Genomic DNA, 144039 nt, shown 5'->3' on the forward strand with positions numbered 1-144039 from the left:
CTTTGGACTAAGTACACTCTGCAGAAACAATGTGTGTTTCATTAACAGAGTACATCATGTAAGCCATAAAAGCTCATTACCTCCCAGGGAGGCTTTACAGTATATTTATGATTTTGATCATAAGTGCCCTTTGTAGGCACTTTGAGATGTGTTTTAGCATGGTATATATAATTTTGTGTAATATTTACTTTTCCTGAGAGGATTCTTTATTTTTATACCAATTGATTAATCTAATTTAATTATTTATTGCATTTCTGTAAAGGGAATGCTCGTACTAAGGACTATGTGGTCTGATTAATTTATATGCCTGTGATATTAAACAATTTTAGCTAATACCATTTTCTCTCATTTTCTTCAAAAATGTATTTTTGTAGTTATCTGTGTGAGAACTATTCCCTGTGGGTTTTCCAGCCACCTGTATCACAGACCTGGTTTGGAGTGGGGAAATTGTTCCTGAGTATTTTTGCATCTCACTGAGTGAAATGAGTCAGATTTGACTGACAGTTAATTCTGGATTAACCCAGCATATGTGATTCCTGATGGTTTCTTGTGTGCCAAGACAGGAGAGATCCCTCCATCCAGTGGGAAAACACAGGGAAGAGTTCTCACTAAAAATAGGTAACTACAAAACTTCCTTACAGTGTTCTCTGCCTCGCACTTGTGCTGATGACCCACGGTGTAGCAGGAGCAAAGGTGAAAGAGAACGTTTCCTACTCAAACATCTATGCCCAAGCTGATCTCCATTGCTGTACTGCCACCTTCTGATGGCAGTTTGGAAATGCAAAGCAGTTCCAGACACAAAACAAGCAAGGCTGAGTATCACTGTCATGACAGTGAGCTTTGAGATACACCACAGACATAACAACTAAGTTCTCCATTTCCCATTTAGTTTTCCCTTTTCCTCTTTACACGGCTTTGTTCTGTTCTACAGAACAGTTCTACACAGTCGTGTTCTGTTCTAACATCATGAAGACCATGTTTAAAAACATCCTTTACCACACCAGTTAGACTCTACAGCAGATCCTTTCCCTTTGCAAAAGGATGTACAAGTGGATGCTGTGTCCATTTGATCCTTCATTAAGTGTCCAACAACCTGTCAGGAGTTCTCCCACTCCTTTTAGACTCTTTGTAAACAATCCTCTTACCTCCTTCCATTTTTTTGAAGATGACCTTATCATTAAAATTTCTCTACTGTTCCCTGTCTTCTCTCCATGCCCACCCTTAGTTCTCCATCTTCCTGCCATTCTAATTCCCCACATTTGTTCTCCCAACCCCAGTTCACTTTTTTCCTCCTGTTACACTTCCTCCTGCTTCCTTTCTGTTATCAGGAAATTTTCAGACACTCAGATGATGCAAGATCATCAGTTTCACAATGCCATTAAAATAGAAAAAGAGTTAAACATAATGCTAGTGGTCCATATAAAGTTTTAATTCCTTACCATCCACAGGAGAACATCCTGACAACAAAGAAGTCAGATTTTCACTTCTAAGCCAACCAAGTGAGGGAAGCACTCACAAACTAGCTACAGCAGGACATACAGTAGGTTTCATATCAAGCTTATCATAACAGCTCAGACAAACACTATGACAGAGCAGCTCTCTCCATCCTCCCTTAAATCCTTAAAATACAAAGAGACAATGAATGACAAAGGGGTCAAGGCCAGTGCCAAGTGATATGAGGACAGGATCTGCAGAGGGTGAAACACAGAAAAGTGTCTGAGGTCGGCACCCCAAATCCAGCATTTCATCAAACCCAGAAGCAACTCTCAAGTTTATCGCTGCCTCACCAGTGTAGAGAGCAGATATTGCACAAGAGGGCAGCAGGCAGCTGAGAAAGGCGATCTTCACTCTCCTCCTTCTCCTCCTGACCCCGCCCAGCTCACAAGAAATTAATCTACAAACCCTCCGATGTGGGGAAATACAGTTTAAAAAAGGAACTTAAATAAAAATGCTCCCATTTCTGTGTTCTCTTTTACAGGCACACTTCAAATGCCACCTACTAATAACTTCTACTTCTTCCTATAGTCTGTTCTTTTCCCAAACAATTTATTTCTCATTGATTCTACTCCTCCATTTCTTTAGGGAAATCAGTTATGCCTGACATTTACAACTCTTGCATTAACACCAGAGAGGACAAAGAATTGGCAAATCTTGCCACCTTATCTTAGAGGTACCATAAGGAGAAGCATCACCTAAAAAACAACAAGCAAAAAAATTACAGGATCTGTGCTATTCCTGGAAGATTTACACTTCCTTTCAGCATGGAGCACTCAGCACATTTCTAAGTTGCTAACCCAGTACCTGCAGATGAACAACAGTTCCAAGCATTCCTTATGAACTTACTGCCTCTCCTCCTAGGTGTCCCACATCCTGTAAGACAGCTGCTACACTCTACTCTCCCCCTATTTTTGCTTCTATCAATTCTTTCTATTTTCTGTTTTACACCCGGCAAAGAGCTGAACAAACACCAGACAACATGTGGAATGCAGCAGGTGCAGCTGGAGGTGGTGGGAAAGGTGTAGTGCAAATTCCCAAACACCTGAGCTGGCATTAAGGATTTTTTTATGGCACTGAAGAATACAATACTGGGAACCTACTGCCTCAGGCTCCTTTCCCACCTGTTGCACTGGGCAGGTTTGGCTTAAACCATTCCCACTTCTTCCCCCTACCAGCCCCCAATACTTGGATTTTTCAGGGGGAGACGGTGAGGAGGCAAATTATATTTGCTCTGGATCAGTTCTCTGACCCAGAATCTCTGCCTTTTAAAGCATGACCTCAGGAAGTGTAACTGTTGTGCATCAGAAGACTTCCCTTAAAAAGGTGCTGTACAAGGCAAACTCAGAAGCAGACTGGGTTGGGAATTTTTCACTGCAAGTTCTTCCACTGGAGGATAACAATTTGCTGAAACTGAAACTTTGCAACTTTCACTGCAACAGTCTGACAAAACTTTCAGCAAAAACCATTTCTCAGGTCCAGGATGGAATTTCTGTTTTTAAAAAAGAGCATGTATAAAGATGCTAAGCAGAACAGAGCGCAGGTTTTGGGGATAGGAAATGGTTGCTGGAGCTGGGCTCCAGACCTTGCTCTGCTTGATTTGGCTTCTCCACTGAGACACACTCCACCAAGGTGCCAGAGGAGGTGCCTACTCCACATGCTACTGAATGGCTATGGATCAGTCTCACTTCTTGAGTGCTTTTATATTAAAACAGCTACAAGTTTTCAACATCATTTCAGAGTGACACAAAGGGGAATGAAGGTTAAAATTGAAAAAGTGACACTTCTGTGAGATGGGGAAATATTTCCTAGCTAGTTCTATGTGGTTCCTACATGATTTGTCTCAAACACTGAGACACTCAGTGCTTGAGACAAATCCTACGGCAAATTTCCCAGTCTGACACATATGCCTTTTTTAGGCTTTAAGAACAACTCAGTGGGCAGCAGAGCAATAAAGGTCAGATGAAGAGCAGCACAGGTACACAGCAAAGAGTAAATCCCTCTGTAGAATGAAAAAAACCGTAGGTTGAAAAGTCACTGGGAGAACAAAGATGGATAGTAATCTTTTCTAAAACTTCTCCCTCAGTGAAAGTTTCTGTATGAGTACTGATCCTTCAATAACCCATTTCACAATCAAAAGCACCCAGGGTGCTTTCCCAGGCCCCACAGATCTCCTTATTTTCCATCCAGACAAAGCACCAACATGAGTTCACTCCAGTGAAACTGCTCTGTACCAACAGTCAGGTATCAGCAGTCACATGGCTTTGGATAATTCATGTTCAGTTTTTCAGGTTAAGAACAATGATTCATGTCTTAAAAGATATGACAACCATATTTTAAACTCTCCAAATTTAAGAGATCTGTAGCTCCATCCATCTGTAAAATACTACTTTCTAATTGTCATCATAAATATTATTAAAATTCCAGGTTTTTATGTTGCTCTGTCTGAATGTTGCTTATATAGAAAAAACTATTCTGACAGCTTCCAGCTGTTAATGGTGACCAACTAAAAACTGGCCATTCTGATGGGTTCTAGCACATAACTTTAACAGGAGTCTGAGAGTAATTAGTTCTCAGATTTTTGAGACCCAAAAATCATACTAGAAGTGGCCTTTTTCTTATTATCTACACAGATTTGATTTGGTTTAGCTGCTTTGCAGCTTAACAAACACAGAACCAGCTTCCCTGTTACTCTACACTTCTCCCTTATATTGCACTGCATGGGTTTCACTTCCCAGCTTATTCTGCAAGATTTAAATGGTGAGAATAGGTCCTCTTCAGTGAAAGCAGAGGGATGTGACCTCAAAGAGAACACAGACTACACCTTGTAACTGGCACACAGCCACAGGAGGAGGCACCAGCAGATGGGGCCTCACCACAGGTCCTGTGGCACCTCCTGGGGTTTTCCTGAGAACCATGCACTGGCCCAGGCCCTGCAGAATGGCTTCCTCTGCACAGCTCTCAGCACTCAGTGTCTCTGAAAGTCAGGAGCAGATAATTTCAGTTCTCGTCATCATCAATTTCCAAAGTACCTATTCACCTAATGTAAAAAATACTTTTATTTAAAAAAAAATAATCACAGGAAAAGCTTACAAACAGAAAAAGTATTTTACAAGAAATTCTTCTGAGAATATGACTAATGCACCTGTACTTTTTAAATATAATAAAACATTGAGTCAAGGCCAACTCATAGTCTTACTCTGATTTTTGTTTTTTCTTTTGTAGTTTTGTCCTTAGAACTTTTCAATCGTTTTCTGTATGGAAAAAAACATCAATTTAGTTTCTGAACACAAGTAAAAGTCCTTTCACTTCTTCTTAGAATTCAGGATTCTCACAAGTGCTGCAGTGCAAGCGGCCCCACACAATCCTTTTATCTACAGTAGCAAAGGAAATGCTTTTCACTTTCAGGGCACTGCATAGTAGCTCTGGAGCTTTCCCAAATACAATGATCTTGAACTTGCTGTTCATTGGTTTGGTTTTTTCCCCCACCTCTGCTTCTACTGATTTGTAGAGAATGTCCAAGCACACATAGTTTTTAAACGTATATTTGGATCTTTGTGCCCAAACTCCACATGTGGAAAACAGGAAAATTATTACTAATTGTCCAATTAACACCGATATGCAGGAGTTGGGTATTATTATAGAACATAAAGAATAAGAAACTCCATATACAGCACAAACTTCAGATAATATTAGTAGTGGAGTTGTCAAAGAGTAAACGCAATACCTTTTTCAACATTGGCTAAGTTACATGGCTACAGGAATGACTGATATTCCTCCTATCAGCAGCTTGGCAAACACACACAAAAAATACTTCTGTTCACTTACGTAATTTCCAGTTTAAATATTAAATTAGGTGTCTTAAATAATTTAAAGTTTCCCACAAATAAAATAATAATCCTTTGTGATAAAATGAGTGAGAAAATGAACATGTATACACCTGTACAGTTATTAATGATGCTGCTGCTAATATTTCTGCTGAATATTTGTGCTTCCCATTTAACAACAGAAATTTCTCTCACACAGATCTTGGTTTCATTCTCTGATTTTTCCTTGTGCATTTAATTTTTGACATTTTTGTTTAGCCACACAAAGCTAAGAGCTCTGGAGGCCATAATGATACTGCACTATGGGACACATCATAAAATAGACAATGTCTCAGAAAATATTCCCCCAATTTTTCTGAATGTAGAATCTAAATGGGTAGATTTTCACAGATACCAGAAAAAGAACCACTTATAAAATTGTACATGGGTATAGAAAACAGCATCAGGGAAATTACTTAGCCACATGGCAATGCTGGAGCTAATCAGAATGAATAAAATTATTTTTGGAATGGAGGGATGCTCTGGAGATGAGTGTGTTTTTTCAGAACTACATGTCATCCTTCCTACAACTATTAAGCCAAAGTACATTATTTTATTACCTATTCCACTGGGGGGAAAAATATGAGCCCAAATCAGGAGACAGACGTACAAGGTAAGTGTTCCAAAGCTGTACATCAAAATGAAGAAATTCATCAATGCAAATCAGTTCTTGGTTTCTGTGAGATCAGGATGAACACTGGATTATTCAGAAGGAGGCACCAAGTTCCTGCAAAATGCAGCAGTGAAATTTCACTCTCATTTACTCATGAAGATTAAAGCAGAGTCAGCAAGTTCCCCAGGCACGGGGGAGGCAGTGTCATAGCCAGAATGACAACATGGGAGCCTCTCAACCACAGCCCTGCTGAAGGTCACACTTCACCACTCTAGGTAATCCTACAAAAACCCATCAGGACTGGGCAGAAAGGAAGAAATTAATATACAGTCATCTAGGAGAACAGGAAGAATTAAGACTCCATAATCCAGGTAAAAAACCAGGAGAGGGAAAGCCCTGAACAAGCAAGGATCTACTACATAGCATAGGGGGAAACCCCTACATTCTACCTATGACACATTGGTTAATAATGAAATTACAACCCAAACCACAAGAGGTATTCTGTATCTTTTTCTTTTTTTTTTTTTTAAGATGGGAAATGGGGTCAGAATTCCTATTGTTTGTCATGCTGTAGGAGAAATCTGTCTCAATCACACAGGCTTTGCACATCATGCCTGTGAGATCTTGGGACACCAGTTTCAGAAGATAACATTTGTAATAATAACTATTTGAAATTAAGCAAAACTTTAGATAGATGTTTAACTCAAAGAACATAGAATCACAGAATGTTTTGGGTTGGAAGGTACCTTAAACACCAACTAGCTTCAACCCCCTTGCCACAGGCAGGGACCAGCTTCCACCAGACCAGGTTGCTCAAATGATAATAGATGTGGAAAAAAACAACTGAAGACCCCCAAAACAACTTCCCATGTACTAGAGCTACCTTCATTACACACCACCCATCTGCATATCCACGTCCTAAAGAGCCTCTTGAAATGACAGCCACTGAACAGCATGAGACAAGCCATGATCTCTTATTTCAGATAAACGTACTCCATCTTAAGTGCTGAAAGATTCAAGCTGAGAAACTCCACCTGAATTCTGATCCAAATTTCTACTACGTGCCATTTCTACACTTCCTCTACCCTGTGCTTTATCAGCTAGAATTTCTCAACATAAATGGGCTCTTCCATGAATCTGACAACATAGCCCAAGGCTAGGTTTAAATGGGAAAAGCAGGGAACTCTTGCTAAATTTTTAAGCCTCCATCAGTGTATTCTAAGGAGTGACATTTTTGGTTTGGGAGTAAATGCAAACAAACAATCTACCACAAGCTTTTGTACTGATGTCACAACATGCCTCAGGAAAATCTGTACATCTCTTACTGCTGTTTTCCACAGCAGCTGAATCCTTTTCCACATAAAACCAAATTACAATTGTTCCAACGTGACTTTTAATCACTGCTAGTCACTTCTGATGTTTTTGGCAGAAAGCACAGTAACAATTTTGCTATTACACCTTCAAAAATGGAAGAGGTATAGTAGGACTCAATAAAACTCAGTGGCTCATTTTCACACCTCCTAAATACATAGGAAATGGATTCTTGGATTTAAGAAGTCAGAGAATCCTCTTGTCATGCTTAGGTGCTGGCATCTTAAAAAGTGACATCTTCCCAAAAACTCCGTCCTTCTATCCATTAGATATTCTTCTTGCCTTTATTTGTTTTAGGAAACAGTTGGTCAGTTAATTCAGCAGTAAATGTTCTAATTTTCTTAAATTCTTAATGGTTTTAAGCGATTTTAATGTCTAATATTATCAGTTGATATCATCTCCCCTTTACAAAGGGTATAATGACTTGCCTCTGCCATCAGGGGAAAGAATTTTCAGCCATAAAGTGTTCTACTGACTAGAAATTCCAAAACAAAAAGCATCTCACCAGAGAGGGAAAAAAGATAACCAAATATATATATATATATAAAAAAATATATATAATTCTATTAATAAGCTCCAATTTCTAGATGCTCAAGTTAACAATGGCTAATTCTTATACTCCATAACCAATGACTCACTCCATCTTGACAGGATCAGGAAGAACCATCAGTATTAAATCTCTTTAAAATGGCGAGATTCAAAATCTTCATATCAAAACTTTATATTGAAATATGAAAAAAAATAAAAAGCTTAGTACATCAAAACAATCAGAAAAATCTTTTGAATAGGAGATGCTTCACAGCAACCATGTTTCATTTCTTTCTGGAAATATTAAGAGCTTTGTCTGGGGCACTCAAAAGCTGATCTAAGCCTCATATTTTGCATGGAAAGCTAACTAACAGAAAAGGCTTCTGGAAAGCAGGGATTAAGAACCAGTGACAAAAGCCAGGTACTTACTTTCAATATCTGGCTCAAATCTTTACACCTCAATTTAGAAACAAATGGCTTGAGTCAGATTGGCCATTAAAGGCCAAAAAAAGAGAATGCTTTGCAATAAGTAGCAATTATATAAATTTAGCATAAATAGAAAAGTAGTTTTCTAGAATCAAAATAATAACGAAATTGCATGTTCACTTCTCCTTCTGTAGCCTAAATCTGAAAAAAATACACTGTAAAGTCCTTTCATTATTGTGGTAACGCATATTAGCAGTTTTAGGCATTGAGCATCTAAAGTGAAGGAAATCCTCTATTTCCCTACAGGAAATCCTCAAGTGTCCAGGGTATTTATTTGTATTTGAGGGGACACCTCATTGGGACCTTCAGCATCCTCACAAGGGGCAGTGGAGGGCCAGGTGCTGATCCCTTCACTCTCATGACCAGGGACAGGACTTGAGGAAATGGCACGAAGTGAACCAGGGAGGGTTAAGTTGGATATCAGGAAAAGTTTCTTCCCCCAGAGAGTGGTTGGGCACTGGCACAGGCTCCCCAGAGCAGCAGTCCCAGAACCAAGCCTCACAGAGCTCCAGAAGCATTTGGACAATGCTCCAGGTACATGGCTTGACTCTTGGGAATGTCCTGTGCAGGGCCAGGAGTAAGAATTGATGGTGATGGGTCCCTAGCAACTGAGAATAATCCATGATTCTGTAATATTCATGGGCTACATCCTGCATCAGATGGAAATCTCTCGCTTTTCCCTTGTCCACAGACAGAAGGGGCATTTATGTTACCTGTTTTCATATGGGTTTTTTTGCCCCACCCAATCCTTCTCTTCCACCTTTGTCTCTCCCCTTCCAGAAAGCAACACCTTAGCATTTGGATGCAAATGTCACTCTGGGGCCAGCAGCACAATCAGGTGATCACAGCAGAATAAACCACAGTAATTTTCATACTTGGTTCCACAACTGGTGTTTTCTGTGGTTAAAAAGGGAACTTCTCACTGATCAGACATTTGCTGGTCCCCAGTTCACCTCCTGGAAGCCAGCCTTTCTCATGTGCTGTACTTCTGATATGCCAAATCCAAGAGCTGCTTTTCTTAAAAACTTCACCATTGAACAGGCCCAAAATGACACATTCTGGGCTCCTGTTCACTGATATCAAACCTTTTATATTACTAAAATTTTAATAACAGGATCTGGACAGCACGGGAGGACTAAATACTTACTCCCTCATGCATTTCGTTATGGAATATGTGACTGAAGTTGCTGTGATGCACTTGCCACCAATAAATCACTGTCAATCTTTCCTTCAGCGAGATATGGAAAATAAAAAGTACAGTAATTTGAATAACGGTGGGAAGACCAATACCCCAGCAAATTTCTCCATCTCTTTTGCTTCCATTGCCAAATTTGTCATGAAGAAAGTCCAGAGACCAAGTGAGAACCCAGCACTAAATTTTCAACCTTGTTTTCCACAGTAGGTTCTACTCACCTTCATATCTGCCTATTGAAGCAGCAAATAATTCAATACACATTGTAATTGCGTAATTTAAGCTTGCACTCTGTGGTTTAATAGACTTCTCCTATTCTATTAAGATTGGAGAAACCGAGGAGGATTATAAACTCTAATCAGATCACTGTGGTCCCTTATGAAACCTCTAACTACATGATCAAAGTTTCTATTTCCTGTACTTTTTAATACTAGTGAGCAAAAGTAAATGGTAATAGATATGATGAGGTCACAGACCAAATGCTTTTATGGCATTTGGATACTTGAGCCCACTTTTCTCAGTGCACATTCTGTTGGCTTCAGAAGAGCAGGTGTGAAAAACAGTCAAATTCCTTCTGCTATTGTGCTGTTCAGTCTTGCCTTGCTGTAAACTGCCTCCAGAGCAGCAGAAATCAAGTAAAAGCATCTTTCCCAAACTCCAGGAAACCTTGACGTGCATGACCTCACACCTTAATCCTGCTAAACACAAGTCTTCTAGGAATTATTACTACCCATAATTGCTCAGTGGTGTGTTCAATGTAACACGACAGCAGCTTGTCTCCTTCTGTATTTACACAGTGAACTGAGCGGATTTGGATTTCACTGATCATGGCTGGGCATTATCATAACATGAATAACAATAACAAGGCATGCATTTAGACAGAAAAAAGTGTTCCAGGTCTGAAGTGTTTCATACCTCATGCACTTCTCCCACACAAGAAGTCTCCACTGGTTTGCAACTTAATATTCAATTTTCTAACTGGCTTAACACTGCAGAAACTTATCCTCCCCATTCCAACACAGCCTTGGAAAAACTTGCTTCTACCAAGATCCAGGGATTTTCCAGAGCCTTTCATGACACGCTTTAGGCACAGAAGGGAAGAAGCACACTGTAATCTCTGATTTCTCCACTGAGGCTGAGAGCTGGGCAGGAGCTGACACAGGTGCTACCCCGATGGTCCAGACCAGAGGTACAACACCCAATCTCCTCTGCAGCCCACGCAAGTGCATTTCCCTTCTGAGAAAACCAAGCTGCAGGAGGGAGGGTGACACACGCGCGGGGCTCGCTCGGCTACGGGGTCATGACGTGGCTGGGGCAGACATGCAGCTCTAGGGGCAAGCACTTCTAAATTCACCACAGGATTTAAATGAGGAAATAATGCTCTTACCATACTGCATAAATTTCATTATGTCTCACACGTGTTACTGAGACCTTGGACATGGGATAAATTTAGCTCTGATCCCTGTACTGATGTTCTTGTGCCAAATCAACATAATCTGAACATAATCTTTCTATACATGAAACACTGGTGTTGAGTGTTTTTGAATGAACTAGACATACTGAACTGCTGTACCTAATAGAAACAAATGTAAACTCCTTAAAACTGTTATTTTTAGTAGTAACAAAGCATTACAGACACTTAAGAAATTCAGCTTGTCTACTACAGCATTTGCATTAGGACCAAAGATGGCTCTCTCCCCCATCTATGTCAATAAAATTATTTTCTACATGAGTAAAAGGGAAAGAACCAGGAACACTCCTTATCTCTGAATCCCACTGACACAGAGGATTTTCCTAGTAAAAGATAACTTTTTTTCCAGCTTTACATTCAAATGCACGTCATGCCAGGTCACTAGTATGGAAATATGCCCTTGTAATCACCAAAAAATTTGCATTTGTATTCATTATTTCTGTGGAACATCCCTTAAAACTCTCACTCAAAAATAAAGCAAATGGCAATTTCCAATTGTTTTTTGTGAAGAAGGGAAAGAAATGAAGTCCCCTCATTTTCAAAGAAGCAGAGCTTCACAGGGTGCATGCAAGGGAAATAAACACAATCAAATTTCTGTTGTTTTGTTCAGCAAACAAGTAGGACAGTAAAAAAAGGCTAGAAAAGAGACAGTCCTTTTGGACAAAGTTCCACCTAATTTTGAGTGTCACAGCACAGGCAGACAAGAAGAATCACCACCACTTCCAGTACCAGGACCAAAAGGTAAAACCATCAAATAAACCTAGCAGGACCCACAATTAAAAGATGCAGAGCCACAGTAAGCTGATGTGGGGAATCTGCCAAACATTTGTGCTGTGGATCCTAAGAGTGGTTCAAGGGAACACAGGAATATCATACTGGCCTTGGGCACGACAGTGGGAACAAACAAATCAGTGCAGGCAAGCTCCCGTTGCTCCTCGGTGAATTCCACACTAGCAGTCTCAAGCAAGCAGGAAAAATGACTGAATGGACAATGGAATCAAGAAAAGGAACCTGGACAGGTGGGAACAATGTCATAACAATGCCTGTGCACAACTAGGAGGAAGCCAGCACTGAGGGGGTACCTCAACACCTTTCATCCCTGTCTAGTGACAAATCTAGGCCACCCGCTTAGCCTGTGCACTACCACAGAAAGGCAAGACAGGCTTCTTTGTCTGTGGGCTGTTAGCATGCTGTATGGTTATAACCTGACACTGACCTTTTGAACCAGTACAGCTATTTCAACTTGCATTTCATCACACATTTCTTAAATCCAGACCATGAGAACAGTTTGGCAATAACCTGGTTTGTCAGTCTATGTACCAGCCTCTTTTCCACCGCAAAACAGTAACACTGAAAATCTTTTGCCTTTGGACTTCCTCTTTACTTCTCATTCCAAAATGAAAACAAGCATTGTTCTAATTTGAGCTACCCAGAGTAACTCACAGACCTCAGTTTCTTTTGGCCACAATAAAGCACTTTTTCCTATGAAGTTGACCAGGATGCTCTGATTTAATTTCCTTTTCGGGATGCCTCTATTTTGCATTTGTATTGGTGTCTACAGTTCTGCACCTAAAGAGACGTGTGAACCAAAACTAGCAGAGGTTAACACTTGTATTATTTTGTGGGTATACCAAGAACACTTTTAGCTGGTTTGATGCCCATGGTACTACAAGCAAGCTGGTAACTAAAGTTTTGGCAACACTTCACTGTGAAGACAGCATTAAAAAGTCGATTTGGATGTAAAAGGAAATCCTGAGTGAACAGGACTAATTATCCTTGTAAATATATGCTGGACCACCTGAAGATACATTATTCCCAGACAAAAAGAAGCTGTTCAAGTTCACAGAGAAATCTTGCAACAAAATAAACTACTTCCTCTGTAAACACAGCAAACCATCTCAATGTGTATTACATCCAGCCCTAATCCTTACCTTTTACTGATCAACCTTCCCAACTTCACATTCAGCCATAAATCTCAGTAATTCATCTTGTCATTCAGACTTGATACACCAAATTTTACCAAAAAACAAAACCACCATGACTCTGAAGTTCATAACCTTTGTAAAATTACTTCCTGAAAAGTAGACTACAGTGACAGGAAACATCAGAGCTCCCCATACCTTAACTAAATCCACACCTAATAAACAATCACAGACAAGATTTCTAGAAAGGTGAAACTCATGTGTCACACACCTCCTAAGAAGAGATTAAAATTACTTTCCCCAACAAGAGGCTCGTTTATAACTAGAACATATTTTATTTTTAAAGCAGTCCCTCTTAATGTTGGTCCTTTCACTGGAAGATTACATCAAACACTGGTTTTGTGAAGAGATTCCCAACTGTCAGCTATTTCCAGGTCATTTTAGTCAAGCCTCCAAAACCAAAAGTCTTTCTTAAAAAAAATTCCCCACTGACATCCTTGCAGGAAAAATTCACTCTAGCAATTACTCACTTTGGGCTTGGGTTTTTTTGGCACTTTCTCCTGAAACAGTGTCCCTGATCAGTGACAATATTCAGCTAGCTAAATCCATTATTCACTCCTACATTTGAATACCAATACATTAGGGAATCCACTGCATTTTTCTGGAAACTATTCTACTTATAGCATCTACCAAAAAGATGAGAAAGTCAGAGCAAAGGCTGAAGAAGAAAAGTGGCAAATGTCTCCCTTTTATGGTTTAAAATCAAATGAAAAACCACTGTCACTCAATCCTTTATTCAAATCTTCAGTGTTTTCACAAGTCTCCCTACCAAGCAGAATAAGAATATTAAAGGTTTATCTTCTACAGGTTTTTGCTTAAAATTATGAGACCTGCAAGCAGGACCTCTGCTCCCCCAAAATTCTCTGAAACACAGCTAGAAAGTGTTAAATCAACAGACCATGATCAAAAATTGGTTATCACTTCCATGAGACATATCAACTATGCTCTGGCTCCTGTGACTCTACTGGCAGTAACCCTGTACTATAACAGGAGTTTGAAAAAACTGCACATGAACTAAAATACCAATCAAGACATTCACTTCAGCTGAATACTACTTTTTTCTGGTGATGGAGAAAGGAGGCAAGCACCTTGATGAACAAGATGCCAAATGCCTCAATGAAACCACAACCTGTCCCCAGAATTCACCAGTCAGCAGGTTTGCAAGGGCAGAAAACGAAAAAAGAAAAAACAAAACAAAAAAAAGAAGATGCAAGTTGTCAGATTAGAAAGACAAGTAAGTCTAAAATGAGAGGAGTCAGACTCTATGTAAAAACTTTTCCAACCTTTCAAGTTGTACAGATTAGGGGTTTAGTCAGTGTCATTTACTTTTAGTCACTTTCTGAAAGAGAAAATCAGCCTTTATTCTTTAAATTAGGCACAAGTACTGCCAAAAGTATGAACAACCCACTAAAATAATGATCTCCCTTTTCCAAATCCCTGACCCACAAATACCATTTCCCTTTAATTGGCGCTTATCAATCTTCCTTCAAAATTTAGGCAAGGCTTTTAAAATGTGCAGGGCGCATTTTCTTACGTAATTGTTTTAGAGTAACAGCATCAAATTTGTAGATAAAATGAGATATAAATGAACTAATCTTTCATAACAGTGCATAAAAACCAAATAAAAAACTCCACCGCATGACATGGTCACTGGTACCTGGCCCAAACACTTTTTAAAGGCAGGGTTTTTCCAGTTCACCATTTGTAGCACTACTTTATCCTCCGTGATTCCAGAGCAATTGAAAAGAATAACTCCATTTCCTGTTAAAATGCAATCAACTCTGGTGAAGTAAAGCTGGGAGGACTAAATCAATGTGTAAAATCCCAAGTAATTGCTTGCCCAGTAACAAATATGAGTACAGACTGAGCATGGTAACTGAAATGTGACCACCACAGCAAGTTGTGTGTTAACATTAACTGAGGGTTTGCTGTTTCTTAGCTCATCAATACATTCCAGGCCATCTCTTCTTCACCTGGTACATCCAAAAAAAAAAAAAAAAAAAAAAAAAAAAAATCAAAACAAGTGCTGTGGTTTTCTCCTGTTGGATCACAAATCCTGCAGCACATTATTAAGCAGAAATTAATCACTCAAACTCCTGCGCACAATTTATTAAATGTTGCATATTAAGATTCCACCCTTCTTACCTGGATGTACAAGCCTCTTTGGTCTTCAAAAAGAATAAAAATATAGAGTGGTTTCCAATTACATCTAGACTACAACTAGAGCTACATATTTGTACACAATTTTGTATAGACCTGGCTGCAAACTTGCTGAAGAGTTCTAACAGAATGCTCAGGCTTTTTTTCTAAGTTCTCCAAGACCTGAAAAAGAAAACAGTAGGAAGCCGAAGAAAACTCGACAACCCAGTGCTCAGCAGCTCACCTCATTAGAAATTGATTACTATCAAGAATAAATAAAAGGCACAAATGTAAGGGGCCAGAAGAAAGTTTGAAGCTTCACAAACATTACAATATCACAAGCTCCAATAGCTGCTAGGACTTGTTTATGACCATAGACATGAAATGTTTGTACTGATTTCAAAATCAGGAAATGAAGATGTTCTGAGGAGCTGGGACTGAACTTCTAATTAGCACTGAGTTAATGATTAATGGACAGACACCCTCTAATAAAAAGAATTATAGTAATGGCTGTGTTTAATCCAAGCAGAAGTGTATTCTAACCAACTTCCAGCAGACCCACATCCCCTCTGACTGCAGGATCAGAACACATAACCTGGGTTTCCACAATGCAATGGCAGGTGAAATAGTTACCCACCCAGTCCTGCACAGCCTAAATGCTACAAAACTTCAAATGACAGCAGTGTGCAAACCAGAATTTATTCTCTACAGCTTCAGCAGCTGAATTCACTGAGCAGAACTGTATTTCACGTGTCAGATCCTGCTGGACAGCAGGGGGAGTATTTGGCTCAGAACTACACTCAAAACGAAGGAAACCTGAATTTTAAACACATTCCAAAGCAATCAGCCAACAGACCCACGAAGCAGAAAAGAAAAACAATTTAGCAATATTATCTATGCCAGAATTCAGTGCCAAATAACTGTCTTCTGTCAACTTCAGTGGTGTGATACACATCACAAGATGCAGTGGGTTAGGTATCAGCAATAAAATCTGTAAACATTTTACAGTGGTACATTCTCATTCTAAGATGCAGAAAAGTGAAAGCTGCACACAATAAAAAAAAGAGTAGCGTTAAGATAAACAGCAACAGAAGGAATAGTTGATCATCCCCAAACAAGGAATTCGCCTGGATTTTTTTCATGTTTCAAATTTGATGCTATAAAGACCGAGTCAGGCACCTAAGCTTACACTGCCTTTGCAAAAGATGACAGGTAAAAAAACCACCTTCAGACAGGAAGCCAACTTTCTTCCTGTTGTTTAATCAACAATTACTAAGATTAGAAGGCTTCTTTCTTCTTAGCTAAAGTAATGATTAAACGATACACCTTTCAGGACTACATTTTGTATGGCAGGAGTATGTTCTGTGGCCTACTCTAAGAGGGAGTAGGACAGTGTAGGGAAAAAGTGTTTCATGCAGGAAGCACAAAGAGGCTGCCAAAAAGTGAGTGTGGGCTTCTCTTACAGCAGTGAATGTAGGTAAAATCCCTCCTGCTCGATAAAAATTCCAAAGTGTCATCAGGGGAGGAAAAACAAAAGTAATGTTTCTTGCCATACAGGTAGAACATATGAAAAAACGTGTAATAAAACCTCTTCTTCATGACGCCCCCATCTTTTTCCCCCCCAGAAAGAAGAGTATAAATACACTAAACAGCTTAATGACAACTTGTCAGCTCTCACCATCCATCCCAACTCCAATACTGGCATCCAGGTAACACTGACACGATGTGCAAAGTCCTCATCTTTGGCTGTATTGCAGCAGTAATTCTCATGACTGCAGCTTATGGAGCACCTCTTCAGAAGACTGAACTATCGCCCGCTCAAAAACAGAAACGTCTTGAAGCTTCAATAATTGATTTAGCATTCCTGAAACACATCGACAATGTAAGTGGTGACTTTCTTCTATCTGAAGATTCATTTGTATTTGCTTTTTCCTATGTAATTTTTTCAGAAAAATTAACTCTTCCCCCACCTTCTCTACAGAATTTTCTTGACTTTTACACACCGAATGACAAACGGGTGAGTTTGAATTTTCTTTTTAATTCAGTTTTAATTCAATTTAGGGAGTGCAGCCTCTTAAGAAACGTCTGCTTTTGCTTTTTATTCTCAAGCATGAAAAGGCCGACATGCAATACAATCTCATTGCCTCTGTGCAATAAGTAACACAAAATGAACACTTCGTATTCATCAACTGACAGGAAAAAATGGGTTCATGAACAATTTAAAGATGGTATAAGATTTGCAGGAGGCAATACTGTTGTGTTAACTCTAACACAGGAACAATTCTGAGAACGAAACCAGACTTAGAAATAGATTAAAGCAGTATCCACATGAAATCACCCACATTTTATCTAAACTAGAGGCAGAGCCACTGGTTGTTTCTGTTTAAGATGTTATTAAGTTTTCTGCATCCCATCAATGATGAAACTCAGTTACGCTCTACTTAATTATCTTCATGAAGAAAACTTTAGCAATCCTTTCTGGATACATAGGCTGTAAAACACGTTGTATGACACTGAGTTAACATCTCAGACTTATTCCCACAAGAACACCATCATTTTGGCCACCTCTCTCCAAAACACAGCACATCAGCAGAGTGCAGAGTGCTCCAAACAGAGCTCTACTGCAGACAGCCTGCTGATTTGTACTACCATTCATTCAGCCCAGTAAGTAAGAGCATGAATTATTTAGTACTGGGAAGTAGAAGTTTTACACAAGTTATCTGTTAGCTGCTTTGAACCTCTGGTAAGCTTCTAATTCAGAAGACTTCTCATTTAACAACACTTTTGTTTCAGTACAGATTTAAAGTCAGATTCTGCAACCACTTCCTTATCTGTGTCCTTTTTCTCAGGTGCTGGCAGCATTTAAGACCTGGCTATCTCAGAGCTAGCTCCAGTGCTTAAATGCAAATGTTTGGGGCTAATCAGTAACATATCATCAGTGAGTGCCTGAAATAGCTTGCAAAAATGGTGCATGAAGTTATTTACCCTGTTCAAAAGCCCGCTCTGATGCAGACACTAGATAAAGCAACCAAAGTGCATCAACTGAAGATGTCTCTAGGAGAGGCCATATGTTTGCTAACCCATGATTTTCAGATGGCAACCAGGAGTAAGGCTCAGTTCAGGAATAAATATTGCAGCTTTGTGTCCCCAAGGCACATTGCAACATTTCAAGTGTCTTGTAAAGGTTACTCACTTTTCCAAAGCTACAGAATTAAGGCCACACGTAATGTCCCCCAATACAACTTTGAGGGCAACAAATGAACTGTAATACACAGAAAAAAACAAACAGCTCAGTTTCTGAGATGAGGGTAAAAATGACAGAGGACTGAGATCTTGAAAACTGCAATAAGAAGTCACATCTAACAATTTCACAATTTCACTGGCTGTTCCAGGAGTGCAACCACACAACTCTAGCATGTTTCCTGAAAGAACTGAATGTCTTGAAACAAGATGTGGAAGAGAAGGATATGGAACATGTTATAAATATTGAAAAAAATCTCGAGGATTTGAAGGTATGCAATCTTTTACAAGTGCTACCAAAAAAAAAAAAAAAAAGGGGGGGAAAAAAGTGTTTCACCATCAGTGAAAAACCATGCCAGAATCAGCACGATCATGCATCAAGATCTGCGTTACCAACTCATGAAAATAGAGTTTTGTACAAAAATACGTTAAGAATAACTACGTGAAATATCTATTTGCATGATAACCTAATAGAGTAAAATAGATTTGAGACTTGCTGGTTACACAAGCCAACATTTAACAAGAAATGACATTTTCTTTGCTGCATAATGCAAAGCATCTTATGCTGACAAAAGCTTGCTTTTAAGAGAGTAACAAGTATTTCCATAGCAATGTCTTTCAAAACTGTGCCATAATAACTGGACTGGAGGGCCCGGGGATGAATGTAGTACACCCTGACGTACTACTAAAATAAAATCCTTGGCCCAGAGATCCTTGTAGCACTTTAAGAGTACTCTTCAGGCTACAAATATTAAGGGGTTGTTTTTGTTTTTTTTTAAGGAAAATATTTACAGAAGTTGATGTATCATTGTTAAAACCAGCTAGCAAGAAAGTTATCACCAATCAATAAAATTCTCTGTATTGCAGGACCCTGATTTCTCAAACCCGACATGCAAGAAGTGTGAATCCAATGAGAAGAAAAAGTTTGCTGAGTTTCACCAAGAAATGACCAGCTTCCTGCAATCTATGCAGAAAGAAACTGTATAAATTTTTTTTTTTTAACTGCTACATTATTTATTGAAATATTTAATTCAGAATAATTTATATATTTTGCCATGTGGCATACTACTAGCTTGTTGTCCATTTTGGGACCGCTAAATGTTCTTAACATGGGTGGTAAGAGAGTCTGATCTAAGATCACACTTGATCCTTTCTGTAAGCCCTAGGGGCTCAACCTTCTTTGGAAATTGTCACTTTGTCAACAACTTCAGACAACTATTTATTGAAAAAGCTATTAAAAGTTACTTGTAAATTTTATTTAATAAATGTGATGGACATATAAAAATCACGTCTAAGTCTTCTTTGTTATGATATTGTCCTTTTAACGGGTGACTTAATACTCCTTTTTTTTTTTTAAACACACAAACCCCAAAGAAGCATTCAGCAGCATGCAAGTGTGCAGGTTGTCCAGACTCAAAGCAGGACATCTGCAGATCACCTTTCTTAAGCAATATAAAATGCCAGTTTATGCTGGCATACAGCACAAGGTATGGAATACCAAATTGTTTACCCTCAAAACAGAAACCTTCCTTTTTTCCTGAGCTGTACTACTTTAATAAACAAGCTTCCTGCAGGACATATTTTTCTCATTGGTGTAAGCTAATTTTAGTTCTCAAAATTCTTCAGAGACAGGGAAGCATTATGAAAGCAGTAACACACCTGAAATAACAACTCTGCAGGTAACCGAGGTCCCAGAACAAAAAAAGAATGACATGAAATTGAGGATTAATGTGTAAACCCACGTGAACACACTGCATTGCCAGGAATCTTTCTGTGGAACCTCAGAAATTTCCTTACTCCCAACGCAGATGGGAGCAGTAACATCAGCTATGTGACATTATAATTCTATGCAGAAAGAAACAACCTACGAGTGTTTTTTACAACACAAAGTCAACACTAATAGGACAGGCTATAATCGATGAAAGTGATCCTACTGCAACAGCTATCAGCTATCGTTTAGCCTTTGATGTGCTTTCCTAGTGGGTATGTGTGGCACCTTACACTTAAAACCAGACTAACAATGGAAAAATCAGCAGTTTCCTTGCATGCTGCAAAGACAAAATAGGCGTTAATGACAGCTTTCTGCCAAAACTGGGAAAATACTCACAGCGCTGCCGTCTGTTTCTCTACTCATCTTCTCTTCCCACGGTGAAGGAGCGCTCTGTCCCCACCCACAAGGACTCAGGAAAGTAAATACTGTCAGTCATCTCAGCCACAAACAGATAAGCTCCACCCCCTCCTCAAATCAGATGACAGTAACAACAAAAATACTTTAATACAGGACACAGAAGATGAGAAAACAGGTAAGAAACTTCTGCATAACTCCTTCTACCTTGTCAATCCTTGTAGAAAAATCCTTCTCTTCACTAGATTCCTTCTTACTCCAAGAAATCATAAACGCAGCATGCAGAAAGAAACAGCATCACACACAACACATGGCTCTGCAAACGAACCTCTTCCAGTATCAGCTCAGATATTGGTCTGCAGTGCTGCCCCAGCTCTCAGCAACCACAGAGAGGATGAAGGAGCAGTTTTCATTACACACAATTCACTTCATAAATGAGGCTTCCTTTAGTATTTCCATAAGAACAAGAGCCCTCAACTTTGGCAGTTGGGTAAAACCTACCCTGTAGTCAGTCTGTGCAGCTGGACATCCCACGTGGAATAACCAAGACTTCTCCCAAGTCCCTAAACAGTAAGCATCAGGTAAGGCAGGAACAGTCAACTATTTCAGAAAGCAGGAAATGATGGCAAAGAGATACTCACCCACACGTTCACAAGGAAAGGCAGAAGCTGGAGCTCACCAACAATTTCATGAACACAAGCAGTGTGAAATTACATACACTTTTTTTGGCATTTGGTCTGCACAAACTGCTTTGGAGTTGGGCTATTCTGAAACAGCTGCAGGCTTACAGTCATGCAAAGAGGAGGCTTTGCCTGTCTCTGCTCTAGTTTTGGGGATCACTTTTGCACAGTAGCCACGATCTGCTGTGGATTTTCAGAACACGTTCAGGCTGCCTTGCTACCCATGTAGCACCTCCAGCAAGAAGTTCAAGACACTTTTTCAAAGAAATACTTGTATAAAGACTGACGCAAAGAGCTAGCTGAGGTGTGATGAAGGTGCTTGTGCTACATACATATGGTTATGCCTGTCAAATCTATGTCAAATTATAGGCAGATCCACATTCTTTAAAAGCACCTGCAGGATCAGCTTCTGTATTTGCCCAAGCTTTGAAAGATGTATGTATTGAGAAAAGCATCTGAAAATGCATAACAAGGTCAACTTCACTAGACAGCCCCTTAAAATAGTTATAAAAATTGATTTCCTGAGCTGCCTTCTCGTGCTTGATTGCACAGCTCTAATATCAAATTAAGATAAATGATACGTGCCACAACATGCATTTGACATGACAGGGGTGTGCTGATGTGGCATGTGACATGCCTCTGACATGTGAACATATGAAGTCTGAGACATGGTGTGAAATGATACAACGCATGACAACATTACACAGAGGATTAGCCTGCCTCAAGCAGAGGCAAGACCAGCTGCAGGATCGTTTCTGCCCCAAAACCAAGGGGAAGATGGTAGGTAGGCAGAGAGATGGGGAAACACAATTTTTACCTGAAGGGGATTTGATTTCTGGGTGAGAGCAGTCTGTAATGTTAAATTGTGTAATATTGTATGCATTGTGTGTACATCTAGGATAGACAGAACCCACAGTGATAGACTTAATTGACTCAACTGACGTGTTGGAGGGAGAGCCGTAGACCACGGAAATGAGACCTGTGTTTGTACATAAGAATGAATAATATTCTGGTTCCAGCCAGGGCTGGGTTAAGTTCCTGCAGGATCCAGGAGAGGGCACAGCCAAGACACCTCATATCACCTGTCACCTCATATCATGACCAGGGATGAAGTAAAGGGATCATCTTCCAGGGAAGAGTTCCTTCTGGTTCAGAAAATGCTGGAGGGAGCCATCCACTATTGTCTAATACAGGCAGTTTTATCCCCCATGTGAACCATTGCTGTTTCCAGTAAATTCTTCTCATCCCCATGGCCTTTGCCGTTCTGCCTGCAGTTCTCTCCATCCCACTGCAGAACCGAGGTGAAGGGAGAAACAGGGAAGTCAAGAGAGCACCATGTGGTTTAGAGAGTCTCAGTGCGGGGCAAGGAATTGGGAAGTACCATTCCTAAAGGTCACCGTGTGTCACTCCACCTATGTGAATCAGAACTCCAGGAAGTGCAAGGAACATCCCCACACACCACCCCATCCCATATCCACGCATACATCCATTCTCCCCCATGGAGCTCAGTTCTTCTCAAGCAGGGAGGAGAGGCTGAGCTCAGCCACAGCAGCTGCTGCTGCTCCTCACACAGCTGTCTGTTCTGTGCCACATCTGTATGACGTACAGCTGCTCCGTGTGCAAGGACCTGCTGGGAATACAGCTTCAGCCTCAGCACTGGAACTGCAGAACTCTTGCTTCTCCCAAGCTTGCAGGATTGGACAGTTTGGAATTACTGAAGTAGCCGAGGCAAAACCTGGATACAACATCTCCATGCTCCCATTTACTAGCTTAGTGCATGCTGTATATGCTGATACTTAATCAAACAACAATCCAGATAAAAGAACTGGACCTACACTGGTGCCATCAAGTTATTGCTCAAGCACACAGCAATCGTGTGCAGCACAACACATCCTTTTCAGTAAGAAACCTCTCTATTCCTAAGGCAGCACCAAAGTTCCATGGAAATTTCAGTTTGCTGTTCAATTACTAAAATGATGAAGCACACAAAGGTCAGTACTTGCACATATTTAAGGCTTCTGGGTAAACTACAGGAAACACCTTGGTGTCAGTATCTCAGCAGAAGACTAAGTCCATACAAAAAACAATTCAGAAGTGTATAGAATGCAAACACGTGTGGTACGCTACATCTGTGTCAGATTTGACACGTATATCACTTCCCAGCACCTCTATGTATGAAGATACAGCTAACACACTGTCAAAGGCATTTATTGAACTTTTAACACCCCTGCAAAAAGGCAACGCTATGATCTAGCCTGGAATACAACAGCCATTCCCAAGCATTCTTAGAAAACATTACATGGAACAAACAGTCTGTGGAACATGTGCCACAATAAACCAAACATCATGACACAACCCCCCAAAGTTAAGGGACAGTAACAGAAAACAGGAGAGCACAGCAGCTAAAAAAAAAAAAAGTCAAGGACTAAGTAGTAACAAGTCAGCCAGTTTCAACAACTTGTAAATGAGCATAAGATCATCCCCAAGGATGACTCGACATATTATCTGGAAGAACAAATGAAGGGAAAAATAAATACCAGAAAGAACAACTTGTTTGAGAATGCTCCAACACTAAGAAGGTGGAACATGACTACAGCACTACGCTCACTGTTCCTGATGTATGAGAACACTGTGTAACTCCCCACTCTTGCATGATTTCCAGCAATCATGGAACACAACCAAGTGTACTGTCCAGCTGGAACGCACCAGCGCTCACACCACCACACCAACTCCAAACATGGCACTTAACAACACCCTCCCAATGCTACCATGTTCTTACCAGGACTTGGAAGGAAGTAAACTCCTTTGTGACTAGCACCATTTTCCAGGTTGCTGTGTATGCAGACAATTTCACTACGACTTGTCAGTGCAGTGATGAAGTCATCTGAGGGTGCAGGAGTCCAACTCATCCAGAAGCATTAACATTGATGGCGTTTAAGGCAAACCACAAATGCTGAAAAATTTCTGGTGACTTGTGTACTATATTGCATTATTTTCTTATTTGCAACTTTGACACCTGCATAATGCTTTAAACCCACTACCAGAACCAGTAATTGTCACAAAACAGTTGAGTAACAGCTGGTCGTTCCAGGTTTCACATTTGGAAACACAAAAATTATTTTTTAACTCTTCTAATACAAACAACATGAACTATAAGCCACTTGGCAAATTCACAGTAAACAAAAGTCTCAGCAAACGATGGATTCCTACAGATAAATCAAAGACTGCCTATTTTTTCTTTTCTCCTGAAAGACTCTCATATTGGTATGCTTTTTTTAAAAGAAACACAGCTTTTAGTGATTTTTTTAAGTTATGAGAAAGGGAGGAAAAAGAAGAAATTAATATATAGAAATCCTGAAATGATCAGGAAAAAAATATTGATTCCATTGGTTGGGGATTTGTAGGAACAGGGGTGAGGGAGCTGAAATGAGGCGGTACTGGGGTGGCAAGGCAGATCAGATTTACTAAGCTGTTGGATACTCCCACCTATGCAAAAATATCCATTTTGGGAAAAGACTGAACTGCTACAGGTGGTTTAATAACTGCATTTACACTGACAAGAAGCAGTTCTGGAATTGTTTTCATCCTGTAACTTAGAACTTAAAGTTGAACATTTTACTACTCAGAACTATATTTACTGAAACAGATCATTCAAACTGATTTAACATTCAATCCAGCTCCATCAATCACTGAACTGCTCAATATGTAGAGACTTCACAATCCATGATCCATAGCTGTGCTGCTCTAAGTAGCTCTGCAGCAAGCTTTTAGCTTCTTGATACAAGACAGATTTAATCTAAAAAAAAAAAAAAAAAAAAAAACCTGGTAAAATCTCAAGAATTACGGTTACAGAGATCTGTGTTCTGTATATAATAAGCACCAACACTACAAAACCGACCTCTCTCCCTGTGCCAGCTCACCTTTGCCTCGTGGTAAGTTGCAAACTGGAGCAGATCACCCCGTCCTGCTTCCCTGGAGAGCATCCTGAAGCGGCTGAACATGGCAGCCTTGCACAGGCGGCTGGCCAGGCAGGAGCCGCTGCGGAACGGGGAGCTGCGGGCAGAGTGGGGAAACAGGCATGGAAATCAGGAACAAACTCACTACAGGCAGACTGCTCTGATCCTTACAAGGGGTTCTCCCTCCCTCCTAACACTTCGTGAATGCCATCACACAGGAATCCACCTCAATTAGAATCCAAATTAGTTTTATGCATTGTGAAAGCTAAAACATTTTTGCTACTACAGGCAATGGAGTACAGACACCTGCGTTGTTTTGTTTAGTATCTTGTTATCTCACTGTGAACTTACAGGATCTCTAAAACTTCACCTAATCACAGGATGCCTTCAGCCAACACAGGAGAGAATTTCTCTCATAGCTTACAAATTGATTACTTCAATAAACCAGCACAAACCCATTATTTCCAACAAAATGAAGATAAATGCTGACCTTTCAGTGGTTTTCCCACTTAATCCATCCACTACCTCCAGGGATGCATCTGACAATGTCCAATTCAAACTAAGTGACCACTGGTTCAAATCTGTTTGGATTGGCAGTGCAGCTTTCACCAAGTAAAAATGAGATCTGTTGACCAGGTAAGGCACGGGAAGCTTTGAAATAAGTTCATCATCAAGGCGCTGCTTTATGGTTATGTCCAGTCCTTTTGTATCCTTACAACTTCCATTTCCTAGCAAACAGGACAAGGTCAGTCAAATACAAGTACCTCAAATTAGAAAGTTAAAAATGCAGGTATTTCTGCCTTCTTAATCCCTTTATAGTCATTTTCTCACATAAAATTGATGTTTGTGAAAATCAGTTCCAATATTCAATTTACAGAACAAAAATTATTTCCCACTTTCTTCTCCAGAGGCACCATTATTTTCATTGGATGCTCTCTTTTTTTTTTTTTTTTTTTTTTAAATCACTGTTTTTCACCAACTCTTTATGGTCCCTGCAGAAGACACCACTAAAACAGAACTTCAACATTTCAGACCAGAAAATATGCTGAGGAGTTTGCCCACATTACCTCACACCCAACAGCATTTTTGACTGCCTACTAAATAAATACATTCTGGTCTACTGCATCTGAAGGAACAACTCTGTATTTCTCCAAAAGAACTCATGGTTTAGTTCATGCTTTACACAATGCAATCAAACTGGGACATGAAAACACATGAACCCCCCCACCTGGAATTTGCATTGCACGTACCCACAAGAATGTTGCTGATGTACACGGGCTCAATGAAATGGCTCAGCAAGGCTCCCTGAAGACCAACCACTTCCCACTTGGTCAGTTTGTCACCAGCTGACATGCTGCTCACTCTGACAGTCTTGGGGGGACAGCAAGCAGCCAGGTAAATCCTGCCTTCTAGAGCAACGTGAAGACTCAGCTCTTCACTGGCTTCGAAAGCAGATATAGACTGAGGACCGAGATGCCTACGGCAGGGCAGGAGAATGGGTTTCAGTGAGAAAGCACTCTGATCACAGGGATTACACTAAGTGGTATCTAATGCTGTTTCTCAGGAAAAAAAAAATAAAAAAAAAAATCAGGAAATCTAGTCCTTGTGTTATCTTCAACATCGGTAATTCTTAGGAAAGCCAGACTGAGCTGCTCCCCCTAGAATACTGAAATCAGTCTTTAAATAGGAAATAGCCACTCAATCTAATCTTAGCTACCAGTCTGCACACATTAAAAAGATTAGCTGCAAACAAGCTGTCAACTTTTTGTCTACTCACACTCTAATAAAACATAAGTTACTTGTGAAAAAACAGCTGTGAGGTTCTTAAAATCGCCTTTAAAATGTACTTCACACTGTGATTCAAAATATTTAAATAAGAAGACACAACACAAGGGAGACAAAACAGTGGTTGCTCGGAAGCTAAACAGTTCTTCCCCTTAGTTACAAAGGGGTAAGACATCAAAGCAGAGCCTTTTGCTTCAAGGCTTTTTGTACTCCAATCTTGTAATGCATACAATGGCATTAAATCCTTACATCCACTTGCTCAGAGGTTAAATTCGTGATTTAGTAGTATTTTAATAGTATCTTGGGAAGGGGGTTAACAGGTTATTGTCTGTATCAACAAAAGCTACATCCTACAACCCAGACAGAAGTTTTTAGTATCATCATATTGAGCTGTATCTCATATTCATCACTATTACCCTGTACATTAACATTCCCAAAACAAGACAAAAATTAATCTTCAACTACGTCTCGGGAAATGCCATGGTACTTACATCTCTGATTTTAACTGAGCAGTTCCTTTGGGAAGCTGGTTCATGTAGAGTGAGAGAGTTATATTTTGCTTTAAGGTAAGCAGCTGCGAGCCTGGTGCTGTGCAAAATATGGATCTCTCTGCCTTGGCTGGATTTTTGTTATAGAACAGCAAAAGATGCCGATACAAATATCTAAGAAAAAAATGCATCATATATTTTATACAATATATAATCCAGATATATTATATATCATTTATTAGTTCACATAACTCTGACATTTGGGCGCAGAAAAATGAGACAAAATGGCTGCAAAGCAAGGATTTGCTGACACTTTCCCACCTGAGCAGGGAACGCCTGGCAGTGACAATGGCATGGCTGTCGTGCAAGAGCCTCCCACAGGACTCGAAGCTCCGGCTGTAGTTGCATTCTCCAGTCCCCAGAGCTACCACTTCATGCTGCCCACCTAAAACCAGAGATGCTGCTAAGTTCACCTGGCCTGGCTGCCCACCAAGCTCTGTGGGAACAGGTTTCTCAGTGCCCAAAACTCACAATCAAACCTGACTTACCCTTTTCAATGATGAAAGCAGCCAGGGAGCTGCCACAGCTGTGGTACTCGGGGTGTTGAGTAGTCAGGCGGTTGAACACTTCCTCAAGTGTTTGTGAGAGCTTTTGAAAGGTATGTTCTCCTCCTAAATGAAAAAAAATGCAACCCATCAAGACACAAATTTGAAGGCAGGGAAAAAAAAACATAAGCATCTTGCCAAATTATAACCCTGCACACGTGGTATAAGCACAACCACATGTACTTTCAGGATTCTGAAGAACCCACAGGATTAAAAAAAAAAACTCAAGAACACCCAAACACTTGATGCTCTCATCATCTATTATAAGAACAACAGATATAGCCCAAATCTGATTACCTACAGCATACTAACTCGAGTAAGGACAGAGAACATTATTTCTAGTGTTTCTAGAAGTACTAGAATATTTACTGTTTCCTTTTCTATCACCCGGACTGGTGATCAAAATTCAAGCAATTTACTGAAGTTGAGTCCTTCTGTAGAAGCTACCTAGTAATACTAGCCCTTACAGCCTTCAAATATGTTTTAAACCATATGAACAACACAGAAATCACTAAATGAATTAAAAGATATAAAAAATTTTAAAACGAACTAACTATTTGCTGGGCAGCTTGAATCAACAGAGGAAAAACAAGACTATTCCTTACCAGTCCTTGAAGCACAAGCAGAGTTTGCTGGAGGTCGGAGTTCAGCAGGAACACAGCAAAAATCTAAGAATGCAACAACATTTTTGAAGTGGGACGGTCATTCCTAATTTCTAAACGTGAATCTCGCACCACTTTCAGGAAGTCAAACTTTCCAATTCTCTAGGAATTTTCTTTTCTGATCCTGAAGTCCTTGTAAGCTTAGAATGATTCAGACAGCAAAACTCAAGATAAAACATTGTGGCAATTGAACTCAGTTGAAAGCATTATCTCAGTGGGGAACCCTTTTAACCATAAAAATTAAAACCCACTTGAGGTGCAGATCATATTGCTGTACCTGGTGAGTAGCAAATCAAGTGCAACAGCAACTAATTAATTCCTTCAGTACTCCTGGCATCAGTTGATGCAACTCTTAATAGACACATATGACAAAAATAAAAAAGTTTCAGAACCCAACTACAGATTTGCCCCAAGGATTCAAAAAATCTGTCAGAGGCTGATAACTGCAGCATTTAATAAAACACTATTTTGCACAGGACACTCTTAAGCCAAGTATTTCAATTTCTAATTAGGCAGTGCTATAATATTTACCTGAATCTTCAAAAGACTTTGCCCCTGTATTCTCCAAGTTAAGTAGTTCAGCAAGAGCCAGTTTAGCTGCATTTAATTTAGACTCCTTCTTGTTCTTTCCCAGCCCAGTCTTGTAGCAAACACCATTTATCACAGCACAAAAGGCAAAATAAGGCCTTATGATATCACCTTTAAAGGAGAAAAAAAAAAGCAGAAATCAGTGAAATTATTTTAAGGCACGTCACCCATAGCTTCACATTCTTACACTAATTCCTAGAACAAATACAAGACAAAAAGAAAATTCTGGCAAAGCACAACTCTCATCCCTAACCTCCCCAAAAATTTTGGCAGCTTTCCCTTCAGGAACTCTTCACTAAGTCCTAGTAACAGCCATAATTAAACACAATCCACCCGATCTATTTCTGTAGCACCTCATCAGAGAAACAGCTGTGGAGGCAACAAAAGGGCAGCCAAAACCCAACATACATGGGGGCCGTGCAATCAACACTAAAAAGGTTCAGCTGTATCAGCACCAGCACATCAACTCACATCATCCCAAGGACAAGCAAACACTACCTCATTTGGAAGCAGAAGTATTTACCTGCCACGCTGGTCTCTTTCAATTCAAGCTTCAGGTGGTGCATTTTGGCAAACAGATGCAAGGCAGATACTGAGTTTATTACTCCCTGTTTGTATCTTTCAATGAAACCCAGCTCCTCCTGTGAGGGAAGGGCTGAAAACGTGGTGGTGTCTGCCCCTTTAAAAAGAAAAGTTCCATGAACAAAATTAAGGAGAGAACTGCACACATTCTCTGAAAATCTGCCTACAATAAACACTTCTCAGAAGCTTCTTAAAAAAGCAAACCAAAATTTACTGTAGAGCATTACTGCTTTGCACTGAACCCTACATTAGCAACAACAGCAATTCCAAAACGGTGTGTACACCCTCTTTTAAAAGCTTCAAAGCTTTTACTTTAGTAAATCCAGTAATCTCTGAATACAGACAGGTGTAACAAAAAAATACAACATCTATCCCCCCCTCCCCTCTCTTGTGAATCAACAACCCAAGTTGCTGATGGCAGATAGCAAATAGGGGAACCTGTGGTTTTTTTCCTACAAAAAGCTGGGCAGCAGTGGGACTCTGTTGTAAGACACTATAAAAGCTTGAGCAACCACTGGATGGATAACAAGATCAGCTTCAGGGGTGTGATACACCCAAGCACAAACTCCTCCCAAGCCAAGAACTAAAATAAGTTCTCACTTTTAAGTGTTTTAACAGGTGCTTTTACCTCAACACAACTATTCAAAGTGACACAATTCAAAATACATCCTGGGATATGACAAACTGCAGTTAAAACCCTTCACAATGTTATTTATAAAAATTCATGCAGCAGAACATATTCTGTATTTCGTCAGTCTACAGTACTTTTAATGTTCAACCTAACTTTATAATTAGGTAATGCTGCTGCCCCATAGGCCACCCAAAGACAAATGGCTAACAAACTTCCAGCACAAAAAGATTTTAGAAGAGGAGCGACAAGTTTAAGGAGATGCTAAAGAAGTCATATACTAAAACACAGAGATAAGAAAAAGCAAAGTTACTTCAAGTAGCATTAACAGCCAATCCCCGTGTATGAACTGCAAACTATACCTGGATTTTTCATCACCCCTGGTTCACTGCACCTCATAGCACGGGGAAGATTCAGCCTTGTAGTCACAGGCTCGGAGAGACCCTTTGAAATATTATGTCTGAGAACCTCGCGTGGCAAAACCCTCTCAGGTGCGGGGTCCAAGGCGAGAACTGCAGCACCATCAAAGCAGCCATTGCTGCTCGCCATTTCCGACCGACCTACGGAAACTTAACGCTAACGCTGCCAGTAAAGACACAGTTAAAAAAAAAAAAAAAAAAAAAAAAAAAGCAGCAGTTCTCCTGGTCAACCTACTTCACAAGAACACCAGAAACAACTCGCCCCGGGCCGGGGTAGGACCAGACCCGATGTCCTTCCCCGCAGTGTGGCCACTTCTCCCCTTTGTAAAGCACCTTCCCTCACGCGTAACGCGGCTCTGCCCCTCCACTCCAAGGACTCGGCCAACTCCTCAAGTCGCTCTTGAGGGAGCGAGGCGAACGAAAGCAGCAAAGCTGAACCCTCGCGAGTTTCCAGGCCGAGCTGGCGCTGAAGAGTTCAGTACCTGCACCTTCTGCCCTCGTCCTGCCGCGGAGAACTTCTCAGAGCTCACACCCTCAGCACGGCCGAGGCCACACGAGGCCGGAGGAGCCGGGGAGCTGCCAGCCGGCCCTGAGGCGATGGCCTCCGAGAGCCGAGCAGCCCTCACGCCTCAGCCCTCCGGGCCTTCGGAGGCGGGGGCGGCCCCACACCGCCCTTCCTTCCCGCCATTCCGTGAGGGGCGCGGCTGAGGGAGGATCCCGAGGGAGCACCTGCGGCAGTGAGGCAGCCGCACGGCTCCAGCCCTGTGCTGCCGGCTCCGCTTCAATAGCGCTTCCCAGGCACACCTGCTCGCCTTCTCGGGCCGCTCCCACCGGGCAGCCCTCACGGAGCGGGAGCAGCCGCTGTCCGATCCCGGCGAAAGCGCCGCGCGTCCCCGCTCCTCGGTCGGGGCGGCGCTTCCCGAGCTCCTGGGCTTGACCGCGCTTAAACCACGCTCTGCCAAGTTACATTTAAAACGCTCTCTTTCTTCTTGTTCAGCTTCCTTGATTAATACAAAAAAAAAAAAGGTCCTGTACAGTAGTTAAATTTTATTACAAGTGTAATAAACTTCATGATTTTTAGCACTAAGGCAATCACAGTTTCATAAGTTACATATATATATATATATATAATTTACACCAGTCTACATTGACAAATCAATTACTGGTCACATCAACAAGGGGTCTGTGTTATGGCAAGTAAAATTTTATGAAAAATTCACAGTTAATCTGCAAGTATTGTAAAGATGCAGGATCATATTGCACATCATAAAATGGACGCTGAGGAGCAGATTTACAGTGTTCCAGCTATTCCTTCACAGAATATACATTGGTCGTCATCATCATCATCATCATCATCATCATGCAATAACTTCAAATACAGAATGGTATCAAGTACCACAGTAAACAGTTACTCACAATGTAAGTTTTAAATAGAGTAGCAAAAAGCTGTTAGGTTTCTCTTTAAACCATATTTAAGTTCTTAAAATATAATAAAACACTTTGATAAAATCAAATGGAGTTAGGGTTGTCACATCGTACTTTTAATATTCTTCTTTGTCTTTTCCTTTCTTTTCCTTTTCATCCTGTAGTGCAGTACCAAGTTTCTTTATAAGGACTGACAAAACTTTGTCCAAAGGATCCATGACACCACGCTGCAGCCACTTAGGGATAGTAGTCCTTGCATGGTGAAAGCCCAGCTTTTGGAGGATGTAGTCAACACCAACAGGATCAATTTTTCTCCCAGTCCAAGATATTAACCTAAAAAAAGCAATAAACAGAAGACTCAGTCTCAAATATATAAATATAGCAAATAAGCATTTGTATATGCAAAAAATCCATTTTCCCCAGTGTTACTTGTGACCAACTTAAATCCAGCAGGCATTGTTTCGAACTTGATTTAGACAGATAAGCTCAAGATAAGGTAAAAAACCTGACTGAAATTACTGAGTTTAAGTTTACTGTATTCTCATTCAACACTGCCTTTCATGTGCATAAATTCTAACCCAGAAATTACTGCACAGCCAAAGAGACTGCAGCTACAGGTGCTTCTTACCTGAGCGTGGGTTCCAAATGCCAAGTATTGCACATAAACTCCCTCCAGTCAACTGTAGTGTAGGTAATGCTTTCCTCTGCCTCTTTGTCAGTGGAGCTGTCCTCAAGGACACCAACAGAGTTCTTCTGCCCTGGACGAGCAGCCAAAATGCGAGGAGGAAAAATTGCTGCAAAGGGGAGAGAGGAAAAACACCAGTCAGTCATGAGCAGCTCACCTGGATTCTTTTTGTAAACAGTTTAAATAAAAAAAAAAGGCACAAGTCTCAACAAGACAAGAACCACCTCATATTTCCAGAATTTCTGCAAAAGGCCACATATTACTTAAGAATGAACATGCTAAATTTGAATGCTGCAACTGAACATACTGAGGGTGGAAAAATCAATCATTCTGAAATCGGAAAAATGTATGTCTTGAAAAGACTCCACTGATGACAGGATTGCAATAACAATAATAAAGCTTCCTAAAACAGTGTTCATCTGCCTCTACAATCTTAAAGAGAAAGCTAAAACACCAGGTGTCAAAATAGGAGCAAGATTATGACTTGGAGTGTATTTACTGTCCAATAATCTGACAGCTGCAGACCGTCAGACAAGTGTTACTTCATGAACAACTCACCTTTTTCTTTTTCTTTTAGGTAAGCAGACACTAAGTCATGCAGAAACATGATCAGTTCAGCATCCATAGTCACACAGATGTGGTCTGTGAATTCAGTTACTACACTGCATTCCACCTTTGGTTTAACACTTGTATCTACAGCCAGATAAAAACAGTATTAATACACTTACAAATACATACTGTAAATACAGAAGTACATAGAATTTGAATGCAAATAATTTGAACCAGCAATTCTTGAGAGGAAGGAACACAGCTAACATTTTAATAAACATAAGGAAACCAAGCCTGTGAAAACAGCCACCGTAGCTGAAATGTTCATATTAAGTTCTCTTAGTGAGTCTTTTTCTATAGCAACCAATCTCTGCACTAGATCTTCACTCTCTCAAAAGAGCTCCCTCTGAATTTTACAACAAAATGCTATCTTTTCCTGTAGATCTATGGCAATTCTCATATTAAATCCTCTTATCAGCACACTAACTTGGCCTTTAACTCCTAATTTGCGAGAAATAGTTTTTGACCAAGAAAAATGTTTTACTGTACCTTGTAATGAAGGCTCTTGGGGCTCTTGAACATGAATCGATTTAAAATCCAGCTGCATCCTTGGCAATGCAAAGATGGTTTCAGTTTCATGGTTGTAACTGGAGCCACCCCTGAAGCCACTTAACAAGCTTGAGCTTTTCACTGTCGTGCTGCTCTCCGGGTTGTTGGCATCAACATTACGAAGCAGGTTCAACTCTACGGGAACAATGGGAGACGTGAAATCATGACAAGGCAAAAAAAGTGAAGAAAAGCCACTTGTAAAACTGCTGCTGTATGATTATTGAGGAGATTTTATCTTTCATTCTGCTCCCAAAAGAGTGGCTAGAAAAGGTCAATCAAATTTGTTGCTCATGCACAGAAGAATTAGCAGCTTTTCAACAGCTCCATCTGCAAGCAGATCAACCCCCAGACTGAATGAACCTGACTCTAACCTTCATTCCTCGTGGCTGTCACATAATTGAACCACTCCTTCACACTGGCAACTCCATGCGGGGGATTTTCGTGGCGGCGCCTCGTTATCTTTGTGATGGTGGCCATGGGGCTTTCCAGGGCCCCACAGGGTTTGGTGACCATGGTGTTATGGCCCAAATGGAAGTCCAGGGTTTGCACAATGTACGTGGAGTGTTCACTGGTACCTGCATTGAAGGTGTGGGCAGCGGGAGGTGGAAGAGGAAAAAAAAAAAAAAGTAAAAGGATCTTAGCGAGGGTAGCGGGATTTCCTCTCATTCTCCTACAGGTATTTAATATGAATAATTAGGTGTGTCAGTGGAATTTAACCTGGTATAAAACTCGAAAACAACAGAGAAATGAAATCCTCAGTAGCTACAGACAATAACACTCCACAATATTAAGATAAATATAAGCAGTAAGATCATCAAAATTCATCATATGGTTAGAAAGGACTACACAAATACACAGAAATAATGAAAAGGTAGGCTCATTATCATATCCAGTACATTTGAAAATGTATTTTGCATTATTCCACAGATAAAGCAAATTGTGGTAAAGATGTGGAGGGAATAGATAATTTTTAGGTAAGTGGTATATTTTTGGGAAATAGCCTTGATTCAGACAAAAAAAGTAAATTTTCCTTTGATTTCTTCTTATGTAATAATACTTCATTAAAAACTCATTTAAAAACATTTAGAGAAATGAGTAAACAGTTTAAATTACCATCTTCCAAAACTTTCTGGGCTTCTGTCCAAAACGCAATATTGGGTTCTTCCAGGTGAAATAAGGCCCATGATTTTGAGCGGAAATTAGGGCCATGAAAACAAGCCAGGGTCATATGGTTCCCGTGGAGGCTCATGGATCCTCCAAATTGCATCCCATCTTCTGGCAGTGGCATCTGGAACAGGGATATGTGGCAGCCAGATACCACCTTCAGAACTCCTGGCCAGTGGCGATGATGGGCTGCATCCAACACTGCAGAGCAAACATGAACAGCCAAACTTCAGGCAAGATACAGAAAAAGCTGCTGCCAAAGTTTATACTTTTGGTAAAACATGGAATTAAGAGTGATATTTTCTTATCTGTTTCACTGGCACTGTATCCTAGGTAATTTTTGCAATTAAAACATGTTAATTTGGAACGGTATTATTTTTTGGCATTGCTTACATTGCTCGTGTGAGGTTCTCTCTAAGTTGTTGGCCACTGTCTTGGGAGGGAGATAAGGAACAGGCCCCCATGTGGACAGAGCTCGCTTGCTTGTATCAAACTGCTGAGTGAAAAACTCCTGGAGCTTCATTCCTATTTTTATCAGGTCTGGCGTAGTTGACCTTGAAATCATCACTTGGAAGATATCCCATTTCAAGTCCCCATGGACAAATATTTCACTAGATATTAAAAACAGCAAGAAAATTAGCAGTAAAGATATTTCCTACCAACAATTTAAAAAAAACAAACAAAACCAAACAATGAACCCTTTGCATTCTGGTTAGCAGTACTGGACAGAAGACATTTGACATTATCAAGCATGATTAACCATAGGATTAACCACATTTTAACCACAGGAAATATTACTACCTTTTATCAGTCATGCTTGAATCCAGATTATTATACAGATTAATTTTCCATTCATCCTGGAGTTTAAGATCAGCATTACTGAAGATGCCCATAAGGATACTGGATCCCATATAGTCAACACGTGCTTCAGTGGAACCCATAGTAATTTCAATTTTATGATTGGGCTGTTGGTTTGGGTGTTCAGAAATATGAGCTGAAATAGAACCAAAAGCAATACAGAAATCAGTTTTTCCAGTGGTATCACCTTTATTGACTGGAACATATGCTAACAGGAGGAGGCTTTCTAACTTACCCACCATCTCCAGGGTGTTAACATCTATGGTACCTCCAACAACTCCCCCTCTGGAGTCCAGCTGGGATCTTCCCAAGCCCACTGACATGCTGATTTCCCGATCTCTGCTACTTCCCACAGACAGACGGCCCTGACTTTTCAAACCACTGGTGGTCCACCTAGAACACAGGTGAAAATAGACCACAACTTTCCAGGCTGTCAGAAGAGAAATTGAATATTATTTACTAGAAAGCAGTAAATAATGTGGTTTAGGCATATGTGACTTCAGGATTAAGCAACTATAGTATTCCTGAGGGGATTCTTAGTTCAAAACTGAAAAGGGTAGTATTTTAAAGCTAAGAAGCAACAGATTGTTAAGTCTGTGGGGAAAAAATTGGTTTTTTACCCCAAAACACCACCACCTGTTAAAACATGCTGGATCATGTTTTATACTTACGTAGTATTGCCCATTACATTGCTCATATTCATTTGAACATTTAATTGTTTTAGGTTCATAGCAAACACAACCAGGGTTTCCCACGGAGTTCCTTGCTGGCTTCCAGCTTTATTTGACTTATTAAATGGAGTTGATGTTTTCGCAAGAGTATCTAAACAGGGGGGGAACAAAAAGTAGACAAAAATTTAAATTATTCCACATGCTAGGAAGAACTGGCAGAACACATGCATTTTGAATATTACAAAAGGACCAACAAGCACATGAGAGAAGATAAGTGAGAACTAGAGGATTTGCAATATGCATTGCTTTAGCTGTCACTGAAATTGACTCACAGATAGGGAAATTTTATGGAAAATACGCTAACAACTTTCATTCATCCATTTTAGGCAATTTTCCCTTCTCTAAGCCATGGACTCTCCAGTGCCGGGCACTGTGGAAAATAGCATTTTCAAAGCAGGTAATGACATAGTTCTTTCATACAACTGGTGGAAATACTTTTTCAAAAATTTAAGTCATTATCTACTCACCCCTCTGAGGCACTGAGGAGTCAGACACACTCCTGGATCTTGTGACAGCTGGAGACTTGAGGCTGTGAGATGCTGTCCCAGGTGACATACTGCTGCTGGCACTGTGCTCACTGAAAACATTGGGTGACTGTGCCATGTGAGTGAAGGAAGCAGATTGGCAGGGCTGCTCCCATGTCCTACAGTATGCTTTCCTTGAGGATTCAGGAGAAAGGTGCTGGCTCACTCCCTCAATTGAATCTGGTGTGCCAGGGCCTGATGCTACTGGAGAAAAAGCAGCACAGGAAATACAGAAAACCTGTTTCATTTGTGTCTAACCATATCCTCATCTATACCAAGAAGTACTGGGAGAGTGTCCAAATGTATTTCTTTTGACATAAAAGTTTACTACTGTTCTTGTTGATACATCACACAACTAGAGAATGGTTTGGGAAGGGACCTTAATTATCATCTAGCTCCAACCCTGCCACAGGCAGGAATGCTATCTATTAGATTGGGTTGCTCAGGCCCCATCCAACCTGGCCTTGAAATATGCTGTCCTAATTATTCAGTGACCTGCTTTAGCAATTTTTCACTTCTTCCATCTAGGATTTCCTATCAAACGTCTCTGAGTGACTGCATATGGCGTAAACCATAATACATTTACATCTATTCAATTATGTAATATGACACGGGTAATAAATGCTTATAAAATTCCTAGTGTAACCCTTTGTCTAACAAGTTTTTTTGTGATAAGCAGCAGTCTCCTACCTGGCAGATTTATTGTCTGATCACCCAGGAAGAGCCTTCTTGCAATGCTTCTCCTGTACCAAGCTCTGGGAAAGGCCAGGATCTCACTGAGGCGACGCATGTCGTATTTGAAAGAAGCAGATCCTATGTCACAGACAGCTGAAAAAGCACATGCATACAGCTGTAAACTCCCAGTAATAACAGGTTTTGTTAACCAAGTCAAATTCTCCTTCACCTAGAAGTATTGTCTCTGCTGTCAGGAAAAAATAAGTTTTCCTGAGGTGTTGCCATTTCTCCAAGTCCAAACATTAGATACAAAAGCATTTCATAAAGACATGATGGAACCCAAGAGCAGAAATAACGTTGAGTCCTGCTTGTGTTGGATGTGCCTCAGACTCTTCATGGGAGTATTTTAATGGCAAATTCATCACAACCATCCTGCTGTTTGCCCAGTAAGTCAGGATCCCATGGGCAGGGGCAGAAAATAAGTACATAGATCTTACATTTAAAAAAAAAAAAAAAAAAAAAAAAAAAAGCTGCTAAGAGCAAAGTCCACCTCTAATGAGCTGTGATTAAAATGGAAGAAGCATTTACCAGATATGTTGATCAATGTGGTGTCTATCTTGCTGGTAGCTTTGCTTGCAGACTGACTCTCAAAGAAGGAAGAGCCTCCTGAACGCCTGATCCGGGACAGGCTGACTTTGACAAACTCCAGGTTGATGCTCAAGGAATCCTTTCGGCCAGTGACTGAAGTTGGCTCCTCATCCACATTCCCTAGAAGCAGGAAGGAAACATTTTCATCTTCTGTGATCCTTTCAAATCTGCAGTTCAGAAACCCAAGCCACACTTGAATAATACTCATAAAAGCAAACAAAACCTTGTTCCGTACCCAAGGCTCCCGATCCAGGGGTTAGCACAGTAACAGCTGATTTTTGTTTTCCAGCTCCGTAGGGATGGAACACGTACAGGGAGAAGTCAGACATGCAGGCAGTAAAGCTCAGGCCTGAAGAGCTGCTGCTGGAAGTTGTCAGATCTGACTGACTGCTGCTGTGCCTTGTCCTGCCCAGAGGGCTGCCGAGGCCAGGTGATGAACCTGCAGTCATTTTTTTGGGGCAAAAATCAGATTTTCTAACGTGAAATAATACTTAATGTTAACAGCAGCATTAAACAGACCAAATACCAAGTAATGCCCTCTAGCAGCAATATAGCTTAAGTATTCTGTGTATCGAATCAACATTCACACATGTATTACCTGGTGCTCCAGATTTACCAGCTGAATTCTTTGAGCCACTCAGTGGAGTACTTCCACCAATGGACACACTTTCTGATGGGTATGTTGTGCCTAAAGTTTCCAGTTCTCCTCGGTTGGAAGAGAAAACAAGATCCAGGGAAGGCAACTTGAGCATACATTCGACTCTGGACACGGGCAAGCAACTGAACTTGATTTGAGAGGGCTGACAGGCAGAAAGAAAAAAAAGCATTCAGAAGGGACACTTGAGTTTTTATTCTTTAAAACTCAAACTTAGAAGCATGGCTTGTTTAAAAGATAGTGACTAAAGCAAGGTACTACCTTGTATGTTGAGTTAAAACCTCACCTGGACTCGTACATAAACCACCACATCTACAGGGAAGGAGGAATATGCTGATGTTGAGGATGACACCAAGGATGTTGTGGACTCTTCTAAGGGATCCTGTATATCAAACTGTCCCATGTCTTCATCCTGGGAACTAACAGCTTTTAACAAGTACAAGAACTCATTACTAAGTGAAATGTGAAGGGAAAAACAGCTCAATACCATAAAACCACAGAGCGCCAGAATGCAACTGTGCAACTGACCTGTGTAATTCCTTTCAATGGGTGTGATGGGAATGGTTTCAAGGGCTTTCTCCAGGAAGTCCAGGAGGCAGGGGCTGATCACCATCTCCTCTGGCAGTGACTGGAGTGCAACCCATGCATAGAGTTTAGCAGTTTTCACTCCACCACTTCCTTTCCCTTTGGCTGCAACATTGAGAAGATAACACTTGTCTAAGGTGATACCACTGAGCAGTAAATGATAAAACATTAGAAAGACACTTCATAACTGATCAAGCTGTGCCCTCTAATTTTTTCTGTCATCTGAAGAGATCTAGATCAGGTCTACTAGAAGAAATTAAGTCATTAAGTTTTCACTTTGCAAAAACACCATTAGTCTGTAAGGCTCAACTGCAGGAATTCTGTTGCTCATGTTCACAACCAAGCATTCTGTTGTCATTGTCAACAGCTCACTTTTTAGGAAATAGCACCAAAAGCAAACACAGATAGTTCTCCAAATACCCACTGCAAAGTAACCACAGCTGACTGGAAATGGAAGTGGCATTAGGAAAAGTAAATGCACAGGTCTGGAAAGAACGTCAGTTTAAATAGAGAAAATACATTACAAAATTAAAACTGCAAATGGCAAGCCCTTCTATACTTAGGCAAAGAATGACTGAAGATTCTAAACCATAATTTTTGAAAGCTTGGAACTACTCAGAGCGTAAACTAATAAAAAGGTTACTGTCTTGTAAATTTGTGGAAGAGCAATCTTGAATCCATGCTCATCAAAATATTAATATGCAGAGAAGATATCAGTACCAGCTCACTTACTGTCTCTATGCAATATAGGTATTAGAATGAATATACATCAATAGAGACATAGATTTAAAATTCTCCAAGAAAAATATAAAAATGAACTACTAAAACAGATTCAAAATACTTTCATTTGCTAAAAAAACAAAACAAAAAAAAAAAAAGAAAGCATTCTGTACAAACTATTCTGCCTCATGTCTCTCTACATTGTCCTGTCTTACTTATACTGCAAACTAAAGTCAATGGTTGGTCCTTATTCCAGGGGAATGGTTTCCAGAGGAAAAGTATTATTATAAAAACAATTTATTATAAGCAATAATAAATGTGTTTCAAAATAATTCAGCGCTGATAAATACTTATAAAAATACAATGCATAAAGAAATAAAGCAATTACAAGCCAACCTCTAGTCTGGGGAGGCATTTATATTACCATGCAACTGCAATTTCCACACCAAATGCTGAGCTTTTACAGACATTTAACCAGCATGAGTCAGTAGCTGGACATGCTGTGCTAAGAATTCAAAGGCAAAGATTAGAAAGAAGAGAGAAGAGAGAACAAAAGTGAAGAGCAGTAGCATAAACCACTACACAACATGTGGTAATCATTAACAGGATGGCCACCTAAAGGAGTAAGAGCAAATGGTTCAACAGCATGGAGAATTGAGGAAGGCAGCCCCATTTCACTGTTCTCTCCCAGCACCTCTGGTGATTTTACAAAGCAAAACCCACAAGCACAACTTCCATTTACTCAGTTTGCTTGGTGATCAAGTTCTGACAAAATTCCAGCTTTGTGTTGAAAACAATATTTAAAGGCCAAAGGAGAGAGGAGTGAATGTCTCAGAAATTGGAGATGCAATCTACATGCCTCTGGATCTGACATGAGGTAACAACAGCCTCCTGCTTGAAAACAGGAATCACTAGAGACAAAACAAAGCTTGTGTTAGAACTCGTCTCACTCCAAATCATAGCTACTTAAAGGCCTTCAATGGGTGAGATATTTACAGGTATTTACACATTGCTTTCCAATATTCTTTCATTAAGTGAAAACTGGGAGAAGAAGGCAGTGACAGCCCAAAACTGAGATATGGTGACTATGACAAAAATATTACTGAGATCAGTTTGGCAAACAATGTCTAAAAATGCAGCTTTATGCTGCATGGAGTGAATTCTTGCTTCTGGGGTGAGGTTTCTGCAGCCAAAGTCAAGCCTGGATAAATACAGTGCTCCTTCAGGTAAGGCGCAGCCAGATCTAAAGGCAGTAGATTACACCAAGGAAAAATATATCCATGAAAGGTTCAGAAAGTTTATCTATAAGTACCTGATGGGATGGGTGGGGGTTGGGGAGGAAGTAAGGTGTTAGTCTTGCTGTGGATAGTGCTAGAGAGAGGAGGAGATGTGGCAGTATCTTTCATACCATACAGCTTGGACTCTTTGGAAAGGGTGCGTGGCAAAGAGGATCCTCGAGAAGTGTTTGGAGATTCAGTCTTTAGAGTCTTGGAGTTGTAGTGCAACTGGAAAGCAAAGAAAGATCAAGTTACTTGACAGGAAGAACTCAATTTCTGTACAGCCACTGGGTGTCACTCTGCCCCTCCAAAATTTATTTCTTCTCATTATTTACAGAAATACCATTGTAAGATGCATTACATTCCAATTCATATCCTGTACACCAAAAAAACTGAAAAGAATACAAAAAAGAGATAAAATAATAAACTATTTAAAAATGAAACAAAACACAGAGAAACAGAAGAAATTCATTATTTAGGAAAGCTGTCTAAAGCTTGTTTCTCTCTGTTACATCACATACATCCTGTGCCACCTGTGCACACAGCCTTCTTTTTGTCTTAATGTATGGTGGAACTGTCCCGCTACAAAACACAGACATACAGAAACTGGCATTAAAACTAAGAAAAAAAAAAAATCAAAGTAAGATATTCCAAAAGTTCACACTGTGTCCTGTGTGTGCACAACAGACTATTACTGAAAACAGAACATAACAGAAGTTGTAGAGAATGTTAAGTTATTCCTGAATTTGACTAAAAGCAACAGGCAGGACCTGAGCTATAATTGTTACCCCTGCAGATGCCCTGGAATACTGGACATGGACACACTAGACTAGACTAGAAAAGCCAAGCTGGAGCAAGTGAGGAGCATTTGATTTATGGCATTGCCTCAAGTGAATTGCATGAAGTTTTCCTTCAGCAGTGACAGATTTTTCCCTGTTCTTACTCCATTAGGATTTCAAATCACAAAATACAAGGACATCTCTGTTGAGAACCTTTCATGCTAGGATATAGAAACAATGATTAAAAAACCAAGGGAGCGTACAGTTTGACTGTGCTGGAGAGAAAACATTGTCACTGCCTCCCTGCTGAGTTATCCCTTCACTTTACCTTTACATCCACCCCAGGAATATAAAACACTGTTGTTTCCACATCACTGGATTTTGTCTGTAGAGATGATGGCACTTTCTTGCCAGCAAGTAAGTGAGTAGTAGATGCATAATTAGTTTGAAATTTCTTCTTTTTTGAAGGAGACTCTTGATCCAAACTCCTGGAACTTCGATCATAGCTCCTGAAATAAATATCCTCATGTTATTAAAGTAACTTCCTGTGTCACACCGGGCCAGAACAACTGTAACTTACGGGGCTGTTATTAAGCAGTGATAATTACTAAAAACAAAACAACTGCTGGTAACGAACTAGCGCACAAATCTCTTACCTTCGCAAACTGATGTCGTCGTGCTCTTGCTGGAGCATTGTGGGATGCAGCACACACTTCCCACAATCAATTTCAACCCTGATATCGAGCTCAAAGTCAATGTTTCTCTCCGTGGTGGTGCCAGTGACACTCCTGTTGGTGGGTGTTGTTGGCCAGCGCTCGGTGAACAGCTGGTGCACAGCAGCAAAGCCCGTGGCTTTCTTGCGAGAGGTGCTCCTGCACAGGCACAGGTGGGGGGCAGCTATCAGCAGGACATTTACCTCAGCAGGGGCTACAAGGCATTCCCAAACTATGTCCACACTCAGTGCATCATCTTAGAAAAACCTTTTTGGAAAAGGCCTTATCTGGTATGCAGCAACACGGCGACCCATCTTGTGTTAGCACACTGCATTTCTTTATATACACAAAAGAAATTACATATTTGTAAGGATCCACATCATGACATCCAGTTTCTGGAACTACACTCTGTCCGGTGCCTCCAAAACCTCATTTTTCAAGTTCTTTCATTCTGTTCCAAACCCTGAAATTTGTAACAGATAGCTCCTTTTCCAAACAGGATCCCTCCTTCCCACACACAGTCACCTCTAGTGAACACCACCTCACCTGCCTTCCACACTACACTTGAGTGTATTCAGTACTTCGCCAGCAAGAGAATTTGTAGCCTTAAATTCAATATTTCAAGTTGGAGAGTACTGAAAGTATATTCAGGTGTCTTCTCAATTTCTGTGCTGTTCCTCAGGAGCGTTACTTACGGTGGTTTCCTGTAAAAATACGTCCTCTCCCTTTCATGGTCATCCTCCTTCTCCGAGTCGTCGCTGCTGGAGGATGAGCTTTCATCCCGGCGTCCCTCTTCAGGCTGGAAGGGAATGCCGGGTGAGAAGACTACTGGAGTTTTGGGTGAACCAAATACCGAGCATGAGCCTTCACTAGTAGATGAGTAATGGGAGGGACCATCAATAGTTACAGACAAAAGGTCCATTTCTGTCTCCTCTGGAAACTGATTGTGAAAAGACAAAAAGATAGTAAATTTCCACAGATACGATTTCCACTGAGAATGCAGTAGGTAGATCTGGAAATAAAGGAGCAAGAGTGCTGTGAGAAACTCCCATTTCTGAGTTCCTCATAACACGGAGAGAGCAGGTAAAGGAATTGCAAGAGGGATTATGAAAAAGAAGGGAATGAAAGCTTGGTGGGGAGACCTTTGCCATTCCCTAGTGATTGAGCTCAGCCTGGTAGACAAAGAGTCATCATGTCCTTACCAATTTAGAAGGAAAAGAAAACATTTCATTTAAATTTAAGAACTATTTTGCAAGAAAAGGACAGAAGGCAGCCCAAGTGCCCATGACTTGCAGAAGTGTTAGTGAAGGCACTACACAGAATGTACAGCACTGCCCCTGGGCGTCCCAGCCCGAGCACGGAACCAAATGTCCTAAAGGAGCCTCCTGCTTCTCACACAAATCATACCACAAGCAATTTTCCAACACTGAATTCTTAAAATCCTCTGAAAAGCACCTACAAGTGTTAAACACCAGCATTTCCTATGCAGTGTCACTCTAGAGCTATGCAGTTGTTGCCAGCAAATTCAAATTAGAGCTCTGCTGAGCAACTGGCATGATGTCAGGAAAATACATTTTAAAAAAAAATATTCAACATTTGATACCTCTAAGTGATTGATAGTATTTTGCTATGCCAGCAAAACCTAAGCTAACTGGGCTTTTACATAACAGTAAGTAGGGCAGCTTTTAAATATGAACATATTTAAATCTGCAAAGCATATTCCCAGGTATCATTTCCACCATTCTCTCAGAAATAGGAATTTATTTCCTGGGAGCATAAGGAGAGATAGAAGGGAGCAAAAGTACATTACTGTCTCTTCCGTTTGGTTTTTTTTGTTTGCCTGTTTAGTTTTGCTTTTCCCGATTTAAGTTTTGGGTTTGCTTGACTAATTTTTTTTTTTTTTTAAGAAAAATGTTATTTTCCCTAAACGTGGTTTTGAAAACAGTTAAACTCCACTTGTTCTCAGAGTATTGAGTTTTGGAACATTCCCTGCTTGCTATTATCTGAATACTGTCTCATTCCACATTAAAATAAGAATTTTTACAGAAATAAGAGTGTGAGAAGATGTCCACCCACATGGTAATTATTTTGTTCCAGTGTTGACTGCTATTACACTGGAACACAATGTAACAGGTGAAGGCACACACTAAAATCATCCTCTAAAGCACATTTTAAGGCTAGACTTGGGTCACTTTACATTAGTCTTGCTCAGTCTTTAAGCAAAAAGCCAGTAATTCATTTTACAAGAAGTTTTTAGTTTACACAAGGGTGTAGAAGCACTTTTGATTGTTGTTCATCAACAATAAATCACGTTCCTCTGCATAGTTAACTTATTTAAAGTTTTTCAAGCTCGATATACATTCTGTTTAGCTGAGTGCAAAAGAGATGAAATATTGAAAAGCAGCTCCTTATGAGATAAATTAGTTCTTTGGCAAGGAATACTTGTTTCTGCTCAGAAATACCTGAAAATACCCTTCCCCTGGACAGCTGGATTGTTGTGCAATCCCCAAAGCTGTTTGATTCAACTTCATAGAAACGAAAAAGATATAAACATTAAAACAATTACAATAATCTCAGCCATGCAAAATGAACATTTTTAAAATGAGAAAACATATTAAGAATAAATAAAACAACCCCAGACCAATTCAACTATCCATTTCCAACACTGAGAAGGATACACCTGTAGAGTCCAGCAAACCCATACACTTTTCCAAAAACTCTAAATATATACAAACACCAAAAAATCCCCAGGTGATTTTTTGCCAAATCACCTCTGACAGAAATTCCAAGAAAGTGACTACTGTGTGAGCCTACAAAAAATCAATCAAGCAATTTTAACATATTTTTCTCTCATAACTCAATTAATTTCTGTGCCAAGAAACCGAAATACATTAGACTTATTTCGTTGGAAGGTAATCTTCCAAAAACACGTCTGAAATTTGAGGCAAACGCTAAAAGAAGCAGACAATTCTGTTTTGCCTGGATATAATTATCTCATGAACTGGTGACCAAATGGCACAGGAAATACAAGTCTATGGCATGTAAAGTAATTCTTACAGAATCTTGTATGTTGAAGGTTACTCTTGGCCCAGGGGATGCAGCATCCACACGGATATCTGGGAGGTCTTCACTGTCCCCCAGTCGAGAGCTGCAAGCAAAACAAAACCAAAACATCTTCTTGAGTTGTACTACAGGATTTTAGGGTCGTGCAAACATTTAACTACACAAATATAAGGTCATACTTACCATTCTTTTAGGGAAAAATATATAAAATACTTGGGTAGATAAAAGGAAGGAGGGGGAGAAGAAAAGAGAAGGAAGCTGCACATGACTTGGCCAGTATTCTGTCTCTGCTAATTTCTCTATGCAAGCTTTTCAGTCCTGAGCCAACATACAGAAATTACAGAAAAATAAGCTATTTGTAATCTGCCACATGGGACAATTATTCACACACAAAATAGCATCTCCCTTTCTTCTGCTCTTTACAACAGCCCCTTTAAAAGGCAGATGACTGCAAATCAGGCGTAGAAAACAAGATTATTACACAAAGCCATTCTTCCTTATATACATTTCTTCAGTATGTTTTGAAAACAGGATTCTGTAGAAAACCCCAAATTGTCATAGAAATGAAATCTTCTCAGAAGTTTCAGAAAAATGAGGAAAAAATTGCTTTTTAGAACCTTACTGCCTTGCAAAATACCCTACTCCTATCCTGTGTTTTCACCACAAACAGCTGCTGCCTGTGGTAAAAGGGCTTTTCAGGCCAAAGTCCAACACTTGCCCTGTTCCATGTGCTGTTGTGGCTATCACAGACCCCAAATTCCCAGAGGCTCACCTTGTTCTGTCCATTCTCTTGAGAGGTGGCCTCCCTGATGCTGAAATGCTCTTAGATCGGCTGTAGCTGGGTTTGTAGCTCAGACCCCACTTGTCCTTCAAGGAGGCAGCCTTAAACCAGAAACAACATTGCAATGCAACAACTGAGAAGAACACAGAGAAAAACTCTGGCAAGCTAAAACGCTACTGTACGTGGGAGGGCCAGCAAAGTAAAAGGGTTTTGGGCACATTAAGTGCTACAATATTCTCAAAGTAGCTTAATCCTGCTCACCCTCATGCTGGATCGACGGAGCTTCTTGCGGACATCCCTGCGGATGTCGTTCACAGCCACCGATTCCAGCTGCTGATAGCGTTGAATTTCTTGGTTTATGGTCCCTTCACTTGCACCTAATTTCCTGGAGATAAAGCATGGCTGAGATCTCTTACAGATGATGTTTCCACAATTTCAGAAATCTGTGTTGTAAGAATGCTTTCCCTGGGAATTATCCCATTTTTTATTTTGTCCCAATACTTAAGACCAGTGCCAAATATAGCCACAGAATCAGGAAAATGAACATTTAACCCAAAATCCTAATTTCAGACAAAATTTCCCTCCCTAGGTGACAGCGATTTCATTTTAATTACAAACAGTAAAATGTGCATCCCTTTTCATTATTTAACATGTAACTACTAACCTTTATATTGCCATCCCAGACGGCAAATAAATAATAATAAATATATCCATTTATGGTTAAGTCTGTCTTGGGGAAAAGGGAGGGGGAGAAAGCCCTAATAATCCCCAACAAACCATGTTTGCAAATACTATTAGTAAAATACATAGAAGGTCAGATGAAATTTGTCGAATATCAAATAATTTTTCCTTAAGGGTTTTCTCAAGTACAGTATAAGAAAGTTTTCAAGCACTATCTTGAAAACATCATGTACCAGATGAAAAAAAAAAATTTAATATTTTTCTTCTTCTTCTTCCTAAGCTTATTACAGTTCCAAAGTAATGTATTTTGCTAAAGTAATCAGCATGATATTAAATAAAGACAGAACTATGATTTTGAATCAATCAGAAAATTATTATAAATCAGTCATTAAAATGCAGAGTCAGAAAAATACAGACTAATCTGACACTTATGGAACAGCCAGAGAGATTTGAGAGTACTTGCATATACAACCTTTGCTTTTGGAATCCTAAAGGACAATCTTTTATTTTTAAATTTGCACTTAACCATAACAGTGCCACAAGATGTTTGATAAGAACATAAAGCAAATCCCACTTACTTCAAGTCATCAATGACCTTTGCTTGTTCATTGAGCTCTCTAATATCAACTAAACGTTTCATAAATTTCCTTCCTCGCTGTTCTCCAGTTTGGATACCGGAAGCTCCTTGCCGCCGGTGATCAATGATCTCCTGTTTAAAATCAACATTTCATTAATGCCCTCCTCAAGAACTGGACACCATTACGTTTTGAACAACAGGCAAAGCGAATTTCACACCTTCAAATTTGGACTAGCGCATGCAAAAGAATCAATTCCTGTGAACAGGCAGCTGATTGGATTTTTTCCAGTGATCCAAAGCCCATCATTCAGTTAGACACACTGTAACTACTACATACATGTCCCCATGAGCAGGATCTGCCTGCTTTCATATGTGCTCTGCTAGGCTGGAGCAAATCCCGCTTCGCTGAGCCCAAGAGAAATTCTACAGGAACAGAGTATCGGTGGGTTGGGGGGCTCAAACCCAGCAGGTGATTTACAATCCGCTGCCCAAATGTGAGCTTGCGTGCATCTCCACCCAAGGAACCTCCACCTGATTTCTGAACAACAAACAGGAGCATTAGTGTGCTGGGATAATGTTTCCTTAATGTCTCTTGCCTGCTGACAGAGGAACAGCTGTTAAAATGGTTTTGTAGAAAACCAAAAAGCAAGGTCAGCAGCATATGGAGTAGAAGCAGGTTTTTAAGAATTATTGTCATGTTAGTAACTTACTCTCTTGTGAAGAAAACCTAGAAGAAAGCCACACCTTTTACAGTTCAGGTTAGGTGCTGTGTCCCCAACCATATTTTCAAATCCAGATCAATATTGCCACATAATACCAATAGGAATATCATCTGCAACTTGTTGCCTTTGAAATATGGAGTTAGAAAACGCACACACAAACATTTCTGATTTGCAACAAGACCTGAATGAGCTATAAAGACTTGCATGCTGGACTCAAGACTAAGAGCTTTCCATTTGACAGAAGACTTCTGCCAATTCAGTAGCCCTTATTTCGTTGGATTCACTTACTGCATGTAGAGTGGGAGACATGGTGTCAACTTCATCCTCATCTGAAAGGTCAGCCATGTTCACAGAGTTGAGGTCAGCAATGTCATCAATATCTTCCTCTCCTGTCAGTGTTGTGAGGGTGTTGCCCAAAGCATTAAGTCTTTTCCCAATGTTTGGATCCATGTGGACATCAATACCACACATCTTCCACAGCACATTCAGTGTCCAGGTTCCAGCACTACTACTTTCTGTGTTAAAAATAAAATTCTGTTGGAAAATTTCTCCTCTTTTAAAAATACCCCCCATAGTGAATTATGTACTCATTAGCCAAGACAGTGTTAATTACAAAGAACTGCCTTTTCTGCCCATTCTGAGAAAAAAGATACTCCACAACTGAAATGCTGGAGGAAAATAGTTCACAGTATTTCTTTAGTAAGTGATATAACACATTAGGCAGACCTACTGGAAAATACATGCCCTTCAGAGCAAGTAGAAAGCACCTCAAGCTCATACAAATGCAGGCAAGTACACTACTCCAAAACAGAATTTCTAACAGTAAGAAACATAAAACATATCTTTCTGCATGTACAAATGCTGACCTACTTACTCAAGTCTTGAACAATGATGCTGGAAGATGTTACAGTATATGTGTTGTCTGCCTAGTGAATATCCTGTCTGCCCAGGATTTTTCTGAGTGCCACTTTTGAGCATCAAAATACAGACCTTGCTCTAAGCATGACCACACAAAATAGAGGTTTTTCTTTCTAGATCAAGTATGACCAATACAGAGACTGACAGCTATTTCTGAATGCTCTGGAGAAGATCCAGACTACTTAGACAGGGCAGAGAGGGAAGTTGGGAAAAAAGAGAAGCCTTTTCTGGCAGAGGAGAGAGATGGCAGCTCAGGGTGCAAAGCCTCAGCATGAAGAAGATTTAGCAATCCTGAGGACAGGAAGCAATGAGACAACATTAACTGTTTATGGCAACCAATTAAATTAGAACCCAGTTAAAGGACTTAAATTTCATATTTTAGGAATGCTTTATTTATGTAGGACTTGATTTATTTAAACAATCACATTACCTGCTGCAGCTTGTCCTGTTGTCCTAGAACACACTTCATAGGTGCCATCTGGCACAACACCTACAATGAAGCACACAAACCAAATACACTGATTTGGCAGCCAAATTTCTTTGGAGCAGCCCTTCCCAATGCATCCAAATCTTCCAACATGTCTCAGCCAGAGCTTAAAGTATTACAATGATATATATAGCAGGGAAGTTTACTAATAAAGGAAAACAGCAACAAAGGAACATAACCTTTTAGATCCACATCCTTCTGCTTTCAAATTGCCAACGTTTTTGTGGGTTTTTTTGTTTGTTTGTTTGTTTTTGTTTTTTGGGGTTTTTTTTTTGGTTTTTTTGGGAAAGCTCAGCTGTTTTTCAAGCCAACGGGAAGGGCAAAATCAGATTTGTATCTGAAATACTCTTGTCCAGTATGAAATCATCCCACTTACATGCATTCATGACTAGATCTCCTCTTATTTCTGGTTTCCAGTCATCCCAGCTTGTCTCAAAGCCATCAGCAAAGCGGATGCAGAAGTTTTTAAAATGACCTTTGCTAACTAAAGACTCTGAGGAGCAGGCAGTGATGAGTGTGCTTTCAATAGTCAGGACTAAAGCAGAGCCAGTGTCGAGATCTGCAGAGTGGTTAGACTGGAAAATAAAATCACGGGGAGAATTTACTGGTCAGTGCAATGTCACAGTGATATTGCACATTTACTAGATGCCATTTATCTTTCCCTACTAACTGACCCCCCTATTCATATTTCCTTGTCTTTTTCCTCCTCTGCAAAGAGTTTCAAAAGCATCACCTCTGCCAATACAGTGCCTTGCTCTGGTGTTTCCTAAATGCAATGCCTACATTTAAATTCATTAGGGCAGCAGGAGTCAAGCTCGTCTAGACAAGGAACAAAAATCCATGTTTAATCAAGGGCTATCATCCATTTGGCCCCATGACCACAGAACTCAAGTCCAGGATCAACTCTTGTCTCCAAGAAAGATGACACATGGACACATGATGTGACTGAACAAAGATTAAAAGTAGCTTTAATCTTTATGTGAATTTTTTTTTGGCGCTTATTTTGATATGTACAATTAAATACAATCTTAAGTGTACAGATTAACTGATTAATTTCTAGCTCTGTATATGCACATCTATAATTATGTTTCCCTGTAAAAAAGCCCACATATTTCCTTTATAAATGAGACCTCTTTTGAACCTTTTATCACCTGGTTCTTGTACACCACACACAAACTGGTATTTTAACAGACTTCAAATAGTCACACTTTTGCTTACCTGGGGTGTGTTTGTGATGGGCAGGCAAATTCCTAAGTCATTGACAGTCAGCTGAAGGAACAGGGTCCCAAAGGCCTGTGCAGAGGTCTGCTGGATTCCAGGCAGCATATCCACCACTTCTTTCGTGGCCATATGAATATCTTTATGTAAAGCCATTCTCTGTTCATTCCAGTTATCATAGGCGGCCTTGTAGTTCAGCCAGAAGAGCACAGCTTGACCAGGAAACCAAAAATGCTTAATTGAAATCAACAAGTTAAAAATAACAATGCACGTTCACTAAATGATTTTATTTTTCCTTTTTACAGCCCCTCCATTACTTTAAGTTCAGAGTATGTATAACAGTGGACACATGCACATTCAGGCTGTGGTGATCAGGCTTGTGCTTCTAAGGACAAAATGGACAAACCTGATCATTTACCATCAGAGTTAACACATTAAAATAGAGAAAGTCCTGCTGTTTTCAGCATTATTCACCTGTGAGGATTTACAACAGCAGCTTCCTCCAAACCATCTGTAAACTAATCACCTCAACACGTGGAATTTTTGATGTCTGATGACAGATTTATCAATCTGTTGGACATGGAGGAAATCTCTCAAATTTCTCAGCTACTTAACACAAAACAGATTGAATCTTGAATAATCAAGCCTTTTGAGAAAAAAATAGCTCTTCCTCAGTATGAACACAAACTTTTAGCAACTGTCCACAATACCTCTGTCAAAGGCCACAGGCTGGGCAAAAACAATGGGTCTGTTCAGAGTAATGAGCACAGCTTCCCTGTCTGATGAACCACTGATTTCCTCTCGGAGAGCATTTCTTAATCCAATTCTTGTCTTGAAATAGGCAACTTGATGAAAGTCTGAGCCAGCTTCTTCATAAACCTTAAAATGTTACAAAGAAACGAAAGAGGGAGAGGTTTGCACCAGGGAAAAGCTCAGGGATGGGAAGAAAAAAAAAAAAAAAAAACAACCCCAAATTACTGCATTTAACAAAACATAAAATTAAAACAAGTTGTGTCCTGTCCTCTTTTTCTTCTCTCACCAAAATCTCTTTTAGGATCTTCTCTTTTCTTGCGTTAAGGTCTGATCACGGCATTATTTTTATTTATCACAAATTGCTTACTAATGCAGCTATTTATATATCCAGATCCTCTATTGTGATAGTTTTATAGATTTATGAGTCCTAATATTTGTATTTCCCTGTCTGTTTCTAGGCAGCACTAAATACTTTCATATCCTAGGAGTGACTCCAGGTAACACCACGTTTAAGAATACAAGAGGTACAACTGTCAAACCAAGACAAAGTAGATCAAAATGTAGGTCTAGCAACATTTGGATCTCCTCTGATCATCTTCTTTCATTCAAATATTCTAAAGATGGTATCAATATCAACAAAGTTTTGAGTTTGGCTCAGTAGAAAGGCTGTTACCCTTCCAAGAGGCTAGGAAGTCCCAAGATATTAATAGTATGGGGGGAAAAAAAAAAAAACCAACCCCAAAACAAAAAATCAGCACTGTACAACAATCTCTTGGCTTTATTATGTAGTCTTTTAATCACACATTATTAAGAACATCACACGCAAAGATTCCGAGCACTAACCTGATGTTTTACAATCTGTCCCAGTGCCAGATTCAAATCTACCTGGCATTTTCCAAACAGTTTGAGGTAGCTGCTACTTCCAGGCATTGCTTTGGTTTGCAGTCTGTTGGAGAGCTCAAGCTCTATCAACCCCGTTTCAAACCTCACAGCACGCATTGAGGGAGTTGTAGCTGTCACCTGAATTCCCTAATGGATAAGGAAGGTACAAAGTTAGGAGCATCTGGTTCAGAGACATGATGACAAAGGAAAAAAAAAAAAACCCAGCACTGTTTTGTCACCATAAGATTACCTTAAACTGCAGGCTCAATGAGTAAAGAAGAATTTTTGGTTTATCTCCATCTGTTGTGCCATCATGTTCATTCCAAAGAGGTATTGGCTGCTCCCCTCCTGTACACATTAAATATGCACAGTTGCAGTTTCACCAAAGACAATATTTTAAAACCAATACATATAAAAAGGTGACCATGATTTAAGCCACACTTTAAACAGTGACTAGTTGAAGGTTATTAAAAGACAAATGAGTATTGAAGACATGAGTGCAGATTCTCTCCACTAAGAATGAAGGAACAGAGGCGTGTTCCTCCCTCCTGGGAAACTTTCCACAGGAAGTCTCAAAGCCTGTAAGGAGTGACACCTGCATTTCAAAAAAGGTGTCATTTGTCCCCTGCACCAATGTATCTCTTACTTATCTGACTATACAAGTTTAACACTTGACCAAATTCTACACAAATTCCTTGAAATGAGGAACTGAAATTATATCAGTATTTTTCAATGAGAGTAAGGAAGAGTATTCTGCAATTATTTTATTTTTGGGTTTACTTCCTCATCCTGGCACAATTTGATCCCAACCCAATTGCTTGAACAAGCAATCCTGGTTTTAATTCTCCTTGAGATTTATCTACATCCCAACTTAGTTTAAAGGAAGAGCTTACTGCTGGAAAAGGCTAAGCCATTAATTCTTTCCAAATATGCCAATTGATCTAATTACAATTATTTGGTGGTAAGGACAAGCAGTTAAATCACAGATTCAGAAAAACCCCAAGCAACAATAAATTTTTATCTGGTAATTTTATTTTAATCAACACTGCCTTCAACTTCCAGGTGCAATTATTATGGACTGCTCTGTTCATCAACTAGCTCTCAATCTGTACAACTTCACCTTCAGTAACTGGTAGTCACACAGTTTTTATGCAAGGATAATATGCAAACAATGTTGTAGTGCAACACAAATTGTATTGAGAAAAAACAGTAGCACATCACACTAATTGGTATTTTCAAGCCATTAAAAAAGTTGCTTTGCTCCAAGCCAGAGGGACCAAGCCAATTTCTGCCCTCATTGTTCTGCACTGAGCATCCAGACCCACAGATTTCTGACATGACCACATCCCTGCTGAATTACTCCAATATGGAAGGCAACAGCCACATTTCAAAAACCATCAGGCTGCTACTTGCAATACAAATTTACGGTCTGTAAAAGCAGAGAAACAGCACTGGTAGTAAATTTCTCACATAAAAATGCAGGGGAGATTGAAATACAGAGTCTAAGAAATGCTGTAAAAGCTAATAAAGGTTTCCTGGTTCAGCACTGTATGCTCTTCTACAAAAAAAAAAAATGTTAAAAAAGAATAATGACAGCTATCAGAAGATTTATTCTTTCCCTAAGCATTCTGTTATTACCCAATACTAATATATTTTGGCTGGAACAAATATCAGGGTGTCTCTTGTTAGTCTTGAGGGAATTTGGCATTTTCCATTTTCTCCACTGCATTTTCTAACTGCCTTGAGGATACATCATGTGGACCTGCACCATTCTTTTATGGCATTTGTACACCTGAATATATACACACACACACAGGGACATGAAAGGAGGTAAATGCACACACAGACACTCTTTTCACTTAGTTTCACTTTTAATTTCTTTCCTCGTGATGTTTCCAGCCGTTGATGAATCTTTCCACTAAAAATTAGCTGCATTTCTGTAACAGCCTTTTAGGATAACTCAAAAAATGTTCAGATCAAATGAAGTGAATACAGAAAGTAACCTAGCCAAGGTGACACCACGGAGAAACAGAGGCTGATGTCCCGAATGCCAAACAATCCTGCTTCCCAATAAAAGTCCTGCTTATGATAAACCTAGAATAATTTCCAGAGCCTCTGTTATTATTTCAAAATCCAGTCCTGCTTCCTGCTGCTGATTGCAGTGCTAGAGATGAAATGAGGGTGTCTGTGAAATTAAAGAGCTGATCCTGAGAGCTATATAATGTTACCATCAAACAAGGTTTAAGGATCTTACTTCAAGTAGCTTGTAAGTGTTCTGCTTACCTGAAACCTTCTGTATGACCTCGTTTACCTCCTTCATGAACACTTTTTGAACAAATACTAAATGGTTTAAAAGGTCAGTTGTGAGATTATGTTCAAAGGAGCCAACCTGCAGAAACAGAACATTTGAGAATAAATCTTAAGTTTTAAGAAGAGTCGATTTTCAGGTTTTTTTACTTTTAGCTGCAAACATCAGAATTCTCAATTACAAATATGCCAGACTATTCTCCTGACTAAAAAATTAGTTAGTAGAAATGCCCTGCTTTTCCCCGGCAGGTAAGTTTATTTTAAGCAGCATCCCTTTTCTCTCTAAGAAAATTAACTATGGAAATCGGCATTCAAGTAGAACCTCTGAACAGAACACTCTGTGTCAAGCAGAAAATTTTTTATCATTAAGGTTCTATGTCATGTCATTATTCCGCTTATGGAGCTGTCTAAAAACAAAAAAACAAAACAAAACAGCTACAAAACAATAAACAGTTTTCCAGTTTTTCTTTCAGTATTTGGATTCAACCTGTAAACCTGCGAGTTCTGGAGGAGGTAGATTGTTAAAAAAAAAGTCAAGATGCACAGAAAGAATTGTAACAGAAGGGAAATAAGTTCTCAAAGATGAGTGCAGCCTTCAAGAGCTACCTCAGCCACACAGCGCAGGTAGTTCCCCTGTAGGTAGTAGCCTTGCTTGGCAGGGAGCTCATCGATGCTCCAGATCTGGTCAGAATAAGTGTCATGCTCTTCCATGATGTATTTCCCTGACATGGTGACAGGAGGCAGGTTGAGACTGGCCGAAGGAGGAATGGTTGACATGTCAGTGGCAGAAACTTTTGAGGTGAAGCGCAGTCTGTGGTTTGGAAGTTCAAAATTAAATCTGGTCTGGGCGCCTGTAAAAGAAAGGCGGGGAAAGAAAAAGTGTGAACTGAGAAGAGAATCTCTTATTTGTCATTAAGCTTAGGAACAGTTTTTGAACAAAAAAAAATTGAAATGTTTAAAATCTTGTTGAAGTGCACAAACCTAAACAACTATAAATAACCACCCACACAATTTTGGGTTGCCTTAATTTCTAAAGAAAACAAAGACTCCGCACTAGTAAGACTGAGAAGAGAGTCATACAAACCACCTGGAGTGTACAGAGACCCTACGAGACTACTCTCAAGCAGCATCACAAATTAGAATTCAATTAACCAAAGATCATAAACTTGTTCTGGCAGCTAGAGGGAAGCTTCCTGGGAAGGTGCTATATATGAATGTATCCATGTCTTCATGCGCTCATGCATTCTGCCTCTGGGAATTAATTGTCTGCAACAACCACAGTGTAACTTCTCTACATGGGCCCATCTGACTGATTAAAAAAAAAAAAAAAAAAGCTGATGGCAACAGATTCAAAGCTCTAGCCGTAACTGAGCAGAACCACTGTATGCCTCTGGATGCTTGTAGGAAGGCCAAACTAAAAGCAGCCATGTTGGTAAAGTTCCAGAGAACTGTTACCTGTCATTCCATGACTCCTCATTCTTCCCATCTTGTATTCCGCCTTCAGGGAGGGCAGGAGCGCCGCTCCAATAGCAATCCCATCTATCATGGCACTGAACTTCAGCACTATGGGCTTCTTCTCCAAGCCTTCTGGCAGCTGCGGGAACTCATTTGTTTCAACCGGGGTTTGATTGACGCTCGTTGGAGTCTTCTCAGAGGGCAGAGGAGTCGCCACATCTTCTTTGGCCGGCTGGGGGCTGCGGACCGAGACAAAGAGCAGGAAACCCTCCCCGTTAACCCACGGCTGCGCCACGGATACCGGAGGCGGCCAAAGCCCGTGAGCGGGCGGGAGCTGGGAGCACTCACGCGGTGGAGGGCTGGCGGATGAGGTCGGAGATCTGCTTGGAGAGCTGGTGGGAGCTGCGCACCATCATGCTGTGCAGCGTGGCCGGGTGCTGCGGGATGTTGATGCTGATGGCCCCCACCTTCACCACGGCGGCGTTGTTGGTTTTCAGCCCCCTCTGGGCGCTGTACAGGGCCTGGGATTTGGCAATGCTGCACTTCACCACAGTTCTGACAGCAAAAGGGAACAGCGGTCATTCGTGCGCCCTGCCAGTTGTAGGTTAAACTGAGTTTTTAAGTGCAACCTGAATTTTGAAATAACTTTGTTTGTCAACTACACCCACATTGCTTTTTATTTCACTTTACGCACAGATGCACTCACTACATGCCACACTTAAGGGAACTACACGTCATGCATGGCAAAAACACCTGTTCAAAACTGCTATTCTTGCCTAAAGTAAGGCCATTTCAGTGCACACACACCAGGCTGCACATAGACAGACAAATTTTCACACACACACAGAAACAAAAATGAGCCTTCCATTTCAACTCCTGTTCAGGAATAAGGATGAATCATCCTTTTGGGAAAAAGTCAAATCTGAGTTTTGCATCCAAACAGGTCACTGGAGGAAGTACTTAACAGTAAATACAGAGCATGTGATAGACAAATTTGTAAATCAATACTGATGTTTAATTCAAACAGATGGTTCCAAAACACATCATCTAAACTTTTTTTTTAATGCTGAGGAGGATATGGTTCACAATCGTTACCCAAGATAAAAATATAACTGCACTAAGCTGACAGTTTTAAATGTCGTAACAGAATTTTGGCATAGCAGAATTCACTTAGCTCCTATTAAAAAATATACTGGGGCAACACATTAATGTTTCTATGGTCAATTCCTGGAGGGTTACTCAATGGAAGTGTATTAGACAGCAAACACAGAATTACAGCCTCAAAAAGAAGGACATGTAGTTGTCAGGATACAAAACCTCAACTAAAATGGCTGAAAAATAGACTATAAAATTGAAACATTCAATGAAAGTTTCTCAAACACTATATTTCAAGGGCTATAACTAAAACACCTTTTGCATCTTATTTAAATTGTTTATAAACAGTTTGGTCTCATGGTGAAAGAGACAATATTCTATGAACTCCATTCTCTAAGTAATATATCCTCTTATTCTTATGTTAAAATATCAGCAAGCCCAAAGCAACCCAGATGTGGAAATATAAACCAAAAAAAAAAAAAAAAAAAAAAGACATCACCCTTCTGCTTATAATCAAGAAATACACAGCACTGTAAGACAACCACTGGCCTATCAACAGCAAATTAATTGACTGAAGTTCAAGGAACATTCTCAGATTTTCACAGCTACACAAGAGATTCAATGACCTAAAGCAGCTCAGAAGTAATATTTTAGGGCAGACTGTCAAGAAGAAATTATTTCAAAACATGTGATGAAGGAAGAAACAATTCACAACAATTTTCAGAAAAACAGTATACAAATAAACATTACTTAAGAAATGGCCAGAATTGTTTCAATCCAACTCTTCAAAAGAAAAACATTATCATTTCTCTTAATGTTTGCACATTTCCTACCCTCTTCCTGCTAACATTCTGACTCAAAACTGTTGAGAAGCCAATCAAGAAGACATTTTCATCTCCATCTAAAACAAAATATTACTGTATTCAAACCATTTTAAATATTTCCTGTATTAAAAATGTATTACACCAGCATAGCTGTTGCAGGAGAAAAAAAATCAGCAAAATTAATTATGCTTTTCTCCATATTTCATGCAACAAATTAATTTCACCACTGCTTGCCTACAAAAAAACCTACTTCCATGACAGAATGAAACGACAGTGGAACAACTGTCTGGCTATCCATTTATTGTTAAAGACCTGCAGCTTGCTTACCTACAGTGATACAACCAGATGTTTTACAGGTGTATCTCAATAAAATCATTCATTATTATTTAAGTTATACACCAATAATGCTTCCAGAAAGAACTCAATATTCTCACATCAATACTGTAAGTGATCACTCTCCAGAAAAAATTGTGATAAAAAGTCGTCGTCCCACTATAGAAATGACTATAAGACCAGTACTTAAATTTTTGGGAATGTTGTAAAAGGTGGGGGTGGGAGGAAATGTCAGCAGGGGCCCATAGCACACCCTGAAAACCCAGGCAGCAGCAGATACCTGAGGCGTGAGTAAAGGGATCCTTCCCTTAATTCCAGCCAAAAGGAGTTTACTTTCTAAGCCAGAGGCTGCATTGTGTTCATGACTCACCACCAGACCTATCCTACACTGATGTATGCAATGCTTTTGATCATTTGTATTTTTGTTGACCACATCATATGGCAGCGAATTCAACAACTCTGTGATGCACTGGTTCAACGCTGCTACCAGACAAAAAGGAACAGAAATCCCAATATTTCCCTACGTCACTTGCAATTTTACAGTCCATCACCTCTCCTTCCAGAGCTAAAAGGACATTTTAAGTTAATTCTGTATTATCACAACACTGAATAAACAGACACTGTGAGAGAGGAGACGTGCACCCACACACACAGATCGTCAGCACGCCTGGGAGTTAAACCAGCAACAAGGAAATAAAGACAAAAAGGAATGGCCCTACTCATGATGACACCACAGCTACCACTCCAAGCTCAGTAGTTCCAGAGTAAATCTCACCTCTGTGTTCCCTTACATTTATCAACAGTATTTCAGCTCATTAAAATAAGTACAGAAGCAGGTCTAAAGAACTTAAGGGGCAGTGAAACCCATTCTAACATTACAGTAGTGAGTGCAGCGCAATAGCAGCCCCTAAAACTACATTGCTAACACTGACAAGGGGGTTTTTTAGGCAGGTATTTAGGTAGGCTTCATTAAAAAAAACCTCATCTGGGTAATACCAGATGTTAAACTAAAATGCATTCAACATCTGCCTCCACAATCACACACAGTAGGAATGCAGCCATTAGCTACACAACACAGATTTAATTGCAAGACTATTAAACATAGTAATATGACATACAGAAACTCTTGTTTGGCTGTGCTTGTAGGAGATGTAGGAAAATCCTCCAGTCTACAGATGAAGATTGAAGAGAAAGCAAGAAAAACAAAAACAAAGCAAATAAAGAATAAACATTCATGCAAAATTAGTCAGTTAATTTAATTGTAACCCACAATATGACATTTATTTTCCAAATTACCAAGTTTTGGTTTTGCTCATGTTTGTCCTTTGTTCTTGTTTTTCAGATTGATCATTATTTCCCCCATTTCTTTTTGTACCCTCCCCCTCTATGTTAAACAGACATGAAGAGCTTCGGTCACCTTCAGAAACCCTTCATGACTGTCAGATTGGAACTGTTATTTATCCCTCTGAAACAAACTTACTGGAAGCTATTTAGCTGAGAAAATTTTATAATTCTTTTAAGTTTTAATTTCTATGTAGCATCCTCCATCCTACTCAGGAATTAAAAGGAGAGAGAAACTCAAGTGACATTGTTTAGCCCCTTTCTTAGAGTCATGTTCCAAGACCAATCCACATACTGAGGGTTACCCAGCTAACACCCAGACTGTGTGAGGGTGATCTGTGCTACAAAGAAGTGTGGTTCAGCTCATTCTGCAACTCAAACAGAAAGAGATGCAGCTGGGAACAAATTAAAATAATGCATGGGCTTTTTGAGTCTGCGAACCTGGCAGAAATTAAAAAGCCAGAACAATATGGATGCTGAGCAAGTGGTTGACAGTGTTCGTGCACAGGAAGTGGCTCTCTCCCCCCTTCCCTGCCAAGTTTTGTCAATTATATAAAGGGTGGAGAAGGGATATTAGAACTGCAAAATTACATGAGAGAACAAAGAATGATGCATCATGAGAGGTGAAAAATATATCTATTAAACAAACACTACAGCTTTTAAACAGGAATAATTAACATCAGTAGATTAACTACTCCCTACAAACCTCATATGGTTTGAACCTACAAGTTTCAAAAAGGAATCAGAAGCATAAGAGAAAGAGTACAACTCAAACCACTTCTATGAACTTGAACAATTTAAACTGTGAGACTTCCTACTTACTGGATATTTGGGGTAATTCCCTCCAGCAGGACAATATTGACACCTCCTATGTGAGCAGTGGCACATGTCTCAGTCATCTTTTGGTGTAGCACATCTTTAGGAAAAAAAAATATGTTTAACAGCATTTCAGTCAGTACAGTACTTCAGGTATGCTTGCTGCTTTTAAAAAGCTTGCAGCAGGAAAATAACTGAAAAATTACAGCTTTAGCAGTCACATTAAGTGAGGCCAACTATCAACTGTACCAAGAAGAAAGCTTTTGAAAATCAGTGACTGTCTTCAAAGAGAATTTCCTCCCTGGCACTTTCTGAAAATCTTGCATCCTTTTAAAATCCTTAAATCCTAGTAACAGCTTTTAAAAGAACTTGCTAAATACTATTCTATTACACATACACGTATTACATGTGCACATGAACATATAAAATTGCCAGCGAATTTAATTCAGGAGCTCATCCCACCTTTCATTTTCTCTTTGAGGGTGAAGCTGCCGTGGATTCTCTTCAGCTCAGATTCCATGGTGAGGCCACCAATGTCAGCCTCCAGGTGGGTTCTGTTCACCATGCCAATCCCAAAGACAATGAGGGTCACATGCTGGGGCTCCGAGGTCACCAGGCTGCGCTTGCGCCCGTTCTCCTGCTCGTTCTCAAACACCACCCTGCAGGCAGGCTCAGTGGGGCTTCGAACACCTACAGCAACACCAGCAGTTATTTAAGGCTTTATCTATAATAAATCCTTGGTGGATCCCATTTATATTTGCATTTCAAACCAAGGATCACGGAGCTTTTGTGTCAAGAAAACTGTTCAGGAAAACGATCTGCACTTCGTTCGCCCCACCCCAATACCACTGCAACTGAAGCAAATCCAAGACATGATGAAGACAATAATTAATCATGTGGTGTCATTCTTATTCATAGATATGCTCTTATGTACCCTATATAACTATTTGTTATGATCAGATTTTATTGTTGTACCAGAAAAACGCCCTGACAGCTTCCAATGGTCCCGTTTATTTTCCGATCATCTGTTTTGGATGAGCAAGTTTTCCTTTTCAACACTCAGGAGGCTAAAAACAGTGTAAGAAAATTCATATTTCGTGCAGATATTGTAACTGTGGATATGATATTCTGTGCATGAAAGACACTAGCCTCTGTTTAACAAAAGTTCTCATTTGAGACTTCCATAGATTTCATTCTAGGGTTAAAAGAAATCCAAACTATACAGCTATAGAGCAACTATACCATCCCCTGCATATTCACAGCAACCTAAATTCAGCAACAAAAAGAACAATACAAAGTCAGCTTTCAGATTTACTCTGGTGTGCTGAAACACACTGGAAATAGCAATAATTACACCAGATCTCAAGATTTTAGGTGAAATTATGACCCAAACATCTGTAACTTTTGTGGAATTTCATGAAAATCAGTATTTCACTTTTCCTGCTCTCACAAAAAGGTTTACAGGTTTTTTTTCCTATCAGTCATTCCTGAGGCAGAAACTGTCTCCTAAATGGCTTATGCACATACTTGCATGTTTTCACAGAATGATAATAAACAGCATTTCCAGTAGTCCCTTGAATACAAAATAGCACCTCAGAGGAACAAATTCAATCCATACTACAAAATTAGTGAGAAAAGTTGAGCGTTTCTTTGGTACATCATCTTGGTGAACTAATCAAAAGCTCCTCTCCATCCTAACCACTTGCCCCTCGGATCCAAGTTAGATGGGGTGAACAACTCTCAAAATCCACCTCACAACCAAATTTTGGAACATCCCTTTTGAACAAAAGCACACGCACTCAATTATTTGGGGTCATGAACCACTTTACCTGTTGGCCCAAAAGTTTCAGAAGACTTTTCTAAGATGCCAGTTGGATCAGAAATGAGTGAGTAGAAGTTCAGTAGCTTATACATATTTTGCCAGCACTCTGCAGAGGGCTCGCTCTGTTCCGACACGGTAATGGAATCGGAGTCATCCATATGGATTGTCACGTGGTCAACCACATCTTTGGAGCCTTTCCTGGACACTTTGGAAGTCCTTCGCTCCGACCTCCCCAGGGAATTCTTGTTCCTGGACTCCTTCTTGTTGTTGTCGTTGTTTGCTCTCTTGCTCTTGGTGTTGTTCACCCTGGTGCCCCCGTTGAGGCTCCCCCGGGAGCTGCGGCTGAAATCCGAGGAGCGGAAGTCCCGGTGCTTGCGCGTTTTGAAGGTGGGGGTCGGAGAGGCCGAGCCGGCCGTGTACCTGCTCAGTTTGATGTCTGTCTGAGTGGCCTTGATGTCATCAATCATGGTGCTGAACTGGTGGATGAGCCTCACCAGGGCCATGTCCACGTGCTGGCTGATGGACTGGCAGGAAATGGTGAAGTTGCAGTGGAAGGTGTTGTAGTAGCGCTTGTTCAAGTCATGGAAGGAAAGGGCATTGGTGGAGTTTTGGTGGGGGGTGCACATGGACTTCTCCATCACCACAGCACTAATGCTGAAAGTCTCCAACATCAAAGCTGGTTTGAATTCCAGAGGAGGAAGATTGACAGCTCCTTGCCTAAGGAAGGGAGAGGTACAAGTTACTACTGAGTTGCTTTGTATCAGAGTGAGAGTCAAATGCATTTTTACACAGCTTACATCTAATTTACTGAACCCAGCCTTGTATTTCCCTTAGGACGTCACCGTTTTACCACAGTTGTAAATATAATAAAATGAACTTTTACAGTTTCATACTATGTGCTACTAACATAAAAGTCATCCAGTTCTGTGGAACCTAGCTTGGCATGCAAACATTCCATTCTGTCCTAAAGCTCTGCCCAACACTGGTCTGAGGGAAGATTGAGCATTTTCACAAAAAAGTCACATCATTATTATTTACAGGATTAATAATTAAACACCATTTCAGAGCCACTCAAATTGCCTCACCACCACTACTACTCCCACCAGCTCTCCCCCCTTCCCCAGCCTCCATTTTTCAGAAGCAGCTGAGATTCAAACAGTTACAATTCCCAAACCATTCCACAGGAAGATTAAAAATAGTATTTTAACAAGAAGACAAAGTGAAAGATTAGAAGAATAAAGGGCTTCTTCTTATCCAATGGAAGTGATTTGGAAATCTGCCACCACATGAAAACCCTAATTTCTGTTCTTTAGCCAACATACGTATTTTTACATCTCATCATACCTTCGGGCTCGCTTGCTTTTCCTTTCCTTTGCTGTGTCCGAATCAACAATATCTGCTCTGAGGCAGTCCAGAGTTCCTGAGAAAGAGAGGTACTCTCCAAAGTACATCCTGTAGCACAGGGGCATCGCATCCTGCGACTGAATACCTGTGTAACTCAGCAGAGGTTTGAAAACCACCTGCAAAACAAAATCCACCCGCGTTTAGTTACGAAGGCCTTGATTATTTCCACGCTCTTGCTCATCATCTGGGGATGTGCAATCCCAGTTACCTGCGCATCTGCCAGCTGGACAGCAGGAAAGCCTTGGTTGCCCTCTTCTACTCCTGCAATGTCATCCTGGCTGGTGCTGTGCTGCGAGTGGGTGCCATCCAGGGTGTTCTGGTCGCTGGACAGAACTGTGTTGAAGTCTGAAGCAGAGGGGATAGTAGGAAGATTGGGTGCCACACCTGGAAAATAAAGACCCATGGAACACTAACACCACAGCAAATCTTACCACCACTGACTTGATTAATTCAGCAAGATTATTTATACAGATAAACCAGCCACAGTGAGGTCCGCAACCTCAGAAAGGTGGCATTCAGGATAAAGAAACAGCCTAATATTGCTGGAACAGGTAGAGATTGTCCATTGAAATTTGAGAAGAGCTCTTCTGCAGAGAAACACATTCCAGTTTACAAAGGAGCCAGAACAGTTCAGCAACACATACAGCACAATGAAGTTGGTAGGATCAGACTATCGGTTCAATGCTAAAAAAAACTAAAACAACTTCTTATTGCCTAAGATAAATATAGCACCGTTGAAGGAGAAAAAAAAAATCGAGTATAGTGTTAGTGAAAAAGAAAATTAAGACACACAATGAAAAGTCTGGATGATAACAGGGCAAAAGAAAAAAAAAATGAGCCGCAATAAAATGTTACACATCTCCTTCTTTAATTCACCTAAGACTTTCAGAAAGGTATTTCTTTCTTTATTTCCTTACACCACTTAACCCATTCCTACATTACTCTCAAAACACATGTTTGTTTAGTCTCAAAATTGAACTGAGAAAGAGCAAGGATTCCAATGCATAAATCACAAAATAAGCATACGCAAATTAGATCAAAAACAGCCAACAAAATTAAGTAACTCGGCAATGAGATGATTTCATGGCTTCACTTTTGGCAGCTACACATGGTTTTAGTAGCCACACTGACAGCTCCAAACGTAAGAAAAAGCTAAATTTTTGGAGGCAGGGTGAGGCAAAAGAAAACAGCAGTTTTGCTTAAATCCCATCTTTTCATTTTCCAGGTAGCAGGCAAGTCCCACAAGTAATACTTTGAACCAATTAAGTTCTGTTGTACATAAATCACTCCCTCAATTACTTCCAGTCAGAATGTGGCAAACACAGGCACAGCCAACCCAGAACCATCTGGAACTCAGCTACAAATCAGCAATACCTGTTGGAAGGCTGTTGTGCCCAGACTTGGTGGCTGGACTTTCCTGTACAACACTTCCCCTGTTGCCCACGGCATTGGACATCCAGTTATAGAAACTCACAGAGGAGGGCTCAGACAGCAAAGGGTGCTCAGACAGCATGTCTGTGGCCACAGTATTTCCTGTGCAGATTAAGCAGAAACTTCAGCATTTCTTGCATCCAAGTCAGCAAAAACAAGGAACACGGCACAATTTCACTGACAACACCTATAAACTGTAAAAAATCAGCTTAATTGTCAAGGTTTATTCCACTAAATTATGTGTCCAACAGCACTATGGGTGCTACTACAGAAGGTATACATTGCACTAATGGATGTTGCACTAGACATGGATTTGCATTTGCTCATCTCCACCGTTAATTAGAGGAAAGGAGTCTTTAAGAAACCAAAATACCTTTTTTTCCAAACAATATTTTGGTCCCTTTCAGCAAAGGAGAGAGGTTTTAGAGAAAATAAAGTATCATATACAGTATGTAATTTACATGTAAAGAAAAAGTGGTAACAATACACTCTGAAAAATAATACAGAGCATAAATGCTCCAATGTTTCAAGGTTCTAAAAATTTGTTGAAAAGACCATTACTAAAAATCTGCAATTTATCATATGCAAACTAAGTTACTGAAATATCAGTTTCAGCTCTCTTTTTGAGCTACTTACAAGGTCAAGAATAAACAAATAAAAAATGGTTACTTCCTTATTCATTCAAAAAGACTCAAATTATGCTATATCGTACCTGGTTATGCTAAATCATACTTTTTTATGCTACATCATACCTGTTCTTGTTAAAGAACTACTTTTAACTGCAGTTGAACTTCTTTGAGGAGTCCCTTCTAAAAGATTGTGCAGGCTAGGAAAGCTCCCAGTGAGATAGCTGAGCAGACTTTCTTTCCTTGGACTTTCCCTGACTCCCATTCCGGAGCGGCCAACGTGCACTGGTGAATCCGTAGCTGTATCTCCACTGGTGTAGCTCAAGGAGTGATATGGATGGATGCCCTGTGAGCAGAAGAAATGAATGAAATACCATGGGAACTGCAAAAAACAAAACAACATTTGGTCTGAATATAAGGTTGGAACACAATAATTTTACAAGTTACTGGAAAACTTTGCCAATCTACAATTTTGTATCACCATAGTTAAATCCTTGTTTCTGCTGCCATAAATAAAAGATCAAAGGCTATAAAGGTTAGGGCACATCCTTAAATTATGCACACTGAGTTAATTGGCAAGAAAAACAACAAAGAACAGATGTAGAACACAGACCAACTGCAGCAGAGCTTCCACGTGCTGTAGTCACTTTTACATGCATTTATTCATCTGCAGCTGCACAACTGCTTCTGAACATGGCACCTACAACCCCCTTTGCCCTGGTGGCCAGGCCTGTGCACTCACCTTTATTTTCAGCACAGAATCACTGTGAGTGTGAGTCTTGGACAACTTCCTCATGATCTCAGCCCCAGTGACAGGCCCGGAGGAGGCGCTGGCAGGGGGAGGGCGATTGGCTGTCCCTTCCAGGAGCATCGTGTGCTCGCTCACAGTAGCTGCAGCCAAGCAAACAGTTTTCCTCATTTAGATGTATTTGGAGAACCAAGATCATCTATTATCAGGCACATTGATCTACAAGCTTCCAAGTGAACTTCCAAGTGCTGGCACACACCTACACAGTGCTGCCTGACTTATACACAAATAAGAAGAACCCAGACAGGGGTCTGCTGGGTTTTGTTTAATAATCCCAAGTGTTTCTGCTTCATCAAAACAGATATTTGAGAGAACGGAGCAAAAACTTCCATACATACACGTTTCTCACACAAACATCTTTGCTCTCTTAAAGCTGCTAACTGCTGCCTGGCTTTTAATTGAAAGGTAGCAAATAATTAAGACGATTTATTTTGTGAAGGAAAAAGAAAGACAAAAGATGTGAAGAAAGAGAGGTCTCCTGTTTGGTTTTCCTCTGAAAAAGCACTAATTATTGCAATACTATAATTAACATTGCTAGCAGCAGCCTCAGAACAAAGGTGATATAAAAAAAGAAGTCTAATCATTCTAAGAAAGGAGACTGTGATGTGTCAAGCATTAACACTAAGATACAAATGTCTGCTGGTCCCTATGAATTTTTATGGAGAATACCTGCATCAAATTCAAACTCTGCTCCATCAGCACTCGTGTCACTCTGAAGGCCCCCTCCATTGTCCAGTCCAAGGCCATCCTCATGCTCGTGGCAGGCATTTGACTGCAGTTTCATTGGCTGGGTTGGTCTGTGCAAGCTGACTCCTTTAAAGGCTGGGGTGACCACGATGAACTTCATCCACTGCCTTGCTAAGGCAACAAGACCTTTCTTTAAGGTCACTAAGGCAGGAAGGCCATCACTCTTTAAATAAAAAAAAATATTAAAAATTCATATCACAGCATTTTGAAGTAAACTGGAGGGGAGAAAAAGTCAAAGCTCTCAAATCTCTGTCCTTAAGAGGCTTATGACAAATATGCTGGCATCACAACACATCAAGCAAGAAGCCAAGGGGCTGAGAGATAAAAATTACAGCTTCAATGAGCACAGTAAATACATTTATCTACATGACCTGAGGATCTAGCCCAAGGGGCCAAAAATAAACAATAGGAAGAAGGTTTGTTAAATATGAAGCAAAAAGTACTTGAGTAATTATCAGGCTCTGAACTATGGGCTAAGATTCATAGCAACTCTGTACAAACAGAACTGAAATTAAAAGGTTGTTTTTTCTATTGTTCATAAGTAGTATTTTAGGAACATAAATCTGAGGCTAAATATAGGGATTGTTTTGATTACATCACTGAATTGTCCTAAAGAATACAAAAGCTTGGTTTTTTGACCACAAATCAAACTGTGCTATGTGAGCCACAAACTGTGCTATTCCTGATCACTGGCTCTCAGCTGAATATGCTGAAAACCAAAGTATTCAAATCTGACAGCTGTGGAATTGGATTATGAAAATGACACTAAATCAGGAATAAACACTCCTCCCTTATGCCTGATGTTTGTTCAAATAACTATTTCCCACTATGATCTAGACATTTACATTATAAAGCCATCAAGAAAAACACTCAATTCTTAAACCCTAAAGTCTGCACAATCCTAGTTCATTCCCTAAGCTGCCTGCATTACCCCAGTGTTTCTGCAAGACATGAAAACTAGTTCCAAAGAGGGAATTTGGATAAAAACTAACCAGTTCATGCACATGCCCCAATAACTGAGATTTCGTCAATTTTAAAACCATGAAAAATGAAATCTTATAAAAAGGCAACTGAAATATGATAGAGAGGGAATGAAATCAGATTTTAAAAGCCATATACAGTTTTAAAGGCATGCCTTTTTAGCTTATGATCCCATATATTTACTAATAAAATAATTTGATAAACATTATGCATATACACACAAGTCACGACAACAACAGCAGTCAAAGAAAATGAAATGAGAGAAATAACATCTACTTATCACTTGAAAGATGCAGATGAGTTTGAGTTAGATTTTTCTGGTTTGTTAACCTTCCTCAAACTGTTGTCAAATTTAAGACACTAGAGTTGGAATATTTGACACTACGGGACTGGGATATTTCCAACTTTCCTGGGTAACTCACCATAGTGGCATCCTCAATAATGGAGTAATTTGCTTGGTGAAGGTAATGGTGCAATATATTACAGAGTAAACAAGAAGGATTTTCTTGCAGTAAACGAGCCAATTTGGTGAGCCTGTTGTACTTGCTCCTTAGAGGGAAGTGCACACTTTTATTCTAAAATAAAATAAAAATAAAAACATTTTCAACATGTGAACACAGTTGCAAACAGAGCATCAATGACAAGATTTAATCTATGAGACAACAAACTTCTCATCCCTTTTTGAAATTCCGCAACAAAGATCTACCCTCATGGGTAACCACCTTATTTTAAATACTGCATCTGAAAAATCATTCTGGATGCATATTTATTTATATGAAGCAATAAAAGAAAAGCCTGAATTCAAATTGCAGGCCTTAAAAAGTTACATCTGGACTAATAGAAATGTATGCAAAGCCAGCTGAAATTTTCAAAGAACAGATTATTCCTAGTTAAAGACAAAACAGGCACTTATTCTAATTTGGTTTAACGCTACCAAGTGGGTAGGAAGAAGAAACAGGAAGGGAGGTATGAAGAAGAGACTGCTGCAAAAGATAATTTTTGAGCAGAGCAGAAAACCAGCATCTCATTCAGGTCATCCATCCCACTAGGCAAGACAGAATCTCAGTGTGGGTATCACGTCAGAACATTCCCACTACATGGTGCCAGTCAAACCAACAGCAAACAAAAATAATCCACAAAATATACCAGGCACTACAGCCATACTTCTTAGTCTTATTTTACCTGGAGATGCACTCCTATAAGAAACGTGAGACTTCCTCACCAGTAACAGCTCAAATTCAGACTTGTGTACAAGAAACACAAGTACAAGTTTTTGGTGAATTCCTGTGACCAGTTCTAAAGGTTCACAAAAGATGCTCCAAGTTGCCCAGCGAAAACATCCAGAATATCAAAAATTATGTATTGCCTACCACACTGTCCTGTTCTGATATTCTCACTGATTTTATAAAGGTCATTTACCTCTAGAGCTTCTGTCATAATGCACCCCATAACAGCACAGATTCGCAGGGTTCCTTCAGTTTCCAGTTTATTTAATGACGACTTCACTTGATCAATGGGAACAAGCCAAGCACCAACTGCAGGCGTTGCAGTGCTCAGGAGGTTCAGCTGCCTGTGGAGATAAATAAAGGGATGTTCACAGGCAATGAACAGGATTTTCTGGTGCTGTTATGAACCACAGTCAAATATGTGGGACATGGATGCAAAGTAAGAAACAGATCTACTGCCCAGAAAACAAGAACTGGCAAGAAGAATCTTGAGGCAATTTTTGTTTTACTGATTGACACACTCATGGTTCTTCACACTTTTGCTACTGCTAGTCCTTCCTTTTCCCATTTGTATTCCCCACTGAAATCATAGAGTTTGAAATTCTCATCATTGACTGAATCCCACATGAAGTGTTACATGGCATGAAGGACTTTTGGTAAAGGGCTGAGGCAAGAGTACCAGCAGGGTATTTTCTAACTTATGGCTCTGCATGGTCAGACTGAAACATCTGGCTTATTCTACATACACAGTGTGAAAAACTATCTTAGAAAGACACATCTTGAACTCTGTAATGCAATGGCAAGCCAGATCATGGATGATATCAGGTTGAATACCAAAAGCACTGAGGTGTTCTCTTCACAAATATCTCACCTACTCAAACACCTTCCCCTGCCTTTCTCCCTCATACATCTCACCAGAAGCTGCCAGTGAGGGTTTTTTGTTTCATTTGGGTTTTCTACTCTTCCTTCTTTCTTCTTTTAATCACAGTTTTCTAGCAGCACTTCCACAGAAATTACAACAGTAAAAAACTGAAGCAAGTCTTACTGTGATATACACAAACTCAAAGTCATCAGTTCCAAAGAAGCTTCAAAAATTACTGAAATTCCACTGAAAACCTGCCAAATACAAATGCAGTTCAGCAAAGCAGAACTTCCATTTTCTCTCTTTTATATCAGGTAAAATCATACCTTGAATATATATGGGCTGGGGAGCGCACATTGGTGGGAGCCGCAAAACTAAACCAAATTTCTTTGATAGTCAACTTCATGCTGCAGGAGTCAGGGGGAGGAGGCATCAAGGGGATATCTTTTTTCAGATCATCTGATTCAACACCTTCATCCTTCAAAAACAAGGAATTACGTAGTTAGAAGGGAAACTGTCTTCCAAAACTATTACACTTAAAGGCACTAACATACTGTACTATGCTCATAAGAAAATCGCTTCATAGGAATTTAGGCGAAGAAAAATAAACCAATGATGTCCACTAATCCTCTCCAAGGGACCCTGCAGAAAAGTGGGAGCCTGTCTAAGCAAACAGGATGAGTGACCAGTCATTCCTACCCAGTTTGAACATACCTGCTCGTCTGAAACTGAATTTCCATTAATATCTGAAGAGGGACTTATTCTGTCACAGGGGAGGTTATCTTCAGACACATCAGTGTTGTAGCCACTACCAGTGGGGGAATCTGAAGAGTTGTTGGATGCAAGGAGTCCGCCTCTCTCTGTGTCCCTTGATTTACCCATGACTCCAAATGTGTTATACAGCACTGCCCCAGACTGTCTTCCCCCTGTAAAAACACCCAGACTGTAAAGGTTGGCAGCATACAGACAGCTCTAAGTTAAGCCCCATAGAAAAGATCTGTACTTAAGCAAAGAAATACACATGATTTTGGTTAAACAAGATGCATTACTGTTTTGTTCACCAACTTATCACGACAGTTTCAAGCTTCTGATGGTGTACCACAAGTAGATGAAGAGAACTCAGATAAAGTCTTTTAAAATATTATTCTCTGAAAAAAAAGTATCTTGGATGATAGATAACACATCTACACTGTGAGATTTTTTTTTTTTTACTTTGTGTAGCTAGCTTCCCCCTCCCTCCAGAAAAACTCTGGCTCTGTAATGCATTTCCTGAGGATAAAGTGAGGATTTGAGTGATCAGTGAAAGCATTAATTAAAACCTTAAATTCAGAAACTGATGAGACCAGTTTATATGAAATTATTATTAGTGATACTTACAACTAAAAATGTCTTTATGGTATAACCTATGAAATTTATTTACCACAGACACGTACTATTCAGTATCACAAAGATTCAACAATTTCTAATCAAATAATTGCTAAGCCAGAGGACCTAACAACAGAATTGTCAGTAATCTCATAGAATAAAATAATATAAAGCCTAGAAAAGCTTTACCTTTTATGGTTAGATTTTCAATTCCACACTCAAACATTATCCAACCCCACTTCTCTTGACTAGGACCAATTCGAGCTACATCTGGAACAGCTTGTTGATCCGTTTCATCCACAAAAGTGAACTCGTCCAACTCTTCCAAAGTAAAAAGAACTTTGGATTTCCCAAAAGGAATGGCTGTTATTGCACAAGTTCCAATATCTGTGAAAATAATCATATTTACTACTTTGTTCCAAAATGGAAAAAAAACTTTACATCTTCCATAAGATCTCTGAAGTTTAGAGTGTTTTGGGGGAGTTATCCCTTTAGTATTCCTCAAATGGAGGTGGGGGGAGGGGGGGGGGGGGGGAGAGAAAAAAAAAGTTGAAACGTGAAGCATGAGCAAGAAAAAAAAGAAGGTAAAAAAGCCTTGCTCCTGGTGTGTTAATATGGGCAGGATAATATTTAAATTTAAAAAAATATAAAACAAGGACTGAGCAACATTTTAAATCATTTTATACCTAAATGTCAAGTACCTCAGAGAAAGAACTACACTGAGTCTCTTGATATCCCTTCTCTAATCCTTACTCTTTGCCTCCAATTTGTAACTGCATCCACTTGTGAAGTAAACAGGAAATGCTAAAATCCTTAGAAAGGCTCTTCTCAAACCTTTTAAACAGAAGATGATGACTTTTCTTAGTTAGAACACCAAAACTGGTGCTCTTGAATGTCTGCATCATACCTGACACAGGGCACTCACTACTGCTAAGATTCTACCCATAACTAATTAAAAAAGGAGGTATGCATTTCAGTGTTCTCTGGTTTTGGTTTGCTCCCATTTCATTTGCTCACTAATCTTTGCACAGAAGTGGGATTTTCTGTTTTTCATTTATGCATTGTGTATTTTTAAATCGTCCCGGCTTTAAAGAGTACTTACTCATGTCTAAAGCCTCCTGTTCTTGAATGGAACAGAGTAAAAACTGGTACAGATTCCACCAAAACTGAAGCAGTTGAACAAAAACACTGTCTACTTTTGGTCATCTTTTCCTGGTTAGTTTTTCCAGGATCAGGAGTTATAGAAAAATTTAACTCAAAGCTTCTTGAAAGCTTTTCTGTAACAGTTGAGTAGATCTCATTTTCAGCTTTAGAGTCAGTTAAAATCTACAGGTTGTCATGCTGAAATTGCTGGTACAACAGTCACATTATTGGAAGTGTTAGAAAGTAGTAAGAAAGCAAGTAAGTGAAATTCATTCCCTGCAAGAGGTGACAAAAAATGGTAGCTGAAAAGAGATGAGCTGGGAGGAAGGGAGATCAGGCCTCAAATTCCAGTAGTGCAGGTCAACAATTACACAGCAACGTATCTGCCACACAAACTGCTTACAAGTTTTTATTGACAGTTTTCGTTTGATTAAGTTTAAATCTAGCACTTCGTGGAATAACAATTCATGCCAAATTTCTCTTTCAAGTATCTGCAAAAGCTCTGGGTGCAAGTAGCTTTTTATCTATGTTGATAAAAAAATCTACAACCAAACTACAAGATCAAGACCAAATCTAACTACTTGCTTGTATTAAGACTGACATTTCTACACTTTAGTATTGTTTAATACCTGTTGTATCAAGACCTCTAAGCTGTCCATGAACACGATGGATGTTCAATTTAGCAGCAATTTCTTTTCCTTTTTCTGCTCCAGAATTGGATCTCAGTGAGCCAGAAGACTGGGGCTGCATTTTGCTGGTTTGGATGTAACGATCAAATGTGACAGAATTCCTCCCAGTTTCTGCATTGCTCGAAGTCTCCTCAACTATACCCCTTTTCAATACCAGGAAGGAAAAAATAATTAAGCAAATATCAAGATAAAGAAAAACAATCAAATGAACTATGTCTGAAGTTTATGACAAATAGTGACATGTACTATTCCTACCTGTTCATACGAACTTGAGTAGCAATTCTATCAAAACACAAAGCTACTAAGGAAACGTGAGTCACGGTTTTGCTGGAACAAACTCCTGGGGATTCATCCACAGATGCTTGTAGCAAACACAGGTTCACCTGTACATAAAATTCCATCAAAGAGTAAAGACATGTAGAAAAGCATGTTACGTTATTCACTAATTTCTGATACAACCTTGTCTTATACTTTCAGTAAAAAGAAAAATCAAACCATCACACCCAGAACATAATTTAAAGACATGGCAGCCAGTTACCCCTACAGTGGTTGATATTTAACTACTACATCATAAAATCCAGCAGGTCAAAAATTCAAAACTTTAATTCTCTAGCACAAATGCACAGCTTCGGCTTTTGGGGAACAAACAGGGACAAAAAATAAGGGTCATTCTGTGAGGCACTTTACTACTGACAGGCTAAAAAAAGAAATTGTTACCTTTGGAACTGTAACATTGGCCTGAAGACCTTTAATTGTCACATTATCTTGCTTAAGTGAGAGATTGGTCTGTGCTGGTCCCTGGTTTGTTGTTCCTGTTGTGGTGGTGTCTATTTTTGTTCCTCTGATGTCTTGCTTCGAAGACAGCTTGAAGAGGGGAGAAAAATAATTTATTAGCACAAACTGAAGAGTTGCTGAGCTCAGGAGTAACAGGATAATTAATTAGCATTGAAGTAGAAAGAGATTTTGACTTTATTTTAGGCAGTTGACCACGATTTCCAGAACAAGGGCTGCACACTTAGAGGTACATTAGGTCTAAAACCATAAGGGCAGGGGTGCCATTCTGCAGTAAACTTGAACAACCAGACTTCAGCTAAAAGTTTGGATTCTACACATGTAAGTCATATAAAACAGCTTTGTATGAAGCAAATTATTAGTGTCCACTACATTGTGAAGTCTAAGAAATCATAAAATATAAATATGGTCATTACCTTTGACAGAAAGAACACCTAATTCAGTAGAACTACCATACAGATCTTTTTAAGTTAACTTAATTATTTAAGGTCTCAGTTGAATTGCTAAAAAACCCACAGGCGCTTTCCCAGCTCTCCCTAACCACTATAAAGTAATAAAAAACATCTCACTGAGACGAATGTAATACTAAAGAATACCAGCTACAGTAACTTCAAAGAACAAAATCTCATGTAAATTACTCTAGACCATCCAAAACAGAAAACCTTCAATCCTGTAAAAGATTCCTGGACAGTGAAAGAGATGATTATGAAAATGCATGTAAGTATAAATTCCAAATTAATATAGCATTTAGCTATTATATCTCAAAACACGAAATTCAGTTAAAACATTTTCTGTGGAAGATACAGAAAGGAGCATTCGCTCCAATCCATATGGATTTTCTTTGCTCTTTCCTCACATTTTCTGAGAAGCTGGTCTTGCTGTTCTGCACAGCATCCCTGAGGACTTTGCAGTGCAGGTCATCCACGATGGCTGCCGGGTGCCGGGAGCTGGCACAGTGCACCATGGCCTCGATGTACCTGCGAGGGGAAAACAGCCATTGGGACCATTGAAACTGCCGGTTCCACATGACACGCCACCAGGCACGTGTAATTAACACTACAGAGGAAAAAACAAGCACTGACACACACAAAGGGCACTTCCCATTCTCCCAGCCACCTCATAGGAAAAGCAGAATTACATCCGCTGGGCACCAGGCCCCGCTGCTCCATCAGCCACGTTATTCAATCCTTCCACCTAAGCCTTTGCTGAACAGAACAGCTGTGATTTCAGACAACTTTTAGTACCATCAAAATAAACTTACCTATCCAGTGCCTCTGCTACAAGAGGAGTCAGAACTACATCTACAGTTCCTTTTACTTCCACTATTGCCGTTGTCCGCGTCTGGAAGACCGGGTGATCCAACGTCCATTCCTCTGTTATTGTTTCATCATCTGTATTCTCTGCAGACTTCTTATCCAAGGGAGTGTAAGGTGTGCTAAACAAGTCAAACACACATCAATGACCAGGCTTTGTAAAAACAAAGACAAAAGTGTTCTGGTCTAATTCTTAACTTCTTGACTTAATTCTTTAATCCACATAACTGCAGCTTTTTTCTACGGTGTAGCTTAGAAAAATATAAACCCAGGGTGAAGTATTCCCTTAGGTTCAAGTTCAGCTTCTGGCAAGGAAATGGACACTTGCCATTAGCACCTCCAAATTCACCTACATGAAATCACCACTGGTAATTTGGAAAATGTGCAAGTGAAATAATTTAACGCTTGCACTGTGTACTTTCTCTTTGACCAAACCCAAATATTTCATAATAGAATGATCTGTTCTGAAATAGATCTGCCACTGAAAACTACTGCTGTAAATCAAATTTTGAAAGGGCTAGTGGGAGCCAAAATATTTCAGAAGAGTATCAGGAAATTCCTACTCTTGAAAAATATGCTAATAATGTCAGGTTGTGTTCAACTTACTTAGATGTTGATCCTGTAAGCTGCATGCCTCTGTCCAGTAACGAATTAGCTGTGAGACCCTGTTTAACAACCTAAGATAAAAGTGCCAAGAAGTTTATTACATTCCTTCCATATATAATTAAATAAAAGCCAACCAAGCTACCTTTAAAAATTCCCCTTAAAGCTGTTTTTCTTAAAAGAACCCTTAGAAGGAGACTGTCCAATACAGGATACAGGAACTCCTAGGTCTGCTTTTTAAATTTGTTGAAAAATCAGTTTACACTGCTTTTACATAAAAATTGATTTACTGGTTTAAAAAAAACCCCTTCAAATACTAATCTACATAAGGTTTGCATCAACACAAACCTTTTCTGCAAAATGATAACAAATTCAATTTCAGAGCTCAAACACCTGTTTTCTACCAAGTAATTTCCATTATTTCTCATTTATTTCATTTCAGCTCCTTCCTTAAGCAAGTATGCTCAGGTCACTTAAAAAAAAAAAATCATTTCCTAAATCTGAGTTGCAATTTTATTTTGAAATAAAACACTGAGAGGCTGAATTATACTTTATCAGTATTAAATGTACTGCTATTGCAGTTCTGTATAATCCATTTTAAACAAAACTCACATAAATGTCCTCCAGCTGCACATCATTGAACAGGCAGCATTTTTAAGTAAAACAACAATAATTCAGAACACACATCCACAGATTTCTAAGTCCATCTCTTTTTGCCCATGACCTTCCAGCCACTCAGCCCCATGATCTCAACTCAGAAATTCAAGGTATTCTTTAAAAACAAAAAAATTTCAAGTTTCTTGTAGCTTATTCACACAGCTAGTATGAAGCCATTTCAAGTTACTTTGAAGTCTTACTCCTTTCTCTACTCCTCCATCTTCCATACCTTAAAAGTTGGAACAGAGAGTTGCTCAAAAGATGAGGAACTTTCTTCACTCGTCGGTGTGTCAAGGTCTAAAGGGCGATGCAATGAGGATTTGGAAGTCCTTTTGTTAGTTGGATGCTTTACCGACCAGTTGATCACCTGGAACTGTGTCAGGTAATTTTGGTAACATGCCATCACAGGCTGCTGGGAGGTGATCTGCTCACGTTCCACAGTCTTCTCAGAGTCCAGGACATACATGTTGTCAACGTGCTCATCATCTCCTCCCAGAGCTGAAACAAATGAAGCCTGGGAAGGATGAGTCTTAATTGGCAACGTTTTCATATCTTGACTGATTTCTCTATGGATTGTGCTTGTTAAGGGTCCTTCCACGCTGTGATAGATAGACCCCCTACTGTATTCAGCTTTCTGAGCTTGCTTTTTTCTCCTCTTCCTCCCTGGATAGGTTCCTGGACCTTCATCACTGCTTATTGGCTCAAACTCTTCAGCAGCTGAGAAATAAGCCTCGCTATCCGCCATGGACATACTGGAATCCATGGAGCGGTACTGGTGGAAGGAGTTGGAATCTGCTGAGGGCGTGTAGGGGAAGGAGCCAAAGCTCCTCCTCTGCTTTGGGGAGTCCAGGACGTTCTCGTCGCTGCGGGACACGTCGCTGCTGAACTGCACTCCCACGGGGACGGGCTGCTTGTCCCCGTAGAATGCTGCCGTCAGGCTCTTGGTGCTGCCCAGCCGCGCGGAGCACACGGACGCTTGCCTCTTCAGGGGGGACCTCATGGGGGACTGGCCCACGGGCCGCTCCTGGGGACCAGGGGACGCGGACCGGCCCTCTGCACCCTCCACCGCGACACTGGGAACAGAAATCAACACTTCACTTGCTTATCTCATTATCGCATTGATGATCTCATTACTGATGCTTCTCTTCCTGCACTGTAGAAGCTGTCAAATGCATCAGTGATTCTGGGGCTCTCTATTAGCACAGCCACTCTTTTCATAATGCTGAATTTTCTACCTTGCTCAGGGTAAGCATCCCCTATTAGCGATCCAAATCGACATTCGAACTAGGAAACACATTTCAGCAGCACCATTAGCATTTTAAAAACTGCTAAACCAAAGGCTTTTCTTACATCTCAGAGCATTCAAGGGTTGAATTATACACCTACGTGGACAAGAGTACTAACCTTCCATGAGCATCTTCCCTTTTTGCACTGGGCAGGAACTCCTTCTGTCCCAGGTGATCCTCAGCAGTGGATGAGGGGCTGTCCTTCTCCCCTGCAAGCAAGGGCAGGGCAGCACTGGAGCTGCTTGTTTCCTCCGAGGAAGAGGAGGAGCTGTGGGACCGCAGCGGTACTTGGAGGCTCAGGTGCTGGGCTTTCCTTTCCATTTCTATCCCCACAGATCTACAGTCCCAGTCTTTTCTTTTGACACCATTTGCTTTACCTAGGATCAGGGAAGGAAAAGAAAAACTGAATATGTGATAACATAACCGCAGTGGACTCTTCCCTGCCTACTGAAATAAAAATCATTATTAAATAAAAGCTCTAATTTTGAAATGCATGCACATACTCCCATGTTGTCACGACAAAAATTAATAAAATCATGTCAGCAAAACATCACATTGTCTCAGTTGGCTGCCCTCTATACAAGCAGAACAAGTCAAAAATGACCTTTTTACTCAGAAGTGCATGCTGAAATAAAAACCCAGCATATGAAAGCTTGCTCAAGCTCTGCTCTTAGAAGGCATCAGGCCACAAGAGAACAAGCAGTTGTACTTATTAATCAGACTCACTTTGTTTTGCTACAAATAGCAAAATGTTAGGAAACTATATTTTTGGGCAAAATAGAGTAAAGATATAGCACAGCATATTCTCACCATCTAAAATTTTAGGAATCTCCTTAGTGATTATCCATTCTCCTGGCTGCAGTAAAGACTGCCCGTAAAACATATCAGATTCTGCACTTGTGCTTGAGAAAGCAGAGCTGCTGGAAGGTGTCAGTTCCTCAAGTTTGAAAAAATCCAGTCCCGTTAAGGTGCCACCAAAGAATCGACAACCACCGAGACAGCCACACTTGTTCTTGCTTCTCTTATTCCTCAAATTATCATCAGGCCACAAAAACCACAACCTACACAAGGAAGAAGAGCACAAAACAAACCAAAAACATGACAACGCTTAAGCTCAGCAAAAGCAAGATGAACAAATACCCCTCTCAAATGCACCTCCCTCGACCGCGTCGCTCACCTCTTGGTTCGGCTATCGTGCGTTTCCAAGAAATGCCTCTGCACCTCGTGTTTAGAAGGATGATCTGCAGCTAAAGCAATGTCAGCAGTGATGAGGCCCAGGTTGACAGAGCCAGCTTCCAGCCAGTATGCCCTCCTCAGAATTGGCTGCAGGCCAGTTCTGCAGTTGTTCACCTGCTCGACGTATTGCCTGAGCTGCAGGTCCTGGATGGCGGCGCTGACACCTTCCCCGACAGACTGGTTGTGGAGGTTGCAGTTTGCAATGCGTACGGCACCCATCTGAAAACAGGATTTAAACAGCAACTCTGACTACTTGTCACTGAAGCCAAGGAAGAGTGGCCTTAAACCAGTTAACACATCCCACACTACAACCCAAAAAGATCTCAGTCAAATTCTCTCTGGGGAAGCAGTTTTACATGCAGGTGAGCACACACGCAAAAGGAGGCAAGCTTAGAAATTGATCTCAGCCACCTTTAACATAACAGACAAAAAAAAAATTTACTTAGAAGCATCCTTTTGTAAACAGATCAAAACAGAAAAAACAACTGCCAATAGACATTGTCATGAAACTTGAAATAACTTAAATCATTAACTTCTTCACTGTCATTGAAAACCCAAAAAATCTGAAACTTTCCAACTTGTTTAATCTTCAAACTTGATATAATCTGGATATTGGATCAAGTTTCCTGCACATCTTGAGCTCTCTCCCAAATGTCACCACGAAGCACAAGAAATTTCAGATGAAGTTTTCCAACTCTAAACCAAGAAAAGCTGAACAATAACCCAGCCATGGAAGAGCTACCCACAGGGTTAATATTAAACTTTTGTTTCTCATCTCTGCCACAGATTACAAAGGACCACTGGAAACCTTTTTTTTTTACTTAAAAATTTGAATGAAAGACATTCAGGATATAATTTTCTGGAGTGGTTCAGGTTATTAAGCTGCCTTTGAAAATACTGCCATTCATATTTATGCCTGCAGACACTGTTAATATTTATGATGGTGCTTTTTAATATTGGATCCAAAAGAATTTGGAGGCTGAAATGTATTTTTTTTCTGCCACAGGGCAGCAAGCCATTCAAATGATGAGATACCACGTCATTAAAACAACGTTTAAAATAATTACCAGTGTCCTTTAGTTAGATTCTTGCTCATAATGTGAAGCTGTGCCCAAAACTTTTAAGTCTACCATTTAAAACTGCATTTATTAACTAACAGCACAATTACTACTCAGTTATGTCAGCATGGCAGTTTTCTTCTTTTCTGTTGTTACCATAACTCAATCTGTATCTAAACTTTTATTTTGCTACACTAAAATTATTCCCTTTCTTCCCATGCAGTAGGATAATGGAGGGATTATCAGCTCTTTTCTGCATAGGACTTTTTGAACAGAGGATTCAGTCAGGCAGTGGCACAAACACTTCTCCCCTCTTTATCAAAGATACACCTAAATTCACACAAGAGGATCATGAGTTATCCAGCACTGACTTGTACATGATCCATTTAAATAATTTCCATTTGCTGAATTATTAATTCACAGCAAAAGTTCTTATCAGCTCGCAGGTACAAACACTGCAATTTATATTGCCCAGTGTGCTCTAAATAATTTTACACCAACCCTGCAGCTTCCAGTTTTATTTTGGGAGACACATGCTCCTCCTTACTATCTGCCAACATAATTATGAAGTAGAAGCCAAACTGACTTACTCCTGGCCCAGTCCTTTGATGACCTTTTATCAGTTCAAGTTTTAGAAATTCTGCTTAATTCACTGCATGCAAGCAAGCCAACAATTCAGGCAGGTATCCCATCAAAAGCCACAAATACCTCTATTTACAAAGCATTTTAATTGCTGTTAAGAGAAATGTTTTTACCTTGATATTGGTGGCACAGCCATGTTCTACCACATACAGATCTGCTCCATCCATGGCTAAGCGTGTCATCGTGTACTTCAAGTCATCCGACGTCGGGCACGGCCCAGGCACAGAGTTTGTCTGAAGGAAAAGGGAAAAGAAAGAAGAAAAAAAAAATACAGAAGCATCTATTAGGAGCTTAATTTGTGCCAATCCTTTTACTCACGTTCTGCTAAGGTTAAGGGTGGATTTGGGAAGCTCTCCAGAGAAGCCACGCGTGCCCAGCGAGCAGCAGGGATGGAGGAAAAGGTACCTTTGGGTCACAGAAGCGGCGATCGATGCCATGCTGGCACAGGACTACGGATTTGGGCCTCTCCAGCTCGAACTCCCGGCACACCACGTGGAACACAAAGGTCTGCCCCCATTCCAGAAGACAGGCGAGCTGTAAGCAAACAGCAGCACGCTGTCCATCACCACCCTCACTAAATGGACTTGTGGTGTTCCACGGGGAACAGAGAACAACCCCAAGGGCTGGGATGTGAGCAGGAGGCCTCAGCACACCCTCCTGGCTGCAGCACCTTCCTGCTGCTCAAGGCTCATTTTTATTCTTGTGTGCACCACAACTTGCAAGTCTATATTCTTTCATGGAAAAAGCACAGTGACATTAAACAATTAAGGAAATTATTTCTTAATAAAAGGCAGCAGCTTTGCTCTTACAGTCAGCTGAGAACTTCATTGTAAAGACAGAGCTCCCCCAACTTTATCACAAAGAATAACTCGTGGCGCTTCATTACCATTCATAATTGACATGTCAGATTTGCTTCTGTAAAAGCAACAAAGTTACATTTAGATAGCACAGGAGGAAACTGGCTCAACAAAACACTGCTGATTCATGCTAGACCTGGTAATCAGCCTACTGTTGATTCAAGTCTTTTATATAGTTAGCTCGCTCATAAAGGAAATTATTCACGACTGTCTCCGTTATGAGAGGAAAATGGGTTTTCTTTGGCTTGCCAAAGGAAAGGGCACTTAAAATCAGCAGCAATTTGAATGGAATTTAATCTAGCTATGACAATCCTGCATAAAATCTCTCCTCCTCTCTTCAGCACAGCCCCTTCACAAATTCTTGCAATACATCACACTACAGAAGAAAAAAACAAAAGCCCATGAACCTGAAACAGTAAATTCAAGTGCTGACAACTAAAAAAAAAAAAAAAAAAGACCCAAAAAAATCGTATATGATGCATACAATTGAGAATGGCTTTATAAGGGAAGAAAATCCTTTGGTGGAATTAAGCCTTAAGAAATGTTCCTTAATCTAAGTTTAGTTTTGAACCATAGAGCAGCGGAGCAAATTCTACAGATGATCTAAACCACTGGCAGCTTTTTGGGAAGTACCACCACAAAAGTCTGCATTTGCAGCAAGAAAACATCTATTCTTTAGATTTACCAAACTTGCTTGTATGCCTTATTTTATTTTCTGCAGAATTTTCCCAAAGAAATATGTGCTTAATCCTAGACAATAACACCAGTTTTTAGAGGAACAAGATGATGCTGAAGTGTCTGAAAAAATTAAAAATAATTAAATAATAACTACTATATAGAAGCATGTACTTTTCTTGTGCCTCACAAGACACTGGCAAAGCAGCCCTCCTTTAAAGATCTGGCAGAGCACAGCAGAAATAAATGAAAATGATCTGCCTGTTGTGTACTTGGAGCCATTCACCTAGGTGGAAAGGTAAAATAAATGGCAAAATTAAAAGGGGTTAGTGCTAAGACTGACCTAACAAAGCGTGATACTGGGAAATCAAACTGTGTTCCAGTGGGACTAAGGAGCAGAATTGATGCAGTGAGCAGCTACTCCTGAGGCCTCTCCATACTCCACTCCCACAAATGATCTCATTTGCCTCCTGCTTTAAAATAGGACTGTGACAATAGCTCATTTGGCATCTCCTATCCCTTTAGAGAAATGATGAGATTTTAAAGCTATAAAGTAAAGGTTACTTAAGGCACAGATCACGTGCTTTCCGAACTCCATGCCACCCCAGTTTCGGAAGGAAGAAGAAGGGCAATACTTCAGTACTTCAGAATGGTTTCCAGATGGTACCTGTGGTGCTGTCACTTTGGCTGTGAGGCTTCCAGCCTGCACATCTATCAGCCAGGCATATTCCAAAGTGTCACTTCCCAGGGGCAGCCCTTCTGCAGAAAACATGGCGTGGGCACGGAGCTGCAGGCCTGACAGGCTGATGTGACCCTCCCGGAGCACCTCGTCCACTGCAGGGCGCTGCAAAGGACAAGGAAGTGGAAGCAATTCTTGGAAAACATGCAACACTGGCCTGATTTAATCCTATTTATTTGACTGACAAAACGACCAAAATATCTGGACAAAAATAAAGATTCATACAAAATATGCGTCAGACTTTTCTTTATGGCTGACAAGCCTTCATAAAACCTTGGCAGAACAGGAAAATTTCTACCGAAAATAATTCAATTTTAAAATCAACACAACTTCCACAATAAAAACACATGAACACCAACTGGCTACCTGATAATTGTCATTAAGAAACAGATTCACTGGAGACAGCACAAGCTGAAGCATTGTTTCTCTAAATCCTTTCTTCATCTCGAAACACAGCCTCTCCAAGAAAGCTGTAGGGCACTCTGGACCATCTGGACTGCAATGCTGAAATAAAAAAAAATCCACATCTTTCAGAACCTGAAAGCACACAACATGGTTGAAACTTTACTATTAGTTGCAAACGTGTGAGCAGGAAGCTCTAAGTAGAGGAAAATTTCTTTATTCTTTTCTCTCAAAAAGAAGCCCATGCAACTTCAAAAACATTTTGACAACTGCATAAACAGCAATTCAAAAAGATTTGGGAGAACCCCATGTTTTATCTGGATTTTTTATTCCTGGGGTTCCCTTGGAACTCAGGAGCACAGAGCAGACTGCACCCTTTCAAGACAAATTTGCTAATCAACAGAGAAATCATAATGGTCAATCAAAAATATCACACAAATCAAGTTTTGGGAATAACAAGCATATTAAAACATTATCCAGTTCTGCCTCCCAGATAAGCAAAATAAATCCTGTCTCAAAGTTGTTTACATAGTCACAGTTTCAGCAGAGAGTGTCTACACATTTTGGTAAGCATCGCACCAACAAAATGTTCCAAGCATTTAAGTGTGGATGCAGAATATGAAACTAAAAAAAAAAAAAAATTTACATGGGGCTAATTCCTTTATGATTATGAAGTACTTACCACTGGCAATCTCCCATGCACTTTGTACAAATTAACAAGCACAGTGATATCCCATGGCCGTAAAGTAAGAGGGTGAACAGGCTTGACTGAAATTTCATTTTCTTTTTTGTCATTTTCCACTCCCACAGCTGTCCAGCCAGAGCTTGAGGATGTTGACAGGGACAAAACAGGGCTTGAAATAACCTCTTCAAAATCAGTGTACATGTCATCTTCCCCAAAATAGTTTTCCTAGGAAAAATAATTGCTATGATCATACAGAAAGCAAATGAAAAATATGCAGGCAATGAATTGAAATAGAAATCAAATCTTCTGGTTTTAATCCTCCCTAAAATAAGTGGTATAGCTATAACCTGTAGCTAAAGGAACATAGATGCTTCTATTTTATGTAACCTGGATAGCTTAAACGTGCACATTCAGGCGTTGTGCTTCACAGAAAATGAAGGCAGCTCAGTAGTTCTCACAGTACTGCTATCTGAGATGCATGCAACACAAGTAACTGCTCTGAAATATGATTACTGACACTTTTAAACAGAATTTGTGCTTTTAAAGATACGTAATGGAGTAAGAACACAAAACACATCCTGCAGGAAGTCACCCTCATCCAACTTTCTGAACCTTTTTTTCAGCAAGCTTAGAAGTCTTAAACATGCTTCTAAAATATTAGGTCATAACATTTCTTGCTTGGGTCTAAAATGCCATTGTGCCCCTTCAATTATCTAAGGCCAAAGTAACACTGCCAAATTCTACTGGGAAACAGAAAATCCATCAGGTTTCTCACAATTTATCACATCTTCTCCCTTAAAAGGTAAGCTAAACTCTCCAGAAGAATTTTCTTACAGTCATTTTTAATAAGGCAAACCCAGCAGAGGGTGGTAGGAGCTCCAGTAACTCACTCCTGACAACTCATGCTGCAAATGCCAGGACCTATAAATCATTCATTTCCAGACAGCAAACCCTTAGCAGGGTGTGCTACACCAAAAAACTACCTCCCAAGATTAGAAGGCTTAACAAAAGCTGTGTGGAAAATGTGTGACCAGGGATCTCTACACCACGTATTTAAAACAAATCAATGAAAACAAACCGAAAACAACCACAAGTCAGGAAAACAAACATAAAAAATCCCATCCTAGAAATTTTTCAAGACATGGTCCCAGCACAGCTGGACAAAAAGTTCTAAACAGAGTCACGAAAACGCTAAAAAGAGCAATAGATGCACATTTCGATAAACAACCTATTAATCTAAAATTTCTCTTGAGGATTAGAATAGAAAAGCTAAATTTCATGTGAGAAATCTGTACCTAAAAATGAAATAACTGTAAAATCAGGGATTTAGGTAGCACTGTTTGAATTTACCTCCAGAGACAAAAAGCAGTGACAAGGTGCTGCTTTGCTTGAAAAGCCAGAACTCCCCCATGAATTTATGGGCTCCAAAAAGGGGGTCTAGTAAACAATTCAAGCATGACTTCATTTGCTCTTTACCAGGAGAAATCAAGTCTTCAAGATGTAGTACTGCCCTAACTCTAATCTTATTTATTTTACCGACAACATGAAAAAACAATGAGGATATTTGCTACTCCTACACTCTACAAAACAGTATTTCCTGCTCTTCTTGCTTACATGCTATACTTCATAGAAATTAATGAAAATTACTGTTTCAGTGAGTCCTCCTATTGATCACCTGTCTCAGAAAATTCCTCAACCTCTGCTCCAAAATGCCAGCCTCCAGAAGCATTACCTTATCCTAGATCTGCACAGGTTGAAACAGATATTCAGAGAAAAACAAGCAAAAAACCACCAAAAAAAAAAAAATCCCAAAACCACACACACAAAACCAACCACAAAAACCAACTAAACCCCAAGCATTTTTCTGTTAGTCAAACAGAACTGACACATTGAGCTGCCTTGGCTTTTGCCACCACAATGGAGTGCGAGGGTGATGGGAAGCAATTAAAGTTAGACACCCTAAAAAAAAAAATCAGTCATAGAAGAGAAGACAGCAAAAAAAAAAAAAAATCCCACACATTCTAAAGCCTAACAGATTAATGTCAAGAAAAGGATGCATAATCCCTCTCCAATATCTCTTGAAGAAGAAGCTTTATAAATTAATCTTATTCTCGTGTCCTTCCCCAGTCCCCTCTATGATCCCAACTCCAGAAATGTCATGGAATCTAATTAAGAAAAACAACACACTGCAGAACTTAAAAGCACCAAAAGCATGGCTTCTGGTATAACCTGCCATAAAACCTAGAGTTTCTATAAGCTCTAGTCATAATCACGGAATAGTTTTTCAATTTACTAGTGGAAAACTGAAAGGAGAAATTTTCTGCACCTGCCCAGAACATGCAGTATTTCCATCCAAATTCACATATTCCTCAGAACTCGAATTTTCCATTTCAAAACTAATTCTCTCCCTTTCCTACAAGCGGCCACTTAGGATTTTTAAAAATGTTTAAATTTTAGGTAAATATCCGTGCTCTTCTGCCTACCTTTATGGAGAGAAAGGCTTTGAGCAAGGGTCCATACAGGGTTATCTGGGAATCTGGGGAGAGTTCCAGCTCCACGTGGAGCTTATCCGGGGGCAGCTCCGAGGGGTCGAGGGGAAGGCGGGTGGAAGCTGTGGGAGATGAAATCACACTGTCCGTGGTTTTCTGAGAGGGCCTCAGCACAGACAACATGGTTTCTTCCATTTCTGACACTTGGGAGCAAATCAAGAGGAGAAAAGACATTTGGATTACAACTTGGGCTTCTGTTGGACACAGTTTAGCAAACAGGAATGTGTGTTAAATATGCAATTTTTTGGCACCAAACTTGTAATATTACATTAGTGTGTCTATGCTACAGAACTGGTTTTTGGTTTCTAGTAACTATGGGAAGACACAAAAATATCAAATATTTTAGTCAATGTTAATTATGCAAGAGAAAAACAATCCCTCAAGTTCTGAAAAAAAAAAAGTATTCGGTGTGTTTATCTTGCTTTTGAAGTTAAACAGAGACATGCTTTCATTTCAGTGGAGCAGATTTCCCACAACCACACAGCTACTGCAGGATAAACAAGAGAGAATAAACATGTAAAGTGCAAAGTTGTACTAAAAATCTATTCTGAATTAGTAGCTCTGTAGGCCAAAATTTTGTCTACAACAACTCAATTACTCTAGTCACAAAACAGTTTGGAAATTCAAATCTTATTTCCTACCCCTTCTTTCTAGTTGGAGTCAGAAACAAGAGAGCCCAAAAACTGTCTTTATTAAGTGAGGAAAGGCAATGAGAATGTGGTGAGTAACTGTAAGTGTTTTGAGGATGTGAATTGATTGCTGGGGAGTAGAGAACTCCATGAGAAAACCATCAAAAATTGATGCTCCAGCTGGAGAAAAATTTCAGGTGCCAGTTTAATGGGAAGAACTGGCACACACAGAACTACAGACACCTGCAGCCAGAAACCTCCAAGGCTTGAACTCCCCATTATTGTCTACAGTTCTTGCACCATCTGATGAGTTATACATCAGCCAAATGCTGCAGTGAGATGAGCACTTTTTATGGAAACTACATCTTTCGTAATGCAACACATTTCTCAGAGTTTTATGGACTGACTCAAAATAAAATACAGATGTTGCTACTGCAACAAAGAGATTCCATCAGCACCACTGAGTAGGAGTGAGGTGGACTGCTGAATTCATCACTGGAGGAAGCTGCAGATGAATTACCTGTGTATGTACAAACCTACAAATGCAGGTTTCAATTGCTACGATTAGCAGGAAATGTTCTCAGAATGTGAAGAATGCACATTTGACACAAGCTGACATTCTCACAAGAGCACTTAATGCGAGCATCTGCAAAATCAATCTCACCTTTTCTGCTTCATCCTAGCAAATTAGAGTTCTTTGACATGTTAATTGTTGGAACTCAAGCCCCAAAAATGCCATCCAGCATGTCTTCTAACACCTGCTGATTGTGGCCCTTTCAAATTAGCCCTCATTATTCTTCTAATATCTCTCCTCCACCAGTCTTGCTTCTAGAATCCCAACCTGAAAGAGTTTTATGTAACCCCATAACTTCCTGCATACCTTCCTCTGCATTTAAATTAACTTACTTTAATCTCTGTGTTTATAATCTTTATTTTGCAAGCACATATTTATAGGTTATTTGTTATCTAGAAATATTTAGACAGTTAAAATAATTTCTTAAATATTAGAATTTGACTGACCAGTCCAACACTCATTTCTGATGGTTCACTTTAACACTGAACAATGAAATCTCAGTTTGATACTTATAAAGGCAAGACCATGTTATTCCATCTCATATATAAAATATCTAAGCATTTAAATCATAAGATGAGATCACAATATCCAAAAGAAAAAAAACTTGAAAAAGCTAAGGAACATGATGTGGCCAAAAATATTGTGCTTCCTATTTAATATACCAATGTTTAATATACCAAGTGGTATTTTATCTTGTGCAACAACCCATTTAAGAGATCCACTTTGTTAAGGACAAGAAGAAGTGAACTGCAGACAGTATCCTCTTTTTCACACAAGGAACTGGGACACATCCTGAAATGTAGCAGCATGGAATGCAGTCAGGTTTTAAATCAATCCCAGTGCATTCTAATGATCAACACATTCCCTTGAGACACAGAACAGCAATTCAGTTCCAAGTCCATCTCTGCAGATGGAAGCAGTGTGATCCAAAGTCCCAACAGCTTCCCAAATGAACCATGCTGACAAGGAAAAGGTAGTGACACTTACAGGATTGCTTTAACTGCTCATCTGCCTTCTGAGGATAGATGGGGTGCCAGGAGTAGTCAATTGTAAACACAACACTTGGGACCGTCCAGCATTCAACCCATCCAGCCCTTTCAAAAGCAAACAGCACTCTTATTTCAAGCACAATACTTCCTTTAAATATCTTTAAAGCAACCTCAAAAGTTCATGAATCACAAACAAAATAAATAAATAAGAAGAGTCAACACAAAGATATAAATAAATATATATATATAGAAACATATCAAGAAAACTCACTCTTCTTGAGTAATGTTCCTCCATTTGGGCTTGCCTGTTTTCTGCCCACTTTGACATTCTGCAGAAATACAAGACTCAGGACTTATTTTATTGGGCTGACAATCTTTTACCAGCATAAAAAGGGAATATTTACTAGGATGGCAATCTGGCAGATACAAATGAAGATCAACATCTTCTCCCTAAAAATCAAACATCAGCAACAGGAAAGTTAATTTACATTCACTTTATGCATAATGCTCTTGTTATTTTCATGTTCATAAGTGTCATTTTCCTTTTGCAGGCAAAATTAGAGAAGAAATCTATTTCCCACCAAGTTTTAAGTACAATCCCAGAGCTCTACAGTTCTGAATGCTAACAAGTCCAATAACTTGCACATAATCAAAGCAATCTATAAAACACAGCTTTTAGTGATCCTTGTTCTTCTGTTGTTCAAACCAAACTGCAGAAATTAAATAACTAAACCAAGCTGACTCCACATCTCAACTAAATCACACTTTAAAAAGAAAGAAAGCTATAAAACATTGATTTCTTTGCTATCAAATTATACCAAATTAGCAACATCACCATCAACTAGTTTATTTTCAGCAGCAGTAGACAGCTTCTATTTTAAGGAAGTCAAGAAGTACAGCAATTCAAAGAACTCTGTATTTGTTAAAATCACTTTGTGATCATTATTTATGCTACAGAACCTCTTAAAAATCTGGAAGATGGCTTTCCAAAATGGTTTGGGAGTAGCCAGTAGAGTATTCAATTCTATCTTTGAACACACATTAGATTTTCACATTTCAAAAATAAAGGGGAACAGAATTCTAAGTCATAAAACACATACACAGACACAGAGTTTAAGTATATATAATAAATATACACACTGTCTAGCTATATGTATGTGTGAAGCATATGCATATTTGCATTTTAAGACATCTTTTCTTCTTTGTGTACATATGTATATAAAAATTAAAACAGTTTATGACTAAATGCTTCACACAAGCAAATAAACCATTTACCTTTGAGTTACTTAAAGAAAAATTCTGCTAACTGCAAGTGAATCTTTCAGGAAAGAGTTAATTCAAAATTTCCTGATTCAAGAAGATAAGGGAAGATATACACACATATACAAGACAAAACATCTTACCCTTAAGGAGAATCTAGTGTTGCATATGGTTGGGACAAAGTCAGTGAAAGGCAGAGAAAAAACAATGTTCAGGGTTTCTCCACAAGCTGCCAGATAAACTGGGAGGGAAAAGGAAAAACAAATTTGTCAGAATTACTCCCTATTTTGTTCTTAGACCAAATATCAAACATACAGGTAGAAATTATTCAAAGATATTAAAGAACTCATGACACAGACTATTACCATTTAACTACACTGTACTTGGAGTAATAAATCACTGTAATCAATTATTCTGAAAAGTATTTACTACCTACAGCTTGTTCTTTCTAGAAAGACACTGTACTTAGCACAAGGAAATTGGAGGTAAACAATAAAAATAACTATAATATCTTGGTGCTTTTCTTTACCTGCCAGGTTTTGGGTGTAATTCTAGTACTTCCTCTCTGTACACATTTATATACATTGTGTTTTGCTGATGACTTTCGTTGTATATGCTACTTCTTCCAAATGAAAAAAAAAAAGTGATCTCACCATTCTCCTGTTGTTTGGTGGAACAGTCAATCCAGTTGTGTTGATTTGCTGCCCAGATCATTTCAAACTGATGGAACATGACTTTGAAGTTCCACATATATGGAACAAATGAAAAAATATCAGGTGCGCTGTCACTGGACCAGTCTTGGATCAAATCTAGACCCACACCAAGCAATAAAAGGTGAGTTAGTATCAGGTGAGTGATTTCTTGGGATTTTTGTGTTGGAGAAATTGATGTTTGCTGTGACCACAGCAGCAGGTTACACTGGACATTGTGGCACTACCCAGACAATGGCTCTGGCCTCACTCAGGGGATAACTTTATTAGCACGGCACCATGCCTGCACTAATTAAACACTCCTCCCAGCAGGGCTAATTAGCCCAGGCAGCACCACAGTGATGGGGGCTGTATTCTTTCCATTACTGCAGCTGCAGCTTCCAGCAACAGTTGGGTGGTGCTGTACCACCTTGCATTGCCTTCTTCCTCACAGCCAGAATCCTGAGGAGCAAATTATTTTTCCTCATCATCTGTCTGCCACACAGACACAATCCAAAACCCAAGTAGTTGAAAAGCCAAGTTGATGAGCCAAGCAAAGAGAGATATCAAGAGAAATCAACATCATGGGTGACAAATATGAAACAAATCAGTAGCTGTATGAGAGTTCTAGTAAGAAAAAAATTTAGGATCACTTAACTGCAAATCAAATTTATTTAGATATTAGAAAAGTAAATTATTTGCATTTCTACTAAAATGTAGTAATATCATGTAGCTGGACATTCTCTAGGCATCAAGAACTCTGACCTCAGAAACAGTTTGTTGCCTTAAATATTTGAAATCAGAGAACCTGACCTTGCATAACTCGGCAAAATTTGAAAAGAAACCCCCAAGAAAGAATATTTAATTTGACATGTAACTTATTTATCAAGGAGGTTTACCTGTAAAGAAGCTCTTCTGAGCAAAGATGAAATGATAGGTTGCTTTATAAACCTCCAGCTCACACTGCCACGTCTGTGGCATGTTCCATATCCGGGGATAGCTGGCATTAATGTGGAACTGTGGACAAGAAATTCAAGCATCAGGATTACCTGAAAAGATGACAGTGCCTGACCCTGTCTCTCAGCAGTTTTCACATAGGTACCCTACTGAATAATTAAAATTGTTTTCCTGCTGGGATGAACAGAAGGTCCTTCCAGTTCCTTAATAATTTAATCTCTGTCTCTCCTCCTGTGTTTGAAGGTCAACTGTTAGTGCATTCATTTATTTGGAAAGATATACTACGAGTTTCAGATACATCTGCTGCTGTACATGCACAAAGCAATTTAAAAAGCTAATTTCTCATCAAATGCATCACTTCTCACGATACACCAAAAGAAAATTCCCCAGAAGAGAGTATTTTTCAACCATCGCTACATTGTTCAAATGTAACCATTAAAAACATCACTTGAGTAGGATCATTTAAAAACCAGTAAGAAGGGTAGCCTACACAATTACAGTACTGCAGAAGTGAGATATTAGGTAAACAAAAGAATAATACAGTGTTATATCTGTCTCAAGTAGCTCAAGCACATTTGAGTGCTTTTAAGTACTTGTGCACACACATCCTTTAGCAGAGCTAGTGAGGGTAATCATTTATTAAGGCAAAGCCTCTATGAGCATGTGGCAACATAGTAAATGAGGCAACATTTGTAAATAGATAATTTATACACCAAGTTAGTCCTTTTTTAAGTCACTGAAGGTTACACACATACATAATTAGGTTGGTATATATAAATTCCTTATATATCAAGGCCTTGCAAAACACATTAAAAAGGCATTTTCCTCCATTAGGAAACTGAAGACTGCTCCACAGAACAATAAATATGTTCTTTATTAAATACCCTACAGAGACTGAAGCTTTGTGCTTATTAATGCACACTTACAGCCAACATTTCTGCTTCCAAAAGAGTCCTGTACTGCATGCTGCTGGTGGCATCCACGTGGAGGAGCTGCCCTTTAATTGTAGGTGAGTAGCCTGGCAAACAGAAGTTATCAAATGATCATTCAGACACAAGAGTTACAACAACAATATTTAAACATTTTTTACCAGTGATTTCAGCAGTCTACTACCAAGAAGTACCCTGATCAATATTTGCCCTAATATCTTGCAGAGAACTGTACAAGGAAGCATTTTTGTTCCTTTCCTTAGGAATGTACATTTCAAGAAGACAAAGGAAAAACACTAAAAGACATTCACACACAGACACACACAGGGATTAAGATAACTGTTCAGGAAAAACAGCAAGAAAGACAAAAAAAAAAAAAAAAAAAAAACAGTCTAAGCCTTAACTCACCATTTTCCCCCACCGTCATGGGAATGTTTATTTCCAAATAGGATCCTGCACCAACATTTACATGTACAGCATTTGTTTCCTGCATTGCAAGAAAACAAAACAGTCCAAACATGATTTCTAGGTTTATTTATGCCTCTGGCTGTCATGATCCACACCTGGACTAAACCACCTGATAATTAAAGTCTTTCTTGCCTACAGAAAAATCACTAATGAACCACCAGTATGCATTGATATGAAACAACATAGTTTTTAGGCTTAAGAAATGCTGACTGAAGTCCGGTTAGAGAAACAGCACAAAATACTCTGGTTCAAGGCCTGAGAAGGCAGACTAATGTACATTTCTAATACTACAGTTCTAACCCTTTCAGTCCTCCCACAAAAGAACAAAACAGGTGTACAATGAAGTGATGCTGTACCCCATTTAGAAGAGTAGTAACAAAGAGAAGAAAAATCCAAATTCCTACACATACAAGTTTTGGTCCCCCCCAGTGTCACCTCTTCACTCAATATCAGAAGGAATTGTTTTGTCATCTATCATCATGGTGAGTTTCATCAGAATTTAAAACTGCACAGGACATGGGCAGATCATGAAACCCCAAGACTGTAGGAGCTGGCATGGCTTAAGATGTACCTTCAAAGCTTTAAAGAAATTTAAAGTAACACCTCTCAGAATGTATTGCTTCTTGAAGGGTTCACTCGTAATTGTAAAAAACTCAGACAAAAATCACCCAGCTTTTAAAACCATAGTTTCGTAATAAACACCTAAGACAAGTAAAACTGTGCACAACCAAAAAGCACAGTGCAACCACAGTAGACAAAGTGAATTTCTTGATAAGGTTTCCTTATTTACCCTGTTCTTGGTAAAAAGCAAATCAATGGTGGCATCTGCAATGATATTCATCCGCAGTTCAAAAGCAAGGATCTGTCTTGGTTTCCCTGGCTGGGCAATTTCTGAGACTTTCATAACTTGGTAGTCTGGTGGGAAGAAAAATTTCCACAAACAATCCCTAGTGGGGAAGAAGAAGAAGAAGAAGAAAAAAAAAAGAAAAAAAAAAAGAGTTGTTTGTTCACAGAAGAAATATATATGTATATTTGTGCATCTACTTGGTTCATTTAACTATCTTCCTCTTAGCTTTAGACAACCAGGGGATGTGATAAGGAAGAATGTTTGTTGAAAATCATCATCATGGGAGCCTTCCAACTCATAACTGAAGTCTGGTGTCAATGGCAAGAAGTTAACTTTCTAACAAAAGCCATAAATTTTAATTCAGAAGGCAAACCATGTTTTTCTTCTAATTTCTAATCCTTGGTTTACAAAATCTGCTACAAAAGCATAGTGCGAAGTCATCTAATTATTCTTTAGTTTGTGCATAAATAATTGATCTAAGCCCAGAAATAAAGAAAATACAAAACTTTAGGACCTCAGAATGGAAACCACATTTCTAGAGATGTCTAGCTGAACATGCCATGAAAAAGAAGGCAGGAAAAGCAGAGAGATGAAGCACAGCAGAGCTTACAGAGGTCCCAAGGGGCTGGAATTCCTTCCTGCACCCAGCTGTTGTAGCAGCTGAAAAGTTTCCAAACTTCCAGGATCTATCCATAGCAAAATGGAAAAGTGTTCCTGGTATGTATCTAGGAACTCTATGCACTAATCTGCTTTCTACTGAGCCAGTTAAGACTGTAAAAAGCATTCCACTATAGGGCAAGCTTTCTTTGGAGTATTAAGAGTATCATTAGTGATTCGCTGACCTCGTATATCTAGCAAAGGGGTCTAGAAAGCAACATTTTCTCTTAAATGCACTATCATATTTAATGACTACTCTTTGGGCTGCCATCCTCACACTCCTGAGAGACAGTAAACCAGAACAGTTTCACAGAATTAGTGAAGACCTAGTACCAGCCCCTAATTAACAGGGGAAAAGAGGGAAAGCACTGATTATGTCACTTTTGCTTAATAGTCCTTTACTCTCCATACAATCCTATTGTCCTCACCAAAAACGCTCATGTGCAAAACATCCAGGGCCAAGTAAAGAACAGTAGAACTTTAGCCTAAAACTTTGTGTTAAAATAAATACACAATAAATACTTTGGAGATAACAGCAAGCAGCTGATTATGTTAAGCAGGCATAAATTATTCCTCCCTCATTATTTTCATAGACAGATTTATGCTTCCCTAAAATTTCCTCATTAATATGCAGTTTTCTCCCATAGTAGCTAACAGGAGCTTGATAAATCTAAAGATCACCAATTAACAAGGTAAACCTTTGGGTATGTGACACTTGAGAAACAGTAAAAATACTTCACTTACAAAAAGGAAACATAATCTACTAATTTAATAAGGAGAGTAATCCTAACTTTGGAAGGCCAACAAGATAAACACTAGTGAATTTACTAAATCTTAAACCATGGTGGCAGGACTCTTCTTTCAGACTTGGTCTACCCTAAACTACACAGATTAGAAGTTTGAGCAATCACACACCATGGAAACTTGAGAAAGGCTTCTCAGTAACACTGGACAGGAAGATGAAAGCTGTAAATCGTGGTCATACCTCTGCCTATCAGCCCAAGGCCCATAGTTGAAGTCTGTCCCTTTTCCACACACAATGTCCAAACCCCAGCATGGTGGCAGGTCCTGTAATTTGCTGTCTTCGTTGCTGGTTTCTCCATCATTACTTTCCTCTGTCTCCTCTGGTACAAGACCTGTATGACATAAAATAATAATAAATAAAGGAAACTGCTTCAATCTGGCATGAGACATGTTTGCTTAAGCACAAGATAAATGTCCTGATGTCAGTTTTATTTGAGAGCACTACAGTATGTAAGCATTAAGACACAATTCAAAGCAGATTTCCAGTGGAAGGCCAAAAAATATGACTAAAAATGATCCAAAATTGCCACCTATCCTACACCTGTACACACCATTATCAAGTGTGTTGTCTTTGTTCAAGATTCCGTTAATACTTTAAGGACAGTCAGACCAAAAGGATATTTATGATACTTCTATTGGCTCCAAAACATTGCATTAACTCTCTTAGCATAATGATTTTTTTCCTCATTAAAGAAATAAACTATCTTTGTACTTAACAAAATGTACCTGGTTCATCCATGTAGTAATAGATATCAACATCATTGGACTGCATTACAACAAAACCTTCACCCATCAGCCTCGGTGGTCTGCAAGGAAGGAGAGCCAAAATAAAGAGTAAAAATCCACATGCTGAGGTTGATCTTTATGAATTCAAGTAATTTTAAATGCAACATATTACGCATAATGGATTTGTATAATGATTTCAGAAAAAACCCAAACCCTTGATCATAATGTTGCTGCTCTAACTATTACATTAAATAACTTAAAACTTTAGTTAACTCAAGCATCAAGATACCAGTTTCTTCTCCATAAAGGTATTTCTCAGATATTCTAAACCACAAGTAACTGCTAAAGTTTTACTTTCAGTCAAGAGTTCCTTTCTCCTTGTCCTATATTTTTCTTTCACCTGCTAATTGTTTTCTTACTAAAATAGCCTTCTAGACCAAAGGGACAAAACTTTCTGTAATTAGACCATTAGTTAATAATAATAATAATAAAAAAAAAGCTGTTCTGTCTCAATAACACTTTCCTCAATATAAAAGGATCTAAGTGATAAAACTAAAATATGAAACATTTCTCCTAACACTATTATATTGGTATATTACAATCCCTTTCCCATATTAATTTACATATTAATAATTTGGGTTTTACTGCAAAGACACTATTGCACCTTCTCAGCAGCTTTCATAAACTGTCCTTTCTTGACAAAAAGACAATTCCTACAATTTGAGAGTGTGACCTGTTAGAGCTCTTTGCCCATTTTACCACAGCTCATTTTCAAAGGCAGAAAACCTTGGAAAACATGGAAGACAGCAGATGTAGAGATCATGTATCGCCAGAAACTCTTCAAAGGCAACAGAGCAGGAATCTTGAAACTAAGTTTACTTTTGACAGTAAGAGCAGCAGCCAAAGAACAAATACTTTATAATGATCATCTCATTTTAATTTAATGCCATTATCTAGTTTGTATTAATTTTCAAGTACTCCCTAAAATCTATACTGAACTACCACCTTGAGCCTGCTGCCTCCAAACTTCTTCTACTTTGACCTGCTTTTCCTAGCACCATTTTTTTTTCTTTTCTTGAATTTCAGAGGAATTATTTGCAAAGAGTGATAAGAGTGTTGAGATGGATGTTTGTAGTAAAAAAAGTCAGTTTTCAAGGTGAAATTCTGATGTTTGTATTGATTAGTCAGAATGCTACAAATTTCATCAAGTCACTTGGCTGTGCTTTTTTTTATACATTTACTGCCTGCAGGAATTTCTGGAAGTTAAAACACCCAGGTTCAATTTTAAGGCAAAGCAGTCTAAGAGGGCAGGCTCTAAAGAGTCAAATATTGTCCATTTCCAGTGAACTGAGCAATTTTTTTAATTTGCCAAGTAAATTAGAGCACATTTTTGTGCACAGATGCCATCCTTTAGCCATCAGGAGCTGCAGGGATGGTAAGAGCATAAAAAGCAAATACTTAGAGGAAGCAGGAGGAAAAGCTAATAGTTTGAGTATCTTAATTCTATTTTGTTTTAATCTTGTTTGTTTTCAATATTGGTTGCAGAAATTTCCTTTGTCGTCATGTTGGAAGAGTAAGATTCTGTACCCAGCCACAGAATATTCTTTGAAAAACAAAGTTAAGTTACACAAAGCAGTATTTGGCTGATAAAAGGCCAATTAAGGTACAAATTATGTACAGTTTATTTTATTACTTCATGCAGGCACTCAGGCTTGTGTTTGACTTCCTTCAGTTTGTTCAGGCTGCCTAACCCTGCTTATGCAGAACACACTGAGGTAAAAGGATCAGCCATCTGTCTTCAAAAGATAACATGGTTTCCCCTCTACCAAGTAGTACACAGCTTTTGCCCAGTTTTGGAGGTTTTTTTACTATTTCCTAAACCATAAATCAGCTTTACAAAAGTCAACACCTTAAACCTTGCATTTCAACTAGAAATTCAGTGCTGGCAAAGTACAGCTCTAGTACCTGAGAGGAGGAAAACAGACCTTGGACACAGGATGCCACATCCCTGGAAACATTCCAGGCCAGGCTGGATGGGGCTCTGAGTAGCCTCATCTGGTTGAAGATGTTCCTGCTTACTGCAGAGAGGCTGAACTAGATGGCCTTGAAAGAAACCTTTCCAACCCAGACTATTTTATGATTCTATGTTTAACAACAGAGCAGAACACACACACAAAAAAAAATACAAACTTAGAGTAACAGAGAAAACCAGATCTTTTCTTCATAAATGAAATTGTCTCAAAGATCCAAAATTAAAAACCTTCAGAGTGGTAAAAATTGCAACTATCTAAACACACTAAGGAAATAAAGACACTGAAGCACAACAAACATTCTCTTTTTTGTTTTCTAAAAAAATGTAATACAGATACAAAAACACCCCAAACTTACTCATCATTTTGAAGACCAACATATCTTGGGCTTGGAACCAGCATGACTCGAACATTTTCCAATTTTCCCTTCACAATGTGCATGAACTGATCAAGGTGGCTTGAAGGTGGTTTTGTGGTGTATGTCAAAAAGGCATCATCAAAGTTAATGCAAAGTGTTTGTGGCTGATAATGATTCCCAAATGCCAAGCGACCCTAAATCAAAAAGCAAACCCAGTAACTCACTGGTAATCACTGACCTCTTACATTTAAATACCTCTTTACACTGATCTCTTACATTTAAGTAAATGCAGTTGAAACAGCCATGTGCAAATAAAGAACGTAGACATAAGTCCCGGCCATAATCTGTGCATATCTAAAAATACTACCTTGTATGTTAAATTCTGATTTTTTTCTTCTGTTACCTCAGTAATAGGTTAAAAAATGGCCTTTTCCTGGCTCTTTCCTGCTGTTGTTCATTTGGGTTTTTGAGGGGAGTTGTGGTTTTGAGATGTAACAGCAACTTTTCAACAATGTGTCCAAACACCCCTATTAAAATATTCAAGGGAAAAAAACCACAAAATACAACCCCAAACATCTGCCAAAAAACCCAAAACACTTCATACTGTACAACACCCACAATTTAATTACTCGGTGATATTCTAGAAATCATTACTAGATTCTTATTCTAGAAATCATTACGTATAAGGCATGAGTATTTCCCAAAAGTTAGAACATAACTGTGCTTCCACTAGCACCAGCATGATTTGTGACTGTGTCAGAGGAATGCTGATGGCATCAGTTTAAATTTTTAAAGCAAAAAACAAAAACTTTAAATAGAACGTGTAAGAAAAAATAATGGTGAGTGTCATTTTCAAGCACATAGTGGTAAATATTTTCCTTATAAAGGTTTTTTCACTCACCGTGCTCACATTGACTTTAATGACCGGGATAAGTGATCTCCATGAAGAAGAGGGGTCTTGAGATTCTGTTTTTACTTTAACACTAAATTTAAAAAAAGAAAAAAATGGGAGGTTATCATTTTGTCTTTTCTGCAGAAGGACCAACCAAATTTTTCTTCTAGAGGTCTTCAGGGCACAGACCTTGGAGAGCACTTCTACCCCAGAGGGGTGCCTCCTGCAGAGGACCTGCTAGCAGATGACTTGTCAGGCTTCCCAAGCCTGGGAGAACAGCAGGAAGCGCACAAAACTACACCTTGGTGCTGACACAGGCAGGAAACAAGCATACCTTGTTTATTAACTCAGAGCAATAGTTAAATAAATCTTGCTCAGGGACCTTGGCCTGCTCTAAATACTCTTGTTGAGGCATGGGATTTTTCATTTCTCAAGACCCATCCTCCTTAGAGGCAGAAATCCTTCCTGGGCCTGTCAATAAGGGCTTGAGAGAAAAACACAACGAGACTGGCCGGGAGGCTGAACCCTTACTCAAACTCAGGACTGATACAGCATCCTGCAGCTGCCCATTCTGTCATTTAGCAACTGGCCAGCAGCAGTGGCAGCACCCAGGTCCCATTAGAACTTCTCTGCTTCTGACAGTAAATCAGTCTGGTGTGGTCCTGCCCAGAGAGGCTGATTATTGAACACCTGTCTGCACTGCACGTAAGCCATGTGAAACTCCTTATACTTCCACATCATGTTTTCTGGGGTGCCCCAAAAAGAGGAATTAACAGAAGACAGTCTGTGTAGCTGTACACAAGACAGCACAGATCCTCACATTTTGCCTATTCAATGTCTTGAGCAGCTGTTACTTCTACTGAGCAAAACCATTATTATTGTGCCAGCATAATCCCCTTCAACACATGTTTCCTCTCCATACTGTATTTCACATAGATTTTTCAGCCTGTCTCTGATCATTAAACAAGAGCACTTAGTTTGTTTGGCTGCGTTTTTTAATTATTACTGGTATGAACACTGAGGAAAGGGAGAAGATTCAGACTGCACTGTCAGGCTTGTCAGTCCAATTTCTCTCGCTGTGCTTCCCTCCTTTGGCCTCCAGAGCACAGGTTAACAAAACACTCCCCAATTAGTTCAGCACTTTGCAGAACAAAGCACTGACAAAACAGCAAAATGAATAATTACTTACCTTTCAAGATTGGTGCGTGTTCTCTGCCTCCCATTCACTTGTCCTCTCTCATCATCTTTCTTTGCTGGAATTATTGTGGGATCCAAGCCAAACAGTTCTTGAAGTTGTCCATAAAGCTCAGAGCGGTTGTACACATGAAATTCAAAGTCATTCACCATAATATACAGTCGAGTTTCTGCCTTTGGATCTAACCAAATAGTAGGAAAAGAGGTTCTTATTCTACTTCAACATTCCCTTGGAATATTTACAGTTTCTCAAATATGTACATTGCGCAAAACCAATCCACACAGTACTGAACAGCTGCTGAAGTACATATTATAAAGCAGTAAAAAACTCCACAAAATAATTACAGCATTCTGAGGAAATCAGTAAACCTTGGCAAATAAGACAGCGGCATACAAAATATTAAATCTGAAAGGCATTTCACCCCTAGGTCACAGTCCAGAAATAAATCCAGTCAGAAACTGCACAAAGTGGTAAAGGAAGTTTAGCAGTTTTATGTATGAAAACAAACATCCCGATGAACATTTCTGCTTTTGAGCACAGATACCATTGAGATCAACTCAATCTCAAAACCTATATGGTTTTCAAGCCAAGTTCCCTGGTACAGCATGCCTTAAGAGGGGAAAAAGCTTTCTTTTACAGAGAAGCATTAATATGCAGAACTAACAGGATCATACTCATTTTGCACAATCAGTCAACATTCTCACAAATTTGAAATTTCAACAGTTTTATCAGCTCGGCTCTCTGATCCTTAATACCAATTTTAACATCTGCTGATCATATAGAGAGCTGATTGTGACATACTTTGACATACTTTTGCCTCAGAAAGTGTGACCTAATTATGCAGTTAATGTGAGGGAAAAGCTCGCACCACTTCCCCCTAATTACCCAGTTGAAAGAGTGCCCATTACACATTGACTCAAGAGACCTGAGCTGCTCTAAAAACCTCATCTGGTCTTTCTAAGTCAAACAGACTTCAGGCAGCTGCAGAATCAATGGTTATTACAGCAGTCCCCAGTCTGTAACTCTGGGGGTACAAACTGAAGGCAGCATTTCCCTAAGACACAAGAAATTAAATCTCAAAGCAAACTTTTGTGGCCAGGATCCAAAGAAGAAATGCAGGTGCCACAGATCCAAGGTTTAGACACATCTGCTTGATTAAATGCACCCAATTTGATAAAGAACTCATCTGTTCCCCAAAATCACACATCTCTGCAACACTGTCCCAAGGACAACCCACTTATTCCCCATCACACTTGAAGTAACAGAAACTTCCATGTAATTATAAAAATATATACATATAGAAAGTAAGTTTCCAGAGCACACTGACTGACAGCACAGTTTTCTTGAACAGAAGACAGAGAAAAGTTAATGAGCCAGCTTCAGTTTCTTCCTGTTTTCATAAAAGCACCATCAAATCCCTTTGTTACCAACCTCAACTTGCATCAACAACAGTCAGGCAAAGAATGACATGGACAAAGATTGGGATACACAACTGCTCACCAGGGAGACCTCAGTAACATCAAGAACACAAATAAATGTAATTTTTCAATTCCTGGATGCAAGCATTAGACTTCATTTACTAAATGAAATCATATGTACTAATTCAGGTCTTTAAAGGGGATTTAAAGAGACAAGTATCTCTTTTTCCTAACAACAAAAATAAGGTTTGACATCCATACATCAATTTGGTTGGCTAAAACACTTGTGGAAAAGGAAAAAAAAAAAAAAAAAAGAAGGGCAAGGAAAAGGGACAAGCAAATCTGAATTTTACGATACTAAATGATTCAAAGAAGCACTTATGCAGGTTATGTACAAGCAACTACCAGGTTGTTTCACAATGTGAAAATTGATAATGGGCTGTGGCACCCAAGTCAAGTCATCAGGGTGTGCCCTACCCACAACATGATCCTCCAGCTTTTGTAACTAAATCACTTCCATTTCTCAAGTATATACAAAATCTCAAGCCCCAGCATGATTTAACACTTAAAGAGCATTTTAGTCACGTTACTTTGTTGTCAGACCTGGACAGCTCTAACTTCTGTGGTTACTGGGATCATTTGTCCAATAATAATGTGGCCTTAAATGCCAGCAGGAAGCCCTTAAAGGTTTTAAAGCCTTGCAATATTGCCAAGCAAAAACATCACCACAGAGGACAGGCAACCATCTTCACTGAATTAAACTCAATTCTTTTTTTTTTTTTATCCCCTGAGCCACCAGAGAAGTGTGTTTTAACTAGCAGATGAAGACAATCCTATGAAAACTTGCTGGACAGTAAGTAACCTTCAGCTGGCAAAATGTAATTAACTCTAAGACTAGGTTCCACTTTTTCAATTACTTTTTTTATGGTATAAAGAATTTGAATTGTGCCCTGAATTGTCACCTCAAAGGGTGAGCAGTGCCTCAGTAGTTAGGAATGAGCAGCTCCTCCAAACTCATACCACTGTCCAGAGTGCTGTCTCACATTCACCTGACTGATCTCGCATGCAGTACTGCTGCCACTGCTGAGCTGGGACTGACACAGCAACAGCTCCACGAACTTGCTGACAAGTCTAAGAGGCTTCACACCAGCAGAAACCACTTCCAAAGGCAAGGACAGGAAAAAAAAGCCCTCCCAAGTTCAATGACCCTCTCAATTAGTGTACTCAGCTGTACACAGCTGACATTTCTGGACCTCCTTGAATGAGCAATGGAGCTGTGATGGCTCCAAAAGTCGAGAGAGGCAGGACCGGAGTCCCATTCAACAAGATTCTAATCCTACAAGTGATTAAGCACAGAGCCTTAAGCTACTTATGCTTTCTCACTGTTTTCTGCAGATACAATTCATCTCTTGTATCTGTGTTAATCACCCATCTTCAGCCAGAGATAAGGAAGAAAAATAAATGAATTTTTCACACTTCCTCACTTCTGTAACCACAGATGTCAAGACACAGGTTTGTCAAATACTAAGAGCATCCCTCACCATAACATTTCAGCTAAAATACTGAAAGCACAATACTCACTGAAACTCAGAAACTGAAATCACTTGCAGAAGATCAGACATCTCTATTCATCATAGTTATCAACTTCAATACAGAGACACTTATGCTTGGACTGCAGCTCATGAAGGCTACTATTAAGATTAACAGTTTGTGCCAAGAAGGGTTCATGTCCCTGATAATGAATCCGGTATTTATTTCATCTACTCTGCAACCAGTGAACAAATCCATACCTTCAGAGCACTTCAGGTACATATTAAAAAAGCAATTGCATGCCTGTTATTGTGCAAAGGAAGTGTGTTTCTGTGGGCTACCTGCAAATTTAAGTTTTAAAACCTTTTTGGGAAACCTACCGTGCTGCTTCTGCTTAGGGTTGTACATCTTCCACCAGCGAAAAATGATAAATCCATCTTGAATTCTAAATCAAACAAATTGGAATGAAACAGAATTTGAGACAGAGGCAATCCAACATCCTACATGCAGCTTGTGCAGAGATCTGCAGCTGAGGCAGTGTACATGGAAAATGAAAGCACAAAGCATTACAGCACACTGTGCATTGCACAACTCCTGCTTTAGCTGAAATTCATATAAAACCCCATAACCAACCATTGCCTCCTCAAGGCTTTCCAAATCTGACAGCAAGAATCAAAACTATAAACTATTTGCTGGCATGCAGTTCACAAAACAAATTATTCTGAATGCCAGTAAGTAAATGCCAACTACTTGGCCAACGTAAATCTTCCAGACTTAGGAGCAGGAGCATGAAAAACATAAATGAAAAAACAATTCTGCTTCACACTCCAAAGTGGTTTATTTGACAAATATTAAGAATAACTACAATCTTATCCAGTACTCACTTCCAAATGATAAGGCTAACACAGCAAATGAGCTCACAAGTATGTAGGAGTGTTAAATACTAGCACCAAAAGAGACAGCCTAACACTTATAAATATACTGTTCATTTGGAAAACTACATTTTCATTTGTGCTGTTTAGACCTGTATTTAAAATCCTTATTTAGAAGGGGGACTCCCTTGGAAATCTGTACCTGATGGACATGTCCTCTGTGATGAAATAGATTTCACGCACCATGACTTTTCCAGAGAGCACAGAGAATGAAAAGGAACCTAATTATTAAAAAAAAAAAAATATAGTGCTTATTAGCCTAAAGCTGTTGATTTTGTGAACAGAGAGAACACAGAATTCAGTTATCCCAAGTGGGTTAACTGGGTATCTTGAGTTCCCTTTTTGAAGGGAAGTCAGAGATTCAGAAGACAGAAAACACAACTACAGGATGCTGGGTTTGACACCACCCAGCAATACAACCAAGCCCCTGAGGCACATGAATCACTCTGAAATATCCAGGTGCCTTGCAAAGCTCAAAACACTTAGAAAAGCTATTTTGAACATTTAGTCTCAAGCCACTGTGTGCAAGACCATAATCAGAGAAATAAAGATTTTCTGATGGACTGCTTTTAAAAATTTTACACGGCTGTAAGGATTTTAGTCCAATTATTATGACAAGTCATGCTTACAGCAAGAAGGATTAAGAAGTATGAAAAGACCAGCAGGTAACGCAATAGCCCAGATTTCTCCTTAGGCTTTTCACTTCACTCACAGAAAGTTAAGTACACCATAATTTTAAAACAAAACAAAACAAAAAAAAAGAAATAAAAATCAACATGAAACAACTGAAACCGAGCTGTAAATCATGGGATTTAATTAACATTATGTTCTACTTACTGATGAGGTTTATAAAGAATTCCACATATTTGGCCAGCCATATCAGCTATCCTTACTTAATGGCAATTTCACAGAGAAAATTTAATAAAAGCCTATAGATCAAGTGGAGCAGCCAGGAAGTATTTAATCTATTTTGCTCTTCAAAAAAGCTGGGTTTGAACATTATTTGGAAAACAGTTCTTAGATTCTTGAGGACATGAACAAATGAATTGCAAGGGTGTCTCTGGCAGGCCAAGTGTGAGCAGCATTTTTTTTGGTTTTAAGTGCTCACTATATTTATGAGGTATAGTTGCAGAAAAAGTCCAGAACTAAAGTCATTGCTATTCTGTGAAGCAGACAGAGGAAGGTAGAGGAGCAAGTGAAAGAAAATTAGAAGTGTGATCAGGGAGGTTGTGGGCTACCACCCTCTGTGACTCAGCACCAGATATTTCTGTAAGTGGGTGAGTGCCCAAGTGATTTGTACTGACCTGTTTTATTGAAAAAAGTTGAAAATATTTTAATAAAAAGTTAATGGATTTTGATGCAAAATGTTCTAGCCAGTATCAATTCTACAAATCATAGTCCCAGTATGGATCAACCTGTGATCAGTTGCTCTAACAGCTTATTTAGAAAGCAAGGACAGTGCTGGAACAGAGACCCAGGACTTGAGTCCCTGTTTTGAATCCACTGAATGTTTTCAAATCACTCTAAAAAACGAACACTGAGTTTACTTGAAGTTTTTAGCAAACTGAGGCATGATAAAAAAACAGCAGACTAGGAGTGGCATTACATTAATCACAACTTACCAATATGGATGTAGCCATGTTTATATAATCTGTTAAGAACCAACGTTAAAATGAGTCCAATGTTCCGGGAATTATAGTAAGTCAGGTAGATAATCCATCCACAGGACAATATTGTTGCTGTTGAAAGATTACAATGAATTAAAGCATTTTTTAAAGTACACTGACCCAGATAAAAACCTTACCTATTAGGACTACAAGGCATATCAGTGTTCTTCCTGCTCTCCAAAACATTTGAAACTGATGGGACACTTTAATGGGTGTTTTCACAGAGATGGTGTGAGAAGGGAGTGAAGAGATGGGGGAAAAGGGGAAATGGGAAGTTCAGAAAAATACAGATTCTTCACTTCTCTCCCAGTTCTTAATATAAAAAAAAAAACCTGTCCTTCCAGAGGACTTGCAGAAGGCATGACATTATTTCCTTACATCACTACATCAATTATCTAAGAAGTCATAGATTATTAGTTATATTTTATAGATTGAATTCTAATATGTATTGTCCTACATGGACATTTATTTCAGAACACCCTAAAAAACCCCAACACCACCAAAGTCATACTACATCCCTTCCCTTCCCACAATTCTCCAAACTGTGAACTGTAACTTAAATTTTTAGTCTTTCATATATTATCACAGGAAACATTATCATATATGAAACCATTTCCTACAATGCTGCATCCTGAGAGAAATGCACCAGCCCTTGGGTGAGCAGAAATATCTCAACAGTTCAAGCACAGAATTTGATAGGGAAAAAAGGAAAAAACAATCCAATGAGAAACACTTTTTTTTTAAAATTAGGTCTGCTAATCCCCAAAGTAATTTTTACTTTAGTTGATTAAGAGCAAGTAACCTATTTCTAATTACAATGATTCTCTAAGCTTCCAGAAGGACAAACCCAAAAGGAATGGCACTGCCAAGGAATGGACTAGTTCTAATTCACCTTAATGATAATTACCATTCTCTTTCACCCAAAGCAGACTAGGGAAAGAAACCTGAATTTGGCAACAGAAGTTTTTCATTTTTCCTAAAAGTGGAAAATTTTAATAGAAAATCTAAAGTGCAGAAAGGCATAGGAGCGTGACGCCTTCACTTTGAAGAGAGTTCAGATGATTACCCCAAAAAAAAGAAAAAAAATTTACAAAAACCATCTGTTCTTCCACTGTTCCTTTATTTTTTTTCCAGTGAGATGCTCCACTGCTTCATAACAATACTTTGTTGAAAGAGAAAGCGAAAATGACTCCTATGACTTTTGTCTTTCCTTACTGGAAAATGGATCCAGTGTGTGACCAAAATTCAAGCAGCTCATACCCTCAGGCAATAAACAAACAAACCAAAACCTGTGTGGGTGACCACACAGGAAAGAGCAGGAAGGGTGGAAGCTACATCCCAGGAAAGAAATTCCAGCTGGCATGGAGGGCAGGCACACTCCAAGGACAATGTTCTCTTCCCTCACCTTCAGCTGAGTAAACTGCTCACTGCTGGTCCTCTGTAGGGAGGGAGGAAGGTGGGATGACTCACACTCTGAGGGTCCATAAAGCTTCATTTGAGCTTAAAGTTCAACTAGCCACTGCTGGATGGCTCAAGTCAAGAAGGTGCTCTCTCTTAAGGTGAAACACACAGGGAAAAACTGGGAAACCACTGCAGTTTCCAGTCCTGATCCATCGCCTTCAGCACTAGACTCACCTCTGCCACAAACTGTAGCCTTTCTCTTCAAATCTCAAACTTGATTCACTCATTTCATTATTATATTCTTGATTTTTAAAGCCTCTCCACTGAAACCAAGTTTTAGAAATTGCATTTCCAAAGTTTTACTGCATTTTTAGAAATTATTTCAGAAGTGAGCAACAGCTCTTTGAGGAGCATGTTCGTTTCTGGAATTCATCACCTTTACTGAGACCAGTAGTTACCTGTTTCAGCATTCAGGAGAGGAAATTATTGGTATCTTTTTATGTTCCCTTAGAACAGGATGCCATAGGTCAGCAGATAAAAGGAAAGGCGGAAAGGCTGGTTGAAACTGGGTCAGTTAATAAACATCACTCTAACGTGTTTCTATCCAAACCTCATAACAGGAAGCAAGTCAAAAATTTTGAAGACAAAATTTTCAGATCTATTTGCATCTGTTCCATGTTTTACCACGAGCTGCTACCAGTGACTTCCCCTATTTTCATCTTGACTACACTGCAAACTTTATGTTAAGTACAAACTTTCCATTTCAACACATTAAAAGTGAAATTACAAACAGCAAGCACCCTCAAATAATTTACCTATGTCCTTTCTATTTAATTTGGCTACTTAAAAATAATTCCAGTATGTCAACAGCCAACAGACTGCTTTAACTTGTCAGAAGTGAAAGTGAAAAAATAAAGTTGTTGCTCCTGTGTTGCCCCTCACCCCAAGTCCAAGAGTCAAGGCTGGAACCTTTGGAAAAGCCTGACTTCACTACACACTTTCAGTATTCTCACATGGACCTGAGTACAACTCCATATTTATTTTGCTGTCCTTGATCCACTTGTCTATAGATTAAGAAAATAAAAGTATCTACACCGATATAAACACCAATATAAGCAATAGCACTAGTGCTATTAAAAAAAAAAAAAAAAAAAAAAAAAAAAAAGAGCATACCTAAATCAGGCCTATTTCCAAATCCAGCTCGTAAGTGATTAAATGACAGCTTGACTTAAAGGCTCATTGTGGCACACGATTTAGTCTGGAAGCTGTGTCATTAAACACAATAGTCCTTAGACCATTTCCAAACTACACCAGATTAAATGGCAAGTAGGTACACACTGGCATAAGGAAGTTATTGTAGCTGTCATGCTAATCCTTTGTTATGGGATCATAAAAGAAATTTAACCAAAACAGAAGAGTTAATCTTACCTACTAACAGCCATACCACGTTGGAGTCATGTTCTGTCAGGAAATCTTCCAGCTGCGTGATGCTTGGGACAAAACTATCATTTTTTCTTTGATCCATGGTTACACTGTTTTTGCACCAGCACCTATAGAACTGAAGGAAAAAGAAAACCATTTCAAAACCAAAATGAGTAACAAGCACAGCACAGTTTGGGAAAAAATGGACTATGTACCAACTGCAATCATCTCCAGCAGTTTGTTTCACACAAATACAAATATACCTGTTTTATTCCTTCAATAACAACATCACGATTCTCAGCTACCTCTTCTTCTACTCCAGAGTTCCAGACACACTTCCACTCATCTCTGCTGGAACAGATTCCAGGCACATGACTGGCCCAAACAAACTACATATCAACAAAAGACCAAAATATGCTCTCCAAATTTAGTACCCTGAATGCCCTGTACAGCATACAAAAGCAAATAGCTGTCTAAAACTGTTGCACCCCAGCAGTAAGTCAAAAGGCAACTGAACATACAAGTAAAAATGAGGTTGTATTAAACTTACTAACATGCAAAAAATGTAACATGAGACTAAATCCCCACCCTTGCAGAAGGAAAGGCCAAAGGAGACACTTCTAGGAGTTAGGGAAAATTCCCAAAACCTCCTGATGCACTGTGTCCATTAATTCTGCTTAAGGATGGATTTGCATTGTTTTGTAAAAGCTGACTTGGATGATCTGTTACAGAGAACAGAAAACCAGTCCTTCTGATCTTACACACTTCTTAAAATCACCCATAAATCACCTTGCAACTGGGTTATATTAGTTAAATGTGATTAGCAGGGAGCTGCTCAACACAGCAACATCTGTAATTACACAGCAGCATTTTTGCTGCACTAGTTTCATTCGAAGTCTTCTCCCTTGGATGTTATCTGCCAAATCTTCTCAGAAAAAGAAGCAGCATTAATTCTTCTTCTTTTTTTATTTTCTAACACCTTCCAGCTCCTGGCAGCCTGTCTTCCTGACAGTATTCAACCCTTCAAAAATACTTTAGAGTGGACTTTTACTCCCCTTTGTTATAAAGTCTCTGCTGGTTTGTCCATCGAGGGCTCTAGAACATAAAACTAATATTGATGAGTCCTTAGTTTTTCAGCAGCCTAACAACTTCAGAATATTCAGTATTTGCAAATGTGTGCAATAAATGTAGCAATTCATCTGTTTTTTTCCTTTAATACTCACACTACTCTCATTATTTTAACTGGAAGAACTTGGAAAAAACCTGCCTTTAATGCACTTGCTTCTCCTGTTGTACCCTGAACCAAGAGTCTGTGTTTAGAACTACAACAGGAGTACAGTCCCAAGAATAAGTCTTAATAATTTATTCATTACCCCTTCTGCAAGAATGAATACAATGAGGAGGAACACAAAAGAAGGAAAGACAGAAACAACAAAGAAACACCACGAACCAACACCAGTTTCCAGCAGGGATGACAAAAAAGCCACCAACTTACTCCCCTGCAAGGGGGAGGAATAAGAGGAATAAACATCACACACATGCACACAGACTAAGAAGAGAGCTGTTGTTTCAGAAGGGACTTCAGAACAGCAAATTAAATCACATAATGGCACAGTGATTTGCTTTAAGACATCCACAGTACCTTAATAAAAAAGCCACATGTCAGTTTGTAGAATGAAGCAGAGGATGTCTCTGCAGGCAGCCTCTGGGAGCCTTTAACCCCTGAATCACAGGGTAAAGAGAAGAAGCCAAATCAACACTTCCAGCATAAAAGGATGGAAGATTTAGTCTCTCCCTTCCTCAACAAGGGACAACAGGGTCACTCTGTTGTGGCCAAGACCACCATGGAAATGTTGTCAATAGGTGAGGACTGTCTCTTTATTACCTCAACCACCAATAGCTATCTTGTCAAGGAAGCAAACCATGGCTATTTCCTGAGAAATTATCACCCAAAATTACATGATACTGAGACATGATTAAAAATCATTAAATAGGACTGTGGCAAGACAACCTGGAGACTGACAGTATTGAATCTTGATACTTAGCTACTGAAATAAAGACAGTGTTCTTCATTTTTTTTTTAGTCTTCACTATCCATAACCATAAACAAATCCTTGCAATTTTTTTGTGGGATACATTTCCTACCTGCATGCAAATAAATTCAGGATTCCCCCATCCCTCATCATGTGTCAATACAACATACTTAAGCTTCAAAGATGATCCTTTAACACTCTTGCCCACTGATTATTTTTTTTCTTTTGTTAGGGTAGTCTTTGCCCTTTTAGAAGTTCCTTGAGGGAGGATGCTGGCAATAAAACCACCCAAAACCAGGCAGCAGCAATACCTGCACTGGATGTGAGCTGTCAACACATCTCTCAGAGGAATCAGGTGCTTAATCCACTTAGAATCTCAACTACTGTAATAGGAAGGGGATACAAGCAGAGATCAAAGGAGTACACACTGTTCATAATGTCCCTGTGCATTTACAAGTCCCACAGGATGAAGGGGCACCCTGATCTGGACCATGAGGACTTAAGAGGAAGAGATGCAGTCTTTTCAGAATATTTGCTACTTTCAGTAACCAGCATTTCTTTCTGTCCACAGTCCTGCATTTTTCAGTCCCAATACACTGTAACCATTGGTTTAAATCCTGGACCTTGCAGCCTTCCTCTTCCATGCTCTATACACTGTAACTAGAGGTTTGAATCCTGCAGGCCTCTCACTGCCCACACCCTGCTACTTTCACTGCTGTGTGCAAACTGAGCTTGTCCATCAGAGCAAACTGCAGCACTCTCCAGGAACACGGATCCACGGGCTGCTGAGCCTGGAATCTTCTTTCATACTGCCTACTGTATTCTCTGAAGGAAACTCTACAAGGAACTGCTCTTGGAATGAGGAGACCCGAGGGTGTGAAATCGACTCTTGCCATACAAATACACAAAAGAAAATGCAACTAAGAGCAACGGAAACCCAGAGCTCCACATTTGTATCTCTGCATTTATAAATAATCTTTTCTCAAGGTCTCTGCTGTTCTGTGATGAACAGCTCAGTCAGCATGCTGAAATATAGTCCATGATAAGTGTTTGGATTTATTTGCCTTCCCCCCAGCCTTATTTTTTAAACACATTTTTACTATTCATTATGTCATTCATGGCTCTCATTTACCACATACCACATTAATAAATGCAAAATGCATTAGCTTTCTCCTGGGAAGAAGACAGGAGAAAATGAATATTCTGTGGCACTGAGGTGACAACACTGATACTCATATTTTATCTTCACAGCAGTCCTTTAGTACCTCATATAGTTGTCTTTCTCCTAATGAACATCTGAAGAAAGGAGAGATAAAGTCCAAATCCCTTATTTATGATGCCCAAACTGAAATACTAGGGGCCTGCTTTTCAGGTTGTGCATGTTTGGAGCACTTGGCAGGCTCAAGTCAGACACTGGGCTGCCTTAAAGATATGAGGGCTCGATTTTACTGTGAAGTTCCACCTCATGGTCAGCCAGGCTTTATAACAAAAACACATACTTAACAGACTTGAAAAAGTGAATTTTAATTACTTGTGTCACACATAATCCCTTCCTCACAGTACTAAAAAGATGCCAGGGAAGTTATAATCCTGAGGGGATGCACTTCATTTTCAGCCTGCTTCCAGTGTTACAAGCCTGATCCAATTTTCACCGCAAATACTCCATCCCTAAAAAGCCAAATACTCAAAGGCAGCTGCTCCTAATATTTATAAGCTCATTTCAATCACATCAAATAGGTAAACTTGCTTTAACCTCAGCCTGGCAAATTAACTCAACACCAAGAACAAACCTCTGCTTGAGCTAAGTCATTAAAAATTTACAGGAGGCATGCATATATTCAAGAGCTGGCAGGAGAGAAACCAGAAACTCGGTGACCAGAGTGCAGCCGCTTGGCAGGGACAGCTGCACCCACCTGTAAAAGACATGTCCTGCACCTACAGCTGAGCACAAAGACAGCAAATGTTTTACTCAGTGCCTGGGAGCATTAGGGTAATGTGGGTCTTGAGCTGGGAACAAAGAGGAGAAAGAAAAAATACATTTTTGTTGACCACATCCTTTGTAAAGTCGTTTTCCTGGCACACCCTTGTAGAAACAGCTGAATAAAAGGGGTGCCCAAAGGTGGGGAGAAAACTGGCATTTCATATTGAGAAGAAATATTTTCATATGGTCATGAAGTGGGTAGGGAAACAATGGGCATGGCCAATTCCCTTATTACTGCTGGACTTCAAGGAGGGGAACAAAAAGAGTTTAAATTTACCAGACATATCCCTCAGATCTCCACAGAAATCAAAGTGCTTATCGAATATTTCTTAATTTGTGTTGTAAGAGGTTAACTACCATTCCAAGAAGTGACAATCACACCCAAAGTAACACACTAAATGACAGAAGGCAAATCCCCCTGGCCCAAATAAATGCATGTAGGTGACGCTGTCTGGATGCCTCTTCTCCAAAAAAGAAGCCAGACCTAAGGCAGCTCCTTAAAGGAAAGAAAAGGCAATTTTGCATTACCCACTCCACCACCGCCTCTCAAAGGGTTTCCAGCACTGCTATGAAATCAGAGGTTTAGATAAGCAAATGATACTATAAAGGAGGATCACAAACATAGACACAGTTTTCCTCTCAGGATGTTCTTACACTGTCAGCACCCAGAGGCACATTAAACACATCTCACAAAACAAAAAGCTGCCAACCTTGGCGCCTGTCCCAAAATTCTCCAGCTAGGTCAAACACTTCAAACCCATCCCAGCACGGCTTAGGAAACTCTGCTACTCTTCAGTCAACAAGCAAAGGAAAGAGGAAGGAAGAGAAGGAGAGTTGTTCTCAAAAAAAAATTAAATAAATAAATACAAAAAACCAAAGGAAGTGACAGCACTCGCAAAGCAATTCTGCCCCAGGACAAACTGCATTGCCTTCATACAGGGTACCCAACACAAATGAGCAGCTCTGAGCTTTTTTAAGAAAACAGCAAAGATTCAGGCCTATTTTCCGCCCTGTCTGCCAGTGCTTGAAGTCCCACTAGTGGTAAACTATAAACAAAATAAACTAGAGCTTCAATTATACTAATGAAATCCTGCTACAACCCCCAGCAGAAGCAGCTGCACTGAAAGCAGAGCCCAGCAGAACCACACCTGGTTGAGCCGGTGTGTGGACAGCCTTAGTCAAACAAAATTTGCACTACAGTAGCTTAGTAAATAACAGGTCTACTTCAAAATTAATTAAGTCAAAATTGAAGCATACTCAAAGGAACGATTAAGATACAAGATAAAAATCATTCTCACAATAGCCTACCCAATGAGGTGGAGTTTCACAGCACAAGTGATATCTTTTATTTATCTGTTTTTAATAGTACATGACATGAGTTTTCCTACAGAAAAGATCAAAGACTAACTCCTGCTATGGCAACCAACACACTACTTCCACTGCTAGCCTAGGGATCCCTGATTGAACTGGGATGATTTTTCATTAAACTTTTAAAAAAAGTCAAAATATACTGCACAACCTTGCCTCTCAGACTTCTTCAGAGGAGCTGGTTCTTTGCCTGCTTACATTGCCAGGCTTTGATGTTGCAGAGGAAAAAAAATACAAAACAAAACAAACAAAACCCCAAAACCCATGAACAACAGAACCTAAAGGCTCAAAATACTAGAAATAAATAAGAATTCCCCTGATGTACACTCCTCAATTTAGAGAGAAAAATAAAAGTATTGCCTTTGGGGCCTTTGTTGATGGTCTTAACAACAAGGCAATAACTTCTTTCCTCCTCTTTTTTGAGTACAGCACTGTACCTTTGAAATACTCTGCGAAACTAAGTCATCTACCCTACACCTATGAACTTCTCCAGAAGTATATTTCCACTAAATTATTCCTCTGACACACGACCACAATTTGGGGAAAGAGGAAGTCTTCACCATAAATCAAACTACGATTCAGTCTTGTATATCATCTTCCTTAAGGGAACTACCTATAGGTTCATCGCAGCCTGGAGTCACCACAAAGATTTTAGTGCAGCAGCAAGGGGTAGAATAAGTTATGTGAGGAGATAAGAAGTTACTCGGAGAAGGTATTGCATGTCACAGTAAACACAGGATAACTGCACGCTGCTAACCAAAAGCATGAACCTCTTGCCTATTTCCTAGGGAATAAAACAGTGCAAAAGAGGAATCACCAAACAGCAGCTGATGCACGTTTCACATGCCAAAGTTCCCTAACAGCATTCTCAAAAGGGTGAGTGACTTCAGCACACCACTCACAAGGTTAAGAGCTCTCCCTAATGTGTCCATACCTTCACACAAAGCAAAACCTACTCATGACCACTGTCAGAATGTGCAAATTCAGGCCATGATCCTAAACAAACATCCCTGACCATTCATTCAGAGCCAACTGCCTAACTGGACACTCAATACTGTTTTTATCAGTGTCTGTTTGAATAACCTATTAACATACTTTTACAAACAAGAGGAATACCCCCTCCTCCACTCCAGTTTTTCTTCTCAGTTGCCAAAATTTCTGGCCCCCTTGTTTAGCTGGTCACCACACATTAAAAGCAGAGGGGGTGGGGGTGGAAACACCGCAGGGCCACAATAAAAAGAAGAAGCCAGAAAAGCAGAATTACTGGATTAAGAGACACAACAGAAGAACTCACATGGCAACAACTGTGGCCCTTTCAGTACTAAACCTAATAAAGTTACACGGGGCAGCAAACTACCAACTTGGGAAGTTTTCACAAAGTTGAGTGAAGGTCGCTGTGGAGATGTGTCTTAAGATGGGAAACCAGTCCAGACAAAGATTGTGATAGGGATATTTGCTATATGGCCATCTCCAAAACACACCTCCACCATATCAGTGTGATGTCACGCATTTTATCTGTTATGTACACGTTACATTGGTAAATACATGGGGTTTTTTATTGATACTGCAAAGTGCAAATACGTTATCATAACATCATTATGTAACATTACCAGTATGGCTTCAGACACACCAAGAAGCAGGTGCACGTCCGGTTAAATCACTGTGTGAGTGCTAAACCCTCTCAGGACCAGAGGCACAGGCAGAGATCGCCTTTCACCGCCCAGGGACCTGCAGAGGGAAACTTCCCTCGCAGGCCAAACACAACCGGAGGCGCCTGAGCTCCCGCCCCCTGGCCTCACCCCCTTTCTGCACGGCGTTAACCCACGCCGAAGGGAAAACACTGAATCCCCCACACCGGAGGGGCTTCTCCTGGCATCGCTGCCCCGCCGGGAAGCACGGCGGCACCGGCACCCGGGGGTAACCACACCGCCCTCCGGGGCGGAAAGACAGGCACCAGGCCTCCTCCCCGGCCCGGCCCGGCCCGGCCGAGCCCCGCGCCGAACCGCGGCTCCTCCCGGCGCGGGGGCGGCTGCGTGTTCCCGGCAGGCCCAGGGCGAGCGGCGGGGCCGACCCCCCTGCGCACCGGGCCCATCCCGGCGGGGAGCGGAGCGCAGCCCGATCCCGGCTCCCCTCCCCGCACTTACGCCATCGCCCTCCGCGGCTTCTCCCCCGCGGACCCGGAACCGGCGACGGCGGCGGCCGGGGCCCTCCCGCACCTCACGGTGAAGGCGCGGCCCCTCCTACGGCGCCGCCGCAGCCAACCGAGAGGCTCCGCCGGCCCTCGCGGCCAATAGCGGGGCCGTCCGCCCCCCGCGGGGGCGGGACCGAGGCGCCGCTCCGCCAATGGCGAGGGGCGGCGCCTGCCCGGTGGGTGTCTGTGTGTGTGTGTGTGTGTGTGTCTGTGTGTGTGTGTGTGTGTGTGTGCGTGTGCGTGTGCGTGTGCGTGTGCGCGCTGGGAGCCGCGCCCGCCTCTCCGCGGCGCGCGCAGGCGCGGGCACAGCTGGAGCCGCCAGATGTGCGCGGATAGCTCGGGGCCGCGGGCGTGGCCGGGGCCGGTACCTTGCGGGGCTGGAGGGCACACGAAAATTGGGAGTCTCGCTAATGGATCCCATCCCCGGTGAGGTTGGCTGCCCGTTACGTCGGGAGAAGAGGGGCTGCCCGCCCGCCGGCGGCTGGCGGAGCGAGCGACTGCGCGGCCGCGGCACCTGGTGCTCGCCCTGGTCCCGGCAGCGCTTAACTGCGAGGTGCCGGAGGGGTTTGTTGGCCGAGCCGCCCGGTAACGGACTGTTCCGTTTCCTCGCCCCTTGTTTGTGCTCTCCGAAGCAGGTGAAGAAAGCTGGGCCCCCCGAAACCAGATAAAAAGTGAATTTTCAGACATTTTTGAACATGTGTGGCCGTGACTTGACTGCCAGGTGTAGCCAAATATGATCAGTACACACACATTTCTTTAGAATCGCCCAGGCACGATAAAACATATAGATTTCTTTAAAATCACCCAGGTGTGCATCCTGCAACCTTCAGTATCAAAACCAAAACAGTGACTCCGTGTGTGTGTGTACATGTACCTTTTCCCATGAGGTCCTGGTGCTAAGTTCCACATTCCCTCAATGCCCCCGAGCTTTCCAGAAGCTGCACCCCGCTGCATCTCCTGAGGGGTACCCATCCTTGGCCACCTGGAGCAGAAGGCTGGTTGTACTCCTTGGTATCTGCAAAATAAATCCTGTGGGTGAAAAACACAGATTCCCTAAGCCATGGTGCAGGCCAGTGAGACCTGTCTATGGGCTGCCTGGAATTGCTTGGGCCAAAGTGAAACTGAGCCCAGCTCGTGGCTCCTCTCTGTGAGCCACGTGTTCCTCCCTCCTGGCTCATGTCTGCTCAAGCATTCCACATGCTTTTCCCTGCAGAGCCAACTTTCAGCTGGATCAGCAAATCCTCCTCGCTGCACAAGGGCATGGATGCCCCTGGGGGCCTGGTAAGAGCTCTTAAAATTGGCACAGAAAAGCAGTGGTGGGATTATCCCTTGAGCAGTGCCACAAACCGCAGGTGAACCCTGCCCCCAGCTGCCCCCAGCACCCTGCTGGACAGAACCGTGCTTAGAGCAGCTCCAGGCATCCTCCACCCAGCAGATGAGCCACCATCAAAGCCAGCGTTACCTAATGAGCTTTATCCTTGCTGTTTTCTATTACATTCCCATCATACTAAGCATAGTAAGGAAAATATTGAAAAGTATTCCTGGTTTTCATATTGAAGGTCCCCCTTCCACCTCTTTCCCCACTGGTGCACTGCAGCATTCTTCCCTGATCTGCTGTGCTGAAGGGATGGTGTCTTGGGAGGTTCTTCCAAATGTTTTTTATCCACATGGTGCCTGAAGGCTTTAATGAGATTCACGCAGATAAGTCACAGAAAGAAATTTTAGCTCAAAGCTATCATTAGAACTTGGGGAATGTGGGCCTATGCCTGCTGTAAGAGATGGAGGTAAAAGCTATAATGCTGATACAGGCCTGGCTGGAAAACTGAAATGCGGAATTAACACGGGGAAAAATATTTACCCCTCTACACCTTTGAACTTATTTCTTCTGTAAAGGACACTAGTATTTACACTGTCTGTAAAAGAAACATGCACTTTCTTCTCACAAAAATATTTTTATGTTTTACTAGACTTATTTTTAAACTCTTATCAATACAGGGCAGAATGTGTTCCAAAACAACCAAAATAAGGCAGAGGGAGAAATTATTTCTATTCTTAGTGTAATACCACAACTTAAAGTTACCAGGTTTGAAATAGAAAAACAGGCTAGCCAAAACTCTGGGTCTCATTCCAATTCCATTGGTGGGCAGGACATAGAGAGGCTTTAAATCTACTTGTGCAACAGATAAAATCAAGCCCAGAAGCTATCCCACACATTATTTTTAAGCAAAGGTCAGTTTAAGTCCAAAATGTTTATCTAAAAAGTGAGCTCCTGTGTATATTTGTAGCCTCTGACAGCTTCACTTTGCCTTAGGACAGTCAGCAGCACTGTAGTTTTCTATGTCTTTGTTAATGCAGCAAGAATAAGAACTATTTGCAAGACTGCCAAAAAAAAAAAATAAAAGTAATTTTAGCAATTACTAAATTACTTAGATTTAGATTTGTTCTGTTTTCAGATCCCTCTATTTTTACACCTTAGAATTATTTTTTCAGCATAATTTTCCTCGGTTCAAGGAAATTGGTTCTTCTCAGGTTGTCACCATGCCTTACACATGCACAATGCAGTGAGTCACTGCAACCCAGCCTGGGGCCATGGAAAGTGGGTGCTAGGATTTTCTCTTTTTAGGTGGGCTCTTGGTGTTATGTGCAAGTTTCTGACCCCTGAGTGCTGCTCCCTGGAAGTAGGGGTGTTGCCTGGGTGTGACAGGGACTGGAGCTGGTGGTTGCTGTAGGTTAGTGCTGACGTGAGCTTTGTGGATTCTCACAGCACCCCTGCCTGATTGCCTGCTGCTTTTTTTGAAGATTGCATTTTTGGGATGTTTGCCTCTGATGCTGATTTCCATCACCAGTTTCATTCCTTCCATTGCCTCCCATGACCTTTTGGGGGAGTGTCTACAGATTAGCTCCTGATATTTTCCCCCTACTTTTTTTCATTCTCTCTCTTCTTAAAGGATTTTCCCCTTCATTTTCTTTCCAATAAGGAATGATGCCAATTCATTTTTCTCTTCCCTTCCTTCTTTATGCTGATTCCAGACAATAAAATATATTTGACGTTTGAAATTTATTTGTAGGATTTACTTTTAAAAGGGTAAACTAATAGTCAAAGCTTCAAGATACCTTAGCCACACAAACCTAAAAGCTCATGTCATAAGAGAAATGAATTGATTAATTACCTTTGTCTTCCATCCCAGTTGATGACTCAGATCTGAAGCACCAGGAAAGCCTCTCCTGACACATTGAGCCATTCTCGAGGCATCTTGAGATTAACAGATGAAAAACAATTCACTGCAACACAATTCAATGCCTTTAAAGCAGAGTAGCAAAATGACTGTAATATCTAGATTAACATTTTGCAGGGTGGGGGCTAAATCAGGGGGTTCTTCCACTCCTGTCTGCTCTGTAACATACCAGAGGCTCATTTCCTTTTTGGGGGAAAACTGGCAGCTTCTGATGGTGTTATGTATATGCACACAGCACGAATGACCCAGGCTTGAATGTTGTCTCTAGGGTATAACTTTTCAATCTTGCCCAAATTTTTCTCATGGTCTAGACAACAGAGAATATTTTGTCCTTAATTCTTCCCAGCATATGATGTTGCATCTCTAGTTATCAGCATGGCAACTGAAAAGAGATTTTGTAAATGTTATCTCATCCTATAACTTTCAAGTTAAGGAAAACTACATCCTCTATGCTTTGTTTTACATTGGGTGGCATTACCATTTACCTCAGTACGTTTATTTTCATGCCTGAAATTCCAAGACTTTCTTCATAAGCAAAGAGGAGTAGTTGAGTAAAAGCACTATCTTTAAATTATTTATGTCTCTTCTGCCTTGCATTGGAAGATGCTTCTCTGAACATTGTTCTAAAAGCTCCCAAGTCATTTAGCCCATTGCTTTATCTTTGGGTGATGCCATCCAAGGGTCAAAGACAAGCTGATGTCGAGGCTGCCGGAATTTATTCAGACAGAGCCAGAAGCTGCTGTGGACTTGACACTATTTAACAAAAGCAAAAATATGACTGTGAATATTCATAGTCTTTTCTGAGACTTAAACCATATACCTTGTTAGGGCAGCCCTGGCATTTTCCAGGGGCATGGAGTCACTGCCCAACTGACATTAAATGACACTCATAGGTATGGCCTCTCTAAAAATCCTGCAACAGCCCAGCGAGCAGAATCAGGCATTCACCATGGTGGAGCTGGAAGATGATTCACTGGCATCAGTTACTTGAGGAGACAATTCATTTAATCAGGAGGCTGTAAAGAGCCCTTCCACAGCCTTATCAGATTGAAAAGCCCTTGTCAGGCAATCCTCTTGCAGGGAGATCCCGAAGAATACCAGGGAATTGTTTTCCTGATGCTGCATTTGGGATCAAAGGAGGCTGCAGAGTGCAGACATGGGCATCTCACACCTTCGGTGGATCAAGAGCAGCATGGTAATCAATTCAGAATTTGAAATAGTTCCCTCTTGCTCCCAGCTCTGAGACAACAATTGCAAATAAATAGAAAAGAGAAAAGGACATTACTACTGCTCTGTGTATTAAGGAACTTAATTCTGTCTTCAGCTCTGCTTTAGTGAGGGGTTTGAAGTTGCTGGAACTGTGAGGATACCAATGGTTGACTTATGCTTCCTCTAAATAACATCAGTATTTACTCTAAGAGTTCATTCTAGATTACATTAAAAACAAACAAACACTGAGCTCAGAGATAAAGAAATATAAATATTCCTTATGCAAAATATTCACAATGCTGCAAAAACTCACTTCAACAAGCCAGAAGCTGCTGGGTCAAAACACCCACATCCTTTAACTTCAGGGCAAAATCTTAAACTCCTTGGTTCTTTTTATCTGAGGATAAAATCACAGACAGTTCAGAAAACAAACAAATATTAATAATTTGTTTTAAGTACATAATTTGCCAGAGCTGGAAGTCACTTGTTATCAATTACAGGATTAATTTATTCCATATTTGACCTTTCAGTACTCAGTGTTTTTTAACTTCCAACGCATATTTTTTCAAGGAGTTTCACTGAACATTGCCTGTGTTTCAAAGGAGTTCCCCATTTATTTCGTGGTGCACCTAAAACCTCATTCTCAAACAGGTTCCTTAACTCAGGAAATCATTCTTGTTCCATCAGTAATTTACTGGTGTCTGGATCTGTGCACCCAGATCTTATGTGAATATAAGAAAAATGTAGAAAGATCAAGGCATTCTCCATTAAATCTCTAAGCAAAATGCAAAAAAAATATAACTTACCTTTACATAAAGGTTATGCTATCATCTTCTTCCAAACTAAGCAATATAATTTTCACTTTGATCAGCAGAGTAGAATATGAGAATGCTAACAAAACGTGCATTTTTATTAGGTTTTTTTTTTCAAACAATCACTTTCATAAACTCTTTCCCTCTGGTGTAATTAATGAGTGTGACTGTAAAACAACACTGATAATAAAATCTGCATTTTAGATACAAGTGCTGTTTAGCCAGATTCTCAGGACTGTTCTTGTGCCTCTTATTCAGACCTACTGGACACAGATTATCCTCTGAGGAAACAAGCATCAAATGCACAAAATTGACAGTGATTTCAGCAAGCCCAGGGTACAGCTTGTAGAACCAAAAACTTGCTAAAATTCATCTATCAAAACTGTTTTCAGACAGCACTAAACATCCTACTTCTGTAAAAAAATTGCTACTTTTAATTTCAGAAAATGACAGGTGAAAACAAGTAAACAGGTAGGGATTCCACAAGATCCCATTGCAGTGTCGTGGCAATCCCTAAAACACACTTCAGTGTCCTTGTGTTGCACCTGCACACATTTTTTTCACTAAATTAAATAAAATCCTTCATTTATTATTTTAAAATCCCATCTTTCTACTCGACTTCACTTGCTGGATGTGCACACGTGAAGCTTAATTTTGCTACTGCTTCCTTTTTTTCAGTATGGTGTTTTTGTTTTCTTTTGTGTGGATTGTAACATCCTTACTCTTAAGAAAATGGTTGCTGCTGTGTTTTGCTATGATCTGTTCACTGAACCCACTAAAAACTTGTGCCTGGCTTCAGGGCAGTATTTGGAAGCCCCTGAAGATCCTGGACATCCTCCCAGCTCCCTGACATGGCCCCAGTGCCACTGCATGCACCACAGGTGACAGCAGTATCCAGCGGCGAAGAGCTTTCCCTTTCTCCCCATTTTGTTTCTGGCCAGTTGCATTCTTGATTTATACTGGATTTTATTGTGTGTCTCCAGCCCTATAAATAGTTATCTGCAGGGTAACTAGAAGCAGCTGTGTCCATTCCTCCAGTGTTCATATCTTACATTTCACACACTGTGTTTTATGCTGTTCTGCTGGTAATAAATGGTGTCAGATGGTAGGTTAGCTTTAGGCTTTAAAATTTCTCTTATTTTTAGTTATTCCGGCTCTCAAAAGAAGTGCATTCTACTGAAACACACTATTATTAGACTTTTTGTGCTAGATGTATAGGCATATAGTATAAGCCTTTTGTCTAGGCAATCTAAAACCCATTTTTGAACATATAATGAGAAGTATTTACCAAGTAAAGTTTCTTTTTTAAACTGGAGACCCCATTCCTGGCACTACTAATTATGTAGAAGAATGAACAGCCACACAGCAAGTGGGTGTTACACTCTGTTGCCAGAGAAAGAGGTGCAAGCACATTCTTTTTGGTGGTTCATGACTATTTTTAACTTTAATTTCCTTTGTAATTATTTCCTTTCCTGGATTCATAAATCTGCAGTAGCCTGTTATATAAATCTCAGCTATCCCATGTTTACAAATAATTCTGGCTTATACTCCACGTTCTTTGCACTTTGGAAATTCCCACAGACTTGAAGTTTGGGTGTACAAAGACAGACACAGGGGTATCACCCCATGTTTAATACCAGCCCTATACAATGAGCCTTTTTTAATAGAAAATATCCACCTACATTTCTTTTAAACCTTCTCCAACGTTTTTGTTGGAGAAGCTGCTTTTCACTTGGTGTCTCAATGACTGCTGTGTGGCAGGACCATACTGAGACTTTGTGGGAGTTTATTCCTTTCATTACTTGTTCATTTTTTGGTTTAAAAATGAAAAGGATGGAGAAATCCAACAGTGAATTCTTCATGCACAAATATAACGTGGATTTTAAGGGGTGATATAATTGTGCCACTGAGGGAGTAATAATGCTTAAGTGCAGATCTTAGGAAAATGATTTAGAGGTGAAAGAAGAGATGTAAAGGTAATAATTGTGGCACAAAAACCACACCAAAGGCTGTCAAAATTGTGCTTGTGGAGAGCCATTAAACACAGGAAACAGTGATGGTTTATTATTTTAAATTACTGTGCAATGCAACTTACCTGTGTTAGTGCTTGAAACACTTGTGCCATAAGTGACCCAGGGCTTTGGAAGTTGCCTAGGAGATCCTCTGGCACATTATACACCTCTAATGTCACCTTTTCCCAATCTTTTGATTGGGATAGCTGCTTGGCAGGATTACTTTGAGGCCACAGAGGTGACCACACTCCGCGAGAGCAGTGCCTGCCTCCTGTGAGTGGTTAAAGTGACTTCTTTGCACGTATTTTTCGGGTCTCCTGTGTTTCCCAGGGTAAATAGGGAAAATATAGCACTGTAAGCACAGTGTCTTAATTCACTGTGGATACCTCCACTTCCAAAGGCTATAGTGTCAAATTGCAAAGACCCTGCATCTTACCTTCCAGGCTCACAACACTTCAGCGTGAGCAAGGTGACTTTAAAAATGTCACTAAAATAACAAGCAGCAGTAGAAATGGAAGAGGAAAGGCTTCAAGACATACTGCATACAGAGAATAAATTAATGAGGAGTCAGCTGACCATGGGCTCTGGTCCCCAGGGAGCTCCCAAGCCCTCAGCTTGGAGGGTGGGATCATGCCAAGAGAGAGCAGAGCAGCACATGTGAGGCTTGCTCCTGCTCTCAGTGAAATCACTGGAAGTTTTGACCATAACATCCATGGAGGCAGGGTGCATGCCATTAATATTCCCCAGAGACCCAGAGGAAGTGTTGCTGACACGTTCACAGTGTAATCACTGCAGATCTCACCTGGGTAGTGCATAAAGCAGTGCAAATAAATATATTGTTATTGGTAATAAAATGTGAAGATGAAAACTGGTGGCTGGTGGTAACACTTAGCATTGCTAATACACAGCTCACAAGCTTGGAGACATGATTTTGGCAATTTTAACTAATAAATACTTCACTAAATATATTTACAAGGAGTAAGCAATTTATAAACAAGCAATTTATCAGTAATTAAACTGATTAAGTAATTAAACTGATTTAAACTAAGCAGCTTCCCTGATTATATTCTGACTATTCTGTCATTTGCCACTCTGCAAGAGTGAGGTGGTTTTTGCCTTCAGATAAAATCAGCTCTTCATTTTTTTTCCATCTTTTGGGTAGCTGGCAAGTGACAGCTCCACATTTTCTGTTTGTACAGTGTGTCCTCTCCGTCTACCTGAAACATCCTTGAAAACAGTCAAGGGGTTGAAGTTACTGAAACTTGTTCTTGAAAAGAGAGCACTGGTCTCAATTTCTGTGCTGCCTCAGAAGGTGTTATCTGAAATCCTGGATGCTTCCTGCGGCAGTAGCCAGAATGGAGAGACAGGGAAGCACTATCTCCTGCAAAGGAGCTGCAGAGTTTCCCTTTCAGCCTGCAGTTATCCCCCTTCCCTGGCTCAACACGTGCACAGGAAAGGGTTTGTTGATAGACTTTGAAATTTGTTTATGGAGTTTACACTTTTATTTTTATTCAATTTACATTTGCAAGAGGCAGGGAAGGAAACCAAAACTCAAACTTACTATGGACAGCGTTTTCAGTATTAACTGTGCAATATAAGAAACTCTGCTGCTACCAGATTTTACAAGTGAGACTTCAAAATGTTTTGAAGCAGGGCTTCTGCTAAGCTGACAATATTCCTTTGACTTTGACCATATTAGTCATTGCTTTTGCAGACTTAGCAAAAAGGAAAACTGCTGGCTTTAGCACCAGCACTCCCATAAAAAAGCAAGCCTACTCTCTTCAGGCCTATTGCAATGTAGATGCCAGCTTAGTATTTCAGTCTAAGAACAAAGATCTTTGTCAGTCCAGAGTCAGCCCTTCCTGGCAGGGAGCAGCCCTGGAGCAAAGAGTGTCCCCGAGGTGTATTTCTCTTTGTCACTGTCACCCACAGACACATCCTCTCAAAGCAAAGGGCCCAAGAGTGATGCAGCTGACTGCTGAGCAGGGGGCATCATTCAAGCACCAAAATGGCTTTTGACCAGCCAAACTCTTGGAGTTATTTCTTAATCAGCTCTTTTAATACTGCATATTGATTACAGATCTAATGTGAAGATCTAAACCACTGAGGACAGGCTGTGTCACAGGGCCCTGATGATGATGACAGAAGTGATGGATTTAGTGTAACTACCTGCAAACACTAAATCCTCCTGAATAGTGATTCATTTTTTTACTATTTGCTCTCCATTTTCTACGTTTTCCTCTTTGACACTTGCTGCTGCATCTCCCACCTGCCCCTCCCCAGCTCCAGAGCCCTGGGTGTATCATGCAAAGGGACGGGGGAGGCTGGTGCTGACAGATTGGAAAGAGGCAGGGAGAGAAGGGACAAGGAGAAATTGCACACCAGCAGAGCAGTGAGCTTCTGATAGGGTGACTTGGCAGCTCCTGCTCCTCTTTCCAAGGCAGATACAACTTTTGCAGAAGCAAGAGAGTAGAGGAGAAGAGTTATGATGAGGGCAGGGAGCACAGAGAGGGCTTGGAAACTGCACCTGGATGCTTTCCAGCTGTGCTGTTGATCTGTCTTCTGAACAAACAACCCCAGACTGGGACCTTGACACAGACTTTTGGTGGTATTAACAATTTTCCAGCTTCCAGGACACACAGGGCTCCGTGTGGGTCTGACAGGGACTTAGAGGTGATGCCTGCTCTGCCTAGCAGGGGCACGTGCTGAAAACTTGCAGCTCTAATCTACCAGTCCCAGTTGAGGGTATCACCAGGAGTGCTGGACTGAAAATACCCCAGTTTCCCTCCCAGAAATGTTGTGTCTGATACACAACTGGGATGAGGTGTGAACACACACACAGCACAGCCCTTGATCCCATAGCTGAGACCTAATCACTTTGAGAAAATGAGCATTGAGCTTCTTTCCTACTTCCTCAGTCACCTCTGATGGTCACCTCTGCCTCAGCCCAGCCCCAGCAACCACAAAGATGGAAAATCATTTTAAAACAGAGCTCTTGTGTTTTACAGCAATAATGACTTCTTTGGGTGTTTCTAGGAAAGGTGTTTTCTTTCAGCCTGGAAAATATCTGAGAGCTAAAATTAAGCATGATGTTACTTTTAGAGAAGGGGATAACAAAAGCTGATAACACCTGTAGGTAACAGCAGAATTCAGTATACTCAGAAGGACTGCTGTTTGGGGTTGGGAGTAATGGGGGGTATTTGTTTGAGGGTGTGTGCTCTGTTTACATTTTAGACTCAGGCAAGGGAGTCCACTCTTACGTGTGCTGTTTTGTTTTTCTTGCCTGAACTGCAGTGCTGTGTATTTTAAATTCAAAAAGTGGAAACTCCAGCAGGTACTTCAAAAGATTATCATGTATTGTTTCATAACCTGTGCTGGACCTACAAGAAAGTATCAGCAATTCTCTGAGCTGTGGGAGTCCTTCCTCAGCTCCCCTGGCCCAGCTCCAGTAACAAAGAGCCTACCAGAACCTTCTGTTCAGCTAAGAACTTCCTAAAGTTCCTGATTGAACTTTATAAATGCCCTACTGTTACCCAGCTCCTGTAAAAGACAAAGACATGCAATATTGAATTAAACACGTTTCTTTTTCACATGCAATGTTAAGGGACAATTGCTCAGACAATTTCATTTACTGTTTCAGTAAGAGCTTTCATAAAAAAATCTGGTATTGGTGGACCTACATTGCCTCAAACATCAGCTTTATGCTTTTATGCTTTTCAAGCTTTTAAGATGCTGTTTCTCTAGTGTCTCTGGCTTTACCCAGACTGATAAGGAGCCTCTAAAGCAACTGGTATTGATTCCAGCCTGCCAGAGGTAGCACTGGCAGCAGCACTAGGTGTCCTTCAGATGATATATGCAGAAAGACTCTCCTATTTGGCAACAGCAGCTGCTTGAGGGCAGTTCCATCCCCACAGTTCAGCCAGGGAACAGATTACATGAGCTCTCCTCACTCAGCCGAGTTACTTCAGGCGGCCACAGCAGCAGCACAGGTTAGATGGGCTGACTTCCGTGGCAGTGTTGATGAGGAGCACTCCAGTGATTCATTCCCCCAGCTAAACTGCTGGGGTGAGTTCTGGCACAGCACAAACGAGCAGCTCTGTGTGTCTGAAGCTGCCACCACCTCCCCAGCAATGATTCTCAGAACACAGTCTTAGTATAGGAAATGCTAAAATTACTGGTGGGATTTAAACCCAGGTGTCACCTTCTCAGGAGTACATGATGTCATCAAGGTGCACCAGAGCCTTTTCTATATGCATGTCCCTAATAGTGGGTCCTTTAAAGGGCAAAAGGTGTCTGCAAATCCTCTGAGTATTAGAGGACTCATTGCCACTAGCTTTACTGACAGTGCTTACTTTAGACTCAGATGCAAAATCATAATTAACCTGAAGAACAACACTGCAGTCCTCTATGCATAACCCCCAGCTCTGTAATTTCTACTGCAAAACTGTCTCTTTTCTCATTAGACACAAACAGAACTGGCCCAAGTTCATTTTTTGCATAGTAACTGAAAACTTGTGATAAACTCCCAATATATCTGGCAGTATCAGTAGGCAAGCAGGTCTGCTGGCACTTTTGTGCTCCCAAGCAGCATGTGGCCCTTAGATAGGGCTATCTGGAAATGAGCTTCCCTGCCACAGTACCTACATACCAACCTCCAGGCTGGCAGTATTAGCTTTCCCTTCCAGTTTCCTGATTTGGAAATTCTTCTCACAGCTCCTGACTCTCACAAGATCATACACACCACCAGGTAATTTTTCTTCCATCTGTAGCTATACTTTTAGACTTCTCACCTGGTCTGACTGCATCTCGTAGGTTCGTCTCATTCTCTTTGCAGCCTATGGAAGAGAAAAGCAAATGCAGAGTCTCTCATTCACTGTACCCCAGAACTCCTCAGTTTGCTGGTCTTTCATTAAATCAATCTGTTTGCAAGTTCAGAAGAAATAAAAACTACACAAAAGAAGGAAAACAGTTTTTTCCACCTTTTAAAACTTCTCATTAGTTAATTATCAGTGTCAATCTATAATCAGAAAGGAGGGCAAATTGTCTTTTGTTCTTATTGAACCACATTCAAAGACTGAATTTTATTACGATACAAAAGGAAAGAATTTGTCATCATTAACTGTAATGTTTTCGGGAAGGAGGTTAGATAGGAGACTTAGCATCATTAAAGGTTTTTATCTAAAGATTTCCTGCCCCAAGTAATTGTTCTGAAGAAGTAAACACACAAAGAGATTATGTCATTAATTCTCTTTAATGAAGTTCTGTGGTAAGTGTTGTTTCGTAGGTTCATTTGAAGAGTTTTTGAAAAAATCTCTGGGGTTTTGTTTATTTACTTACTTTGCAGATGCTTTGCAAAACTGTGACTAAATAATATATTTTGTGTTCATTGTATTGCTACTAGCTTAGTTCTTTGAAATCAAATGGGGTGACTGGTTATGGGGGTCCTTTCCATAAAATCACCAGTCAGCCTCAGGAAGCTAGCATGGATACAGCAAATTTGGTTAAAAAGATGATTTTTAAAGTTATCTTTTGTAATATTCATTTCTAAGCGTAAGCAGATAAACTGCTGCACATATCTGTGCAGTGCTGTAATGCTGTGCAGTTTATACAAAATACCTGTGAAGGATTACCTACTTGAACATTATCAGAATTCCTTGTTTAATTATTCTGAATATTCCTCCCTTTCACCGGGCAGTTCCTAACTTTGCAGTGTCTACATTTCTTTTTCTGGGAGTTAATCCACATCGTACACATAACCCTGATTTGGGCATTTTATTCTTTCTGGGTTCCCATTGCTTGGAATACTGAAGCAGATTAACAGAGACCAGTTCCTCAACATTTTAAATATATATATTTTCAACTTTTATGGGAGACTACAAAGAAATTTCAGTAGGTACTCTTCCTATCAGCAAATCTGCAGCACTTTTAACTTTGTCTTTTTATCTGTTAGTACAACATTCTAATTTTAAAGGCAACTTCAAGGAGTCTTCCCAAAGATAATTCTCCTCAGGTGCCTCAGTAAGATGTTTCTCTGAAGGAATCTCATGAGAACTTGTTGCCTGTTCTTGTACAGCAGGCACGGTCTATTAGAAATTAATTTAAAACATTTTCCAGAATGGAGCTGCATTCTAGCAGCTATTGGTAGTGCAAGTAATGCTCCATTGTGTCATCAATGAACTGATTGTACAATTATTTTTCCTGTAGTGCAGGAACTGACCCTCTAACAATGCTTTGCCCCTTTTTAATTTGTGGGGCAATGTAAAGCTTGTCTTTACTGACTTCATTATGATATTACTTCTCACCTGGAAGCATGAAAAGAGAAGGGAAATAATCTGCCATTTGCTTTCTCATTGCACTCTTCAGTGGAATTTCTGGTAGAAAATATGTAATGCCAGTGATTTTTCAAGGGCTCCAGTCTTTCTCAAGATTTTCATGGAATGTGGTTTCTTTTTCATCACATACATACGCAGAAAACTGGGTAAAATCTGGTGAAGGAAATAAAATCGTGGTGCAAAGAATTTTATCACTTCAGAAAATACCTGTTTGCCAGAGTGAGATTCACATGAAAGTAACACCTTGCTAAACATGATGACAAACCCCAAATAATGCATTTTCTTTCCAAACAACAGTATAAGGAATATTCTTCCAACCCACCCCCCCAAAAAAAAAAATTACACATGCCTTAGGGAAATGAATAAAAGCAGAGAATTGTTTTATTAGCACCTTCTGCTCCCAAGTACCTTTGCAGGACCTGCACCATTAGTGAGGACATCATGGAAGAGGCTTAAGTGAAGGAGATCAGAGGAGCTGTATAGCAAAGGCAACATTATTCCTCCCTTACAGGGACTCTAAGACTCTCTGCTCCAATTTCAATTTTCCAATTTTGCTGCTTCTTTGTTCCCAAAGGCACATTAAATAAGGGGGAGCATTTGTCCTGTGTCTGTTCCTTTCTGAATAATGAGTGATCATTTCTGTTATCTGATTAGGGCTTGCTACATTCCAAATTAATTAAAAATTAAAGGAAATAAAAAAGGAGGAAAATAATTATTTTAGCATTCTACAGTGTTGAATACCTTGGACAACACAACTGCTTGGCTGTGTGGTTTGGGATGACTACTCTTGGCTCTTGCTGCTGCGGGCATGTGAAGGATGCCTCAGCCATGGTGGTTTGGAGACAGCAAATTCTCGGGATAAAGGCTGAGAATTTTATCCTCCTCAGGATAAAGTTTGGGCAGTTTCTTGGGAATCTGAGCCAAGGTACTGCAGGTCCCTGTTTTCTGAGGTAAGGCTCCTTTGGAACAGTACAATGTGCTCTTTTTGTTTCGTGTTTTGTTAATAGCATCCAAGCACGCAGGTAGGACGTAGCTCTCCTCCCACAAAGCAAAATTACAGGAATAATTAATAAAAGGTCTCCAATTCAGGGGATTATTCTGCCTGTGATTTAAGCCTGAGGAGGATCATTATCACCAGCCAGAAGAGGATCTATAAATAACCCATGGAGCTGAGTTTAAAGCATTAGTTTAGCCTCTCAGAGGCAATTCAGAGCATTGCCTTAAGTGTGGTTTGAGGCAAATATTATCGTAAAGCAACTTATTGTTTTACTTCACAGCAGCAAGGAAATCAGCATTTATTATCAGGACAAGTGACATTATTCCAGCCTGTCACCAAGACTTGTGACAGAACAAGGAGAAAGAATGAGGCAAAGCTGCAATTCCCCAGCAAGCACCTCTTCTCAGAGAAGGGGAGGAGAGGACACCCTATTTCTGAAAATGCTGACTGATAGTTGTGGAAATAGACCTGGTCCACCCCTTCATGGGCAGGTAGAGCAGGAGCAGCAGACAGGCTCCTCTTCCCCACCAGGTTTTCCAGAAATGCTGTTTTCATAAAAATTTCTTTCTTGTGTTCCTGTAAAGGCTGTGCACGCATTCTGTCTGGCCAAGCATTTTGCATCTCCCTCAGCTGGCTGGTCAGGAGATGAGGACTTGCAGGCTTTATCAGATGGTGAAGTTATCCTGTTAATTTAGTTTGTACATTCAACCCCATGCCTGGTGATGTGGTCCTTGCTTTAGTGAAAAAATGTTGCATGCTTGCCAGTGAAAACATACAGTATTTTTCTTGCTAAAACAGTGATGTTACCTCCAGAACTGTTGATAAATCCGTATACAAAAGCAAAGCAGTCCAATACAATGCTGCTAGAACTATGATCCCTTAAAAATAATGCTTGAGTAGGCTAGATCTTCTATTTTTATCAGTTCAACACACTTTACTTATTATTAATGGCTACAAGAATTGTTTTATTATTCTTAAGAACATGCACAACCTCTCTGTCTTATCTGTCTAAAGATACTGAAGCAGCCTGATACTTCCCTAACTTATGACTTGCTGCCAAGGGGTAACTGGGCAGAAATAAAGGAGGCTTATAAATGGATGTCCCATCCCTGCAAGGGTTCAAGGCCAGGTTGGACAGGGCTTGGAACAACCTGGTCTAGTGGAAGCTGTTCCTGCCCATGGCAGGGGTTGGAAAGAGGTGATTTTAAGGTCCCTTCCAAACCAAGCTGTAACCACTCTACCTGGAAAATAGAAATATAATAGTCCATCCAGTGTGAAAATAATTCTTTATATACCAGCCTATGGAAATAAGTGGATAAAACACTCCCAGTGTGAGGGCTTTGTAGGGAAACTGTCCTTGAAACCTATGATTTCAAAAGATTGTGATATTAAGTTTCTGTGGCTGCACTCAAAATAGGTCAAATTAGGTTAGAATGGTTTCAGTAAAAAATTCCATTTTTGATCTTCACGTTGCACAATGAAATTAAAAATTAAAATAATAAAGGGAAGAGTAGGGAAATAAGTTAGCAAGAGCTTACTTAGCATTGTCAGGGCCCTGAGTGCACCAAGAGAACAAATTACAGCATTCTCATTTTGTAAATTAAATCTACTTTTTCATGGCAAGGGAAAAATAATTTTAAAAATTTTAACTTTCCAACTGCATTTTAGCAATAAGGAGATAATTTATAGAATTTGTGGAATCTGCATTGCTGGGCATGCCCAAGAACTGGCTATACCAAAAATCTGTGTGAGTTACTACGCTTGATGCCAGAGAACAGAATTTATGGCTGGGATTATACACGATCCTACATATCTGTGGTTTCAGAAACCTCTATTGCAGCAAAGAAGATTTTCATTTAAATGTGGTTTCCCCTAATCAACCCCTGCCATATTATATTATTACCTTAATGGTTTTGTAGGTAAGAAAGCCAGATGCATAATTTGCAAGTTGTTCAGTACACTAGTAATGGATGTATATGAATACTCATTTTCCACAACCTGAGTAAGAAGCTCTCATCACATTTGGCTAACCCACTGACCTTGCTGTCTCAAAAGGCAGGAGAGGAAATGCACTTAAAAAGCAGCCAGACTAAGTGGAGTGACCTGTACATATTCAGTATTTCATAAACTGAAAGACCAGTTGTATTTACTGTTACTGCAATCACAACACAGAAATTTATTCCCAGAAGCATTCTCTGGAATAGAGTACAGTGACTGCTAATACAGCAGCAAAATGGCCAATCCAAATTCAGAGCAAAGGAGCTGGGCAATGACCCAAATATATTTGCCTGAGCTGTGACTTAATGAATGAGAAATGAACATTTTGGTTGGTTGAGAGCAGCTCTCGCACAAAATGTTTTATTTGCCTTATCCCCAGCCTGGCCTGATTTTAGATGTATGTCAAAGTCCTTTTTTTATCCCTGAAAATTAATGAAAATTATTTAATTTCTCATGCACAGATAAAGAGGTATGCCTCTTTTATATCGGCTACTATTTTTTTGCTTTTTGCCAATGCTTTACTTAAAAGCTCATAAAACTAATGGGTTTGTTCTAATAAAAAGGAAAGCCCTTGAGACCTCATATTCCCTGGCTGCACAGATGAGGGCAAGCTTCTCATAAATCCCTTCAAGCTGAAAGATGTAGTAAAACTTAGGTTTCACTGTGTTTTGGAAGCCAGGAGGCATTTGCAGGCATCTGCAGCATCAAGGGACATACCTGTTTACTTCCATGCTTCAAAGAAACCTGTTCAGAAAGCAGCAGGAATCATCAGCTCTGGAAACTTGAGAAGAAACCTCTTCATGTAATTGTCTTGGCTTATTACCCACTATCTTCTTTGCTACCTCCACTTTCAGGGCTCTTAGAGATTACTTCAGGTTGTGCCCAAGCTGCCATCAGTGTGAAAAACTACTACTTGGCTCATCATTTCCCAGCTCTCACAAAATCCTGACTGTCCTGTGGCAAGGAAGTTGTTATTTGTGACAGCTTGTGCCTTTTCAGTGTCTTCTCTGGCTGTTGTAAAGGGGAGAAATTATCATCATCTCTTCACAGTGCCAGCTATGACTGCTTTTGAAAGCACTTTCAAACCTTTTCTAAGGTTCTGGAGGCAGATCATCTGGCCCTAAACTTGTTATGAACTTAACATTTTGAGTAGTGGGCACACCACAGCAATTATTTATGTTCTTTAAGCTCTTTGGAAAAAAAACCAAAGCACTCTGTAAGCATTAAACATCTGTTCATATGGCAACACAAGCGTTCCCAGGCGAGTGCTTGCACAATGCTGAAAGGTCTGAAATGAAAACACTTTTAAGAAGCATGAATTTCAGGTGTACTCAGGTCTCCTTTCTGCACTTTGCCCATGGGCCCTGCTAAGCAGTGCCCACTTGTCATGTTCACATCACTCTGACAAGTGAAGCTCTCTGGATGAATTGGGATTATCAGGAAGGAGGAAGCTGAACACTGCAAGCTTTGAATAGAAATCCAAGGTGGCTTTTGTTCTTGGGACCTTTTCACCTTCTCCCTCATGTCCTCCACCTGTGTTTTCCCCCCCATCCTTCCCCAGGGAAGTGTCCAAGTCTGATAGGAAACAGAAGAAACCTTGCAGTAACCCTTTTGATATTTAAACCCCCACTTCCAGCACTGGATTATGGTAGAACTGTTATCTCAAAGTTCTTACCATGCCTCTAATGTGCTCTGTGATAATGCATAAAGTCTTAGATAAAGCTGGTAAAACAATCCCTTTCTGACCATAATTTACCACCTGAGCCCATGTAGGTGGCTAAACTGGAAAGCCAGTTAGATTCCCTTGTTGCATTTCCTAATGTAGGTATTTAGAGTGACTGTTTGGAAGAGTCTTTTCTCTGCTGATACATAAGGGAGGTAGGAAGGCTCTTAATTCATTACTTAATTTTACAAGTTATACAGTGTGATAGTCTTCTCTGCTCCTGCTATGGCTCACTGCAAGACGTTCACCTGAGCTCTGAGGCAATTTAATAATTATGATGGAAATTGGAGGGAGATGGATTTTCAAGGCTCTTTGCCTTTAATACTGCAATAGTTTTCTGGCTTGAAAAAATGACATGCACAAATCCATTGTGTTGCTGCATGTAGTCCCTAGACAACAAAAATGGTGTTCAGCCACGGAAAATTATTTACTTGGACAAAGATGAAAGGTTCTAGGGTAGCTCTCTAACAAAGGACAAGAAAGGAGCAGGTAAAACACTTAATTACTTTCAAGACAAGTCCCTTTAGATTTAGAGAGAGCATTTTGTAGCACTAATGGGTGGCCAAGCACCAGATGCCCTGCCTTGCCCTTCTTCTAAGGGTGTGGACCTGCCACAAAGAGGACAGAGTGGAAGATGATGTCATTCTGAGATACTCATCCATTCCAGCCCTGCCTTTGCCTGTAAAAAGGTTTCAATGGTTTGGGGGTTTTTGTTGTTTTTTTTCTTTATTTCTTAATTCTGGCTTAATTCTGTTAAGAGGTTTTATGGCTGTGGGCTAGGTAGGTTTGTTGCATTACACTGACTGAAAGGTTATGAAGACAGCCATCACTGAATTGTATCTCTGGTTTCCCGAGATTATTCCCTTCATTTTACCTAGAAGTACTTCTGTCACAAGACTACCACAGTTCTCAACCTCATAAATTTTAGCACCTGACATTATTATAATATAGTAATATAATTAATAATAATATTAAATCATGTGTCTCATATATAAATCTGTAAATCAGAGTGATGCACCAAATAATCAAGCTACATAAAATTAATGAGTTTTATCAGAAATCATGGAGCTTGTAATTTTCTTTTATGTAGGGAAGGCTCAGAAGAACATATACATTTACTCTCAATCCCAAATTTGTGTCTGGAACAATGTCCTCTGCCAGTCAGTTTTAATAGAAACATAGGATGTGCCATGCTCCATTAAGCCCATGATCCATCAAGTCCAATATTGTCCCCTCTGCTTGGCAAATGCAAGATACTTCAAAGGAAGGCAAATTGTCCCTCATGCACTTGGCCAATTTTTCAAATTGAATAGTCCATTGTGCAAAAGCCACTCCATCCTTCATGTCAAGCCCTTGTCCCATGTGGCTGCAAATGTTAAAGTAATCAAATGGCATGAATGACCCAATGTACCGGTTTAATATTTTAATAACATTTAAGGCTGTGTTTATGCTCTGGTTGGGTCTGTTTCTCTTGAACTGTCAATTGTTTTTGTGCACAATGCTGCTCACATTCATTCTCATTACCTCTCCCATTTCTATTTCAATTCAGCAGCTGAATAAATCAATAGTATTCACAAATCTCCACAATTTTGTGCAAGTATTAAAATATCCCTTCTGATTTTAAATAGACATTAGAGAATATTTCTATTTTACAGCTACAAACAGGATGCACCGATCTGAGCCTGGTAGGAGTGCTCCACTGAATTTTCTTCATTTGAATCATATTCTGTTGCTGCTGAGCTGGGTCCAGATGCCTCAGTAAGAACTACAGATAATTATTGCTGCATTGTGTGGGGATGGCAGCAGAGGCAAAAGAGGAAAGATGGGCAAAGTAAAGGAATATGAGCAAAGAATTTACGTGGGAACAAGCAAGCTTTATGTGCCTCGGAACACAAAATTTCCTGCCTATTTTTCTACATGGGATGTACAGTCTGGTCATACATCTCAGTACCTGACAGGGATCTTTCAGTTCCTGTAAGTCAAGGGCATCCTTGTGCCTTGTATCTGGATTTTATTTGTGATTTCCACAAAACTGGATGCTGATTATTTAATTGGCTCAGCATATTTAATCTAATAGGGCTGCAGGGAGACACTGCTCAGGACAGTGTCTAGCAGTCCTTTCAGGATCTAATGAGCTGTGTTGTGCTAATTGTGGGAATGTCACAGGGAGAAAAGGGCAGAAATGCTGATACACTCAGGCTTCCTTCCCTCTCAATATCTACCTCCTTTCTGTGGTGATGTCACCTCTGAAGTTGGCCAAAACAAGCTCTTGCCTCCTCCCCAAAATATTTCAGTCATTTCCTATGCATCTCACTGGTTTAGGGCCAAGTCAGTGTATCATTCTTGGCCTTTTTTATGACTTTGCTTGTGTTCACAATAATTTTCACACTCTCCTTTTTACAATGCAAATGTAAATGTCAGAAAGCTCCTGAGGCTCTTGAAGTGTTTTTTTCTTAATCTAATACTGCAGGTTAGTTATTTTTTGTTGATTACATGCATAAAAGGGATTTTATTAACTTGAGAACCCAATTTTGGCCACAATGCAAAATTTTAAATGCTTCTGTAAATCTCTCATCATACTGGTTTTACACACAGGATGCATACTTAACGTATATTTACTCATCTGATTTTAACAAGCCCTTGAATAACCTTTGGATCTCTTCAAATTAATGATCTGCCCTCATCAAAGTCCATAAAGAGCCAGTTTTCCAAAATGTCTGACTTGCCAGGCACATATTTCTGTCAACAGCTCTTCCATCTGATAAGGAAACCATTTGTATCACTTTTCCCTTATGGAATAATTTTGATGCTTAGGATTTCAATTTTTCAAGGCTTACTCTACATCTGGTTATTCAGATGAATTTCTATTGAGCTCTCTAGTGCTAAGAAATCCCTGTTAGCTGAACCTGGAAGCTGAGGGCGTGGGATTCCTAGACAAAACCCTCATTGTTGTAGGCAGTTTCCACACAGCAGCTCTGGTAATGTAATGAAAAATACTGAGGGAGATGGAAATACCTCTATTATAGGCATATAAATGCTTTCTGCATGAAAGACACTGCCTCATGTCTGTCTGTCTGTCATGTTATCACAAAATACTGACCTTCTACTGAAGCTCTTCTGCTGAATAAGCACCTCAGGTTTCATCATCTGAGTTTTAATGGGAGCTGTAGTTGCAGTTCACTCCTAAAAACCAGGACATGGATGTTTTAAAAATTAATGCAACATGAGAGGGTCTCCTGAGTTTTACCTTTTCTCCTTAATTTGTCTGAGGTACCAGTCCAGCTGGACTTGGCTGTGCTCTGAAACCCTAGGAAAATTTCCTCCAGCTTTTCATGGGTTACTGTTTCTACTGAAAGCCAAATATGAATCTCAAACTTTGCTGCAAACGATTGCAATGGCATTGAGGGAATTGACCTGAACTCACAAAAAACAAAAACAAAAAAAACCACCACCAAGATCCTTAAATGTTTTTTTGCTTTCCTTAATTTGGAAAGAGAAGTGGGAAATGTGATGCCTCCCCATACCTCTGTGTCAGCACCTGGTCACAGATGCTGGGGTACCACAGGGACCAGTGATAAAATACAGGAGTGCTGAGGTTCCTTTCCCTTATTTTTACCTCTACAAACATCTTCCTTCCCAAAACACTTATTAATTCAATTGGGACATTACCTGATATTGACAACAGAAGAGTTATTCTTATTTTCACAGAAGATTTTGTATCTTCAATATATTCTAAATTGTCTGCAGGGAATAATTTATAATAATGTTTTATCTCCCTTTCCCCACACTTTCTCACCTTCTCTCTCAGTTGCTTTGAAGATTGTTACCAGCAAGTGTAACTGAAATAGTGTTTTTCCAAATATCCTGTTTGCTTGGGGTTTTCTTCTTTTTGTTATTGAGCACCCTTCAATTGATAAAAATGCTGGCATTTCCTCACTCCTTTTTATAAAAAGTGGCTTTTCTTACATACAAGGCAGGAAAACTATGATAGAAGTGTATATAGTATTTTTGTTTCATTTCATAAGACAAAATACGGGATCCCCAACCTTACAGAACACCTGAACTTGCCATGAGTTAAACATGTTCTTTGCTATGGAAAGACAGGGTGTTGACTCCTGTGGCTGCTTTAATCAGACTTCAGGCTTCACAATGCCTCTGATATCAATTCTGATGAATTCCTAATGAATATCTCTGCATCTCAGTTCAGAGGTGAGATGTGGCCTCTCTATAAGAAGCTTATTACCAGGAGGTTTAAGACTAACCCACCAATTGCCAATATCATCTCCTGCTCCCCTGGAAATGATGATACTCAGAATTCTCAGCCCTGGACAGCATTTTCAATGGTAGGAATTATTCGTTAGAGCTGGAAACATGATTTTTGCTGTGCCAGATAATGAGCCTTTTTTTCTCTTGGCCCCAAATGACTCTGGAGCTGCACAGGAGGATGTGCTCCCACCCCCAGCATAGCTACAGTGCTTAGCAGGATCTTCCTTTGATCTCCTCCCCCTGGTAGCTGTCCATCCCTCTGATGCAGGATGGAAAGCAGGGTTTTGGGATGACCCCCTGAGTTTCAGTCACTCAAGCAGAGAGCACCTCTGGTGGAGTGTTATCACCTATTCCGCAGCAGCCCGTGGAAAGAGAGATTACATTTTCAATCAACACTTTGCACTGTGGTATTTACTCCTCCTCCAGCCAGAGGAGTTTAATGCTCTGAGGTATGGCAAGTAGTTAGGAGGAGATGGCATTTATCTAATGATGAGATTCAAGGGAAATAGGCTCTGAACTATGACAGTATCAGGCAATCTTTCAGTCAAAACTGTCAGACACCCTGGACAAGGGAGCTTAGAATGATGCAAACCTGGATAAAGGATTTTTTTGCCTCCCCATGGAGCCATGCTTGTCACTCAGATTCGTCTTTCATACCAATGAGCTGCTGTTTAAAGTTCTTCCTGCTAAGGAGTCACAAGTGAGAATGTGTCTACAGATTAAAATATATTGCAACGCAAGACAGCATGAAAAAGCCACTTGTTTCTGGGTTTAAAAATCACTGTGAACTGTTTTAATTCATCACTTGACCTTTTTGCCTCTTGCTATTATTTTTATTATGTTCTGCTTCCCCTGTTCTAATCCCGACAGTGATTCAAATTCCCCAATTAGAGAAAGATCAAACTGCGTCCAAAAATATTCAGACTTAATTACTTGCACAGGATGGAAATCATTGATAACTTGCTAAAATAAGAGCTACTCTGCACTCCACACATCCATTGCAACCCTCATTAGTTGAAACACTGGAAATATCCATGCAGTAACTTTTGCTGTCAACCAGCAAGGGGACAGGAGGGCACATTGCACTCACCCGCCCATATTTGAATCACTTTCAAAAAGAGAAATTATTTGTTAAAGATTTTGGCTTGTGACAATAAATTTACTTATCACATGGTTCTCAGCACTCAGCTGTAGGCTAAGGTTCATGTTTACATTTTCAAGGAGTATTGGCTAACACAGGGACAGGGAAACCAATCTAAGGAAAAAAATACAGCCTTTATATTTAAATGATAAGTAAATCTTAGGAAAATAAACTTTATAGAGGTTATAACCTACATACAGTCCCCAGGACAATGCAGAGATAAGGGAATTGATTCTGCATTCCCTTTCCAAGTGGTACTTCTGCTAACTTCTACTAGCAGGACTCAAAAGAGAGGAATGAAACTTAATTGGCACAGGCTTAGGATCCTGTGGATTTGTTCAAAAGTGGACTGGATTTGTCTAAAGACACACCTGGCTTGTCTTATGAAAAAAAGGAACTAATAGGTGCAAACATGTAAATGTATTTCTGTAGTTGTCACTTCATGCCAAAAAAAAAAAAAAAGAGTATGTGTCCATTTTCTCTTTGAAAATGTAGCCAGTGTCTATCTAATGGTACCACTGGCACTTCAGTAGCCTTCTCTTATTATAAAGTAGACCACATAACACCACTGCAAGGCACAGCTCTGAGGGCCTGGTTTGCAGTAGGTGATTTGAGAGCATTTTATACCCACTCACTTCACATGGGCCTGAATGGCTGCACAGGGTGCCTGAAATTACAGGCTCAAGCCTCAGGAATGTGTCTTTTCATCTCATGTAAAAAGCCTTAAACCATAATATTAGTTCTGAGGCTGAGATCTGCTTACAGATCAGTGACATCACATCACTCCTTCTTTTTCCTTCATGCTGATTTAACCTGTTTAGACTTTCATAGAAGTCCTTGATGTAGGAGCTAAATGTCCTTCAAAACACTGGGTTCTTGGCAAGTAGGCAAATTCCCAGTATGAGGCAAAGAAGGCCAATTTTGCTTTCATTACACTGTTGCTATTCCCACCAACTTTCCCAATTTTTGTGAAAGTAGTACACACACATTAGAGAAGGGTTCAATGTACTGCACGACCTGGATTCTATTTCTAGCATTACCATGAGTGTCTTTTTGCTTCTCTTCACCTGTCACTTCAAGCAAATAAAACCCAGTTTTCTTGAGGGAAGGCACTCTTCCTTTATTTTGTTTTTAATAAAGCAGGAAAATAATAATGTGGCATATAGCATACAAAGTTGTTCCACAAGGGAAATTGTTACTAGAAGTTTCTTGCATGCTGCTGGTTCTTAAATCTAAATCACTTGGTTTCAACAAGGAGGTCTTAGTATCTACAATACAATTTTCAAGAAACAGGTTAGATTTATTTTCAAATTAACAGTGTTAATGTACCTGTCTGGTAAGGGGTAACCCCATAATTCCTTAAATTATCTTTTTCCCCATCACTTTTCCCAGTCTTACTTAAGTGCATATCTACTCATTTAGGTGCCCCATGGACCTGCAAGGTCTTATTGCTATGGTAGCTTAGTCTAAGAACCTGATTATATTTCCTGACATTTTATTATAACAAATGCTAGCTGTGCTATGTTTTCATATTTCAGATCTTTGCTTCATTCATTCATCTTAAAGAAGCTGAAAAAGAATGGGAGAGAAATACAGAACTCATGTTTCTGACAATATTTCAAGGAAATGTATTACTGTGGGTTCTTAGGAGACACTTTGTTTCAATTTAGAAAAGCCATTTCTTGTTCATTCACTTCCAGTTGAAGAACACTGCCAAGGGAAATTTTGAAATCTGAATTGTATATATCTCATAATTTTGAGGACACAAAATTTCTGCCAGAGAGCAATCAATCCATATAAACAGAGCCCTGTCCCACTCCAGTTCCACCCTGTGTTTATCAAATAGTCAGTCTGGTGAAAAGAATGAGGGATTGTATTTATATCTGCAATTCAAAATCAAACACAAAATAGTTATGTCATTAAATCCATGTTCCAAAAGAAAATGATGAATAATCTAGCACCTTTAGTAATAAAATACCACACCTGTTATAGTTCCCTTTTAGCTGTAACTCTTTGGG

General features: G+C 40.0%; 2 protein-coding genes across 9 annotated transcripts; both read right to left on the reverse strand.

Annotated features, from left to right (window-relative positions):
• Positions 1–23206: 23206 nt before the first annotated feature.
• ADAD1 (adenosine deaminase domain containing 1) lies at positions 23207–31387 on the reverse strand. The gene is made up of 11 exons (XM_062493135.1): positions 30846–31387; positions 29795–29970; positions 29215–29382; positions 28627–28689; positions 27965–28087; positions 27738–27861; positions 27420–27590; positions 26394–26620; positions 25634–25871; positions 25108–25240; positions 23207–24983 (listed from the first exon to the last, which is right to left on the reverse strand). Exons 1-11 carry the CDS (start codon positions 31028–31030, stop codon positions 24870–24872), a joined length of 1722 nt encoding a protein of 573 aa, XP_062349119.1. The 5' UTR covers positions 31031–31387; the 3' UTR covers positions 23207–24869.
• Positions 31388–31927: 540 nt separating this feature from the next.
• Positions 31928–118330, reverse strand: BLTP1 (bridge-like lipid transfer protein family member 1). Of its 8 annotated transcripts, XM_062493136.1 has the most exons (87): positions 118249–118330; positions 110729–110858; positions 107855–107971; positions 106375–106453; positions 105681–105745; positions 102347–102533; positions 101167–101248; positions 100266–100459; positions 97878–97957; positions 97333–97483; positions 95634–95790; positions 94784–94862; positions 94373–94464; positions 93389–93506; positions 92454–92609; positions 91944–92041; positions 90812–90990; positions 90539–90645; positions 88283–88491; positions 85797–86024; positions 85076–85216; positions 84641–84817; positions 82847–82975; positions 82555–82674; positions 80683–80960; positions 80316–80566; positions 79624–79882; positions 78449–79292; positions 77566–77636; positions 76908–77081; positions 76503–76623; positions 75572–75718; positions 75110–75237; positions 74795–74997; positions 73212–73409; positions 72372–72583; positions 71984–72135; positions 70989–71139; positions 69992–70144; positions 68511–68751; positions 67776–67924; positions 67160–67379; positions 66351–66509; positions 65185–65360; positions 64917–65092; positions 63580–64289; positions 62213–62440; positions 61757–61850; positions 60712–60762; positions 57690–57896; positions 57342–57580; positions 56493–56737; positions 55863–55968; positions 53830–53927; positions 53541–53726; positions 52655–52823; positions 51945–52156; positions 51103–51301; positions 50670–50729; positions 49610–49836; positions 48937–49137; positions 48601–48731; positions 47603–47726; positions 47333–47442; positions 46555–46645; positions 45960–46022; positions 44193–44437; positions 43441–43656; positions 43113–43293; positions 42041–42233; positions 39952–40113; positions 39710–39849; positions 39367–39568; positions 39004–39207; positions 38709–38888; positions 38136–38273; positions 37389–37646; positions 36862–37012; positions 36426–36583; positions 36134–36326; positions 35726–35943; positions 35282–35533; positions 34540–34743; positions 34109–34303; positions 33569–33703; positions 32954–33119; positions 31928–32658 (listed from the first exon to the last, which is right to left on the reverse strand). In XM_062493136.1, exons 2-87 carry the CDS (start codon positions 110823–110825, stop codon positions 32442–32444), a joined length of 15264 nt encoding a protein of 5087 aa, XP_062349120.1. In that variant the 5' UTR covers positions 110826–110858; positions 118249–118330; the 3' UTR covers positions 31928–32441. The 8 variants fall into 8 exon arrangements, with proteins under 8 accessions (XP_062349120.1, XP_062349123.1, XP_062349127.1 ...); XM_062493139.1 differs by lacking the exon at positions 48937–49137 and having other exon boundaries at positions 37389–37649; positions 65185–65321; positions 85079–85216; XM_062493143.1 differs by lacking the exon at positions 48937–49137 and having other exon boundaries at positions 37389–37649; positions 44193–44296; positions 85079–85216.
• Between the last annotated feature and the right edge of the window lie 25709 nt (positions 118331–144039).

Source organism: Cinclus cinclus, chromosome 5, assembly GCF_963662255.1.
Source record: "Cinclus cinclus chromosome 5, bCinCin1.1, whole genome shotgun sequence".
Taxonomy (NCBI): domain Eukaryota; kingdom Metazoa; phylum Chordata; class Aves; order Passeriformes; family Cinclidae; genus Cinclus; species Cinclus cinclus.

Bases quoted from the DNA above. Each gene is read 5' to 3' on its own strand.
- ADAD1 (XM_062493135.1), bottom strand. From the start codon at position 31,030: ATGGCGAGCAGCAATGGCTGCTTTGATGGTGCTGCAGTTCTCGCCTTG. The intron at 29,971-30,845 runs AGGTATAGTTTG...TAATTTTGTTCA, and splicing joins CCAGGGGTGATGAAAAATCC to TGGAACTTTTCTTTTTAAAG. The intron at 28,690-29,214 runs GTAAATATTATA...TTGCATTCTTAG, and splicing joins AAAGTCTTTTGAAGATTCAG to ATTTTTGCTGTGTTCCTGCT.
- BLTP1 (XM_062493136.1), bottom strand. From the start codon at position 110,825: ATGGATCAAAGAAAAAATGATAGTTTTGTCCCAAGCATCACGCAGCTG. The intron at 73,410-74,794 runs GTATTAAACAAT...TTATTTTCACAG, and splicing joins TAGAGGTCTTGATACAACAG to ATATTGGAACTTGTGCAATA. The intron at 64,290-64,916 runs GTATGATGAGAT...TCCCTTCCTTAG, and splicing joins AAAAGCAAGCGAGCCCGAAG to GCAAGGAGCTGTCAATCTTC.